This window comes from Ochotona curzoniae, unplaced genomic scaffold, assembly GCF_017591425.1.
Source record: "Ochotona curzoniae isolate NIBS_2020 unplaced genomic scaffold, NIBS_Ocur_1.0 contig_605, whole genome shotgun sequence".
Classification (NCBI taxonomy): Eukaryota; Metazoa; Chordata; class Mammalia; order Lagomorpha; family Ochotonidae; genus Ochotona; species Ochotona curzoniae.
Window position 1 is genome coordinate 4,356,062 of NW_024466491.1, and position 133,715 is coordinate 4,489,776.

Below are 133,715 nucleotides of genomic sequence, written 5' to 3' on the forward strand. Positions count from 1 at the left end.
AGGTGCTGACAGGAAGCAGGGAGCAGACACCGGCCTCCTATCCTTGCCCGCCCCGCCCACACTGCCCTCTATTGGCATCAGAGGGGAGGGGGGAGCCAGCGGGGTCCCCAACGTGGCCCCCAACGTGGCCCCCAACGTGGCCTCATTGGACCGTCCATCCTCCTGGTGTCGGCCACCTGGACGTGACCTGTGGCATGGATTCCTGAACTCGCACCCATGTGACTGCCCCCCTCGGACTGCTTCCCTGGGGAGATCTCTGTCCCATCTGTCAATCAGATACTTGGTGTGTCCCCCGGGGAAACAAGGGACAAGGGACCCTCCTCCCCATCTATCCACGTGGTACCTAGCCTTCGTGGCGCATACAATATCAAGCAAAGGGAGACTGCCAAACAACCCCAGTCGGCGGCAATGATTCTGCCACACAAAGCACTTGTGGCTGCACCTGCCTTCCTGGCCCTCGGCTGTGGCCGGAGGTGGCTCGGGGATTCTGGTAGGTGGCTGGCACGGGCTGGCACGGCACAAGCATTGCTCAGCTGCTACCCAGCCGGGCGAAAGCAGTCAGAGACAATACGGACGCAAGTGGGCACAGCGCGGGCTCGGCGCTAGGGTTTGTGTTTTGTGTCATGCCATAAAACAGCCGCCCTTGAATTTTTCTCCTACACTTCCCCAACCCCAGGTCATTTAAAAAACCTGTAACAAACAAACAAATAAATAAGCAGTCAAGTGTGCCCACCTATAAAGTAGGCTCTGTGATGGACTGGCAGAACTACATGGAAAGGTCCCTTTCTGGGCCCGGCACAGTAGCCTAGTGGCTAAAGTCTTGGCCTTGTACTCGCTGGGATCCCATATGGATGATGGTTCAAGTTCTGGCTGCTCCACTTCCCTTCCAGCTCCCTGCTTGTGCTGCCTGTGGCCTGGGAAAGCAGTGGAGGACGGCCCAAAGCCTTGGGATCCTGCACCCACGTGGGAGATCCGGAAGAGGCTCCTGGCTTCGGATTAGTGCAGCTTTGACCGTTGTGGCCACTTGGGGAGTGAACCAGCAGACAGAAGATGTTTTTCTCTGTCCCTCCTCCTTTTTGTATATCTGACTTTCCAATACAAATAAATCTTAAAAGAAAAAAAAAAGAAAGAAAAGATGGCTGTTCCTCCAATCAATTATCAACCTGTCCACAAGGCTTCCTAAACATGCCCTGAGGGCGGGCAGGCTGCTCAGGGGTCAGTGTCAGGGCCCACATCCCATGCCAGGGCCCGCCCGCTTCCCTCTGGCCTGCCAGTCCAGGGGACCCTACAGGAAACACACTGTGTCTCGCCAGAAGCGGTTCCAAGGCCCGGAGCTGGGCAGGTGTGGTGGCACGCCAGGGGGAAAAGGTGCCACTAGGACTTCCCGGGCACCGCACACTGGAGAGTTGCTGCTTAGTCCCAGCTACTCCACCTGCCACCCAGCTTCCTGTGCACCCTGGGGAGGCAACAGGTGTGGCTGTCGGCTGTGGGTCCCTACCCTGGGGAGGGCTGGAGAGCTGGAGGGAGCCATAGGCTCCAGGCCCATCATCATTCCTGTCTTTCAAGCCAAACCAGCAGATCCCTCCCCTCCCCGCTCCCGGCCTTTGACCAGGGTTTCCTCCAGCCTGTCCCCACCCCACTCCTGCTCTGCCATGGCCGCCTCTGGCGTCACTTCCTCTGAGCTCCCACCCGCCGTTCCCCCCCCCCCCGGGAAGGGTGCCTGCTGGGGATCACCCACAGTGTGGCACTGCCTTGGCTCGCCCATGTGTCCCCCAGGCCCTGGCCCTTGAAGGAAAGGCTTTTTCCTTTCTGGGTATTTTCTTCCAAAAAGCCACAGCCCGGAGCCGTTCAGCAGCCAGGGCAGAGTCCCCGCCCCTGCCAGCCTTCCCCCGGCCAGGGGGTCCCTGACACCCCGATTCCCACAGCCCAGGGATCATGTCCATCTTGACAGCCACTGGGCTGTCTGCTCAGCTCCAAATGACAAAAATAAACACGCCAGCAGACGGCCTAGCAGGAAGTCACCGGCTCAGGGATACGCCCTCCAGGTTAAGCGCAAGCAACTCCACTGGGGGGTGGGGTGGGGGAAGCACAGCTCCTTCGGATGCAGACGGTGCCCAGCAGGGGTCACAGGAGACTAACACACATCCCCCAGGGAATGCCTGTCCCAGGGAGATTTGGGGAAGGGGAAGTGGGGAAGTGGCTGCCAAGAACGGCCTAGCCAGCCATGGGGCTGGCCTGCTGGCGGCCATCCCCTCCCCTGGCCCTGCCCTGCACCGGCCCGAGACCAGTGACAAGCCCGGGACAGCAACCTGCCGGCTCTTACTCTTTCTAGAAATTTAGCATTTCTGCACCTGCGGTGGCCCCATCCCCCACCACACACGCACGCGCGCACGCACACAGGCCCAGCACCCTCACTCCAGTCTCATAGGGGGATTCCTGCAGAAATGAGGCTGCCCCTTCCCGCCAGCCCCACCCCCACCCTAACCTCCACTTCTAAACCCAATCTCAAATTCGGGGGCGGGGTGGGGAGAGGAGAGAACCGGAACATTTCCACTGGGAGTTCATTTGATTGATTTAAAAGGTGTGCCTGATTGGCACCAGCAAGCTCCAAAGCCAGACGGGTCCAGGTTTGGCTGGCAACTCGGCAAACACTTTCTCCCTACACGCAGACTCACTGTGTGTGTGTCTCTCTCTCCACGCTGCTGTGAAGCAACCAAGGCTTGCTTTGGACCCTTCCCTCAGCATCCTCGGGGGGACCCTGCCATCGGGCAGCCATTCCATCCCGGCCACGTGGTGCCCTGGAAGCCGGCGGCCACCTCGTTGGGCAATATTTGACTGCCACCCATTTGACACCAAAACATGTGCCCGGCCTGGCGAAGCGACTAGAAGTGTTTCCACACAGGTGCACACACACACAAGTTCCTCAAGCCCCCTTCCCCTCCCTCTCACGTTCCTGGGAGGGGGAGACCCCGCTGGGGCAGAAGGATGGACCGAGTCTCTCTCAGGAACATGTGACATGCCAGCCAGCGGAGGGGGGGACACCCACTGGGTGCGCGGGTGAAGCAGCAACACCAAGCCACTCTCACTTCCTCCTAACTCGCTCCTCCACCCAGTCAGGGGCTCGCACGCCGCCCCCCTCTGCCCCCAGCGCACAGCTGCTTGCGAAAGAAGACGGGCCCTTTCGGCTCCTGGCAGAAGCAAGACAGCTAATGCAGACAGAGCAGTGGACGGGCAGGGCGGAAGCTGATAACGACTCTGTCAAACCGCACACAGGGAGGGGGCCACATAAGTTTAAAGACCAGCCCCGGAGGCAGGAATGATGCAAAAAAAAAAAAAAAAAAAAGCGGGTAACTCCTTGGGATGCGCGAGGAGGCAGCGGTCCACCATTCGCCCCATTTCACGGAGAGCAACACTGAGGCTGCACACGCGCAGAGGCCACCTGGGGTCAGCTCAGCATCCTCGGGCTTCGCCCCACCCGGACCCCCCCACCATCACCACCGCCGGCCCCGCCCACACCTTCCCGCCCGGCCCCGCCCCGCCCCCTGGACGCGCCCGCCATTGGCCCGGCCGCGCCCGGCCCCGCCCCCTGCGCGGCCCGAGCTCCGCCCCCTCGCGGGGCCGGGGCGAAGGGGGGTGTCCGCCCCGGCCGGGCCCCCTCCCCCACGGGCCGCCGCCGCCGCCGCCGCCGCCATCTTGACCGCCCTGTCCCGGCCCCGGGGTTCCCAGCGCCGCCCGCGCCGCCGCCGCCATGGCCCGCCCGCCCCGGGGTGGGGTAGGGTGGGGTGGTGTGTGGGGGGGGTCCGGCCCGCCTTTACCTCAGCTTGTCCGCGGCAGGGGGTCGCGGCGGGGTGTGGGCAGGGGAGCCCCTCTGCCGGGGTGCCCGGGCCGCGCTTGGGGGGGCGGGGGCGGGGGTCGGCAGGGCGCTGGTTGTTGTTGTTGATTCGCGTTGCCGGGTTGCTTGGTCGCCACGACTACCGTGGCTATGGCGCCTCCGTTTCCCTCACCGGGGCAACTGTTGCTACCCACCCTACTGGCGTCACGCGCCGGGGGCGGGGCCCCGGGTGATTGGCGGCGCCCGGGGAAGTCATTGGACGGCGCCGGACCGTGCCGCTCAGCGATTGGTCGTTAGGCACGCTTGTCAACGCCCTCTGCACTTCCTGGCGTTCTGACTCGGCCGCGGGAATGTCCGTCAAAAAAGGAAACGGAACACTCGAAGGCCGGGGAGTCCGTCGCTCCCCGCAGGGCTAAGAATAGAGGGGGGGTGGGATCTGCGGGGGCCGCGGATTGGCCAGCGGCAATAAAAGCTGCTTTCTGATTCGACGAGAGGGACGTCCATCCAGCCCCGGGGCGGGGCAGGCGGGCATGGGGAGGAAAGGTTTACCGCGCTGTGTGGTTGGACCTTGTGCGGCTGCGCGCCTCCCTCTCCGCGCGCGCGGGGCCTCTCGGGACTTGTAGTCCGCTTCTCGCTGTGACTTACCCAATTTCAAATGGCGAGCCAGGAAGGGAGAGAGGGAGGGATGGAGGGAGACCAGCCTTCCGACGTCTTCCTCCCTGGGGGAGCCGGGGTCGGGGCGGGGGCTGCGGCCCCTGGGCGCTGACGTCACGGGAGGAATGCGGTGACGCGGGCTCGGTGACGTCACCGCCCCGAGCTGGCGGAGGTGTTGTTTTGCGGGGAGCGGTGGTCCAGTCCTCCCCGCCTCCGTCTGCTCCATCGCGCCGGGAAAGGTCAGCGCTGGCCGGGCGGCCGCCGCTATCTGGGCTCGGCAGGCGGCGTGGCGTGTCCGGCGGGCGATAAGCTTAAAGGTCAGAGCCCTGGCCGCCCGCAGGGGCCATGCATCCCCGCCTCGCCGCGCGTCCACCTGCCCTGCCCCGTGCACCGGCCTCCGAGGGCAGAATTGCAATGCCAAATCTGGATGGCTTTTTTTCTTTTTTCTTCTCTACAGTAAAATGATTGGGGAGGGAGACGGGGGCGGGGGGTAGCAGCAAAATATCTTAAATGGTAAAGATGCAACTGGGGTGGGTTAAGGAGGTGGGATGCCGCAGTTTGACCACCTGAGTCTGTGGTCCCTATTCCAGCGCCCTGGGGTCGGGGCAGCTGAGGGCGTGAGATGCTTTGTCCCAAAGACACACCCAAAGTACTTTGCAAAGGAGATGTATGCTTTAGCATTGATCTTGAAAATACATGTTAAAGGGCCCGGCGCGGTGGCGCAAGTGGTTAAGTCCTCGCCTTGCAACCCCGGGATCCCATATGGGCGCCGGTTCTAATCCCGGCAGCCCCGCTTCCCTTCCAGCTCCCTGCTTGTGGCCTGGGAAAGCAGTGGAGGACGGCCCAAAGCTTTGGGAACCTGCACCCGTGCGGGAGACCCGGAAGAGGCTCCTGGCTTCGGATCGGCATAGTATCGGCATCGGATGGAAGATCTTCCTCTCTCTCTCTCCTCTCTCTGTATATCCGCCTTTCCAATGAAAAAATAATAAAAATAAATCTTAAAAAAAAGAAAATACATGTTAAAAAAAGAAAGTTGGGGGACATTGGTCTGTTTTAGTGTTTGCCTTTTTTGGTAAATCTAAATAAATATTCGTTATTGTGGTGGATGAGGGTTGACCTTCTCACACTCCCTCGTTACATGTTGTCTGGTCGTCCCTCCCGGAGCCTCCCCCTGGCTTAGGCACCTGGCAGGAGGGAAGTAAAATGAGACACATGCTCAGAGCCCACCCTTCCCGCGCGCTGAACCCCCAGCTGCCAGTTCTGCTGGTGTGTGGCAGACAGCAGCTGCACCTGGTGGGGGCTGGGGGTGGGCTTCAACTCATACCCACCCAGAGTAGCCACAGACTGAAGGGAAGTGACAGCGCCTCCTTCATGCAGCCTGTGGTAGCGGTGAACATGGAGGCGGAGCAAGAAGACAGAACCCCAAAGACCCTGCACCCACCTGGGAGACCGGGAAGAGGCTCCTGGCTCTTGGCTTCAGATCAGCACAGTGCCGGCCGTTGCAGCCACTTTGGGAGTGAATCGTCAGGTGGAGGAACTCTGTCTCTCCTCCTGTTTGTATAGCTGACGTTCCCATAAAGGTAAATAAATCTTAGAAAAAAAGAAAGAAAATGAATAAATAAATCTATTTTTATGAAAATGCAGAGTGAGCAACACACTGAGATCTTCCACCCCCTGGCTCACTCCCTAGCTTCCGGGCCAGGCAGGAGCTTCCGAGTTGCCCACATCAGCAGCCCAAGGCCTGGAGTTCTATAACTGCTCCCCCCGCCCATGCTTCACAGGGAGCTGGATCTTCCATTTTTAAAACCTTTAAAAGGTTTATTTGTATTGGAAAGGCAGATATACAGAGAGTTGGAGAGACAGAGGGGAAGATCTTCTGTCCGCTGGTTCACTCCCCAAGCTGCTGCAACAGCTGGAGCTGAGCCAATCCGAAGCCAGGAGCCAGGAGTTCTTCCGGGTCTCCCACGCGGGTGCAGGGTCCCAAGGCTCTGGGCCGTCCTCCACTGCTTTCCCAGGCCACAGACAGAGAGCAGAATGGGAAGTGGAGCTGCCGGGACACACACTGCACCCCTATGGGATGCTGATGCTGGCAGGTAGATTAGCTTGCCGGGCACCACACTAACAGCCAGGACTCTAACCGGGGCTCCCCCTGATGGTAGGGGGCAATGTGGATGTTCTTAGCGTGAGAGTTGAGCCTGGGTTTTCATTTCCTGTGTGGTTGTAGCAAAGATCACAAATGGGGAGACTCCAGTGGTCCGTAGAAGCTGGGCAGGGACGCCTCCTCCGTCTCTGCTGATTTGCCCTAGCGCCAGGTGTCCCCGTGGGTCCTATGGCCGCATCACACACCTTGTTCCTGCCTCCGTCTTCATGTGGGCCTCTGATCTCTTTCTCCTTTTTTGAAACTATATATTTGAAAGAACAACAGAGAGATCTTCCATCTGCTGGCTCACTCCCCCAAGCACTCACACCAGAAGGGGCAGGGCCAGGCTGAAGCCACGAGCCTGGAAATCCACTGGGGTCTCCCAGCCGGGGTGACAGGGATGCAAGCCCTGAGGCCACCAGCTGCTGGTGTGTGTGTGTGTGTGTGTGTGTGTGTGCAAGCAGGGGGCTGGATGAGAAGCAGAGGAGTCTGACCCGTGCTGCCATAGAGGATGCTAGTGACACAAGCAGTGGCTGAACACGCCACATCGCAACATCAGGAGCCCCAACACACGGATGCCTGATGACGCAGAGAGGGGCTTCTGGAGGTGGGTACGCAGCACGCTTCAAGTCCTGACTGTCCCACTGCTAAACCCAAGCTCTCTGCTAACAGAAAACAGCGGGGGTGGCCCGAGCGGCTAGCTGTGTGCCATCTATGCAGGGGACATGGATGGGGTGCTGGGCTACAGGATCTGGCTTGACCCAGGCGAGCACTTGGGGGAACAGAGCAGTACGTGGGAACATTCTCTCTCTCTCTCTCTCTCCCTCTCTCTGCGTTCCTCATCAAGTGCATGATATAATTAATAACTAGGAACATGGGCCCGGCATGGTAGCATAGTAGCTGAAGTCCTCGCCTTGCATACTCCAGGATCCCATGTGGGCACAGTTTATATTCAGCTGCTCCAATTTCAGCTCCCTGCCTGTGGCCTGGGAAAACAGTGGAGGACGGTCCAAAGCCTTGGGACCCTGCACCTGTGTGGGAGACCCGGAAGAAGCTCCTGGCTCTTGTCTTTGGATCAGCTCAGCTCTGGCTATTGTGGTCATTTGGAGAGTGAAGCAATAGACAGAAGTTCTCCCATCAAGGGCAATTAATTAAGAATTGAAGCAGCTGGCTCTGGCAGAGCACTTAGGCAGCCCCAAGTTGCCTGTGCTGTTCGGCTCTCAGCAGCCCCGAGGGAGGGAGCAGGCAGCGGGGCCACCGGATGAACTAGCAGGAAAGGGCAGGGGGGGCGAGTCCCGCGCTCTCACAGGCGTCATCCGGGAGATATTATCCATCCGCCCTTTTCCAAGCAGCCATCCGAGGGGACCTCTGCCTCGCAGAGTCTCGGCCCTCAGCCCCGACACCCACGGGGGGCAAGCCGGGGCCGGGAGCTTGTGGCTTACAAAGGGCAGCAGCGCAAAGCGCTAATATGAAGCGGACGCAGCCAATGGGACGTTCCCTCTCTGTCCCTCTCTCTAACTCTGCTTTCCAAATAAACAAATCGATCCTTGAACAACCCTCTTTCAGTTTTAATTTTCTTAAACACTATAAAATGTATTTATTTTTAAAAGATGTATTATTTGGGGGCCTGGTGTGATGGTTCAACTGGCTAATCCTCCCCCTTCTTGGGCCTGACATCCCATATGGGCACCAGTTCGAGTCTCAGCTGCTCCACTTCCCACCCAGCTCCCTGCCCACGCACCTGGAAAAGCAGTGGAGGACGGCCCAAAGCCTTGGGACCCTGCACCCGCGTGGGAGACCCGAAAGAAGCTCCTGGCTTCAGATCGGCTCAACTCCATTACAGCCACTTGGCGAGTGAATCATCAGACGGAAGATCTTCCTCTCTGTCTCTCTTCTCTTCTCTGTATATCTGACTTTCCAATATAAGTAAAGACATCTTTGAAAAAGAAAAGAAAAATAAGAAACAAACAAATATTTCCATTTTTCCTCCTGTGTCTGAAGAAGCTAAGTGTTTTCTGCTTTTGTGCTTTCTGCCTCGCTTGCTTGGCTGGGGGCTGTGTGACCTCCAGGCCTGGCAGCCTAGGTGACAGGACAGGACACCGGGAGGACACTGGCAGGACACCCGGCAGGTTGCATAGGCAGAGCACGCCTCAGGAAGGAGACTCGCTCATTGCCCTATAAACCACCAGTTTTCACTCTTTGAAAGTTGCTTGTTTCCAACTCACCGATAGAAGCCTGCCAACTTGCTCTTGTAAAAGTTAAACTGACCAGTCATGACTGTAGAATTGTGTGGAATCAGCCTGAAATGCATGAACAACCCTGTGCTGTCCAACCTCGCTCTCTCCTTTTTCCTGCCCCTTCTGCTGCGGCTTTTCCTGCTTCGGCCGTGGCTACTGCTCCTGCTGGGCTGGGCTGGGGGCTGGGGGCTGGGGGCCCCCTTCGTCCGACCAGACGGCCCTTACACATTTGCATCAAATTCAGACTCCTGATGATTTTCGGGAGATCCGCAAAATCTGGGCCCAACAAGTCTGCTGGAGGTGGGAGGGCAGGGGCCTGGGGGAGAGGGCAGACAGCCTGTTGCTCCTCGCTGTCAGACCATGTCAGCACCCGGGAATGGAGATGGCCGTGGCCCCAACGCGGGGAGACTGCCCTGAGGGGGTTCCTTGTGTGATGTTGAGTCTTCTGAGGAGCTGCACGGAGGGCTGTTGGCTGTCCCCTCTGCTTCAGTGCGCTCACAGATCCAGGCGGCCTGTCCTCCACATCCTTGGTTGAGGGATTCCAAGCTTTCTTTGGGTGTAGATGAGCTGGCTGTCTTGTGTTTCTTGCTCATCCGGGTGGACTCTCCATTCTGACGTGTCCAGGCTGAGATCATACGTCTGAGTGATTTTTGCTGAAGTCAGGTGCAAGTGCAGCAGTTTAGATGAGGAATTCCTAAAACCCCTGGGGGGAGGGAGGGCATCTTTACACTTTGCCCTCATGTGTGCTAGCTGGTACACGCTGGGTCGCTGGGTCAGGTTCAGTCTGCCCTGTACCAGTCAACCCCTGAACCAGTGGGTGCAGGGTTGGGTTCAGTCTGCCCCTGTACCAGCCAACCCCTGAACCAGTGGGTGCAGTTGCCTGACCAGCCTCATCTCCAGCCCTGGCTCTTGCACACGCTGGTGGATGTTGTGGACCTGGACCAGTCTGGACAATCCTGAAAAACCCCTGCTAAGCCCACCCCAGTTCTTGTGCTCACCAGCAGGTGTTGCAGCCTAGCCTGGGTGACCCCTACAAACCCCTACCATTCCTGTCCTGGCTGCTCCATTTCCCATCCAGCTCCCTGCCTGTGGCCTGGGAAAGCAGTGGAGGACGGCCCAAAGCCTTGGGACCCTGCACCCCATGGGGGAGACCCGGAAAAGGCTCCTGGCTTCTGGCTCCTGATCAGCTCAGCTCCAGCTGTTGCGGTCACTTGGGGAGTGAACCATTGCATGGAAGATGTTTCTCTCTCTTCTCTCTGTAAATCTGTCTTTCCAATAAAAAAAAAATAAATAAATCTTAAGAAGAAAAAGCTTAAAAATTAAAAAAAAAAATTACATAGCTAAGAAAGTATTGACAGCTATCTCTGAGCGCCACAGGGTTGTAGAATTCGCTCCGTCTTTATTGTTACTGAGACGGTCACGAGTGATCCCAACCCTGTGGGGGTCTGGTTGAGTCTTCCACCCTCCCCTTCCCTCCCGTCTGTGCTCAGTCAAGGTCCTCTCGCCCACCCCACGCAAGATGACAGCAAGCTGAGCTGTCTTGCCTGTCCCCCGGCTAAAGGTTATCACCACTCGTTGCTGGCGAAGGGAAAGGTCGGGTCACCGCGCGGAGAGGGGAGGGGGCAATGAGTCCCCCCGAGTCGAGGGAGATAAGGGAGGTGACGGCCTCCATCGGGCGGGGTGCGGGCCGCACAAGGTATAAATCCTCGGGGGCTACCTGGAGGCAGGGCAGACGTGGACCGGAGCTGTGTGTGCCGCCCCAGTGCTGTGTCCGGCATGGCCAGGCTCTCTCTGCTGCTGCTGCTGCTGCTGCTGCTGGTTGGGGAACGATGGCCAGGGGCGCAGGCCCGGGCAGCGCCCTACGGGGTGAAGCTCTGTGGCCGGGAGTTCATCCGGGCTGTCATCTTCACCTGCGGTGGCTCCCGCTGGAGGCGATCCCAGAGTCTGGGCACAGGTGCGCAGGCTGGGCGGGGTGTGTGCAGGTGTGTGTGTGCAGGTGTGTGTGTGTGTGTGTGTGTGTGTGTGTGTGTGTGTGTTGGCCAGAGGAGAGGAGGAAAGTCAGGGGTGTGTGTGTGTGTGTGTGTGTGTGTGTGTGTGTGTGGTGCAGGTGGAGGGTGTGTGTGTGTGTGTGTGTGTGTGTGTGTGTGTGTGTGTGTGTTGGCCAGAGGAGAGGAGGAAAGTCAGGGGGACACAAGACCCTCCCCTGCCTCGTTGCACGCATCTGAGGAGACCCTCAGCCTGGCTTGGGGACCGGGACGCCGTGGTTGGAGGGGCCGAAGGGAGGAACAGGGGACAGCAAGCCAGGGTCGCGCTCCAAGCCCCAACCTGAGCCAGCCGAGCAGCTGCCACTCAAAACTGTGACAATGAAATGCCCTCTGACCTCTTGGGTTCAAGGGCCCAGGGTGTGCACCACCTTAATAGCTGTGTGCCCGTTTGCTACCTGGCTCTGCCTCAGTGGTCGCCTCTGGTAAATGGGCCCACCGTTGGCACCACGAGGCTTAGAGAGGGCAGATCTCACAAACTTCCCGCCAGCATCTGGCACACAGATGGGTCACAAGGCAGGTTCCTGAGCTCGTGGCTCACACAGCAGATGTGGCTGGAAGCCTTTTTGATGAATAGAAACAACCTGGCATTCAACGAGGAGCCTGATGAGAATCAGCTGTCCTCCAAACCCCGCTTTCCTTCCCAGGGCGCGTGCAAGCTGCAGGGAGATTCCACACACGGAGGACTGTAACGTGCAGAGGCTGGGATCGACCGGCAGTCTGTCCTCCATAAATAAAGAGCAGGGGGATTCAATGACCAGAAGGGAAAAGTCACGACGGGAAACAGAACCCCAGGATTGGCAGCCAGAGTGAGGCTGGGGCTCCAGGCCACACAAGAACCAAAACCTTGGAGAACTCACCTTTCTCCTTCTGTCTTCACAGCAGGTGAAGCCTTCCCCGAGGTGGTGGCAGACCCAGACAGCCTGGTCGCAGGAGAGCTGGAGGCCACTGTGAGCTCCAGCGAATGGCTGGCACTGACCAAGCCCCCCCAGGCCTTCTACAGCGCTGGCAGCCGGCCGGCCTGGCAGGGAGCCATCCGAGGTGGCCGGGATGTCCTGTCAGGCCTCTCCAGCAGTTGCTGCAAGTGGGGCTGCACCAAGAGTGAGATCAGCGTGCTATGCTGAGTCCCAGCCTGAGACCCCCGGCCGCCCCAGGGGTCCCGCACTGGCAGGCAGCCCTCTCCTGCCCCCTGCCGCGCCCTGCCCTCCTCCGCGCCATCCTACATCCGATGTTCCGTCACCTGGGGATCCCAGACTTGCCCTCTGAGCTCAGGCATCATCCCCTGTCCAACATCGCCCCCCCCCCCAAGGCCGCGACCTTGAGCTGCACCCCTGACCTTGTGCTGCTGGGAGCCTAAGCTGCGCCCTGAACTGGCCATTGCGGTGGGGGAGACCCCTACCTGACACTCCTCCCAACTCGGAGCGATGTCCCCAGGGTCCCAGCCCTGCCTGCCTAGATCCTTGGACCCCCCAGCCCCACCCCAGGGACTTAGGATGGACCCCACGCCCTCCAGGTTGGCCTCCTGCATAACCCCTTTGGGTGCACCATGAAACAAAAAACAAAACAAAATAAAAAGTGCTTCAAAGGGTTCCGAGGGTTTTGTGTCGTCGCTAGGGTTGGGGAACGCGGGATGGGGGAGGAGGAAGAGGGGTTCCGCCTCCCCCAAACCCCAGCCAAGCCCCGCCCCGTCCCCCCCACCTCTGCCGGGAACTTCCCGCCGCGGGCCGGGCGGGGAGGAGCGCAAGGTGCGGAGGCGGCGGCCTGCAGCGCTGGCTTTCCGGCTGCGCCGCCGGGTCCCGGGGCGCCGCGGGGCGCCATGCGGGCGTCCTGGGTCACCCGCTCCTGGGGGCTGTGGACACAAGCACTGGGATTACTGCTGCTGCTCCAAACGAGCCGCCCGCGAGGTGAGCGACGGGGTGGGTGGGAATCGTGAGCAGCCGGGGTGCTGGGGATGCGCAGCTGTCTCTCCCCTGCACTCCAGCTGGGGGACGCGGTGCCGAGCGCATGGGAGGACGGTGGGGGGGGAGGATGTGGCTGACAGGCCCGGGCCTGTGTGTGTGTGTGTGTGTGTGTGTGTGTGTGTGTGTGTGCGCGTGTGGGGGTGGGGGTGCCCAGAGCCCCCTTTCCTGCCCCCTTTCCTGCCGGGGATCATCCTCCGCGAGGGTCTCGAGCTCGCCCCCTGCCCCCAGGACTCGGTCAGGTTCATCAGGGTGCGGAGGGAGGTGGGGTCTGGCCGCAGCATCCACCCCGAGTCTCTGTGGCTTCCCCTGCAGGCAGCGCGGCGGTACGGCAGTGCCACAGGATCGCGCCCCTGGGCGACCTGAACTGCTCGTGGGAGGCGCGTGGGGACCCAGCAGCTCCGCTCCTGCTGCACCTGCAGAGCCAGAAGTAGTGAGTAGTCTGCACGGCCGGCCCGGGCGCCCGGGGAAGCGGGCTGGGGAGGCCACCCTCTCCCTCACTTTGCGGTTTCCTGTGTGTGTGTGTGTGTGTGTGTGTGTGTCTGTGTGTGTGTGTGTGTGTGTGTGTGTGTGTGTGTGTGTGTGTGTGTGAGAGTTTGGTTACTTATTGTCTCTGTGCTTCTTCCGCTAAGAGGTATCAGCGGTGATGGCTTTGCTGGTGAGAATTTTAGTGAGTTAAGCGTTCTAGAAACAAGGAGAAAAACCTTCACAATGTGAAGCTTTTTTTTTTTCAGATTTATTAATTTTTTGTTGTTGTTGTTGGAAAGTCAGATATACAGAGAGGAGGAGAGACAGAGAAAAAGATCTTCCTTCTGCTGGTTCACTCCCCAAGTGGCCGCAATGGCCAGAGCTGAGCCGACCCCAAGCCAGGAGCCAGGAGCTCCATCTGGGTCTCCCACACACGGGTGCAAGGTCCCAAGGCTGTGGGCCGTCCTCCACTGCTTTCCCAGGCACATGCAGGGAGCTGGATGGGAAGTGGAGCAGCTGGGACTTGAACCAGTGCTCCGATGCTGGAGTCTCATGCAGTGGTTGAATCCACCACACCCTGTTATGGTCCCAGTCATGTATGACATGCATTTCCTTCACTTTCTCATCTTCTCATCTCTTCCCCGCTGCCCCTGCATGACTCTGCAGCTGCTGTTCACGCCCACAGCCACACAGGAGGTCACATGGTTCGCTCAAGGTCTCACAGCTCTGGGATCCAAACCACGGGCAGTGGCCGCCTGCCGATCCCCAGGGCTGTCACCCAGTGGCCCCAATATCCAATCAGACCCCTTCTCCCCGCCACACGCGCACACATACACACACTCATATCTCCTCCCAGTCACCCCAACAGGACGCACACCGTGAGAGTGGCCGCTGGGCAGAGCTGGGTGACCATCCCTCGGGAGCAGCTGACCACCTTGGATAAACTCTTGGTTTGGATGTCCCAGGCGGACCAGCCCTTGGGATCCCCAATCTCTGTGAACCTGGAAACCCGAGGTAGCGTGCTGGGGGAGGGGAGAGGTTGCCCGAAGGGAGGGGATGGTGTGGTCGAAGTCTCCCCTCCCCTCACCCCGACCTCTCGCCACCCCCAGTGAAACCGAGTGTCCCCCAGTTGTCCCCCGTTGTGGACTTCTCGGAGGATGAGCCCCTGGAAGCATCTATTGAGTGGACACCACCGTCATGGCCGTCCCATAAAGTCCTCATTTGCCAGTTCCGGTACCAGTCATGCTTGGAAGAGGACTGGGTCCCGGTGAGTGGCACGGGCCCTTTGCCTCCCACCCTGACCATCCCTGCGGTCGAGTCCCACGTCAGAGCCCCGGAGCCCCCGGGCCTGTGTCACAGTGCACCTGCAGCTACAGGCGCTCACGCAGTGGCCTGCTTGGCCATCAGGCCCCCTCCAGACATTCCCTCCCAAAATACGAGAGCAAGGTGTTTAGCGTACGAGTTGAGACATGGCCAGGGCCCAGATCTGCTTCCTGGCTCCACTGAACAGTTGTCCAAGCTCCCTGCTAACACACCTATGACGGCAACCAGAGGATGGCTCAACCACTTAGGTCCCTGCGCCGATACGGGAGACCTGGATGGAGCTCCCGGCTTCAGCCTGGCTTGTCACGGCCATTCGGGGAGGAGCCAACGGAGGAGACACCTCTCTCTCTTTCAGAATACTAATTAAATACATAATTAAAACATACACAAATGAGGAACATAGGGAGTCCAGGATTGGACTTAGTCCGTGTAAGCCAGGCCTACGTGCACCCCACCACACGGACACACATACCCACACCGTTTTTCCTGTCTCTCCCCAGCTGGAATCGGAGGTGAAAACCATCCCGCTGAGCCCTGTCGAGCTCCTGGACCTGGAGCTGGCCACCAGCTACAGAGTGGCCGGCCGCTGCCGGGTGCAGGATGAGGAGGATTTGTGGAGCGAGTGGAGCCCCAGTGTGTCTTTCCAGACCCCGCCCTTTGGTGAGCACACCTCCATGCCCTGGGCCGGGGGTGGTATGCGGGCGGTTACCCCGCAAGGCTTTAGCCAAGGCTTTGCTAGGAATATACTGAGGTATGGTGTCATTTCACTTCATTCTCCACACATGCCCTCCTCCACAATACACCCCTGATTTCCTTCTTTCTAGCTCCAAGGGATGTGTGGGTGTCTGGGAACTTCTGCAGCAACCAGGAAGTTCTGTTGCTCTGGAAGGTGAGTGGCAGGGACCAAGTCAGGGCTCAGAGGGAGAAGCCCCCGGGTGCCACGGCGTGACACGGTGTGACACGCTGCTCACTGGCGCCCACTGGAGGCTGCTTCGAGGACTGGGTGTGGGGGAAGGATTCAAAGAGGGAGGGTCAGTGGCAGGAGAGCTCTCACTTGCAGCAGCTGTCCCTGAGACATCCAGGACATGGTGAGGGTGCGGGCAGGGCTTCCTGGCACGGGACAGCGGAGCATGAATTGGAAGCAGAGCAGCCAGGATTTGAACTGCATGCCCTTAGAGGGTTGCCAGCATCTGCAGGTGCTGGCCTCACCTGGTGGGTCACCATGTTGCCCCTTCTGCATGAATCTTAGCCGTGCATGATGTGTGTTGGCCCTAGGCTGCTCACACGCTTGTATAAACGGACATGCAGGAAAAAGGCACAGTTTGTTGACTGCCACGGCAGGAACTGAGCTGAGCTGATGCCAGGAGCCAGGAGCTTCTTCCGGGTCTCCCACGCAGGTGCAGGGTCCCAAGGCTTTGGGCCGTCCTCCACTGCTTTCCCAGGCCACAGGCAGGGAGCTGGATGGGAAGTGGAGCAGATAGGACTTAAACCAGTGCCCACATGGGATGCTGGTGCCACAAGTGGAAAATTAACTTTTCGTGTCCCCATATTGGCTCCCTATAGCCAGTTTCCAGAGATTTCCAAGGTCATGCGAGGCACAGAGAAATATCTTCTGGGGCCCAGCACAGTAGCCTGGTGGCTAAAGTTCTTGCCTTGCAAACGCAGGGATCTCATATGGGCACCAGTTCTAATCCCGATGGCCCCACTTTCCAATTAGCTCTCTGCCATTGTGGCCACTTGGAGAGTAAATCAGTGGACGGAAGATCTTCCTCTCTGTCTCTGCTCCTCTCTCTACATGTCTGACTTTCCAAGATATGACAGCACATATTGTGCTGAGAGCTGATTATCAAAAGTGCCTCGAAAGCCCACATGTGTTCAGAATATCGAAAAATTCAGTTGCTGCTAAAATTAGGCCACCAGAAGTGTGTGTGTGTGTGTCTTTTAATTCATTAGAAAGGAAGTTTGGCTGTGGTACCAGTTAAAATTATTCATTTCTGACTCACCTACCCGCGCCTCCGGGGGCTGGCATTTGAAAGCCACAGACCCCAGAATGTGGATCATCCTGGGATCCAGGCTCATTTTTTTTTTAAGGTGTATTTACTTTTATTGGAAAAGTAGGTCAGATTTAGAGAGAGGAGAAACAGAAAGATCTCCCATCCGCTGGTTCACTCCCCAAGTGGCCGCAACAGCCAGAGCTGAGCTAATCCAAAGCCAGGAGCCAGGAGCCTCTTCCGGGTCTCCCCCGCGGGTGCAGGGTCCCAAGGCTTTGGGCCGTCCTCCACTGCTTTCCCAGGCCACAGGCAGGGAGCTGGGTGGGAAGTGGGGCAACGGGGACATAAACCAGCGCCCACATGGGATGGATCCCAGCACATGTAAAGCGAGAACTTTAGCCACTAGGCTACTGCAGCAAGCCCAGCAGGGGAAGTTTTGAAATTGTTCAAAGCTGCAGTGTGGGTCAGCATCGTAGTGTAGCCGTAAGGCTGCCATCTGCCACCTTGGTATCCCATACTGGCACCAGTTCAAGTCCTAGCTGTTCCACTTCTGATCCAGCTCCATGCTAGTGCACCTGGGAAAACAGCAGAGGATGGACCTAGTGCTTGGGGCTCCTGCCGACCATGTGGGGGACCTGGATGGAGCTGCAACCTGGCCCTCAGCCCCATCTGCTGTAGTCATTTGGGGAATGAATTAGTGGATGGGAAAGTTTTTTTTCTTTGTTCTTTCAAACTCTCTGTGCCTTTCTCTTAAATTGTGCCTTTCAAATACATAAATACATCTTTTTGAAAAAAGCACAGTGCAATAGCCTAGTGGTTAAATCCTCGCCTTGCATCACTGGGAATCCCATATGGGCGCCGATTCTAATCCCGGCTGCTCCACTTCCCACCCAGCTCCCTGCCTGTGGCCTGGGAAAGCAGTAGAGGACGGCCCACAGCCTCGGGACCCTGCACCCGCGTGGAAGACCCGGAAGAGCCTCCTGGTTCCTGATTGGCTCAACTCCGGCTGTTGCGGCCACTTGGGGAGTGAACCAGTAGATGGGAGGTCTTTCTCTCTTTCTCCTCTTCCTCTTTATCAATCTTTCATTCCAAGAAAAAGGAATAAATCTTTAAAAAAAGAAAAAAAACCACCTGAAGTGGGCTCTGGCGTGGGGAGACCTTGACCCCTCTCTCCCCTCCCTGCTTCAGTCCCCAGGGTCTTGCATGCCAATCAGCTACAGAGTGTGGGTGGCTGGCGAGCAGGAGCCCTTTGCTGAAGGCGTGTCCTGCTGCAGTATCCGCGTGCCCGCCGGTGCCCACTGGGCCGCGGTGTCCGCCACCAACGGCACCCGCTGGGAACTGCCCACCAATCTCTCCTTGGTCTGTCTGGGTAAGAGACTTGGCCGCTGGAGGGGGAGGAATGCGTGGTAGGTGGGACATCCTTTCAGGGGGTGGGGCGGCTGAGATGCCAGCTGTGTCGCCCACCCCTGGCCCTGCAGACTCCGCCCCCCGCAGCGTGGTGGTCCACAGCGGCTCAGCAAGCGGTCAGCTGCGAGTGAGCTGGTGGCCGGGATCCACGGAGCCCGAGGAGTACGTGGTGGACTGGGCTGGGGATACAGAACCCCCGGAGGAGGCTCTGACCTGGCTGCGGCTTCCCGCTGGGCGGCACAGTGCCATGTTGGCAGGTGAGGGCCGCTGTGGTCTTCCATTCTGTTTCTGTATTTGAAAGGTAGAGTTAGGGGGAGGGACAGAGAGAAAGCTTTTCCATCTATTGGTTCAGTCTCCCAGAGCTGAGTCAGGTGGAAGCCAGGATCCAGGAGTTTTCTTGTCTGCTACACGCATACAGGGTTCCAGGCACTCGGGCCATCCTCCACTTCTTTCTCAGTTTCATTACCAGGGAAGTGGAGCAGCCAGGACTTGAACTGGGCACCTCTGACATAAATGAGATGGGTTGATGGAAGGCAGGGAACAGACCTAACCCCTTCACTTCCTTTTCTCCACCCAGGGAATTTCACAAAAGGGGTCCCGTACCGCGTGACAGTGACCGGGGTCTGGCCTTGGGGTCTAGCCCCGGCCCTCCCAGCCTGGGGCTTCATCGAGGAGCTTGGTAAGATTGGGGGTGGGGTAGGGTCCTGGCACTTCCGGCCAGACCCCTAGCCACTCCACTCACTGACTCCCCTCCACCCTCAGCACCCGTAATGGGGCCAACGCTTTGGCGACTCCAGGATGACTCTCCCGGGACCCCCTCCGTGGCCTGGGCCCAAGTTCCCAGGCGCCAGCTCCGAGGTCATCTCACCCACTACACTGTGTGTTCCCGGAGCGGGGCAGGGCCAGCTTCCTGCATGAACGGTGAGTCTCCCACCCGCCCTTCCAAGGACCACCCCCTCCAAGGACAGCCTCCTCTGACAGCCCCCTTCCAAGCCTCTCCCCCGGGGGGCGTGACACCATCAGCTCCCAGCTCCCGGGAAAAGGCCAGCAAAGGCGGCTTTGATTCACACAGGAGGTTGCCTGCCACCTTCCCTTAAAGAGACTTTATGGGACACTGTGGTGTGACTCCCTGTGGGGCATGCTAAACCTGGGATTGAGCGAAGCAGGGGCAGTGACATGGAACACAGACTTCCACGTGGTTCATTTATTTTACTTGGAAGTCAGAATTACAGAGAAGGAGAGACGGAGAAGATCTTCCGTCCACTGATTCATTTCCCAAGTGGCTGCAGTGGCCAGAGCTGAGCTGATCCAAAGCCAGGAGCCAGGAGTTTCCTCCAGGTCTGGGTGCAGGGTCCCAAGGCTTTGGGCCGTCCTCGACTGCCTTCCCAGTCCACAAGTAGGGAGCTGGATGGGAGGCGGAGCAGCTGGGATATGAACCGGCGTTCATATGGGATCCCTGTGCTTGCATGGTGGAGGATTAACCCACTGAGCCATTGTGCCAGGCCTGACTTTTCATTTGAAAGGCACAGCTAGAGAGGCACCAAGGTGAGAGAGATCTTCCCAAGGAGCCAGGAGCTGAACAAGAATGGGGGCTGTGGGGGGGTGTAGTTTGGTTGCTTTTAAGTGGTAAGACCCAAGGAGGCTTCCTGGAGGAGGCAACAACTACCTCCTACCCCAACCCCTGCTTGTCTACTGCAGTGAGCGGCACTACTCAGAATGTCAAGCTGCCCCACCTGCAGAGGGGACCGTGCGAGCTGTGGGTGACGGCGTCCACCGTCGCGGGACAGGGGCCTCCCGGTCCCAGCCTCTGGCTTTATCTGCCAGGTGGGGAGCAGGGGGCTGGAGGAAGGGAGGGAGGTGGGCGACGTGTGGGTGTTCCTCCCTGAGGCTACAAGGAGTAGAAAGAAATGAGGGGTGGGCAGAAGGTGATTGCCGGAGACGGGGGACAGTTGTGTGTCCCTGGTAGTGGGTCACATGTCCCAGACAAGCCCCGCCCTCTGCCCCCACAGCTTCCGAAGCCACGCCCCTCCACACACCCCGCCCACCTCGGTTTCTCTCCCACTCCAAGTCCCAGGCATCCATAGCCATGCTCTCTCCTTCCCGCCCCTGCAGATAACAGCTTCAACTGGGCCATCCTGCCCGGTGTCCTGTCCCTATGGGGGCTGCTGCTCCTGGCCTGTGGCCTCACGCTGACCTTGTCTGGAAGGTGAGGTTACAGGAAGGTGTGGGTCTGCCCGGCTATGGGGTGGGGTGGGGCTGAGCGTCCAGCAGGAGGGATGGCAGGGATGTGCCTCGGCCCTGCTCCCTGCCAGCCACCCTGCCTCCATCCTGACTGCCTGAAACCGCTTGCTAGGTGTCCCCACCTGCACCACAAGGTGCTGCCTCGCTGGGTCTGGGAGAATGTTCCGGACCCTGCCAACAGTCAGTGTGGCCAGCCCCACATGGAGGTGAGCAGGAGGACTGGCTCGGCTTGGGGGGGGCGGGCAGGGAAGGTGGGGTGGGGTTCCCCAGCCATCACCTCTCCTCTTCCCAGGAGGTGCCTCAGGTGCAGTCACCCGGGGACCTGCCCGTCCTGGAAGTGGAGGAGATCCCAACCCCAGAGCCTACGATTGTGGCACCACCCCAGCTGCCAGCCACGCAGGACTGTGGATATGAGAAGCACTTCTTACCCACCCCCGAGGAGCTGGGCCTGCTGAACACCCCAAGGTCCTAGATTTCCTGGGACGATGTGTTGGGGGTTGAACCTGTCCCCAGGCTGCTGCAGAAATGTGACGAAGTGAAGACACCCAGCCCCGGGGGTGCTGGGTTGGAAGGGTCCCCACCGAGAAGGGACCAGACCTGGGGAGGAAACGCGTTGGCACAAGGGGCCAGAAGAATGAGTTGGAGTCAGGAGTGGCCCTGTGTGCCTCCCACGCCCACGGTCAGTGCGAGAGAGCTACGGCTGGACACAGAGCCCGCCTCCCTTGCAGCTAAGCAAGCTGCAGCCTGGACAGAGTTCCAGAAATGGTACCTGTCAACCTTGGGCCTGAATGGGTCTTAACAGCCTGGGTTTGGGGGTTCTCTGCTCTTACCTGGGAGCTGGGTACCTGTGACCTGGTGCTGGCCGAAGCTAAAGGAAAAGAAATGGAACCTGGATCCCCGTCCTCCTGGGTCAGAGACTGGATCTCCGGATGACTGCCCAGGTCGGAACCCGGGTTGCTGAGTGACTGCCCAGGTTGGAGCCTGGGTTCCCACCTGACTGCCTGGGTCCCCGAGTGACCGCCTGGGTCTCCGAGTGACCGCCTGGTTTGGGGACAGGGACGCCAAGTGACTTCCTGAGTCAAAGTCAAAGAAATAAACGTTTCTATTTTTGTAGCTACTGTCACCGAGGTCTCCGTGTTGTAACAGCTGTTTCTACATCTTTCTGATTCACCATCTGTTCATTCCAGAAGCATCGGCCCCTCCAGCTCCCACCAGGAAGGGCTGAGGGGGGTTCCCAGACCCATAAGACGCACACATTCAAGTTCTGCCTCAGTGCTTTCAGGTTTTTCAAGTATGAAGGTTTTGTCACGGAAGGGAGCCAGGGAGCCACAGGCAGTGCATGAGGGAGCTGGGAGGCCAGGCGTGGGCCGACGTGCGGGCCAGTCCCGCGCTGCCCTGGCTGGGCCCGGGACCCTCTGCTGGGTGCCAAGAGGCCGAGGTAGCTGAGAGAGGAGCTGGCATGGGGCGGGGGACGCGGGCTCACATCACTGCACAACACTGGCACGTCTTCTGTTTCGGGCCGGCCGCCCCTTGGCCCTCGCGGGGGGCAGGTGGCTCTGGCTGCCTGGCAGGTGCGTAGGTGGGCACTGGGTGGGCCCCAGGCCTTTCCTGCTGCAGCAATGGCTGGCGCTCCGAGGGCTGCTCTGGGGCTGCCTGGGCAAGGCGGCCAGTCTGCCTTGCCGCCTGCTCCTCCTGGGGCTGCAGCTGCTCCACCTGCTCCTCCTGGGGCTGCAGCTGCTCCACCTGCTCCTCCTGGGGCTGCAGCTGCTCCACCTGCTCCTCCTGGGGTTGCACCTGCTCCTCTTGCTTCTCCTGCTCCTCCTGGGGCTGCAGCTGCTCCACCTGCTCCTCCTGGGGCTGCAGCTGCTCCACCTGCTCCTCCTGGGGCTGCAGCTGCTCCACCTGCTCCTCCTGGGGCTCCACCTGCTCCTCCTGGGGCTCCACCTGCTCCTTTTGCTTCTCCTGCTCCTCCGGGGGCTGCACCTGCAGGGGCGGCTCAGCCTTGCTCACTTCCTCAGCCTGGGGCGGACTTCCTCCCCTGGAATCCTTCAGATCCGCTGCAGCCCCTTGCGGTGCTTCCTCCCCCAGCCCCTGCAGACCCTCCTCGCTTCCTTTCCCCTCCTCCGCCAGGGTCTCCTCCCCCAGACCGGCCCCCTCCCCTGCAGGCTCCTCCCTCGGTGGCCCCGCCCCTCTGCCTGTCTCCTCCCCCGGCGGCTCCGCCCCTCCCCTTGGCCCCTCCTCTCCTCCCTTATCCTCCCCTCCTGTCTCCTCCCCCAGTGGGCCCTCTCCTCCGGTTGTTCCCGCCCCCAGTTGCTCCGCCTCTTCATGTGACTCCGCCCCCTTTAGCTCCTCCTCTCTGCCTGGCTCCTCTCCCAGTGGCTCCGCCCTTCCACCCGGCTCCTCCTCCAGCTGCTCCGCCCCTCCTCCTAGTTCCTTCTCCAATGGCCCCGCTCCTACAATAGGCTCCTCCTCCAGCTGCCCCGCCCCCTCTATCGACCCCGCCTCCAATGGTTCCGCCCCTCCTCTCGGCCCCGCCCCGCCCCTCGGCTCCTCCTCCGAGGGCGTGGCCTCGGAGCCGCCCCACCCCGCCCTGCCGCCCCCCAGGGCTGGCTCCTCGGGGTGCAGGGGGGTCCCCGCCTCCCAGGCCTCCCCCGCCCCGCCGCCCCCCAGGGCTGGCTCCTCGGGGTGCAGGGGGGTCCCCGCCTCCCAGGCCTCCCCCGTGCCGCCCCCCAGGGCTGGCTCCTCGGGGTGCAGGGGGGTCCCCGCCTCCCAGGCCTCCCCCGTGCCGCCCCCCAGGGCTGGCTCCTCGGGGTGCAGGGGGGTCCCCTCGGGTCCAGCCCCCGCGCGCCTGCGCTCCTCCTCCCAGGCCTCCCCCGCCCCGCCGCCCCCCAGGGCTGGCTCCTCGGGGTGCAGGGGGGTCCCCTCGGGTCCAGCCCCCGCGCGCCTGCGCTCCTCCTCCCAGGCCTCCCCCGCCCCGCCGCCCCCGGGCCCCTCCAGCCCCTCCATCAGCAGCTCCTCCCAGTCCTCACTCAGCGTCACCCTGTCCACCCAGATGAAGGACCCGTCCTCTCCCACCGAGCCGCCCCGGGGGGCTCCTGCCTGGGGCGCCGCACCCGACCCCTCGCCCCCCACGCCCTCCCACACCACCTCCACAGCGCCCTGGTCCTGCCGCACCCAGGCCGGCGGCTCGGGGCTGCGGGGCTCCCTCCGCTCGGCCACGGCCTCCCGCACCACCTGCTCCACCTGCGCCTCCAGCTCGGCGCCTGTGGCCTCCGTGGCACTGTCCTCCGTGGCTCTCAGTCCCTCCCACACCACCCTCACCACCCCTGCCCTGGCCGGGCTGGGCTCTGTCTCCGGTGCAAGGCTGGCTGCCTGGCAGGGACCGTTGGCTTCTGGGACCTGCGTGGGCGCTGGTTGAACCTCAGTTGCCTCCTCCCTGGGCTCAGCCACGACGGCCTGTGGGGAGGCCAGAGGCTCCAGGGGTAAGGAGGCCCTCCTGTCCGCGGTCGCTTGGCCTGCGGAGGTCGTGGTGGGGGAGGCAGGGGAGAAGAGAGAGGAAAGATGAGATGGAGTGAGCAGGAACTGCCGGAACCCCAACCTCACTTGGGCTGCCACGTGCCTGGGGGCCAGGTCCCTGACACCCACCTGCCAGGCCTGTTTCCATCTCCATCGCTGGCTGGGAGAGAGGGCGCGGACCCTGTAGGGGCAGAAGGTGGGGTGGGAGGGGTGTGATTGGGCAAAGACATGCTCAGGGCCGGCCTGGTGCCCAGTAGCATGCCACCTGCCCCCCCCCCATAGACCTCCACAGCTCTCCTTGACCTGGAAGGCTAAATGCCCCCTCCCCCGCTGCTCCCTGTATACAGGAGGTGCCTAAGCAGTGCTGAGTTCTTGCAGCACAGCCCACTCTGCCAGCCACCAGGGTGACAGGGACACAAGGAGGAGCAGCAGTGTGTGGTGAAGGCACCCGTGGCTGCGTGGCCACACAGAGCATGAGCGAGTGAGGGGGAGGCAGAAGATGCATGGATGAAGGGGGTGGAAGCTGGGGCCCCTCCTTGAATGCTGAGTTGCATAACCGAAAGAGAGATCTTCCATCTGCTGGTTCACTCCCAAAATGACCACTTCAGCCAGGGCAGGGCTGGTCCAAAGCCAGGAGCCAGGAGCTCCATCCGGCTCTCCCACATGGGGCGGCAGGGGGTGGGGGAGGGAGGGCAGGGGTCCAGAACTGGCACCACCACTTACTGCCTCCCACAATGGGCATGAGCCCCAGGGCAGCAAGGGGCACACAGACACCTGCCCCTGCCCTCCCCTGCCCGCCTCCCTCAGAGAAGGTGTGTTGGAGAAGGTGGCATGAAACCCACCCTGGTGCGAAGGGCCAGCGAGTGCCAAGGGGCTGATCCTATCCATGCCAAAGCCTTAACAGGCTGTTTCTTCCTGGATGCAGCTGACATGCAGGGCCCTGCCTCCAGGAAGTCTTCCTTGAATGCCTCCATTTCAGACACCTTTGCTGTGTGCTCCCGCCCCCCACCGCCGACACACACTGCCATGCCCTCATGGACCCTCGAAAGACACCCAACTTCTCCTCCAAAGAGTGAGCTTGCTCATTTTGAGCTAAGATCACCCAGCATGCCTCAGAACCCCAACAGGGGCCGCCCACACGACACAGGTGTCTATCCCTGCCCCCCACATCTCCAACAGGCTCTTGGAACTAAGGCGAGACACCAGGGACAGCAGGTGAAGCTGCCGCCTGTAGTGCTGGCATTCCACATGCACGCAGGTTCGAGTCCTGGTGACTCCGCTTCCTATCCTGTTCCCCGCCAGAGTGCCTGAGGAAGCAGCATTGGAAGGCCCGGGTGTTTGGGCCCCTGCACCCACGTGGGAGACCCAGCTGGGGTTTCGGGCTTTTGGCTTCTGCCTGCCTGTTGTGGCCATTTGGGGAATGAATGAATAGCTGAAGATCTCTCTCTCCACGTAACTCTGCCATTTAAATCAACCAGTCAACCCATCGTTAAAACCACACAAGTATAAGAACCAGTCCTTAGGGGTGTGTCTGCTCACAAGAGCACCTTGTGACCTTCAAGGTCAAATCACAGGGCCACCTGCCCATGTCTCGGCGCCCTTCCCACTGTGCCCATCACAGCAGCCCCACCCCACGGTGGTCTGTCCCCTAAGGGACTGCCTGAGTCCCCACTCTGCTGCCCATTTCAGCTTCCTGTGTGCACCCTGGGAGGGGGCAGGGGACGGCTCCGGCCCTGGGGTCCCTGCCACCCACGTGGGAGTCTGGATGGAGCCCCCAGCTCCCACCAGCTTGCGCCTGGTCCAGCCCCAGTCATTACGGCTATCAGAGAGAAGACTGGCGAATAGAGAAGGTCTTCCTCTTTCTCTCAGTCTCTTTCATTCTGCATTTCAAATCAAGTCTCAAAAAAAGGCCACAGATGAATTCTCACACAGATCTAGCAGCTGAGCCAAGGTCCCTAACATCACAGTGCCGCTGCCCCCCCGCCACACCCCCTCACCTGCCGGCGCCAGGTGGGTCTCCCCCAGGGCTTGTGCTGGGCACCTGTAGAAGCACTCTGTAACAGCTGCAGCTGCGAATGGAGCCTGGCAGAGAGAACGGGGCTGGCTGGGAACCCTGAGCTTCCCCTGCCCGGCTGCCCCGCTCCCACCCCGAGGGCTGGGGCAGGGTCCCACTCACGTGAACAAGCTGTCTTCCAGCGTCTGGATGCGAGCCTGAGCCTGACCCTCTGGCGACTGGGGGTCTTGGGGGGCGGGGTCCTGGGTGGCCGTGCCATCCATGAGCCAGCGTTCACGGACAGACTTCCTCTGGACACGGGAGAGGGGACCAGGCTGGGCATGCGGACTCTCCCTCCTTCACTGCTCCCCCACCCCGTGCTGGAGACCCCATGGCTAGGGGCAGACTCTTTAATGCACCCATTTGCACCCAATCCCCCCCACACCCCAGATGGGGGTCCACGTCATTGTCCCCCAAGTGGGACACACCCCAACATGAGCAGTCCACAGCCCCCACCCATTCCCAGCAGGCCGGGGCAGGCACCCTCTGTCCCCCACCCCCTACCCCTGGGGACAGCCCTGCCTTGGCCATCCTTCAGGTGGGGGTGCGTGGACACTCCCAAAGTGACATCACTGTGTCTCCGCTGCCTTGCCTTAAAGCAGGACCCAGGCTCCCCGGGCACCTCCCCAGGGCGAAGACCAACACTTGTCCTGTCCCATCCTGTTCTCAAGGTGGTTCCAACGCAAGAGCCTCACCACCACCACCACCACCCCAGCCCTCCAAACCCTACCCTAGCCTGATCAGACCTCCCAGTTGGCCAAAACCGCACCCCACAACATGCCGGAGACCAACGCCTCCAGGTGCCAGCCCCTGCCCCACGCAGAAGAACAAAGCGTGTCGTCCCTACCTTGCCTCATCCCGGGCAGCTGCTTGCACAGACCCAAGCCGTCTCCCTCCCCGCTCCACCCGACCCCAGGTCAGCTAGCCCAAGGCCAAGGCCGCCGCGCCCCCAACCTTGAGCCGCTCCACGCGGAGTCTCTCCTCGTCCAGCTCCCGGCGCGCTGTGCTGATCTGCTCCTGCAGGCGTCGCTTCTCCTGCGCACACAGACGGCGGCGCCGAGCTGGACCGGGAGCCCCGGGCCGAGCGGGGCGGGGCCGGGCCTCCCCTCCCCGCCGCACCCGCCGCCGCGGGGGGCTCCCCGGGGACGGGGGCGCTGCGGAGGCGCTGACTCAGCAGCGCGCCCAGGGTTTGGGGGGCAGGGCGTGGCGGGGGCGGGGCCGGGATGCTGCGGAGGCCTCGCCTGCGCCCTGGAGAGGAGAGAGAGGTCTGGGGGTCTGGGGGTCGGGGGTGGGTGGGCGGGCCGGGAGCTGTGCTGCAGAGACGCGGTGGTCGAGCTGGAGGTGCTAGCGAGACGGAGAGACGGGGATCTGAGATGTGGGGGTACAACCGTGGGGATCCAAAAAAAAAAAAAAAAAAAACCGCGGGGTGTGCAGAGATGGGAGGGGCCGCGATGAGGTCAGAGAGGGGGTTGCGGAGGTGTGGATGCGTCGAGATGGGGTGCAAGAGCGGGATGCTGCAGAAATTGGGGCGCACAGCTGGGTTCAGAGAAAGGGGGTGCAGAGATGAGGTGTGGGAAAATTGGGGTGCACAGGTAGAGGCAGAAGATGGCATACAGGTAGGGTGGCAGTGGAGAATTGCACAAGTGGTTAGAAAGATGGGGTGCAAGTGGAAGTGCGGAAAGATGGGGTGTGGAAAACTGGAGTGCACAGGTGGAACCTATCCTGGGCCCCAGGATCAGGGGTCAGAATGGGAGAGACAAGGTTCAGGGAGAAAGAGTCCCAGAGGCTCAGGTCCCCAGGGAAAGCTGACCCCCCCAAAGGGTGGGGTCCACAAGAGGGAGAATGGGGGTGTTTGCAAAAGTCCGGGGTTGGGAACGGGGACTCTGGGTGACGCCTGTTCCACCAGGAGGGCAAGAAGAGCAGACCTTGCTATTCTGTGGGTACCAGTGAACCGGGAGAGGAATTTAGGGGTGCAGGGTGGAGGGCGCGCCTCGAGCAGGACCTGCAGCAGAGGGCGCGGTTCCCCGCTTCGCAGAGCTGGGTCTGAGTCCAGGGCTGGGGCGGCGGGGGGTAGTTGGAGACAGGGGTAGCTGCCAGTTTGGGGGTTCCCGGGGGGCAGGGCCGAGAGCCCCCCGAGGGTTGTGGGGTGTCACTTACGGCGATGACTTCCAGCCGTTGCCGGTAGAGGGAGCTCTCAGCCATGGGTCTGTTGGGGCGGGGTGGGGGTGGGAGAGGGGCTGAGGAAGGGTCTTTGGGGCTCCCTTTCCTCCTCCGGCTACCTCGGGAGAGCGCCCCTATCTTGTCCAACCAGGCAAAGCCCAGGTCCTGCCTCTGTCTCCCATGGGTGCTGAAGCAACAGCCCTGCCCACCCCACCCCACCCCACCCCACCTCCTCCCGCAGGTCTGTCGGCCATTGCTGTGTGTCTCTAGGTAATTCCATACCTTGTCTGGCCCCGGCGGCCCTGAGGAGGAAGAAGGGGGCCGCCAAACCCTACCATTGCCATGGCAACCCCAGTCCACCTTCTGTACTGGTCAACACAGCTCTCCCTAGGGGACAAGGGTCATCGGGTGTCTCTGCTGAGAGCCAGGGAACTGCAAGCTGGAGTAAGCAGGATCTTAAACATGTCACCCTGTCTCCCCTCCTCCTTCTCCAGCATTCCGATTTTCCGTCCCCCACCCATGCCTCGTGGGCTGGACGCTTTTCTGGCTGCCCCTGTAAGGTGTCCAGCCAGGCTGTTCCCTACCCGCCAGCCACGCGTGCCCGTGGTGTTTCACCTGCTCCCCCTCCCACACACTGCCCGCTGGGCCCCTGCTCCTGCTGGGTGAGCTTTCTCCGTGCCCCTCTGAGGCCTGGCCGCAGCACGGATGCGTAATGCACTTGCTATCTATAGGGTTCTAAGTGCCTCGTGGGGCTTCCGCTGGCTGCCCGCAGCCGCCGCGGCAACCCTGCCTCCCCCCTTCCTAACCAACCAACCGACACCATGTCCCTGCCCCGGAATGGACTCTGCCGGGACACGCAGGACAAAAATCTGCCAGCGCCTCGCGGTCAACCAGCTGCTCTTTCCAATGGGGGGGATTCCTGTCCCCATCGGACAGGCAGGGGAATAGGTGATAACAACAAAACACACACACACACAAAAGAAACAACCCGTCTGCCCCAGGTTGCCAGGTCGTGGACTCAAATTCCAACCTGATTCTTCAAGACCCCTCAGACCCTGCACCCCGGGAAATGGGGTGGGGTGCGGGCAGCCAGGGTGCCCAGGGTGCAGAGGCCAGCTCTGGGAGTCTGGTTGGGGCTGGGACCAAAGCCATAGCTTACGGAATGTCCCTGACCATAGATTTTGCGCCCTGGGGACACGCTGAGGTTCCCTCACTGCCCCCCCAACCCTGGGCTGTACCCCCCCCAGATGTAATCCTTCTCAGCCTCTTGCTTGGGGGCGGGCGCTGGGGTGGGGATTGGGTTCCCGTTGCTAGGCAACCATCTTTGTCCTTGGTGAATAATGCAAGGGGGGGGACCCAGAAAGGTGAGGGTATGGAATTGGGGTCCCTGGTATATGTGGAGGCGGAGGGCACTCTCAAGAGACCTCTGCAACCTGCCTCATCCCGTTAGCTTCACAGCAAACATCCTTGTATGTGCCGTGGGCAAGAGCCGATGGGCACACATGCACCCCGGGGCCAATATGAACTCCCGGACCCGGCCCGGCCGTCCTTAGCAGCTGCCTGTGGCTGGGTCACCAGCCAGGTCACCATCTTTCGCCCCTTGGAGGTTGTGGGCCAACCTCAGGCATGGCTCCTGTCCCCAACCCCGGGCCCTAAAGGGGGTTGGCGGAGTTCAGAGGAGCAGACGGACAAGAGGGACCCCCCCAACATTTGCCCCAGCCCCCACCTCCATCTCCTAGTAGCCCCACCCCCACTTCTCCCTCCTGCTGCCCCTCCCGGATGGACTTTGGGCGTCCAGCTACTGGCCAGTGGAAAATGCTCAAAGAAGAAGAAAAAGGGGGCGGGGGCAGGCTAAGGCTCCCACGGGGCAAGCAACAATGTGGAGGATCCTCTGGGGCTGGCTGGCCACCCCTCCATTTCCCTGCCACTCAGGGCAAACCAGCTGGAGCTCTTGGCTTCCTGGGCGAAGCCACAAGCCCCCCTCCTAGGCCCTGCTCCCACTGCCCAGCCTTCACCCCCACCTGCTGCCCAGGAACCCCAGGCACTTACACGCACATGGCTGGGGACCACAGCTGGCTCTGCAGCGTCATCTCTGCAGGTAGACCCACCTTGGGGTCCGCCAAGTTCAATTCCCTTTACCTGCCGGGCTGAAGTAGCACCTGCAGCAGTGGCCTCACCGACAGGGGTGGGGGTACCGAGGGTAGGCACTGGGAGAGCTGGTCTGGCTGGTTTGATTTGGGCCACTGGGAGAAGGAGGCGGTGGTGGAGGCAGGCAGTGGACAGGGTGGTGGTGGCCAGGGGGGCTGGGGGCTGGCTGGCAGTTTCTGGGGAGGCACTATCAGCTATCCTGATAAATTATTTACCAACCTCTGGCCTCTTTGCCGCACTCGGCGTTAACAGGAGCAGGAACACGCCAGCCAGTGTGTGGTGCTGGGGTGTGTGCGCCATGAGTGGTCACTCAGACCCCTCGGGGCCCTGCAGGGTCACCTGCTTGTGGACACTCCGACAGGCTGGCTGCCCTCTCTCTTCAGCCTCTCTTAGGGGACTGAGGGACAACTGAGCCCAGAAAGCCAGGATTGTGGGAACCAGGAGGCGCAGGCCCCAGGGGATGGCCTGGTCCTGGGGGTCACTTCCCCATCTGTGGAATGGGAGAGTCTGATCAAAGGCCCTTGGGGGTCCCAGACCCTCCTTAGATGGTGTAACAGTTACTGGGAGGTTCTAGAATAGATTAGACAACTTCTCTGGTTTTTTATTGTGGCCTGGTCTGTTCAGTCTCGTTCACTTCTTAAAAGATTTATTTATTTTTATTGGAAAGGCAGCCAAAATTTACCGAGACAGAAAGATCTTGCACCTGCTGGTTTAGTCTACAGATACATGCAATGACAGCCAGAGCTGAGCCGATCTGAAGCCAGGAGCCAGGAGCTCCTCCTGGTCTCCGACACTGGTGCAGGGTCCGAAGGCTGTGGGCCGTCCTCCACTGCTTTCCCAGGCCACAGGCAGGGAGCTGGATGGGAAATAGAGCAGTCAGAATAGGAACTGGTGCCCATATGGGATCCTGGTGCATGCAAGATGTGGACTTTAGCCGTTAGGCTGCTGTATTGGGCCCAGGAGAGCCGCTGATGCTTGCATGCCCATATTCCTTACCAGAGCACAGGTTCTAGTTCCGACTGCCTCCCATTCCATCCAGCTCCCTGCCTGTGGTCTGGGAAAACAGTGGAGGACGGCCCAAAGCCTTGGGACCCTGCACCCATGTGGGAGACCCGGAGGAGCTCCTGGCTCCTGGCTCCGGATCAGCTCAGCTCCGGCTGTTACAGTCACTTGGGGAGTGAATCATTGGATGGAGGATCTTCCTCTCTGTCTCTCCTCCTCTCTGTACATCTGATCTTGCAATTAAAAAAAACTTGTCTTTCCTCTCTATAAAGCTGCCTTTCCAATAAAAATAAGCAAAGCTTAAGAAAAACAAAAACAAAAAAAGCCAGAGAGACTGAGAGAAATGTGCTCCTCAGCGGTTTTCTCTGAAAGCACTCAACAGTCGGCTGGCCCGGGCTGAAGGCACGATGCAGGAACTCCATCCGGGTCTCCCCGATGGTTGACAGAAGCCCCAGAACCTGAGCTGGTGCCCCTGCTTGCTGGCCAGCGCCTTTACTGGGAGCTGGGGGCAGTGGCCAGCGCTGCAGCGTGGGATGCAGGGGCGCTCCCATCTCGTCACCACTGCCCCAGCATCTGCCCCTCGATTCTTGTATGTTACCAGCCTTCCCCCTCCCCTTTATTATTATGTTTTTGGTTTATTTTTATTTGAAAGGCAGATTTATAGAGCGAGGGAAAGACAGCCTTTCTGTCCGCTGTTTGTAACAGCCGGAGACAGCTGGGCAGGTTCAAAGCCAGGAGACAGGTGCTCGATGCATCATCGGCAGCGGAGACCCAAGGACTTGGGCCATCTTTAACATCTCGGGAGCATTAGCAGTGAGAGCCAGGTGGGAAATGGAGCAGCCGGGACTCGAACCCCGACAAGTCCATATGGGATGCTAGAAGCCTGAGTTGTAACTTCGCCACCTGGGCCTCAATGCTCAGGTTGTGGGCAGGAGAGAGACAGATTTCCGATGGGACCTACGGAGTCAGAGGGAGGAGGGTATGTCTTCCGGCTGGGATCCCAGAGAGGGGAGAGTTGAGAGGATGGAAGAAGGCAGAGCATTTGTCACGGGGGACCATGGGGCAGGGTGGCCACACAACTGGGTTGTCGGGGGGCTTCTGAGCCCCACAGCCCCTCTCCCCCAGTCTATCTCAGTCACTGTACTTCTGTGTTATCCCGGTGGCACCCAGCCAGCAGTCAGGATGGGTCCCTGGAGGTGGCCGTCCTGCCCTGGAACGTCAGGCGAGGCCCTGGTCACAGGGAGCCGCTCCCTTGGTGCAAGCAAGCCTGGACTCCTTCTGTCCCCAGCTCTGGGCCTCCCAGGCCGCCTGGGCCCAAGGTGACCCGCCTGGTAACCGTAACCACCCACCCAGCTGCGCGCCTCCGGGCTGCCTACGCTCGGTCGCCCCGGCAGGCTCGTGGGAGTCGTGGGGGCAGCATGGAGGCGGCTCCTGTCGCCCGGGTCCTGGAGGGGTTGTCGCTGACCGCCAGGTGGCAGCTGGGCCCCGGGGCGGTGGGTGGAGAGGGTCCCTGCTGAAGTTCTTGTTGGGTGGGCGCGGTCGTTTCTTGGCCAGTGCTGGGGGACACAGTTCTGCCTAAAAGGCTGGCCAGGCCACTGGGAGGATACGGCTCGCAGCGCGGGGGGGCCCCCATCCGTGTCCCCTCACCCTCAGCTAGCGGGCCCTCTTCCAGGAAGTCCTGCGGCCTGAGGCGACCTGGGGGACCCGCCAATCACCCCCGCCCCGAAGGCGTGGCCAGGGCGTGGCCAGCATCTGTGGGCAGGTGGAGGGCGAGGGGCGGTGCCCAGCCCTGGCCACTCCACCTCCATGGAGGAGGGGTGGGCATTCTCAGGGGCCAGAGGCGGGTCAAAGAAGCGGCCGGTGCGGGCGACGCCTTGGAACCGTGGGCGGCGGCGGCAGCCACAGGTGCGGCGCCCTAGCTCGGGGCACCCCTTTTCTCACACACACATATACCCGTGCCCGCCCGCCCCCCCGGCGCTGGCCGCGGAGGGTTTCTTCTAAGCTGTTCTTGACCCTGGACATCGAGGCCTCCGGGCCGGAGAGCGGAGCCCTGGGGTCGTCAGAAGCGCAGGGCCACGAGCCCCCCGGGCTGGACAACGAAGTTTCCTGGGAGCCTGCACTACAGCAGGACAGCGAGGTCCCCAGGTTGGATTGCGAGGTCCTCTCCGCAGAACAGGGCGCCGTGGAGACCCCAGAACCAGAGGGCGAAGGCCTGCGGCCATCAGCGGAGCCGGACGCCGAGTGTCCGGCGCCGGGTGCACCTGCGGCCTTGGACAGTCCTGGGCTACCCGAGGAGCCGGGTGCAGAGTTCGCGAGGCAGTGTCCACCTCTGGCCCCCGACTCGTGCTCCCCTGGGCCTGGGCTGGCAGCCCCCCAGGTGCTTGCGGAGGCTAACCCCCGGTGTCCCGGGCAACTGCTCATGGAGACCCCCATCGAGCGCGAAATCCGCAGGAGCTGTGAACGCGAGGAAAGCCTGCGCCGCAGCCGGGGCCTGAGCTCGAACCGCGCCGGCCAGGAACTGGTGGAGCTGCGCGTGCGGCCAGTGCTCAGCTTGCCTGGCCCAGGCCCCACGATCCCGCGTGCCCTGGAGCGCGCGCGGGCCGGCGCGCAGATGCAGCGCGACATCGAGCGCGAGGCTCATCGGCAGGCGGCGCTGGCGCGTCCCGCCACCCCAGAACCGTGCGCCCCACTACCCCCTCCGCCGCCGCCGCCTCCGCTGGGCCAGCTCAAGCGCTTCTTCGAAGGGGTGGCTGGCGGTACCCCGGCTGCGGAGCCCGGAGGCCAGCCGCGATCGGCTGTGCAGGGCCGGGCGCCCGTGCTGGCCCGCGCTCCGCCGCCGATGGCGCCGTCGCTGCTGGAGCTGGAGGTGCGCGAGGTGCACGCGCGCGAGCAGGAACTGCAGCGCCAGCGGCGCAGCATCTATGGCACCGCCGACTTCCAGGAGCCCTCGCCCAGCCTCACCGGTAAGCCGGGGGACTCCGGCCTTGGGCACCGACTGCCTGACTCCAGCGAGGCTTCCTCTTGCCTCCTCCGTCTTTTCCTTTGGGGGGGGGGGAGAGGAGGCGGTCCATTGGTCAGGCTCCCCTCCTCCTCTCAACTCTGAGTCTCTTGCCCACTAACTTCCTGCCTGGGACCTCGGGCTTCCAGATTGGCACCACGGAAGGGATGGGGGATGCTAGCCCTGGCGGGGTTCAGCCCCCTCCCCGTAACTGCTCTGTGCACTTTGATTTGCCTGTCCACTGCGGGTTCCCAAGGCTGGGCGGAGGCGTCCGCGGGGTGGAGGTGGTGAACACCTGTGTGTGTTCTAGGGGCGCGGCCGGCTTCTTTTCGTTCCGGCCGCCTCTAGCTGGTGGGGGTAGAGAGTTGGGGCTGGGCCTCGCTAAGCGACCCTTCCCGCCCCGCAGCGAGCAGGGGCGACGGCAAGTTGGCGGTGATCTGGCCACCCCGAAGAAAGGCCTCGGAGAATGGCTTGGAGCAGGTAAGCATCCCCTTTTCCAGTCCTTCCCTCTTCCCCTACCATGTACCCGCCTCACCGCAGCACCAGGAAACCAGGTGCGCATCGCGGCCAGGTGCGCATCGCGGCGGCCACCTCTCTCCTCCCCACTCAAAAAAAACCACTGCACTGCCTGCCAGGACTGAAACGTTACACGGGGCTGGGGGCCTGGAAGTGGGGACAGAGGGCCAGAGAAGCGACAGAGGCAGCGGTGGTGTGGTCCTGGGACCTACACCTCCACTTCACTGAGCATCCAGCAGCCGCCTGCTCTGTCCACCCCCACCCCTGCCTCCAGGAAGAGCGCAAACCCTGAGGCTTAACCCTCCGCCGGAAGCAACAGACGCGTTGCAGGACAGGACCTGGGCAGCGTCCAGAGGGCTCCAGTCCTGTGTGCCCGTGTAGGAAAGAAGAACTTCACCAGAGTTCTTGATGTCCACTCCAGGACAAAGAGGCCAGCAGCCCTGACGCACCACCGTGGGAACTGCCCCAGCCATTCCAGCCCCTCCTGGGGGGCGCAAACTTAACCACTTGCTGTCTACATACACCCAATGCAGCTGGCCAGGGGTCACTGCCTTGGCCCCCTGCCTGTGTCCCACCCCCCCATAAAGCCCCTCCTCTCTGGGAAGGCGCAGCCTGTGTGGTTTTTTTTTTGGGGGGGGTGAGGGGTTCTCTGCAGGTGGTTGTGCTGGGGGTAGGGGAGTGCGCGCGCACGGCGGGATGGGGAAAGGCCAGTGCCCGGGGCGGCAGGAGGCGCCCGCCCGGCGGAATGTGGAATGCGCCCTTATCGTCGGCCCGCCCGCCAGGCCCTGCAGGTCCTCCAGCCTCCTGGCGCTGCGGGCGGGCGGGCGGGCGCAGAGTTCTTCCCTGGTGACTCGCTCTACTGGACTGCAAGTCCACTGCGCGTCCACTGACGCCAGGGGCCCAGCAGGAAAAGCTGGGCGCTGCATCCAGGTCACCAGGGCACAGACACACCGGTTGCCCACACACACACCCCAGCTGCCCCACGCCCTGCTGATGTGCCTGGAAAGTCACAGAACATGGCACCCCAAGTGCTGGGGACCCTACAGCACCCTGGTCCAAGCCCGCTGTGGGGAGAATGAACTTGTGGATGGGAGATCCAAAACCAGGAGACATGGCGACGCGCCCAAGGGGTCCAGCTCGCCCCGCAGCTTCCGCAGTCCCCGCCCCAAGCCAAAGTAGGATGCTGCTTAGGAACTTTAACCTGGGGATCCCCCCCGACCCCCTAAGGAGCACCACCTGTCTGCGCCCCAGCCCCCCGCCCCGAAACTCCAAACCAGGAAGTCAAGCCTGGGCTCCGTCGGCAACGGGTCGCTCATCCTGGAGCATGTTGGGAAATGTAGTCTCCTGGTGAGCACCACGCACTTCCGGGTCACGGCCGGGAAAGGGCGTGGATGGGGCCCCAGCCTCTTCCTCTCTAGCGCGCGTCGGATTTCCCCGCGACCCTAAAAGCGGGGCTTGCTGGGTTCCGGTTGTCGACAAGACGGCCGCGACACTTCCTTTTTTTTTTTCTGAATATATTTTTTAAATGCCTCTCACAAGCGCCTCGACGCATGCGCAGTGCCTTCCTCGGGCTCTCCGGCTGCGACCGCTTCCCCTCCGACTACATCTCCCAGAAGGCCGCGCGCTGAGGCGGTGGGCGTGGCCTCCCCCGTCCCCCCAGCACCCCCACACACACAGTCCGGGGAGTTGGCGGGTGTCTGGGCTGTTTCCCTCCCTAACCCCCCACAACAACCCCAATGGCAACCCCAAAGGCTCAAGGCCCCCGCGCGGCCTCCTGCGCCGGGAGGCCCGAGCGGGCTGGCCTGTCCCGTGAGGATCTGCACCAGGAGGTCGGTGGCCAGCGTGTGCGAAGGCTCCTGGAAGCCGATGGTCAGCAGCTGCTGGTAGTCTCCAAGTGGCTGTGGGCACAGGATCCTGGAGGGACAGGAAGAAGGGAAGACAGGCGGGGCACCCTCCACACACACACACACACACCCCAAGAGCGCTTCCTCAGCTTGGGGAGGTGGGGCGTGGCCAGCCTCCCTGGGGAGAGAACTTTTCCTAGTTGGTGTCCAACTTTACTTTTTGCCAGTCACCCTGCTGGCTGTGTGGGTCCTGGAGCAGGTGCCTCACCGCTCTCTGGGAGCCCAAAGAACGTCCAGACTCCAGAGGTGGGGTGTGCTGGGAGCAGGGGGCACCCTAATAGACCACCTGGGAGAAGGGAGGCCCCCTCCCTGCCAGCGCCCCAGTTTATCCTGCCCTACCAGGAGCACAGGTCGTCATCGGGCGGTCCCAGGTGCACCCAGCGGCCGATGGACCACAGCTTCTGGATCTGCGGGCACGAGCTGGCCAGACTTTTGCCGGACTCTTCCCACGTGTCTCGGTAGCAGAGAAAGTAGCTGGAAAGGCAGACAGGCAGGCAGGCAGGCGTGCCTCAGGGGTCGGTCCCACCCAGCCACTTGGGGGTGGGGGAACGGGCAGCGCTTGGTGGCATAGGTCTGCGTATGGCTGCTGGTTCGAATCCTGGGTACTCCACTTCCCATCCAGCTCTCTATTCTTGCTCGGAACCCCAGAAAGACAGCAGGCCATGGCTTGAGAGCTTGGGGGTCCTGCTGCCCACACAGGGGAGACCTGGAGGAATGGCTCCTGGCTGGCTCCTGGCTGCAGCCTGGCCTAGCCCCTGAGTGATGTGGCCATTTGGGGGGAAGCTTGCTCTGTCTCTCTCTCTCTGTAACCCTTTCGCACATATAAATCTTTAAAACACCCATATTTCAGAGTTGGGGCTAAAATTTGTGAGGCAGAGCTGTGACCTAATAGCAAGGCATTTTCTATCTGCTACGATACTAGAATTTTGATTTTGATGGGTGGGTGGCTTTTCTGAGTCTTGGGTGCCCTCACTGACCGCCGCCAGCCCTCTCTCGCACTCACTAATCCACATGGGGTTCTTGCCGCTGGCCCCTGGGCTGTAGAAAGGTCTCCAGGTTCCATCGCATCTTCTTGTAGAGGAATCTGGGGAAACGGCTGGCTGTGTAGGCGGCCGGGGCGCAGTACCGGAAGATGGCCACTTCATGAAAGGGGCTGATGGAGAAGCGCCCGCAGAAGAAGCAAGAAATACTGCAGGCCAGGAGAGGGGCAGAGAACGAGGGTGGGTGGCGTGAGGTGGGGGGCAGTGGCCCTCCCTCCCCTCCCGCCCACCCCTTCGCCCAGTGACCTTAAAGGATCTGTTTGCTCCAGGCTCACGAAGCCAAAGGAAGCATACAGAAGGATCAGCTGCTCCAGGCGCAGGGTCAGCTGCTGCGAGATTTCCAGAAACTGCCAGCAAGAGGGTGTGTTGTAGGGTGAGGGTACACCCGCAGGAGCGACCCACACCACCCCTTTCCCTCCCGCCCCCCACCATCCCCGGGGCGGATTGTGGGACGTGGGACGGGATGGGGAGTTTAGGCAAAGCGTACACGCTACAACACACCTTCTTTCGGACCAGCTCCTGCAGGCCCCCGAAGATGGGAGGAAAGCTCCTGGCTGAGGCCTCCAGGTACAGGAAGTAAGGCTGACACATCTGCAGGAAGGTGGGCATGGCCTTGGCCAGCTGTCCCTTTTGCACTCGGTCCCTGCTACGGAGAAGAGACATAGGTGGCTGGTGGGTGCTCTCACCCATTCGCAAAGACACACCCGTCGCCCTGGCCGGCCCACAGCGCCACATCCCCTTGGCCTGGAACAGGTGTGAAAGTGCCAGCACCTGCGCCCTCCAGCTTGGCTCCCTCAGCCGCCTGCTGGGCGCTGGCCAAGAAACCGGAGACATTAGGGAATCACAGCTTCCTCCAGGCGCCCCCCCCGTTGGTTTTTTTTGAGGGGGGCCGAGAGGGGGTGGAAAAATTGCCCGAGCCTTTCATGGTGTCGCCAGGTTAAAACCACCACCCGTCATGCCAGGATATCCGAGTCCCCGGATGCTTTACTTGCTAACACAGCTAGGGAAACAGCCGACAATGGCCCAAGAGCTTGGGCCTGTGCGGCCAGCATCCCCTAACCCCAGCATGGAAGGCCGGGAAGTTCCTGGCTCCTGGCTCCGGCCTGGCCATTTGGAGAAAAGTGAACCAAAGGGTGGAAGATCTTTTTATTTTTCATTTCTCCCCCTACTATACATTGAAAAAAAACAAACCAAAACAACCCTAAAAGTCTGAAGCTAAGGCTTTGAAACCAACAGCGTCCATCTTGGCGACACGCTAGGCCGGGTACCTGTCCCTACCTACCCCCTACCCATCAGTCCCACAGCGATTCTCTGAGGTGTCACTTTGGGGATTCAGGACCTGGGTGGTGTGTGAGCTGCCTGCCGCTCCTCTCACCCCACAAGTCCCCACCGTCAGGGATGGGGGACTGGCCCCCCGGGCCATTACCTGTACAGTAAGTAGCTTTGAAACTCGTCCGCTTTCTTCAGTAGATAGCGCAGTTGTTCGATGATGGGGCTGAACAAGGTATCCAGGGGCAGGCAAGGGACAGCTGGGCCAGGGCCGGAGGTCAGAGCCTCCTCCGGGGAAGGAGTGCAGGTGGGCGGCTCCAAGAGCAGGGGGCTGTCTTTGGGCACCTGGTCGGGGGATGGGAGCCACTGGGGGTCCTTGCAGGGCTGCGGCGTGGCCTTCCGGTCCTCCTGGTCTTCCTCTCTGGCGTTGGAGATGGGCGTTTCGTCAGACTCCATGGGCAGGGACTCCAGGAACCACTCTGCCGTAGCCATGGTGGGTGGGTTTGAGTGGTAGTGGGGGCTTCGACCTCTCTTAAATATGGGACCCGCCCTAGGGAGTGAAGCCCAGCCCTTCTCCTCAACCGCGCCGCCCTACAGCCCCGTGCGCTCTGACAGGTTTGCCTTGTTTAAATCTCAGCCGGCGGGGGTCGCAGCGTGCGCGCGGGGCGCGTGTGCTGGCTTAGCCCATGCTCGCTGGGGGGGGGGGTGCCGCCTGGGAAGCTCGCGTCTTGGGGTGCCAGTGGAGCCAAGGGTGTGCACCCACAGCCTTCTCTGTCTCGGTGGCCCAGGTGAAGGCACCCCTTCCCTCCCTCCACGCTGGAATGGGTGCACTTGAGGCCTCGTGGTTGTGGTTAATAGGACTTGGTGCCGGACCTAGCTGCTATCCGTACGTCAAGTGGGGAAGGGGAGCGGAAGCCTTCGCCTACGCGGCGATCTCATCCGGTAGCGCAAAGCTCCTATGGGATCGGAAGTCTTGCAGATCCCATAGCAAGGTGGTCCCAGAGCAGCACCACGCCCCCACCCCAGTAGCTTGGTTGGCAGCGCGAAGCTGCCGTCTAAGGAGCTCAACACCGCTGTGGGACGCCGCCAGCCCTTGGCCGTGCTGGGCCAGGTGCCTGGTCAGTCCGGTGGGATTTTAGGAGCCCACTTTTTGACCTCGCGCAGCTGCCACGGACACAGCGCCTTGTAGAAGTTGCCAGTTACCTGCTGGGGGTAAACTCATCAAGGGACACCCCACATCCTGCCTGGGGTGCCAGGACGCTGCCAAGCCCAGCCCAGCCCATGTCCCCCCAAGGCAGGGGGGACCTTCTCCCAGCTTGATCCCAGACCATGGAGGGAGCCCTGTCACTCGCCACGTGTCCCCTTCCTCCACCCCATTCATAAAAACATGGGGGACTCCATGGCTGAGGTTTTGCTTTTTTTTTTCTTCCTTTTTCTTTTTTTAAAATTTTATTTAAAAAAACCCTTGGTGCAATATTAAAAAGCGACACAGCCAGCTGGAGCAAACAACAAACCAATAGAAAAACGAAAAGGAAGGCCGGGGGAAAGACACAGAACCCTCACCCTCCGCACCCCACAATCCCACCTGTCCCCCCCAAAACTCCATCCAGGGGGCTGGGAAGCGTGGCGGAGGTGAGGGGAAGGCCACGCCCCCACCCCCCAAAACCAGAAAAACAAAACATACATACACACACATATATATATATAAAACACCCGCTGGGCTGAAGAGTTGGGAAATGCAGGGCGGTTCCTGCATCCCAATTTTTTTCTTTTTTCTTTTTAAAAATGTCCTGGGATGGGAAAGAGGAGTGATGACCTCCTTGCATGGAGCGGGAGATGATGGTTTCTGGGGGACGGGGAGAGAAAGGGGCGCCAGTCTCAGTCCACATCCACACGCAGAGTGGGGCAGGTCCAGAGGGGAGCAATGCTGACTCGAGCCGGGAGCGGGGGTGCTGCACCCCCTCTGATCATTAGAATCTGCCAGAAGAGCTCTGGGTTATGTCCGTCCAGCTCCCCAACAGCCCCCTTGGGGTCCAGTTCCTGGACTCCGGGGCGGTAGGGGTGGGCGTGGGGGGCTGGGAAAAGTCCTGGAGGGTTGGAATGGGTCCCAGGGGGTGGTGGCAGTGGAGGGGGCTCGTGTGTGCAGCTCAGCCTAAGAAGCCGTCGGGGTCGTCGTCCTCAAAGTGGCCCTGCTGTAGCACCTTGATGTGGTGCTCATAGATTTTCAGGGCGGGTCCCAGGCGGATGGACAGGCCTGTGAGCACGTCGGTGCGCTGCATGAGTAGCAGAGACTTGCCGTCGATTTCCTGAGGCCAGAGGGGGTGGAGGGAGGAGTTGGAGAGGCACAGAGGGGGAGAAAAGAAAAACAAACCACCAGCTCAGCGGAGGCTAGAGGCCACCTGTGTGGACGCCCTGGGCACCTGCGCCTCGCGCCCCCCGCACAGAAGCCCCAGGGTCAGTGTGCAAAGCCGAGGGGAGTTGGGGGGGGTGGGGGTGCAGCACGAACCTGCTCTTGGAAAGCCGTGGCCTGCTCCGGGAATCCCGCCTCGGTGAAGTACTCCACGACATCCATGACGGTCCACTCCACCGGGTCGGCTGGCTTCTCCTTGCGCCCGACTCTGCGTGCCAACAGGGGTCACCGTGAGCCCGTACAGCTGCGCCCTGCACCACGAGCCCCCTCACCTCCATCACTCCTCCGTCACTTACGGGCAGCCGAAAGGGGTCCCCTCGGCCCCAGGGAGGGCTGGCTTCCCAGGGGGTAAAGGCACGGGAGACGGGGAATCGGGCCCGGTGGCCACAGAGGCTGCAGAGAGCAAAGAACAAGACCCAACATGGGGTTGACACAGGCATGCCCTGTGTGCGTGGTTGGGGAGGGGGCCGCGCGCAGGCGAGGTGGGGGCACGCTCACCTGATCCCCCCTCCTTGCTCAGGGCTGCCATGGAGAACACCTGGCGGGTACCGGTGCCCGCGGCCGGCGCCCGCCCTTCCTCCTGGCCCGGGTGTGGACCGCAGGGGGACCATTCCTTGGCGCGGTCTTTGGCGCTCTGAGGGCCGCGCTCGCCATTCAGCTGCTGATGCTGCGCGCCCGCGGGACGGTCCATCTCGGGCACTTCGGAGCCCTCGGAGGCGTCGTCGTCTTCATCCTCATCGTCTTCGTCGTCCTCCTCCTCTTCCTCATCTTTCTCAAGCCCTCGCTCGTCTCCACCTCTCTGAGGGTCGCGGGGTGGGGTGGGGTGGGGTAGGGGGTAAGCGTGCGCCGCAGTTTCAGCGATACTTCTCCCCACCCTAATCCGGGACTTCCAAAAAAAAAAAAAAAAAAACAACAAAACCCTGAGAAGCCCGGCCCAGGGACCGCGCGCCCGACGCCACCTCCAGCCAAGAACAACGCGGACCAACTTTCCGGCGCGTTCATCGCGTGCCAGGCGCGGTGCACGGCCGGCCCCTCCGCGAGTGAGATCCGCCGCTCCCCACCCCCCACCCGCCAAAGTCGTTCAACAACCCCAAGGGGTCGCTACCGGGGGTGGGGGTGGGGGTGGGCGGGAAGCCTCTGCCGGTTACGGCGGAGTAAACTGAGGCTGGCAGACATGAAGTCACTTGCCAAGGTCACCACGCGCCAAACCCGCAGCCCACGCGCACCCAAGCTCCAGCTCTCCCGGGACTCGCGTTCCTCCCCAACCCCCGCCACCAACTTGGCCCGCACCTGCCCCACCGCACGGCGTCCCCCTCCCCGCGGCGCGCTCACCTTGCTCCGCGCGGCGCGGGCGTTGGCGGCCGGAGGCGCTCGTCCGGGCCTGTCCCCGCGGGGCAGCGCAAGCGCTCCGAGGCGGGTGCGCTCCAGGCGGCCCCGTGCCGCCGCTTCTTCCTCCAACAGCCCCTGCACGCGGCCGCGGGTCAGGCGACCGCTGGCGCCGCCGCTGCCCCCGAGGTAGCGCACGACTTCCCGCAGGCTCACGGGCCGCGCCGGGCCGCCGGCCCGCGCCGCGCCCCCCTCCGGCGGCTGAGGCTGCGGCGGCGGCGGCGGAGGCTGCTGCTGCTGCTGCTGCTGTGGCGGCGCCGGCGGCTGTGGCGGCGGCGGAGGCAGCGGCGGCTCCCGGGCGGCGACGGCGGGCGGCGGGGCGCGGCGCGGGCCGGCCACCGGCGGGGGAGCGGCGGGCGCGGGCGGCGGCGGCGGCGGCGGCGGCGCGGCCAGGGGCGCGGCCCGCTGCGCGCGGGGGCCCGGTTGCGCGGGGCCGGGCGAGGGGGGCGCTGTGGCGGCGGCAGCGGCGCGGGGCGCCCGGGCCGGGGCGGCGGCGACGGGCGCGGGCGGCGGCGGCGGCGGGGCGGGCGTGGGCGGCGGCGCGGCGGCGGCGGCAGCGGGGCCCCCGCGGGGGGCGCGCGGCGGGGCCGGCGGGGTGGCTCCGCGCCGGGGCGGCTGGACGCGCGCCGCGTTGCGGTAGGAAATGCTCCCCTTGTAGCTGACCCGGAGCACGGCGCGCTGCTGGATCAGTTTCTCGAGCTCGGCGCGCGTGCGCTCCGGCTCCGGGCCGTGCCGCCGCCGCACCATCCGGCAGATGCGCTCCAGGTCCGGCCGCGCCTTGCGCGAGCGCAGCGAGTCGATGGTGTCCAGGATCCACTCTTGGTAGTGCGGGGAAGCGGCGGACGACGAGGTGGCGGCCGCCGTGGTGGCGGCGGCCGCCGTCTCCGGCGGGGGTAGGGCCGGGGGCCCCGCCATGCCTCCCGCCCGGCCCGGCTGCACCGTGCGCGCTGCCTCCCTCCCAGCGCGGCGCCCCCCTCCCCGGCTCCCCTCCCTCCGCCGCTGCCCGCCTCCTCCGCCTCCCCCCCCGGGGGGCGCAGCGCCTCGGCGGAGCGGCGGCGGCGCTGCTGTTTCTTTGCAAAAAAAAAAGAGAGAGAGAGAGAGGAAAAAAAAAACTGAGAGAGAGAGAGAGAGAGAAAGAAAAGAGAGAGAAAAAAAATATGCACACACTCACTCACTCGCTCGCTCGCACGCACGCACACACAGAGCCGCTTGTGCTGGGCGCGCGCGGGGCCGGGGCTGCGCGGGAGGAGGGGAGCGCGGCGCGGCCGGCCCCTCCCCGCCGCCGCCGCCGCACGCGCGCCCTGCGCCCGGGACACTCCGGCCCCCCTTCCTTCCCTCCCTCCTCCTCCTCCTCCCCGCCGCCCGCCTTCCTCCCACCCCCACGCGCCCGCTTTTAAGGTGGAGCCCGGGGCCCCCCGCCCGCCCCCTTTTTTTTTTTAATTTTTTTTTTTTTTTTTTTTTTTTTTTACCCTGCGCTCGCGCTCACTCCGGCTCGCTCCGGCCCCCCCTTACAACTCCCGCGCGCTTTTTAAGGAGGCGCCGCGGAGTTGGCGCCGGGGCGGGGGCGGGGAGCGCCGGGGGAGGGGGAGGGGAGGGGGCGGGCGGGCGGCGGGCGGCGCTCGGCCGCCCTCCAGCCATTGGGCGCGGGACCCAGACGTCCCCGGCGCCCAGCCCCCCTCTCCACGCCTCCCCCGGCGCGCTCCGCTCTCGGGACCGCACTGACCGGGAACTCGCCCGGCCGGGGCCGCCGCGCGCTCGGCCGCCGCCCCCGCCCCACGCCGAGGGTGCGGGGAGGGGGCGCGCACCGGCTCCCCGCCCTCCGCTTCCGCCCCCGCGGCCGCCCGGCCTGCCCGGCGCGTCGGCTCCCGCCTCTGCCCAGAGCGCCCTCTCGGACCCGGGCTGCGCGCGCGGGGGCCGCCCGCAGCTTTTGGGGACCCCGTACCTGGGGTCAAAGGGCACGGCTCGCGTGCTGGGCGAGGAGGAGGGGCGCGATTCCCGAGAACCCCGCTTTTCCGTGGATTCCCGGCCAGTTCCCCATCAGCCTGACCGCTGGGGGCGGAGGAGGGGGGAAGATCCCGAAGACCCCCCGCCTCCCCAAGCCTCGCGTCCAGGGACGTGTGGGTGGGTGACCACAAGTCGGGAACGCCAGCGACACTTTTTTTTTTAAACAAAACTTTATTGGTAATAGTTTTCAAATATGTTTACAACAGCACACTCTTCAACAGGAAGTCTTTTTCCTTCGCGGCACACAGGTTAAATCGCCTCCCCGGGGGGCCCCCCACCCCAGGCCTGGCCGCTCCTCCCGGGGCTGGGGAGAAGTTAGGAGAGGACCAGGGTGGCGGGGCTGCGAGTGGGACGGCTCCTCCCCTCCCCCCCGTTGCTCCCCACTTTATTATTTTTTCAAGAAGAGAAAAAGCACAGATCGGACTTGGGGGGAGACGGGGAGAAGGGGTGATGGACAGCCGACAGCTAAGCTAGAGAAGGGGTGCCCCATATGGTAGGGGGATGGTGGCGGGCTGTGCCACAAGCTGCTGGGTGAGTACTAGGGGCGGCCCCTCCCACTGGGGACCCTGGCCTTGAACGCCGGACCAGGGGGCGGGTGGGAGGGGAGGCCGTGGCCGCTTCTTTGCAAGGAGACTGGGACTTCAAAATTCTAGCTGAGAATAAAATTCAGAGGGACCCTGGGCTGGTTTTCTTTCTTTCTTTTCTTTTCTTTTTTTTTGGAATTGGGGTGGGAGCGGGGAGACGCCTCTTTGACAAGAGAGAGGGTTCTGATTTGTCCTGAAGCCCAAGGTTTTGGGGGGCGAGGGGAGAGAGGTGTGCGGGGAAGGGCAGCAGGGGCTCGCTGGAGGGGCCGAGCCCCTGGGCCGACCCCAGACGGACAGACAGCCTGTGTGATCACCGACTGGCAGGGAGGGCGAGGTGGGGTGGGGGAGGCACTGGTGGACCTTAAATAAGATTTTAAATCGTTTCTTTAAAAAAAAAAAGAGAGAGAGAGAAAGAAAGAAAAAGAATGGTAGCAAGAATTCAGCTAAACAGGTCAGTAAAAACCTTCCCTTGAGGAGATGGCTCCGAGGGGAAGCCGGCCTGCGCCCTTTCGCCCTTAAGGCTGTGGGGGTGGTGGGGTGGGTGCCGGGACCCAGGGTTGAGTCGGGGGTGGGAGGTGGGCTTCTGCACCCTGCCCCTGGACACACCAGCGAGAGCCCGTCGTGCTGGTGAAGGACTCCTTTACAACAGGCCACGGTGGGCTAGGCGGGGGCAGGAGGGTGGGTGGAGTGGGGGGTCAAGTTAGAGGCGAGGAACTCTGGGGCCCTCTGGCTGTGCAATCCTTCCACCACCCCCCACCAAAAAAAAAAAAAAAAAAAAAAAGAACGAAAAGAAAAAAGAAAAGAAAAAAAAAAAAACAACAAAACAACCCGGGGCACAGGCCCGCCCCTAGAACTCGGTGAACTCCTTGCCGCACTTGTCGGTGACCGACACCCGGATTTCTTCCTCCTCGTAGTCGTCGAAGTTACTCGTGTCCCCGGGGCCTTTGAACTTCGGTACGAAGGGGGCTTCCACCTGGACGAGGAGGGAGAAGCACGGGGCCTCAGCAGGCAGCAACAAACGCCAAGGGTCTCACATTCCCCAGGCCGCCCCAGGGGGACCGCTGCCCGGCCCGGGGGGCTCCAGGACCCCCGTTTATTGATGTAGCTTTCTTCCTGGGCTGCCCACATGTCGCCGAGGTGGCTCCCCCCTCCCGACACGCCCACCTTCCGTGGGGTGGGGGCTGCCCACCTTCCTCTGGTAGATGGCAATCCAGTCGGTCGTAGCGAACCACTTGTGGTTCTTGATGTCGCTCACCCCGTTCTTGAGGTTCCCAAAGCGCTTGGTGAGATCCACCTGTAGCAGGTTCCGCAGCAGGTCCTTCAGGTCGGAGCTGAAGTGCGACGGGAACCGGACCTGGACGGAAGCGGGTGGGGTGGGGGGGCTGCGTGCTGGGCCGGCGGGCACCCCGAAACAACGGCTCCCGGGACGCCCACCTTCCGCGCCACACTGCCGGGGTCCCCAGCTCTCACTCCAGCAGCCCTGGGAGGGGCGGGCACGGCCCAGGTGCCCAAGGCCTGCCGCTCACCTGGGAGGCCCCATGGCGCCCTTGCCTCCTGCCCGGCCCAGCCGCGGTGGTCATGGCTGTTTGCGGAGTGAACCGGCAGGTGGGAGACCCTTCCCTGCTGTCCGTGTCTCTGTTCTTCAACCCCCACCCGTCCTGGCACCTCAGTCCACACTGCTGGGATGACCCCCGTGGGGGGATGGGGCGGGGAGGGGGCAGGTGGGCTGAGCGCTGCCTCCTCTGCAGGTGACCGGGCGGTGGCGCTGGAGGAGGGAGGCCCCGGGAGGCTTATAGATCCCATTTCACAGAGCGGGAACGTGAGGCTGGGAAGGGAGACACCAGCTCCTCCCGGCGGCTTCCATGAGCCAGTTCAGACCTGGGTCAGCTTCCTCGCGGCTGCCACTGGGGGCTGGGGGTTTTGCAAGTATCTTCTGGTTGTGGGAACTCCCTTTCTCTCTCTCTCTCTCTCTCTGTCCTTGGAAAGCTTCCCTCCCCCCAGACTCACCACAGCCCAAAGATCCAGCTTCGGGTCCCTGCTCTGCCCCTGGCGATCTGTGTGACCTTGGCTGGGGCCTTTAACCTCTCTGGGCCTGTGGCGGCCACTCTAAGACAAAGGGCAGATGTCCTTAGGTCCGCTGAGGGGGGGACATGCTGCAGAGGCCACGTGACAACTGGAAATGCCACCAAGAAGGGGGCTGGGCTCCTCCCACCCGCCCCCTCCCTCCTCCCACTGGGGGCCATCCCTCCGGGGCAATTTCTACGGGCTCATGGTCCCCCGCCCCAATTTCTTATCTTTTATTATTATTATTATTATTATTTAATTTGAGAGACAGAGAGAGAAAGGGAGAGAGAGAGAGAGAGAGGGGAGCTATTCCAATGGCTGGTTCATTCTCCAAATGGCTTCCATGACCAGGAGCAGGAATGGCTTCCATGGACCAAGCTGAAACCGGAGCCAGAGCTGCTTCTGGGTCTCCCAGGTGGGTGTCCTGGGTCCAAGCCTGGAGCCATCTTCCTCTGCTTTCCCAGACATGTCAGCAGAGGGCTGGATGGCAACCGGAGCAGCTGGGATTCAAACTGGTATCCTTATGGGATGAAGGGCGCTGTAGCCCAAGGTTTAACACACTGCACCACAGCACAAGGCAAGCTAACAGTCCAGTCCCTGAGAGGCAGCCGGCTGTCAAGCCAGCTCCAAAGTGGAGATGCTGAGGCTCAGAGGGGGCGGGACGAGGGGCAGTGGGGGAACAATTCTTCCATGGACTCCCTATGCCGTGAGCTGACACACAGTCCCCTCTGTCCTGTGGACACCACTCCCACAGGGAGAGCTTGGGGCTTGGAGCAAGAGCCCTGAGTCGGGGGGAGACTGGGTCAGGATACGAGCCTGGATAGGCCCAGTGCTTAGTGGAGGGTCTAGCCACATTTTGCCACACCAGCACTGCCTGGGGGCGCAGGTTCGAGTCCGGCTGTTCTCCTTCCCATCCAGCTCCCTGCTCATGCCTCCCAGGCCCCTGCCCCGCCACGTGGGAGACCGCGGGTGGCTTTGGCCTACCTCCCCCCCCGCTCCGGCCTTATTGCTCATGGCCCCCTCAGGAAGTGAGCCAGCGTAGGCTGGCAGCTGGAGAAACCTGTGTCCTTTCAAATGTGTCTTTTGAATAAATAAATACATCTGTTTGTTTTCTAAGAGACAAGTGCGCCCTGTCTGCTACGAGACCGGTGCACACTCCCGCTACGAGGGGACAGAAAGGCAAGGAGGGTCTCCTGGGGGCGGGGAGAGGCCTGGCAGGGTCCAGAGCTGGGGTTGGGGTGAGGCAGTGGCATCTGGCGAGCTGGGGAAGGGGCGAGCCAAGGAGGGGGGTGAGCTGGGGCTGGGGTGAGGCAGTGGCATCTGGCGAGCCGGGGAGGGGGCGAGCCGGGGAGGGGTGAGCCGGGGAAGGGGCGAGCCAGGGAAGGGGTGAGCCGGGGAAGGGGCGAGCCCGGGAGGGGTGAGCCGGGGAGGGGGCGAGCCGGGGAGGGGTGAGCCGGGGAGGGGGTGAGCCGGGGAGGGGGTGAGCCGGGGAGGGGGTGAGCCGGGGAGGGGTGAGCCAGGGAAGGGGCGAGCCGGGGAGGGGGCGAGCCGGGGAGGGGGCGAGCTGGGGAAGGGGCGAGCCGGGGAAGGGGCGAGCCGGGGAGGGGTGAGCCGGGGAAGGGGTGAGCCGGGGAGGGGTGAGCCGGGGAGGGGCGAGCAGGGAGGGGTGAGCCGGGGAGGGGCGAGCCGGGGAGGGGCGAGCCGGGGAGGGGCGAGCCGGGGAAGGGGTGAGCCGGGGAGGGGTGAGCCGGGGAGGGGCGAGCAGGGAGGGGTGAGCCGGGGAGGGGCGAGCCGGGGAGGGGCGAGCCGGGGAGGGGTGAGCCGGGGAGGGGCGAGCCGGGGAGGGGCGAGCCGGGGAGGGGCGAGCTGGGGAAGGGGTGAGCCGGGGAGGGGCGAGCCGGGGAGGGATGAGCCGGGGAGGGGCGAGCCGGGGAGGGGCGAGCTGGGGAAGGGGTGAGCCGGGGAGGGGCGAGCCGGGGAGGGGTGAGCCGGGGGAGGGGTGAGCCGGGGAGGGGTGAGCTGGGAAGGGGCGAGCAGGGAAGGGGCGAGCTGGGCGGGGGCCTCACCTTCCCGGACACGATTTTCTCATAGATCTGGATGGGCTGGTCGGCGAAGAACGGGGGGTAGCCGGCCGCCATCTCGTAGATGAGCACGCCCAGAGCCCACCAGTCCACGGCCTTGTTGTAGCCCTGCAGCGAGAGGGGGCGTGAGGAGCGAGAGGAGGGCGCAGGCCTGCCGGGCAGGGCGCAGCGGCAGCAGGGGTGGGCACCGGAAACCTACTTTGCTCAAAATGATCTCAGGGGCCAGATATTCGGGGGTCCCGCACAGGGTCCAGGTGCGGCCCTTGACACGCTTGGCGAAACCAAAATCTGTCACCTGCGGGGATGGGGGAGGAGGTAAGGGCAGGGGGTTGGGCGCTGCTGGCTGGGGGGCGCCTGCCTCCCGTGCCCTCCCCTGGGGTGTGCGTGCATTGGGTGGGTGCCGCCTGCCTCCCGTGCCCTCGCCTGGGGTGTGCGTGCGTTGGGTGGGTGCCGCCTGCCTCCCGTGCCCTCGCCTGGGGTGTGCGTGCGTTGGGTGGGTGCCGCCTGCCTCCCGTGCCCTCGCCTGGGGTGTGCGTGCATTGGGTGGGTGCCGCCTGCCTCCCGTGCCCTCGCCTGGGGTGTGCGTGCGTTGGGTGGGTGCCGCCTGCCTCCCGTGCCCTCCCCTGGGGTGTGCGGGGAGCACCTGGATGTAGCCCTGCTGATCAATGAGGAGGTTCTCGGGCTTGAGGTCCCGGTAGATGAGATCCAGCGAGTGCAGGTACTCGAAGGTCAGCACAATCTGGGCGGCGTAGAACCGAGCGTGGGGTTCGCTGGCAGGACGAGCAGAGGGGTCAGGGGCGCGGTCAAGGAGCAGGGCTGGGGCTGCTTGGGCCACCCACACCCCGCATCCCAGGGCTCCAGCGCATGCGCACCCGTGGGAGGCAGCAGGTGGACGCTCAAGTGGCTTGGGTCCCTGTCGCCCACATGGGAGACCAGGATGGAGTTCCAGGCTCCAGCCACCATTTGGAGGAATCAAAGAACAGATGAAACATCTCTTTCAATCTTTCTAATCTGCCTTTCAAATCAAATAGAAAATTGTATTCTTAAGGTGTTGCCTGTGTTTGAAAGTCAGAGAGAAGGGGAGATGCAAAGGGAGAGAGATCATCTGCGGCTTATCTCCACAAATGCCTGCCGCAGGGCCGGGAGCATCCTCCAGCTCTCCCACCGGGGTGCAGGGACCCGCGCATCAGCCAGGAGACGGACCGGAGGTGGGCAGCCGGGACTCTCGTCGGAGGTAGCCACTCGAGCCACTGTGCCACAAAGCCGGCGCCAAAATCAAAGTGAACTGTTCCAAATGCATCATAGAAAGGCAGGGCACTGGTTTGTTACCAGCGCCTGCGAAGCCTGGCATTTCCCATGTGGGCACTGGTGTGTGTCCCGGCTGCTCCACTTCCAGTCCAGCTCCCTGCCTGTGGCCTGGGGAAGCAGTGGAGGACGGTCCAAAGCATTGGGCCCCTGCACCCGCGTGGGTGGGAGACCCGGAGGAGGCTCCTGGCTCCTGGCTTTGGATCGGTTCAGGACCGGCCCTTACGGCTGCGTGGAGAGTGAATTTACGGACGGAAGATTCAAAAGTAAAAACCGAGGGCCGAAGCCGAACCGCGCTGCTCCTGGGGACAGCGCCACCGTGCGGCCCGTCCCGCGTCTGCCACCAAGATGAGCGGGCCATGGAACGGGGGTGGAGGGGCCTCTCCACTGCCAGGACAAACCAGCAGTGCGTTCTTCCACCTGGCCGAAGGAGAAAGAGAGGAAAGATCTTCCCTCTACTGCTGTAATCTCTAAACGGCCGCAACGACCGGAGCTGAGCCGATCCGCAGCCAGGAGCCTGGTTCTGGCACCCAGCCGGAGCTAAGCAGACTCCGCTCAGCAGAAGGAGGAGGTGACAACAGGAGACCTACAGGCACGATTCCGTCTTGGGTCAAGTTCAAGCGCAGGCTAAACTGACTCGTGGGTGAATTTTATGTATCTACTTATTGATTGGAAAAGCAGAGCCACACAGGAACGTGCAGACACGGGGTGGCCAGCTGAGATGGCTGCGTCCTCCTGTCTGAGTGCTTGGGTCCAGCCCAGCACGTCATGGTTCAAGTACGTGGGTCCCTGGCACCCATGGCAGGCAAGGGGGCGGCACCGTGGCCTGGGTTCTCGGCGTGCAGCTTCGGCCTTGCCCAGCCCTGCCTGCTGTGCCCGTTCAGGACGTGTAGCAGTGAATGGGAGTCTTCTCTGTGCCTCGCAAAACAAAACAAAAATTGGCTGGCATTGCAGCACACTGGGTCAGGGCTGTCACTCGTGATACGGGTATCAGCATCCTGTAAGAAAAACTGGTTCGAATCCCGGCTGCCCCACTTCCCACCCAGCTCCCTGCCTGTGGCCTGGGAAAGCAGCCGAGGACGGCCCAAAGCCTTGGGACCCTGCACCCGTGTGGGAGACCCGGAAGAGGCTCCTGGCTCCGGGCTCTGGACCGGCTCAGCTCTTTCTCTTTTTATTCTTTCTTTCTCTCTCTGTTGCATTACTCTGCCTTTCGGATAAATACAGTCTTAAAAGTGAAAAAAAATTCTTTTTAGTAAGTTTCCCATCCTTTTTAATATTTATTTATTTATTTTTATTGGGAGGTTAAGTTTACACAGAGGAGGAGGAGAGACAGAAAGAAAGATCTTCCATCCACTGATTCACTACCCAAGTGGCTGGCAATGGCCAGAGCTGAGCCGATCCAAAGCCAGGAGCCAGGAGCCTCTTCTGGGTCTCCCCCGCGGGTGCAGGGTCCCCAGGCTGTGGGCCGTCCTCCACTGCTTTCCCAGGCCACAGGCAGGGAGCTGGGTGGGAAGTGGAGCAGCCGGGACATGAACTGGTGCCCCTGTGGGATCCCGCCGCATGCAAGGCGAGGACCCAAGACACCAGAGTGCCACTCCAGACCCAGGGGCAGTTACTGTTAAAACACTGATGTGGTATTTCTACAGAGTGTTGTGTGACATCTAGGTTGCCAACAGGAAGAGAAGAAAAAAAACAAATCTACGAGTGTCAGGAGCGCCCACATGCGTGTCCCAGCATGCCGCCTGCAGCCCGCGGCGGCCCTTCCCCGCCCTGTCCGCCATGCTGGCCAGCCGCTTACCTGAACCTTCCGATCCGCCGAAGGTGGGAGAACATCTCTCCGCCAGGCACGTACTCCATGACCATGTATAAGTTGGAGTTGTCCTGTTGGGGGGAGGCATGGGCTCACCAATGGGCCCAGTCCCGGACCCTGGGGGCCTTTGGGGGTGGGCACAGGTGCCAGGCGAGTACAGGGGCCAGTTCAAGAAAGGAGCAGCCGCTGCCCTGCCCGCTGGGAAGCTGGCCCCTGCAGGACAGAGTGAGCCATCTGTGGTGGGTATTTCTGTCTTGGGACACAGAGGAAGGCTTCCCCTGGGCAGGGCCAAATGGGAGCAGGGTGGGCAGTGGGATTTGCTGGACCTCAAATACAAATACGAAGACCCTTTGTTAAAAAATAATAATAACATATATACGTATAGGATAAATTCCGAGATGGCGGTGGCATAGCCCCTTGGCCACAGGCTTTTGGGATTGCCCGCCGGGGTCACACACCTCCACCCCTCCCCCGGCTGTGACACTGGCCCTGCCAGGCCTCACGCCTCCAGGAGGGGTGACCACAGCAATTTCCCCATCTTACAGGGGACAACAGCGAGGCTGGGGCAGAGGCTGGTTCCCACTTGCCCGCCTGGGTGCATGACGCTGCCATGGCTGCTGTCTGGGGCGCGCGTGCGTGCGTGCGTCCTCTAGGCCACGGTGGGGGGTGGCGGCCACTACAAGTGAACCAGCCGGAGAGCTCATCCTGGGTGTCTCGGGGCTACTGGGACTTCTGGTTTGTCCTGTGCCATGGGCCACCATCAGGACCACTCCCTGCTTCCCTGTGGGACACCCCCGCCCCCGAATCTTGGCCCTAGGCCCGCAGCCCCCCGTCGCACCTTGAAGGAGAACTCGAGTTTGACGAGGAACGGGAAGTTCACAGCCTGCAATATGCGTTTCTCATTCAGGGTGTGTTCGATCTGTTTCAGCTTTACCACCTGCGGAGCGGGGGCTGGTTAGCTGGGAGCCCTCGGGATGGAGCACCAGCAGCGCAGAGCTGGGACGGGGGAGGCGGGCAGTGTGGGGGAGCTGGGAGACCCCAGATGGCACCCTGTTGTGGTCTGGGGAGAAGGAACAGCTAAGCTGAAATTCTAAGTAATAATAATAATGACAAGGGTGGCCTGGCACAATAGTTTAGTGACTAAAAGTCCTCGCCTTGCATGCCCAGGATCCCACAAGGGCGCCAGTTCGAGTCCCGGCTGCCCCACTTCCCATCCAGCTCCCTGCCTGTGGCCTGGGAAAGCAGTGGAGGACGGCCCACAGCCTTGGGACCCTGCACCCGCGGGGGAGACCCAGAAGAGACTCCTGGCTCCTGGCTTTGGATCGGCTCAGCTCTGGCCGTTGTGGTCACGTTGGGGAGTAAACCAGCAGATCTGTCTCCTCTCTGTAAATCTGACTTTCCAATAAAAATAAATACATCTTTAAAAGATTAAAGTCGTCTTCTGACATGATTAAAGCATGTGAAGATGAATTTATTTTTTTAAATTTAACTTATTTTTAACTAAAAAAAAAAAAACCAAACACATTCTTATTTGAAAAGCAGCGATAGAAGGAAGCGAGGAGAGACCCTCCATCTACTGATTCATCCCCCAGATGATCACAACAGCCAGGGCTGGACTGGGCTGGGCAGAAGCAGAAAACACCCCAGCACGCGGGCCTCGTCTGCCTTCCCAGGTGTGCCAGCGGGGAGCTGGGTCGGAAGCGGAGCCGCTGAGGGAAGTGTTCGTTTGGGTCCCTGGCATCACAAGCCAGCGGTGCTGGCGGCTGGACCCACGCTGCTCAGAGGAGCCACCGGCTCCTCTTCCTACTGTCCGTTAGGCAGCTAGAAAGTCTGGAATCACGGGGGAGCCTCGGCTTCCCTTTCCAGGGGACAGTGAGCTGCAGTATAGTGGGGTCTGCCACAAAATGGGGGGTCTCAGAAACGGTACCCTCCCCCAAGATGGGTGCTGGTGGGAGTTCGGCACACCCACACCCCACGTCCAAGAGCCTGGGTTCGATTCCCAGCTCGGCTCCTGACCCCAGCTCACCGTAGGAGGCAGCAGGTCAGGGCTCAAGGGCTGGAGTCCCTGCCTCCCTCGTGGGAGACCTTGACAGAGCTGAGGGGTGGGGGCGGGATGCTCCAGCTCGCCTTCAGCCTTGGCCTCGGTCAATGAGAGTGGTTTGGGTGTTGGGGCCTGGCTCAGCATGCCTACCAGTTTGGGATCCAGGACATTGCCGTGGACGGCGCCCCCTCCTGCCAAATCTGCAGCTCATTGGGTCTCTTGTAGCAAAGTCTTATCTTGACCTGCATCATTACCCATAGCTCCAGCCTCACAGGTGCCCAACGCTATCTTTGGCCTCATGGAACTTTCTAGAACATTTCTTTCAGAAGCATGGGGGTGGGGAATCAGTGGGAAGCCAAGCCTCCCTGTGTGCGTCGGGGGTCCCCAGTGCGGGGGCTCACCTTCTGTTTGTCAAGTATCTTCATGGCATAGTGGTTCCCGGTCTCCTTGTGTTTGACGAGCATCACGCGCCCAAAGGAGCCAGTGCCAAGGGTCTTGATGCGTTCAAAGTGATCCAACTGGGCCGTGTTCTGGGGAGCAAGGGGTGACGCACAGGTCACGGGCTTTGCGGGCAGGGGCAGAGGGCAAAGGATGACGAGGGTGGGAAACCAAGATGGTGGAGGGCGCATTTCTGCAGGCGGGCGGGTGGCAGGGGCCAGATCTGGCCCTGGCCCTGGCCCGGGGCCCGGGAGCTGCTGGCAGCTGCGTGGGGTGGTGGGGAGGGGAGGCACAAGCAGGGTAGGGGCCCCGGCTTGCAGGCTGGCAAAGGTGGACAGTCAAGAGCCCCGTGGGTGGCTAGCCCTGGGCCCCGCTCCACTGCCCGCCCCTCCCCGCAGGGTCCTGAGCCTCTGGGCAGGTAGGTGGACTTACCTGTGCGGGATTTTCCCATTTTTTAAGAAAATCTTCTTTGGCTTTGGCTAAGAACTCTTTCACTGAAATGAGAGGGGCCCAGGTTAGAAGAGGACACTTCCCTACCCCTCTCTCCAGAATCCTTTATTACTGGTGGAAAGTGGGTGTTACCACTGCCTCCATGTCCTGCCACGGCCCCTCTGCCTACCTACTGCCTTCGCGCTGCCCCTGGACACCCACTTCCGCCCCTTCAAAGACACAAGGGGATTGAAAGCAGGATCTGGGAGGCTCCGGAGGGGGCAGGCCAGCCCGGGTGCCTGCCCCCGCGTGTGCCCCAGTGCTGCCTGGCATTCCTGGGCCAGGGCCCACGCCCGACGCGGTATTTATAGCCTTGGGAGCTGGCCGTTCCTTCAGGCCCCCCTCTCTGGGAGGCTGGGCCCGGAATGGAGGCCTCCCAGGCTCGGCTGCCCTTGGGGGCCTTCAGCTGTCGCCCTGGCCCCCAGCTGGCCCTCCTGGCCCCTGGAGCTGGTTCCAAGGGAAGCCTGGCCCACTGCCTGCCCCTCCAGGCGACAGGAGGGGGACACCTCAAGGCCAGTGTCACCATCCGGTTGATGACGGAAGACTGTCCTGGTGGGCCTGGCCTGGGGGACTGGCATGGGTCATTCTTGCCTAGCAGCTCCAGGCCCAGGCTCTGGCTTGGACCAATCAGGGGCTACTGAGAGCGACCTCTCGGGGCCTCCATTTGCCTTATCTGTGGTGTGGGAGAGCGGTGATGTCCCCTTAAAAGCAGGGCAGGTGACCCGGCCTGAAGGAGACGCCCTACTTTGGAAAAGGAGGTTGGGTAGTAGCCAGTATGACCTACACATCGCTTATTCATTGTAAGTCTTTCGTAGTATCAATGTTGAGACAGAAAATAGGCAATGGGCAGGGGAAGGCAGCTCTCCACTCGCCGGCGGCTTGAAGCATCCCCTACCCCGTAACACCTTCAGGGACCACTATCCCACTGGCCCAGGCTGGATTCTCACCCGGGAAGGTAGGAGCTGGTTTTTCTTCCCATTGCACAGATTACAAGACTGACCACTTGCCCAACGCCCCCCCCCCCAACCTCCGACACACACACACACACAGTTCAGCCACTTTATAAGCAACTTGGCCACTGGTTTCGCCACTGGCCACAGTGCCTTGGGGTGACCTGCGACAGAGCTGTCCTCAGGCCCCCAATGCACGTGGGTGAAAATGGCCACCCAGAACTCACCCCAACACCAGCATCCTTCCGCACCCTGACCTTGTCCATCACCGGCCTGCAGGGGATCCCACGCTGGTTCTTGGGTAGGCATCATGCTGCTACTGTCCCCCATCTGTCCCCTCAGCGCCCCAGCCACAGAAAGCCCTCCGCAGGTGTGGGTGCGTGCGTGCGTGTGTACATGTGACGGAAGCTGGGTTCGAGGCAAAGGACGACGGGGCCCAGAGGAGAGATGCAAGCTGGCGGCTCCTCCTCCACCTGCTGTCCCCAACGCAGCCCTTCTGCGGCCTTGCAAGGTGCAAGAGGAGGAGGAGGCGGGAGGAGGAGGAGCCCAGCCCTGGTGTGGACTAGATGCCCAGCGTGGGGCTGGGGGCAGTGCCGGCAGATAAGGAGGAATCTTGGGGGAGCGGACCTCAGCCAGGACGCCCTTCCCCTGCCCCCACTCACCTCCACTTCCATCTTCTAGCAGAGGGTAGAATGGGGCGGGGCGGGGATGGGGGAGGAGTGGTGGGATGGGGTGACGTGGGGCCAGGGTGGGGAGGCACAGGGCAGGGTGTGGGGGGCTCTTAGTTCAGCCTTCGGGCTGTGGCTTAGGCCGCTGCCCCCTGCCCCGTTGGAAGGTGTGGCGCAGGTAGCTCAGCAGGCGGACGGCCAGGTGCGCCCAGAGCAGCAGCTGCAGCCACAGCTGGAAGGTGACCTCAGGGTCTCCATCCTGGCTCCTGGACCGCAGTTGCATCCCTGCGCAGCCCTGGCCTCCCTCCCCCGGCTTAGCCAAGGCCTCTGGGGGGCGGACGGACTTCGGGAGGAGGAGCTGGTTGCCACGGAAGCGCTTAAAGGTAACCTGCTCCTGGCAGGAGGACGTGGTGGAACAGGCTCGGGAGTGGTGGTGGTGGGGGTGAGATGTCCCTGGCTACCCAACCCAGCAGCCTGCAGATGGGGCGGGGTGCTGGACACCCACTTCCCCTTCCAGGGATACCCCACCACAGCTCCCAGGGCTCTGCCTGCCTCAAGTGAGTGCGCCATCGCCATCGCAGCCCCTATCCACACCCCCCTCCCCCCGCAGTGCCCCTGGCGCAGAGGGGACTGAGTTAGGCCCAGGCAAGGACCCTCACTGCCTTCCCCACCCTCAGAGGCCCCAAGAGCTGGCTCCTCCTCCTCCAATAATTAGCTGAATCAACAGCTGGAGAGGCTGGGCAGGAGGGGGCCCTGTGCCTGGGGACAGGGAGAAAGCTCCCCCCAGCCCCGGGCTCGGGAGCCTCCTGCCACCACGGACGCCTGGGACGCCCTGTCTTGCTCCCATGCGGGGGCGGGTGGGCGGACGGACAGGAGAACAGGCGGCGGATGGCCTTGGGCCCTATCAAACCTTGCCCAGCGTTCGGCTTGGGCTCTCGGCCATGAAGAGTCCAAACCGGAAACGAACAGCTGGGGGGGCGGGGAGGGAAAGGCAGCCTGGCCCATCTCCCTCCTTTTTTCCAGATCCTAAATCATCAAGCAGTGGGAGGGGTCAGTCTCTGGGAGAGAGAGAGCACGACCCAACACGCAGCCCAGGGTTGGGTGGGGGGTCGCAGATGGCAACAGGAAGTCTCCCCGTTCCCCATCTTCTACGGGAGGGGGTGGCGGTGCCAGCCACAGCAGTCTGCTCTGGTATTGAATCAGGGCTACCCCCACCCCCACTACCACCAGGGTTGAAATCTAGAAACGCATCTGCAAAGGTGGGGCGGCCATGGTCACGTGTCCAGCTGGACAGGGTGCTGGAGCTGTGGGCTGGGGTCACTCCTGCCCCACAAGACCCTCTACTCTCTGACACCTGGCAGTTGGTCCTGGGAACTCTGCGGCCTAGGCTGAACCCCGTCTCGTCCAGCCTGGCCCGGATCCCCAACGCTCAGGCTGCCCCCCACCTTCTCTAAGTGGACCAACTCCAGTCGCCCCCCACCCCACCGTTGTCTCAACAGGGGCTGCCAGTCTGCCTTCCTCGCCCTCTTCCTCTCTCCCTCCCCTACCCCCCCGGGCATCACCTCCCGGCCCGGAGGGGCAGCGAGTGCCCAGGGAGTTGCTATAGCAACAGGGCTCAGCCTCACCATCAGTGGGGTTGGAAGCCATCACTCAGTCTTCCTCACAGGGCATCTGAGCTACGGTGGCCGGGAAGGCTCAGGAGACGTGCCGTCCGAGCTTTCTGGCAGCCCGCCCCATAAGCCCTGCCTGCAGGGGGAGCCGCGGAGCCGCGGGGCGGGAAGGGAGAGGAGGCAGCCCGTTGGAGGCCGGCAGGTGCAGAGCGAGGGCTGCGGGGGAGCCCTCCGAGCTGGGCTGTCTTGGTTGGACGGGGCTTACGGCAGAGCTGCCTCGGCAGGACCCTCCTGGGCACGGGTACAACTGCCAACCCGCAGCGCCGTCCGCGCCTTGTGGGCTTCTGTAGGGAGTTGGAGTAACAGCTCTGCCACCGCGGAGGCGGCGGGGGAGGGGGCGTCGCGGGGCGGGGGAGGGGGCGTCTGGGGCGGGTGGGCTCCCGCGTGCAGCTCCGTCCCCGCGTGCGCCCCTCCCCAGGGCAGGGCGCGCTCCGGGTTCCACGCGGCTGTGGGTGCCGTGGGACCATGGCCGTCAGCCTTTCTCTTGTCACCCCGCTCGGCCCTGCCAAGCCGGGGCTTGGTGGTCCTACGGAGACCCCCGGCTCGCGGGCTCGGTGGCCGGAGCGTGGCCGGGGACGGCACTCCAGGGCAGGAGCTGATGGCATGTTTGAAAAGAGGGCGAGGGGCCGCGTTCCGGGCAGGGCTACCCAGAGCTCTCGGCTTCTGTCAACGCGCTTGTTGGCTGACTGGCCGGAGGTGTATGTGAGCATGTGGGACGCACACCACCCCAGCTGACCGGAAACCCCTGGCTGCTGCGCGTTCGTGGGAGCTTAGAAACACATGCTTCGGAGGCCCGGTGCGGCAGCCTAGTGGCGAACCCCTCCACTTGCATCTGCCGGGATTCCAAATGGACACCAGTTCGTGTCCCGGCAGCTCCACTTCCCATCCAGCTCCCTGCCTGTGGCCTGGGAAAGCAGTGGAGGACGGCCCAAAGCCTTGGGACCCTGCACCCGCGTGGGAGACCTGGGAGAGGCTCCTGGCTTTGGATCAGCTCAGCTCTGGCTGTTGCGGCCACTTGGGGAGTGAACCAGCGGATGGAAGATCTTTCTGTCTATCTTTCTGTATATCTGTCTTTCAAATAAAAATAAATCAACCTTTTCTTTTTTCAGACAGACAGTGTCTGGCTGCACAGCACGGTGGTCCCGCAGTGGCCGTTGCCCTTGGACACTGCACAGGGATGGATCGCCTGGGGACACAGCGTCGGGATGGTGCCCCCTGCAGGCGGGGCTGCCTACTGCTCTGGCTGCTGCCCCAGCCTGGGCACCAGAGGCCCTTTCTCTGTAGGATGGCGACATGGGCTGCTTTTTGCATCTAAGTTTGTGGGGGTGTTTCCAGGGTGAGAGGGGGAGGGTCAGGGTTGACCACCGGAAGTCATCTAGCTGCACCGTATGTCAACGGGAATGAGTGACATCAGGAGGACACAGCGAGCGCTGATCCCATTGAGCTTATTGCTTTCCCCTGAATTGCAATGAGTTCAGTGTTCCTTACTTTAAGAAAATACTGGGGCCCAGTGCGGTAACCTAGTAGCTAAAGTCCTCGCCTTGCAAGAGCCAGGATCCCATATGGACACCGGTTCGAGTCCCGGCTGCTCCACTTCCCATCCAGCTCCCTGCCTGTGGCCTGGGAAAGCAGTGGAGGACGGCTCAAAGCCTTGGGACCCTGCACCCGGGTGGGAGACCCGGAAGTAGTTCCTGACTCCTGCCTTTGGATCGGCTCAGCTCCGGCTGTTGTGGCTATTTTGGGGAGTGAACCAGTGGCTGAAAGTTCTCTGTCTCTCCTCCCTGTAAATCTGCCTTTCCAATTAAAAAAAATCAATCAATCTTTGAAAAAGAAAATGCAGGTGAACGAGCGGCCACCTCTGGGCCTCTGACATCGCGAGGGGCCCGTGGCAGTTGACGGATCTGGATTTGGGTCCTGCCTCCCTGGGCGTCCTCCTTGTCACAGTCGTTAGGCAAGCACAGGTTTAAGCCTGTCCCGAGAAGTCCCGGGAGCAGAGACGTCCAGTGCAACGTCCTCGGCCGGCACGGCCTATGCTCTCCGCCATCAGTCATGCCTGCCTCGCGCTCAGGAGGAGTCCTTCCGGGACCTGCGACCGCTCTCCCTCCTCCCTGCCCACCCCCCACCCAAGCCAGTGTGGACTCCCCCCCTCCTTCCTTCCTGGGCCCCAGCACAAGTGTTTGATCCGCCTTGAAGGTTTTCCAGGGCTATGTCATCTGCACAACTTTTCAGCCAGGGCACTGCAATATATAGCCTACAGCCTCCATCTTCTACTTCCTGGCTGGGGGGAGGAGGGGGGTGTGAGGCCCAGCCTCACCTGCTGGGGGCGGTCCCGCCGGCCCCGCCCCTTCTGCCCGGCACCCCCTCCAAGCTCGTGGGGAGACCTTTTAGGGACACTATCAAACACTCAGCCACAGGCACTTGCTCGCCTCCCCCCCCCCCATCGGTGCCATGTCCAGAAGCTTCCTCAGGCCAGGCCAGGCCAGGCCAGGCCACGCTGCTGCTCATGTTGAACCCCCTCTGTGGCTTTCAAGGGGAGAGGGCGGAGGAGCGGGCGAGCAGAAGCCAGAGCTGGCCAGTGGAGGGCTGGCGTGGCCCCCGCCTGTCTGTGAGGCTACCTGCTACAGGTTCAACTTCACGCCTGGACCAGCTTGCATAGCCAGGGGGGCCGGGGTCGGGGCAGCACTGGGGAGGGGGCTCTAGACCAACTCGTGAAGGTGTTTCCAGGCCCACTGAGTCTGGGCGGTGAGCGGCGACGGTAGGGGGGTTATAAAACGGGCTGCTCTCCAGCTAAGGCCTGGCAGCTGGGAGACGCCATGGGTCCCCTCTTGATGGCACCCCGGGATTCTCCCGGGTGGCTGCCCACATCCCTCCAAATCCTTCCTCTCCAGGGCCAAGACCAAGCAGAAGGAGTGTCCCCTCCCCTGGGACACTGATGGAGGGGGGGCCCTGCACACAGCAGGGGGCAGGAGGGGGGCCTCTGGTGCAGCCCCCGCCCCCCACCCCAGGAGACAGCCGCAATGAATGCCAGCCAAGACCAGCTCCAACTTGGCTTTGCCAGCCCTGAAGCGTTTTTTCAAGGGTCACAAACAGCCTGCTTCCCTGGCCAGGCGCGCACGCACACGCGCGCACACACACACACACACACACACACACACAGGCCCGGTCCCTGGCTGGCTGCGAGGAGGCAGCCCCAGTACAGGCACACAGTGGCAGGATGACACAACGGGAGGGGTGGGGGGGCTGCACCGGCGGCGCCCCCTCTTCCCCAGGCCAAGCGTGCGGGTGGGGGCTACCCTAAGGTGAAAAGCCGAAGGGCAGGAGAAAGATGGCGGGGGCTGGAGGGGGGAGGGGTGTGGTCACCAAGAGGCCAAGGTCCCTGCTGGCCGGAAGCTGACAGACCCCCCCCCAGGGCCCTGCCAGGCACCGGGAGGAGGAGGGGGTCAGGATCGGGCAGGGCCATCGGAGGGGTGCAGGTGAGTGAGCCAGGAGGGAGAGGGGGGCGGGTAGGCCAGGAAGGGGGTGGGGTGGTGACAGGGCCCCCCCAGCGGTGCTTCGTGCCCTGGTTGGCAGTGACAGCTGGGTGGGGGGACGCATCTGTGCCATGGGGGGGCGGTCAGTGGCCACAGGGCCCCGAAGTGGGCACGTGTGTGTGTGTGTGTGTGTGTCGGGGGGCGGGGTGTCCTCGCACCCCAGCCTTGGACGAGGGTGGACAGTGATGGGGTTGTCTGTGTGTGTGGGGCGTGGGGGGGCGCCGCGGGGGAGGGGCCGGGCATTGATGGACAGGCCGTGGGGTTGGGGGGGGTGGACAGGCTGGCAGCGCGAGGCCGAGATCGGGGTCCCGGAGGCCCGGGCACTCACCGCTCTCCTGCTCGCTGCCCTTCTTGGCGGCGGCTGCGTTGCCCATCGCGGCTGCGGCGGCGGCGGCGGCGTCGGCCGGGGCCCGGAGCTGCGGTGCGGCGGGTGCCTGGCGGCCACCAAGGGGCCCCGGAGCGCGCTGGGCGGCGGCAGCGGCGGCCCCCCTCGGGCTGGCTGCGCTGGCTGCGGCGCCGCGACCCCCGCCCAGCCCCTGCTTCCCGCGTCTCTCCGCGCCCGCCCGCCTGCCTGCCTGCCCGCCTGCCTGCCCGCCCGGGAACCTCAGCCCCGAGTCCGCTGCTGCTGTCCGTGACGCCCCCGCAGCCCGCCGCTCATTGGCCTAGCCCGCCGTGATGGACAGCGCCGTGCCGCCGCTCATTGGCTTCGCGAGTGTCTGCCGCGCCACCATAGGCTTCGGGCTCCGTGACGCGCGCGCCCCGCCGCCCGCCACTCACGCGCTCGCGAGGACACAGCTTGGGCGGGACGGCGCTTCCCATTGGCTGAGGACGTCTGCCGGGGCGGCCCTACCGGGTCGCCGATTGGTCGAGGCGCACTGTTGGACAGGCCCCCTTCGTAGAACGTTCAGTGTCAATCCCGGGGTGAGAGGGCGGGGCGGAGAAGCCGTCTGAGGCCCTGCCGGGCCGAGCCGGGCCGAGCCGAGCCGAGCCGAGCCGAACCGGGCCGAGCCGAGCCTGGCCGGCGGCCGCGCGGCGCTCCGAGGCCCCGGCGGGCGCCGCAGTCCCCCGCCCGCGCCCAGTGCGGCAGCGGCCGCCGGCCAGCCGGGGTGGACGCCGCCGCCCTGGCCACCTGCCGCCGGGGGACGGGTCAGAGGTCTCCGTGGTCCTCCCGCGGACCTGGCCGGCTTGTAGCGGGGCGGGTGGGGAAGCTGCCGCTTTCTCCCGCAGTCACGGGCGCGAGCTTCCTGGCGATGCTGGACCTCGGGGACGAGGGGTCGCAGCTGTGCCGTGGGTGCCATGGCACGCCCCCATTTTACAGACGACCCTCTAAACCCCCTCCTCCGCCCGGGCACGGACCTGAAAAGAGGGGTGTCCTGCAGTGCACCCAGCTGGGGATGACCAACAGTTCCCCAGCTGACAGTCGGAGCTGCGGCCTTGGTCAGAGGGGCTTCTGGTTTTGGAGGCAACCCCAGACTGGGGAAGGGCTGTCTTGTCTTAGAACTATGTGCCCCCCTGCCCTAGACCCTTCCCAGCCCTCTAACCGGGACCCCCCAGCCCCACTGCCCCGGACCCCCCCCAGCCCCACTGCCCGAGACCCCCCCCAGCCCCACTGCCCCGGACCCCCCCCAGCCCCACTGCCCGAGACCCCCCCCAGCCCCACTGCCCCGGACCCCCCCCAGCCCCACTGCCCCGGACCCCCCCCAGCCCCACTGCCCGAGACCCCCCACCAGCCCCAATGCCCCGGACCCCCCCCAGCCCCACTGCCCGAGACCCCCCACCAGCCCCACTGCCCCGGACCCCCCCAGCCCCACTGCCCGAGACCCCCCCCAGCCCCACTGCCCCGGACCCCCCCAGCCCCACCCCCCCCCAGCCCCACTGCCCCGGACCCCCCCCAGCCCCTGTCCGTCCCCCCCCTCCCGTGTGGGGAAGCTGAGCCTGTGTCCTGGGAGCATTAGCTTTGTGTGTGTGTGTGCCCACGTGCGCTGGGATCTGATATGGATCTCTTCCCGCGGGTCAGAGTCCAACCCACCTACAGACCTGAGGAAGCAATGCCCGAGGCAGGACCACAGTGGCATGTGCCCGCCAGCCAGGGCTGCGGCCACTCCCTGGGGGCATGAGGGCTGGACACTCGCCTCGATGAAGTGCTCTTATTTTCAAACCAACCAGATATCTTTAATATAAAAATGCCACTGGCCCACAGGCTGTAGTCGCCACAGCCCTTGGAGGGCACGGCTCCTGCGGTTCCCGGGAGGGCACGCTGGTCTTGGCAGAAGCCAGGTGCGGGCAGCCGGTGGTGGAAGGGTCGTCCTGCTGACGCGCCTGCCAGTATCTCCCCCAGGGTGGGAGACTGTGGCTCTCCCTGGGCACCCTGCTGTTGGCGAGGTCGGCCTGCCCATGCTGGACAAGGGGACGGGTGGTGGCCCAGAGGGGGCCTGTGGCCATGTGGTGCTCAGTGGCACAGGTATGGACAGTGGTACACACAGGGACCAGAACAGCGCCCCTCGTGGGGTCCCCCGGAGGGGGCGAGATGATCTTCAGCGCCACAGTGACAGCCTGGATGCTGTGATGGTCCCTGCAGGCTCCTGCCGGCCTTGCGGGCTCCTGGGGCGGGCCTGGCCCTGTCTCCCGCTCGGGGCGGGCCTGGCCACCGCCCGGCTTCCCCCTTCCCCGTCCAGCATGGCTTAGATGCAGTCCATAGAGTTCTCGGCCAGGAGGGCAGGAATGCAGCCAGGGAGCCCCAGGCCCTTGACCGGGGTGCAGCCCAGGGCCGGGTCCTGGTTCTCAGAGTCCTCCAGTCTGTCTGTGTGGTTGTCCCAGTTGATGTGGAAGCGGGTGACCCGGGGGTTGGCGGCTAAGATGTTCCGCTGGAGCTGGGGCGGGGTAGAGACATGTCACTGCCACTTCCTTGGAGCCAGGACCCCTTGCCTCCTCCGTGCCCCCACCTCTTTTCCGCCAGGACAGACCAAGCTGACTGGAAGTCCCCGAGCACGCGAGGGCCTCCATGTCCTGCCTGTTCGGAAGGCACTTATTTGCGAGACAGGGGTGGAGAAGGAGAGCAGGCACGGAGGGAGCTGGGGCCCCTGCAGCCCTCCCTGGATGATGGCAGCAGCTCACCCCAGTCTCCCCCGAGCGCGGGCAGTAAAGGCCCAGGTCCTTGAGCTCTTGTTGCTGCAGCCCCCGGCTCTGCTTGAGTGGGAGATCAGAGCTGGAACTCTGCCCCCTCTTGGGGTGCTCCTGCATTTGATGCGGGGGTCCTCACCCCGCTGGCCGGCTAACCCCGCCCGGGGCCTGCCTTAGCCACCGTACGCAGTCCAGCGCTGCTGGTACCAATCTCACTGCGGTGACCTCGGCTGCCAACGACAATGGCTCCCTCTCCCACGGCGTCTGTGTGTGGGGGGCTGTTGGAGAAGGCACCGCTCCCACCCCCAGCCGGAAGTCGAGGCAGGCAGCCCCCACCTGTGAGAAGTCGGGCTTGGCGGGCGGGCTCTCCCGCAGCTCCAGGCTGGGGTACTCGTTGTTGACGTAGTAGCCCACGCGGATGAACTCCTGCCGCCGGTAGGTGCAAGTGAGGAGCAGCACGGTCACTCCCACGGCGTCGCTTTCCGGGATGAGGGACGGGTTGGGGGCGTCGGCCTGGGGCGTGGGGAGGAGAGAAGACACAGGGCTGGGCGCCAGCATCACTGCCACGGGCTCACTGTCCTGGGGCAGAACGTGGATGGGGGTGGGGAGACCCGAAAACACAGGACCCCTTCTTCAAAGGCCGCCCCGCGCCCCAACGCTGAGACCCCAGGAGTGGGAGCTGCTAGGATTAGGACAATGGCAGCACCCCACAACTTGGGGTGCTCTTAGCCATCTGAAAAGCTTGCAACCTGCATTTTATAAAAATGCAAATCAACACCAAGAGAAGACAGAGGACAGAACAAGTCAACCAACCACCTCAGCCATAGGTTGGCAGCGAAATACTGGGCAAATGAAGACTCTATGATGGACTATGTCAATCAGTGGATTCCTCAACGACCTCATCGTGCTTGGAGTGGTGAGACTGACAGCGATTCATGACTGGTGAACTATCAAAACCACTTGAGCAGGACCCTCGGAGCATGCCCCACATCAGGGACCTGGGATGGGTGGGAGACTGGGTGGGGCTTCTCCCTCCATATCCCCCTTTACCTCAGATACATGAAGGAAACAATATGGAACTAAGAGTCTGACCCACTTTCCTGCAGCCCTTGAACCTTTTAACCCTAATTAACTATGTTAAGATTGTCAAAATATAATAAAAAATGAAAAAAAAAAAAAGTGCAAATCAGCGAACACAGCATCCGTGCGGGACCTGAACTGCTCTCTTACGCTGCCCTGATGCCCCAAGGGCCTGGCGAGTCCCAACCAGGTCCCCTGGCCCTTGGTTCTCCGGGCCATCCTCGTGGCCCGCCGCCCCAGGGTGTTTCTGCAGGAGGTCAGCAGCCGGAGCTGGGGCGATACCCAGCAGGTGCTTTGCTGACGCCATCCCCTTGTTCGGTCACGTCTGCCCGGGTCAAGAACTCGCCCACTTGCTAAAACAATACGTGGTCGCCGGACACGTATGCTTCGGCCTCGGGCCTAACACGTGAGGCGCTGCCCTCTGGCTCCCAGGAGACTTCCAGAGGACCAGGCCACGTTGTGTGTGTGTGTTTTGTTTTTTTTCCATCAGTGAGTTCATGTTAAAAAACAGCTCTCAACTTGGTGGTACTATGGCGCAGTGCGCGTCTGCCTTCAATCCCGGCATCCCACAGGGACACCGATTCACATCCTGGCTGCCCCACTTCTCACCCAGCTCCCTGCCTGCGGCCTGGGACAGCAGTGGAGGACGGCCCACAGCCTTGGGACCCTGCGCCTGCTCCTGGCTCCTGGCTTCTGGCTTTGATCTGGCCCAGTCCTGGTTCTTGCAGCCATCTGGGGAGTGAACCAGCACGTGGAAGATATATCTCTCCCTCTCTCTCTAACTCTGCCTTTCAAATCAAAATAAATAAATCTTAAACAAAAAAAAGAGTCAGCTCTACAGAGAGGAGGAGAGACAGAGAGGAAGATCTTCCATCTGCTGGTTCACTCCCCAAGTGACCGCAATGGCTTGAACTACCCTGAGCTGAAGCCGGGCGCCTGGAACTTTCTCCGAGTCTCCCACACACGGCTGCAACGACTGGAGCTGAGCTGATCTACAGTCAGGAGCCAGGAGCTTCTTCCAGGTCTCCCACGCGGGTGCAGGGTCCCAAGGCCTTGGGCCGTCCTCCACTGCTTTCCCAAGCCACAGGCAGGGAGTTGGATGGGAAGTGGAGCCTCCAGGATTCGAACCAGTGTCCATTTGGAATCCCAGCGCATTCAACGTGAGGACTTTAGCTGCTAAGCTGCCTGTGGGCCCAGTGTGTGTTCCACCCTGGGCGTCCATCGCGAGGGGTACCGGCCGTAGCCCAGCATCCGTGTGGGAGCCAGGACCGTGCGGGCTGGGTCTCAACTTTTTTCTTTTTTTGCACTGACAGAAACTCAGGCTGGGTGGTTCAGTATTCATGCGTGTTACTAACTCAATGACACTGCCGGGCAGCCCCGAGAAGCACGGCTCGCAGCAGTAAGAGCCCTTCCGAGAGCACGCTGAGGCTTTGAAGCTGGACTTCAGACGGCCGGCTGGCCCACCCAGGGCCCGGGCATCTTCCTGCTCACCTGGAAAACGAACATGTGCCTTCCGGCGGGCACTGGACCGACCAGTACCGAGTCCAAGATCTGGTCAAACTCCTCGCTCTCGGCTGAGCCCACGTAGATAATCTTCCACTCCAGGTCTGCGGGGACATGGGCCACAACAGGGGGTGAGGACCCATCCGACAGGACATTCCAGGATCTGGGCACATCTGGGCACAAGGGGAGGATGGGCGGGGTGTGTGTGTGTGATGACTTGTCTCCCAGGGGCCTAGCCCTGCCCTGGGGTGACCTCGGCTGTGTCCTGTGGAATCGGCATGGGCCCCTTGGGGCCTGCTCTGCGGTGACCCGGATGGCAGCAGCTCTGTCAAGCCACGTGAGCCCTGGCAGAGCCAGGGAGGGGACAGCCCTGGAGTTGGAGTCGGGTCATTTCGGGGCCCTGCCCACTTGATGCCCAGAGCTGGCTGGCAGCATCCTCTTTCACACACAGGGCCCTGTGCCACCAAGTGGGGAGGTGATCCCTCGACAACTGGGGCACGGCGGCAGATTCCGGCGTGCCTGGGGAGATGGGAGAGAAGTGGCAGGCTTGGGCGGGGTGAGGGGGGTGCACGGCGAGGCTGCACGGAGATCCGTCACCAAGCTCCAGTCACTTCAAGATGCCCATAGGGCAGGGGGCCGGAGGAGTCCAGCAGGGACCTTCATCCAGTAGGGGGGGCCCAGCCCTGAGCCCCCATCTCAGCCCCTTGGGGTGGAATGGGGGCTGGAGGGACAGCGAGGGCACCAGCTCAGCCCACCCGTTGTCCCAGGAAACTCCCAGCGACTACAGCCCCTGGAGGAAGAGCCAAGTGTACCAGGGGCAAGGTCACGCTAGCCCGGGGCAGCTGGGGACCAGCCCAGAGGCACTTATTTTAGGTTCTTTGGGATTACACAACCCGTGGGCCAGGCAGCTGGGCAAGTTTCACAAGCCGTGATTTTTACAGGAAGTCAACCTGCGGGAAGCCACCCGTTCCATCCCTCGGTCCAGCGTCACCCTGGGCCTGGAGGGGAGAGGGGAGATCTTTTTCTTCGATGTACACACATCCGCTCCCTCAGCCTCTCACACAGGTGCGGCTACTTGGGGAAAGCCCTGCAGGGCTGGGGTGAGGGGCTGCTCGGGAAGACCACCGGCCACAGCCCCCCGCCTCTGTCACCCGTCCAGGAAGACCAGAAATGTCACACTACTCTAGCTCTCACTCTCTCTCCGAGGGGCAGGGCAGGAGGCGGGCAGAGGAATCCCATCTTCCGGTTCACCCCTGAAATGCCTGTGAGAACTAGCAGCTCCACCCGGGTGAGTGACAGGGATCCAGGTCATGGTGCCATGGTGCACGGTCGCAGGGAGCTGGACTCAGGGCTTCAAACCCAGAAACTCCAGGGATGGGACACGGGCATCCCGAGGGACCTGCTGCAGGCTCCTGCTGGCCCCTTCTGGAGGAGTGAGAACCAGTGCGTGGGTGGGAGGGTATGTCAGCTCTGGGTCCCTTCCTTTAATGTGCCGTAGGGGGGCAGCGGGATGGACTGAATCCGATCAGAACCCCCAGGGCACCTCAGTTATTCCGGGTTAGCCAGCTGACACGGCGAGTTCCTGGCACAAATCCAAACCCCAGGGCCGGGTGCTGTGGTATAGCAGGTGGATCTGCCACTTGGGACGACTACCATCAGGGGAGTGGTTCCAGTCCTGGCAATGGATGGCTCAAGGCCTAGGGTCCCTGCCACCCACAGGGGCGCCCTGGACGGAGTGCCAGCCTTCCTCCTGGCTGGGGCAGTTACTTCGGGAGTGAACCGGCATGGGGGAGATCTCTGCTTCTCCCTCCGGAATTCCGCCTTGCAGATCACTGAACAAGTGGCTCGAGTACTGAGGCAGCGGACGACCCGAGCGCGGCCCTCCAAGCTGCATCACGCCCACCACAAGGAGGAAATAGTTGAGGGGGGAAAATGCCACTTATTCATGTCACTGTTTCCCTAACAACATAACTATGTCCGTGGTACTGACATTGGCCTACGTATTTCAAGTAGCCTAGAAAAGATGTAAAGGCCAGTATGACGGATCAATTGGCTCATCTCTCCTCCCCCTGCAGGAGCCGCAATTCATGTCCTGGCAGCCCCACTTCCCACCCAGCTCCCTGCCTGTGGCCTGGGAAAGCAGTGGAGGACAGCCCAGAGCCTTGGGACTCTGCATCCACTTGGGGGACCTGGAAGAGGCTCCTGGCTCCTGGCTTCAGATTGACTCAGCTCCAGCCATTGTGGCCGCGTGGGGAGTGAACTAGCAGATGGAAGATCTTTGTCTCTCCTCTCTGTGGATCTGTCTTTCCAATGAAAATAAACAGATCTTAAGGAAGGAAGGAGGAAAGAAAGATTCAGAGTGACAGAAAGAAGGAAAAAAGAGCCAACAGCCAGGACTGGACCAGGCTGAAGGCCGGACCAAGCACACAGCCTGGGTGTCCCAGGTGGTGGCAGGGACTTAGGCAGGGCCAGGCTGGATCGGTAGGAAGCCGGGTCAGAAGCTGGACAGCCGGGCCTGGATTTGGCTGTGATGGTGCTGTGGGCGTCCCAAGCAGCGGCCTAACCCGCAGCACCACGTACCCCCCACTATTCAAAGGATCTTACAGCAGACATTCTCTGGGTCCCACTTGTCTGGGTCCCATTTGGCATCCCTGACTTACTCAACTGCAGCAGAACAGGGGCGGTGGGCAGAGCACACACACACATATTCCCAGTGTGCACTTCGGGGTTGCACCTACGCTTGGGGGTCCCAAGAAATAACGGGGCACCACAAGGGGGGGGGGGTGGCAGGGGCTTTGGAGTCTGAAGGAAAAGTTCTGCAGCTGACACCTGTGCAGGTGCCCAGCCCCACACGGGGAAGGCCTGCTTGGCCAGCACGGCGCAGAGCCCAGGAGCTGCGCGCCGGGCGGCTGTGTGACCTGGGAGACGTGGTGGGGTTTCTATGCCAGCATGACAACGGGCAGCCTTCCCCGCACTATTTCCTGCTCGGATTCTATAAATAAAGTTGGTGAAGGAGCAGGACCCGGGGCTCCGTAGGAATCAAAACTACGAGCCCATGACCACGCACCCATTTTTAAACACCAGGAGCCAACAGGCTGCCGGAAACCCGATCCGGGGCCAGCTGGGCCCTGTGAATCCCTTCCCCTGCTAGCTCCTCCTGGCTTTTAAATTAAATCTTGGGCCGCGGCGGGCCGGCGGCGTCACGCTACACTTTATTTATTTATTTACACGCTGCCCTGTTCCAGAAAGGGATTCTATAGTCAGTCACCAGCAGGACTCCCTCCTGCCCCGACCACCGGGGGGCGCTGCTAAGCAGCCCACACTCCATGCAGGCGCCACTTGTGGGCGGCTACCCCTTTCTCCCAAGGCCACCCACGGGGCATGGACAGACACAGCTACCCCCTGCCCCCAGGCCTCCGGGCCGCACACACGCCACCGCCCTGAGAACTTCCTCCACAGAGCAGGAAGGCTGTGGTTGGCCGAGGGGCTGAGCCGGCCAGGGGAAGCCTCGCGCCTCGGCCCTTGCGCAGCTCAGCCAAGCCCACCATCAGACCCCACGGCAACTGGCGGAGCCCCCAGAAAACCGGGCCACCCCCCTGCTCAGCGCCACCCTGGCAGACCTCAAGGTGGGGTGGGGAGGGGTGGGGGCAGAGGGAAGCCAGGGTTTGCACCCTGGTAGGAAGCAAGTGATTAGGGCGGGACGACTGAGATATTAGCAGATGAGGAGGGTGCTGGGGTGAGTGCACTTACTGGGGGCTGCGCTGGTGTGTTCACACATAGAAAGGAGGGTGGCATGGGGGTGGGGAAGGAGGGAGGGTGCTGGAGTCTTCATGGGAGGGGTGAGAAGAGAGGGTCTGGGGTCTTCATGGGAGGGGTGAGAAGAGAGGGTCTGGGGTCTCCATGGAGGAGGGGTGAGGCTGCTGGGGTCTCCATGGAGAGGTGAGGGTGCTGGGGACCCCATGGAGGAGTGAGGATGCTGGGGTCCCCGTGGAGGGGTGAGGGTGCTGGGGTCCCCGTGGAGGGGTGAAGGTGCTGGGGATCCCATGGAGGAGGGGTGAGGGTGCTGGGGTCTTGGTGGAGGGGTGAGGGTGCTGGGGTCCCCGTGGAGGAGGGGTGAGGGTCCTGGGGTCCCCGTGGAGGAGGGGTGAGGGTGCTGGGGGCCCCGTGGAGGGGTGAGGGTGCTGGGGTTCCCGTGGAGGAGGGGTGAGGGTGCTGGGGTCTCGGTGGAGGGGTGAGGGTGCTGGGGTCTTGGTGGAGGGGTGAGGGTGCTGGGGTCTCGGTGGAGGGGTGAGGGTGCTGGGGTCTTGGTGGAGGGGTGAGGGTGCTGGGGTCTCGGTGGAGGGGTGAGGGTGCTGGGGTCTTGGTGGAGGGGTGAGGGTGCTGGGGTCCCCGTGGAGGAGGGGTGAGGGTGCTGGGGACCCCGTGGAGGGGTGAGGGTGCTGGGGTTCCCGTGGAGGAGGGGTGAGGGTGCTGGGGTCTCGGTGGAGGGGTGAGGGTGCTGGGGTCTCGGTGGAGGGGTGAGGGTGCTGGGGATCCCGTGGAGGAGGGGTGAGGGTGCTGGGGTCTCGGTGGAGGGGTGAGGGTGCTGGGGACCCCGTGGAGGAGGGGTGAGGGTGCTGGGGTCCCCGTGGAGGGGTGAGGGTGCTGGGGGCCCCGTGGAGGGGTGAGGGTGCTGGGGTCCCCGTGGAGGGGCCGGGGTGACGGTGCAGGTCTGGCCGGGGGAGGGAAGCCCTGGGGTGCGGTTAGCGTGGAGGCAGAACAGGCCTTGAACGGGAAGGCGGATGCCCGGGAGGAGATCCGCCGGGAAAGAGAGGGCGGTCATGGGGGTCTTGGGGCGGGCGGGTCGGGGGGGTTTCGGGCTGGGATCCGAGCGGCCCGAGGGGGTCGGGGTCGCCTGACCGGGACCCGGCGGGGAGTTGGGGGTGAAGGGGCGACCCCCGGCAGCCGCCCAGCCTCACCGTCCGCCAGGGCCTCGTTGCACTCGAAGCTGATCTCGAAGCGGAAGGGGCTGTGGAAGGGGCTGGGGTTCTCCAGCACGGCCACGTTCAGCACCGACACCTTGGCCATGGTGGGGGCCGGCTGCGAGGGGGCGGCCCGAGGTGGGCAGTCACTCCCGTCGCCGGCGCCGCCGCCTCCTCTAGGCTGACGGGAAACGCGCACCGCGTCCGCGCGCCGCCTTCAAATCACCGGCTCCACCCCCGCAGCCAATCGAGCCAGCCAATCCTCGAGCGCCTCCGGCGCGCGCCCGGATTCCTCCAGCCAATCCGCGGGGGTCTCTCTCTGCGGAGTTGCGAGGGGAGGCGGGACCGTCTCTACAACCAATCCCAGGCGTCTCCGACTCGGGGGAGGTCGAAAGCGGGGTGGGCGGAGTCAAGGCGCGAGGCGCGCTCTCAACCAATCGCGAGGCTTCCCGCACAGGCGTGGCCCGCCCCTCCGCACGTCCATCAGCCGGGCAGCACCGCCAACGGCCGAGCGGTGGCGCGCCGCGCTCGCTGAAGAGGGCGGAAAGGCGGGACTCTCGCCGCCGGTGATTGGCAGGCGGCAATTAAGGCGGGGGATAAAGTAGGATCTTGAGATATCATTGGCTAAGATAACTGTTGGGGGCGGGAGCAGAGGCCGGGGAAATGATGAAGCAAGATCTTTTTTTTTTTTTTAACTTTTTTTTTTTATTACATTGCATCATGAGACATAGTTTTACAGGCACTTGGATTCCCCCCTCCCCTCCCCAAAACCCGCTCCTCCCCCCATGGTGGATTCTTCCATCTTGTTTTATTACCACAGATCAAATTCAGTTGAGATTTTTTTTCCTTGCAAGCATCTACAAAACATAGAGTCCAGCATCTTATTGTGCAGATAAGTTCATCAGTTTCATGGGGAGACAGTTTCTGGTCTGAAGGTACAGCCGAAAGAATATCATCCCAATCAATTGAAAGCCCAGACATTACATCAGTAACAATTTATAACGTACCAGAATTAGTTGAAATGATATTGTGTAACCAGCATGTTCAAAGAGAGAGAGAGGAAAAAGAGTGCAAGCTCTGAACCACATCCTATGACTTCTACATTGACATTACAATTATTAGTTTATATACAGCTGGGTTCTATACACCTTAAAATGGCTATAGATTACTATTCAGCTGTCTCATGTCTATTTTAATTTTAGTATTTAGCAGTTCATAGCGTTGAAGCCTGATTTTGCAGAACCTGGCTGTTTTTCGGGTAGTCTAACTCTATAACTGTAACAAGACATATGTCAACAGTTTAGGTGAACGGTTTTAGGAGGGGTGTGCAGAGAAATCCTCAATACCCTAGTGAGGAGCAACCAATCTTCGTGTCCCACCCAGTGAGTTATAAGTGCATCCCCACTGCCCGTTTCCTGTTTCTAAGCTTTCCTCGCTGTTCTCCATCTATTCTAGGGGGGTTTTTTGTTTGTTTGTTTATTTGTTTGTTTATTTTGAGGGGTTTCTGGAGCAATCCTGATGGTCATTATGAGAGAGAGTGGGGACCCAAAATTAGAACCAGGCAAGAACCAGAGAAAGCTCCTCTCCCTAGTCCTGAAGGAAGTTTACTGTTTTGTTTCTGCGGACCACTCAGTGCTCCTGGTTGTCGTTCCGATGACCTTGGATCCTGCAAGGCAGGGTATGGGCTTCTTCTATCCCATGTGTGAGACCCAAATGGAAATGTGTGACCTCAGAGTTCTCGGCCTCCGAAGGCACTCCAATTCCCCGTGGTCTCCTTGGCGATTGGGATGTAGTCCTCGGAGCTCGTACTGATAGTCCTTGGTGAGGATCTAGGAGTCTTCAGAGTTGGGATACAAGCTTCCTCCTGTCTGCCTGCTCCACTCTGGGGTCCCCCCCCCCGAAGCAAGATCTTGAGGGTCATTGGCTGGGCTGGCTTCTGGGGGCGGGAGTGGGGCGGGGATAAAGCAGGATCTTGAGACTCATTGGCTAGGATGGCCATTGAGGGCGGAGCCCTGGGGTCCAAGGCCTTGGAGAGGGGGTCGGACCTGCCATAGTTGGATCGAGACCCGGTAAGGAACTCTAACGAAAGATACGGAAAATGGGGCTTGGCGGCTGGGGACGAAACCTCACGCTGCTGCACCGGGAACCCAGAAAAGTGCGCTCAGCAGGGCTCCTGGCGGCTTCGTAACTTCTGGAAACTTCTCACCAGGACTCCCCGGGGCCACCCCGCCGTCAGGGTCACGCATCAAGGACTTTAGTTCAGGCTCTCTCCTGTCTTTCTACACCCCAGGCTCCTGTGGGGACGGTGCGCTGGCTGTCCTGCACCTTGGGTGGCTTTTAGACCATGTTTACGCTCAGGTTGTTGTGCTGCTCCATCCCCTGGCCACCATGAGGTGTGGAGGGAGGTGGGAGGAACACTTGTTGTGTGTGTGTGTGTGTGTGTGTGTGTCCGCAAGGGAGGGGACCACTCCTTGCTGTCCATCAGCAGCCGAGGACGGGCGATGCCTTGGAGACGCCAGTAGGGGAAGGCTGTCGCGAGGGTGCTGCTGGAATGGCTTTGATGGTTGTGAGAAGTTACTGGTTCCCTTGCTCCAGGGTTGAGGAGACCTTTGCTGGGAGACCATCTGTTGGTTGATCACGTCCACCGTAGTGCACCCCCAGACCCAGACCCACCCTGCAGAGCTTGGCCAGGAGAGCGCCACCCCCACCGTCCCCACCTGCCCTGCTTTCCCTCCTCTGACAGGGCAGCTGCCCCCCCTGCTGGCCGGCAGGAGCTAGCTGTCATGTCCTCCTGGTCACTGCACAGGCGTCAGCCATGGAGGAGGCCCAGTCCCGATCCGACAGCACGGCCTGGGATGACGCGAATCCTGTGCGCTCCGGCCACGGCGGGGTCAGGTTTGGTCTGTCGCCTGCACTGGCCAGGGTACATACTGCTGGATACAGCTGCCTTGGTCAGTTCAGCCCCAGCCCCGTCTCTCACGCAGCCCTGCCAGCCCACCGCAGACTTGGTCCTCATGCATACCAGCCGGTACTGCAGCCTAGAGAACCCCAATAACTCCCACAGGGACCCCCCAGCCTTGGTGTTTGCGCTTGGTGCCTCTGCTGCAGCCTAGCCCACCCAGCCCACATCCCATCTGGTGTTCACACACACCCCACCCATGGGTGCTGGGGCTTAGTTCAGCCCACTGTACTACACCAGGCCCAGATTTTTAGTTAACTGTAGTGTTTCAAATATATTGTTCCATCCTTTCGCCTCAGAGAAGACTTCCTTCGGGGGTGGGTGGTGGGGGGCGGATTGTCCCCGTGAGGCGAGAATGACACAAACTCTTACCTCGTGGTGGGGCTGGCTGGCCTGGCTGGTGGGCATCGCAGGGAGTATTTGGCTAGCCGCCTCCTCAGACCGCGTCAGGTCCACCCCCGGCAGCAGCCCTGGGGCCAGGCGCCAAGCGGGGGGCCCTGAGAAGGAACCCCTCTTCGTGGGGTGCCGCCCACGATTCCTAGACGCCGCCCATCCGGCGCAGGTTGTTCAACGGGGCAGTCCCAGGAGGCATGGGCACAACCAGGCTGTCGTACCAAGCGGCAGTCCCATTGCAGGCCAACGCTGCGCTGTAACCGTGTCAGTCTCACCCAGGGACCAGGGCTGGCTAGCGAGACGCAGGCCAGAGGCAGGCCAGGGCTCTGCAATGCCAGTGCTGAGCTGGGGTGTGCTCTCTGTGTGTGTGTGTGTGTACCGTGAAGATACCGAGGCAGAGCTGGCCACTTCAAGTCAGCGTGCAGTGCCACCATGTATAGCAACACCCTTGGACAGGCCCACTGATCGAACCCGGTCCAGCATGGGAACCCCCAGCCCTGTCTTCAGTTGGACGTGTGTGTAGGTTTGGGGGCTGTCATTCACTCAGGGTCGGGGGGGTCTTGTGGCACAGTGGGTTAAGCTGATGTTGCTTGTTGGGGGGGGTGTCCGCATGGCACATTGGGGTCCTGGCTACTGTGCTTCCTGTCAGGCAGCATGAGGATGCTGGGGCTCACTTCGGGGGACCTGGGGGTCTGTGGGTGAGGACGCTTGCTCTGGGGCCTCATGGGCCACCATGCTGACCTTGACAAGGAGCGCAAGAGGGAGACCAACAGTTTGCAGCATCCCTCTGGCTCATGAGTCGAGACAAGCCTGCAGAGGGACGGTTCGAGGACCCCCACACCCACAGCAGCTGGCCTGCACCCCAGGGTGCGGCCCTGAAGGCCTCATGACCGACATTTACCATCAGGCGAGCTTGAGGGTCGGAAGCAAGGAGAGGAGGGACCCAGGCGCCATGAGCTCGAGTGGAGTGATGGCCACATCCTTGCGAGAGGGGCTGAGGACAGGGGAGGTAGCTGATGGGTCTCGATTGGTACCCAGGAAAGAACAGGTGGAGTACCTGCCAGGCACGCAGAGGGTGGCCACGTGGGCATATACAGGCATTAACTTTGCCCCGTGTATTCTCTCAGCACACAGATGAGAGCCCTAACCAGACAGGGCAGCGGCTGGCAGTGGATATGGGAGGGTGCGGCGTAGGCACGGCGTTGGAGAGCATCTTTGCAGGGGAGCCGGCCCCCACATCCTCATCCCGCAGCACGTGGGGGACCAGGAAGGGCAGGGACAGTCAGTTTGCTAGGAACCACCCCCTCCAGCCACTGCCCGGTGCACTGGGCCCAGACAGGCAGGTCAAGGCCTTCTCTGACCTAGAAAACTGAACACAGCGGCCCAGCTGGAGACCTGGGCGTGTGTCTGTCCAGCGGCTGTAACAGCTGGCTCCCTGGGACACTTGTGAGAGCTGACAGGTTCATGGCCAGGGTCCACAGCGCTCACCTGGAAGTTCCTCTGGGTGTCAGACGCCCGACCGGCCTGTCCCCACACCGGTGTCACACTCCCACCCCCTGCCACCAAGGACGCACACCACTCTGGTCACTCCAAGAAATGTTAATTTCTTTATTGACTTTTTTTTTTTGACTCAACAATTCTTTTTTTTTTTTTTTTTAGTTTTTGTTTTTTTCTGAAACGTTCTTTTGTTATGAGCCTTTTGTTTTGTTCTCGTTAAATGCACTCGACCCAAAATTGGTTTGGCATATCGAAAAGGAGACCAAGGGGGAGGGGTGGGGAGGAGGGAGGGGAGGGGGAGGAGGCCCGAAGGGACAGCACTTGAGATGAGGGGGGACACGGACTGTGAGGAAGACATGGGGGGAGAGAGAAGTGGTAAGGGGAAACCCAAAAGAACAACAACAAAATCCAGAGAGAAAAGAATTAACACGAATTAGGAGCAAATGAATTTAGGAGCTCCAGGAAAGGGGAAAGGAGAAAAAACCACGACCCTTCTCTGTGTCATCCACTGGGGATGGTAGGGAAAGGCAGCAGGTCTGGCTTGACCTTGCCACGCCGCTGCCAGGGCCTCGCAACCCACCTGGGCAGGCGAGGCTCGCGGCCGGCCGCCCCAGCCTCTCTCCCCTTGATTGTCAAATGAATCGGAGAGATGGAAGGGGGTGGGCAGCAGAGAAGGAGGAGGCAGCAAGACGCCTCTGCCCCGTTTTGTGCCCGGTTGCCCAGACACCACTGACTGGTGTCTGAGCTGGGCGGATGCCCCCCAGCTGTCCTGCTCTGCGCCAGCTCTTAGCGGGGGAACTTCTGGCCGCCCCCACACCACGAGGTGGAGCTAGAGCCTTGGCTGGGGTTAGGGGCTGCCCCCTGCTCTCCCCTGCTGTCCAGACCTTGCCTGCAGTCTTCTGGCAAAATGCATTAAGCCTTCCGACCAGAAAAAAGCCCCAGATGGTACACCACCCCATCTTCTCCCTACACCTGTTCCGCTGCGCGGGACAAACCACCTTTGGTCTTTGGTCTGACCCCTTCTCCCCTAGGTGATGGGGACAAGCCCACCCCAGCTCCCCAGGAGAAGGGAGGGGGCTTTCTAGCAGCAAAAAGGGTCCCTCCAGCCACCTACCTGTCCCCTTCCTCTACAACCCCCACCCCTCGCACGCCCCCAGTTCCTTCCTAGAGCCCCGCTCCCTTAACCCAAAGAAGCTGATGGCAGCAGCAGGCTGAGACCCAGAGATGTTTTTGAAAACTCATGGCACTTGTGAGAAAAGGGGGCACAAGACGGGGAGAGGTCAGAGCAGAGGGGCCACCCCGGGGCGGGGTGGGGGTAATGGTGGCAACAGAGGGCGCGGAGTGGGCGGGGCGATGGGGGGGACACCACCCCAAAGCTTAGGGGGCCGACAGGCTGCGGTGGAAGGGGCCCAAGGGTACTCCGGGGACCCGGGACTTGGTCCCCACAGGCCACGGATGGCCTGACCCACCACCCCACCACCAGGCCCTGGCACCTTGCCTCGTCCCTCCTGCGAGGGCAAATGGTTATGGGCAGCCAGCCCCTTCTGCCCGGGCTCCTGACCACGCAGCAACCCCTCCTGGCCCCCCAGGAGCAATATACAAGAAGTGGACCATAGAGGAGGGGCTCTCGGCAGAAGCATCTTTGGGCGTGAGGGCATCTCCCCCCACCCCCCGTGGGGTGGGATGAGGTGGGGATGGGCCGGTGGGCTGGGGGGAGAGAGCGGACAAGCCTCTCTGGTCCTGGGGCAGGCAGTGAGGTACACGCCCCCGGGAGGCGGGCAGGCGGAGCAGGAAAGGAGGTGACAGACGGGCGGGCGGGCGCCGGGAAGGAAATGAGTTCTTTGTTTCGCTGTTGCTTCAGAGAGAGATTGTGTGGTCTGTCTCTGGATTGTAAAAAGCTGCTCCGGACGCCCGCCCGTCCGCCATGCACACATACACGTAGCAGTCCTGGCTGGCGGTGCGCTCCGCTCCGGGGGGTGGGAAAAGTCCGGGCTGGCCCGGGGGCCGCAGGCTCCCGGTGGCCGCAGGCTCCCGGTGGCTTCAAGTGATGAGATATTTTTTTTCCTTTTTTTTTTTTGTGTGTGTGTGTGTCTTTTTTTTTTTTTTTTCCTTTTCCATTTCGTCGAAATATTTACAGCAACGGGGAGGAGGAGGAGGAGAGAAAAAGAGGTTAAGAGGGCCCCCCTAGGGGAAGATCCAAGCCCAGAGCCCGCTCCCCAGGGAGATCCACACCCAGGAATCTCCTCGGGTAGCTGAGCCCACAGGACTGTGAACCCCCGAATATGGCCACCCCTGTGGGCTAAGGGGCCCTGTGGGGACTTGTGCTTCAGTCAGGAGTCGCCCCAAGGGAGGGAGGGGGTCACTGGGTGCAGTCTGGGAGGGGTGCCCTCTAGCGGGCGAGGGGCAAGGGTTCAGCTGCAGGGGCACCCGCCCCGACCCCTTCCCCTCACCCTGGGGGGCCCCTCCCGGGACTGCCGGAATACAGGAGCCTGTCCGTCCACCCTGTCCTCCCCACCCCCTCGCCGCTTCCTCCTGGCCCAGCTGCCCCAAGGAACAGCCAACAGGTCCCATAGTGGGGGGCTGAGAGAGGGGGACTTGGCACCCTTCCCTTGGGAAGCTGCCCCCACCTCTGCCCCGAGGCTGGGGCAGGACTGGGGAGGGGCTCCCCCAGGGACCTCCGGGGCTGCTCCTCCTCACTGCACGTCGTCCCCCCCCACCCCGAGTAGAGCTGGTGCGTGTGGCTGGTGGGAAACCCTGTGTGTGACCCCTGGCACCTCGGGCAGCCCACATCAGGGACCCCCAAGGAGACTGCAGGGCGCGTGGCCGAGGGGTGCTGGGAGAGAGTGGCCCACCAGCCACCGCCTCCCTCGGTCTCCCCTCTCCCACCAGAGCCCGGCCCGGGGTGCCCTCCCAGCCAGCCCCTGGTCCGTGAGGTCCCCTCAAAGACTGGTGACCAATTGCATCTGCCCGTCCCCATCGGGCCCTGGCCCCTCGAGGCCTGGGGTGGCCAGGTAGCCCTCGTGGCTGGGCCTCCGCACCTGATAGTAACCCTGCAGGGGGTTCCGGGCCACCAGGGCCGGCGGGCGAGAGGTGTAGTAGATTTCTGGGGGGCCGGGGGGTGCGGGTGGGGGTGGGGGCAGGGCCTCGCTGGGCCCCTCGGGGCTGCTGTCCGGGTACGAGGGCGAGTCCCGCAGGTTGGCCCCGCTGGCATAGAGGGAGTCCCGGCCCGGAGGGGAGGAGAGGGGCCTGCTGGTGGCGCCGTCCTCCGCCGTGCAGCTCTCCGACTCGTCCAGGTCACTCTGGTACAGCACCGACTGGGCCCGGGGCAGCAGCAGGGGCTCCTCCAGGGCCTTGTACAGAAGTTCGATCTCAGCCCGGTCAGCGCCCCCGGGCCCGCCCGCCTCTTCCTCACCGGCGGTGGCCCCAGGTGGCCCGGGTGGCACCGGGGGCTCGGGCGGCGGGGGGCCCTTGGCACCCCCAGCCCCGCCTCCCCGCAGGTTGTTGTGGACCAGCTCCGAGATGATCATCTTCTCGAAGGCCGCGGCGTCCGCCAGGTTCCGGCCTCGGGGTGGCTCTGGCGCGCCGTCCGCAGGCGCGAAGTCTCCACTGCGCAGGGAGTAGCTGTTGTTGAAGTTCCCGTTAAGGGGCAGGGTGTCCATGCCGCACGCGTCCCGACCGCCCAGGGGGTGCTCTGCGGGGCAGGAGGGGGCGCTCAGCAGGTGGAGGAGGAGGAGGAGGGGTCTACACACCCAAGGGTGCAGCCCATCCCACATGGCTCACCAAGTGAGTGCCCTGGGGACTTGGGCCTGCCTGCCCTCTGTCCTTGCAGTGCCAGGGCTGAAGGGGAACCCCATCCCAGCAGGAGGCTGGTGTGCGTGTGTGTAGGGGGTAAAGACCGAGTCCCCCTTCTCTCCAGGCCCATCACTTGGGTTCCCCCCGCCATGATCGGGTGCCCACTGATGGACACACTGGGTGTGGGAAGCACCCCTGGCCTGCCAGTCCCTCTCTGCGCCATCTGCCTCATTCCCTTCCCCACCTGAGCACGCTTACTGCCCGAGAGTCACACGTCATGCAAAAATAATACTGGGCAGCAATAATAGTAAGTTGAAAGTCACACTCACTGGGCTCCCGGTAGCTCCCTGTAGGTGAGGTGCCACACAGGAGAGAAAGAGACCAGGTCAGCTCGGAGGGCATCCGCCTCTCTGCCAGGGTGCCCGCCCCGCCTCCCTGCGCCCGCCCTCCCCGCGCGCTCACCTGGGGAGTTGAAGACAGGGGGCGAGGAGGGGTTAAAGCCCACCGACTCGGCGATGAGGGTGTTGTAGGGGCTCGTGCCCCCGCGGGGTTGCAGCACGGGATTGCTCAGCAGGTGGTTCCCCATGGTACCTGCGTGAGGGATCAGAGGTCACCAGGCAGCCCCCTCCCTTCCCCAGGCACAGGTCCCAGGGGAGCAGGCACAGTCGGGCGGGACGCCCTCTCACCTCGGTTCAGGGTGGGGGTGCTGTTGATGTCACCAGCCATGAAGGACGACTCTGTCTGTTTCCTCACCGTGTCGTTCCACATGCGCCGGATTCGGCTCTGAGGACGGCACCCACGTGAGGGGGGTGGGGTGTGGTGTTGGTTGGGGGGGGGGAGACCCGCTGTTCTGGACCCTTCCGTCAGAGCCCACCCCCACCCCGCCCCGCGGCCCGGCTACCTGGGTCCCTGTGTAGTAGCGGGTGTTGCTCCGCATAGCTGAGGTCTTGAGGGAGCCGTGGGCGCCACCGGGCGGGGAGCGGATGCAGCAGTAGGAGTGACGCAGGCACTTGCTGTACTCCTTGTGCACCTGGGGACCACGGGGACCGTCAGCCTGCAGGGGTCGCGTCACCTGCCCCCCTGCACCATGGGACCGTCAGCCTGCAGGGGTCGCGTCACCTGCCCCCTTGCACCATGGGATCGTCAGCCTGCAGGGGTGGCCTGCCCCCCTGCACCATGGGACCGTCAGCCTGCAGGGGTGGCTTGCCCCCTTACACCATGGGACCGTCAGCCTGCAGGGGTGGCCTGCCCCCCTGCACCATGGAACCGTCAGCCTGCAGGGGTGGCCTGCCCCCTTGCACCATGGGACCGTCAGCCTGCAGGGGTCGCGTCACCTGCCCCTTGCACCATGGAACCGTCAGCCTGCAGGGGTCGCGTCACCTGCCCCTTGCACCATGGAACCGTCAGCCCGCAGGGGTGGCCTGCCTCCTTGCACCATGGGACCGTCAGCCTGCAGGGGTGGCCTGCCCCCTTACACCATGGGACCATCAGCCTGCAGGGGTGGCCTGCCCCCTCGCACCATGGGACCGTCAGCCTGCAGGGGTGGCCTGCCCCCTTACACCATGGGACCGTCAGCCTGCAGGGGTGGCCTGCCCCCTCGCACCATGGGACCGTCAGCCAGCAGGGGTGGCCTGCCCCCTTACACCATGGGACCGTCAGCCTGCAGGGGTGGCCTGCCCCCTTGCACCATGGGACCGTCAGCCCGCAGGGGTGGCCTGCCCCCTCGCACCATGGGACCGTCAGCCCGCAGGGGTGGCCTGCCCCCTGGCACCATGGGATTGTCAGCCAGCAGGGGTGGCCTGCCCCCTCGCACCATGGGATTGTCAGCCAGCAGGGGTCACTGCCCACATGATGGACCCTCTCCCCTCTGTCTGTTTCAGGACTCAGCAGAGGGCTGTGACCAGATCCCCAACAGACTCCCAGGGGGCCCTGCCTCCTTCCACCTGCAGGGACCATTCTGCAGTGCTGCCCCCACCAACACCTCTCCTTTACTCATTCACTCGTCCATTCCCACACTCGGCAGAACTTTCTGGAAGGAGCCAGGCTCAGCGTTGGGTGGAGACTGCAGAACGTGGTAGCACAGTCCCCTATCTCCCAGAGCTTCACTTTTAGCAGAGATGTGGGTGCAAACATGAGTGCCAGGGCCGCCCACGGGGGCGCAGTAGGTTCAGCCAGTGCTAGGAGAGCCAGCCTGCCACCCTTGGTTCAAATCCCAGGTATTCCAGGTGCGGCTAGCAGAAAGCTGCGGGCCGTTCACACGCAGCCCATTGTTGCTGGCCTGCAGTTGGTGGACGCTGCAGGAACAGAACGTGTGTGCGTGTTCATCTAGCAGGGCTCACCACGGTGCTGGGTGGCAGTGCTGGCAGGGGAACGGTTTGTGAGTCTAAACAGCTGGCTATTTTTGACCAAGACCCATAAGAAATAAGGCAGCCGGGGTCCAGCACGGTAGCCTAAAGTCCTCGCCTTGCGTGCGCCAGGATCCCATATAGGCACCAGTTTGTGTCCTGGCTGCTCTACTTCCCATCCAGCTCCCTGCCTGTGGCCTGGGAAAGCAGTGGAGGACGGCCCAAAGCCTTGGGACCCTGCACCTGTGTGGGAGACCCGGAAGAGGCTCCTGGCTCCTGATCGGCTCAGCTCTGGCCGTTGCGGCCGCTTGGGGAGTGAACCAGTGGATGGAAGATCTTTCTGTCTCTCCTTCACTCTATAAATCTGCCTTGCCAATTAAAAAAAAAAAAAAGATTCCAATTGAAAAGGCAACTTTTTCCCACCACCAAAAGCACAGTGGTTCCCAGAACTACTGAGAGGAAGGACCTGCCTGTCGGGGTGGTGCCCCCTGAGCTCCGTCCAGCAGCCCTGCCTGTCGGCGTGGTGCCCCCCGAGCTCCGTCCAGCAGCCCTGCCTGTCGGCGTGGTGCCCCCCGAGCTCCGTCCAGCAGCCCTGCCTGTCGGCGTGGTGCCCCCCGAGCTCCCGCAGCCCTGCCTGTCGGCGTGGTGCCCCCCTGAGCTCCGTCCAGCAGCCCTGCCTGTCGGCGTGGTGCCCCCCTGAGCTCCCGCAGCCCTGCCTGTCGGCGTGGTGCCCCCCTGAGCTCCCGCAGCCCTGCCTGTCGGCGTGGTGCCCCCGAGCTCCGTCCAGCAGCCCTGCCTGTCGGAGTGGTGCCCCCCGAGCTCCCGCAGCCCTGCCTATTGGCCACAGCACGAGGCGGGCACCCTGCCAGCACATCTCTGTCACCCTCGCACTCCCCCAGGCTGTCCGAGCCCGTGAGTTGGTTTCTCCAGGACTCTGCTCACCCCAACACCTATGACGCAAGGCCATTGCACATGGGGCGATGTGTGGAGCACCTGGGTCCCCCACTCGCCCTTGCCCCTCTCTCTTTCGAGTGTCCAGTGCAGACCCCAAGAGATGGCGGCCACCTCACCTTCTTCTGTAAGGCGCAGTGAAACACGAAGATGAACACGCCCTGGAAGGCATTGAAGGTGGTGAAGAGATAGGCCATGACCACCGACTCCTTGTTGATGAAGAGGAGGCCGAAGGCCCAGGTAAGACCCAGCAGGAAGAGCAGTGCGATGGCACCCAGAGCCCAGGACCTGGGAGAAGGGGAACAGAACACCTGTGAGAGGGCCCAGGACCTGGGGAGGCGTGGGGGACACGCACGGCAGGGTCCCTCAGGGTCTGCTTCCTGCTCCCCCCATCCCGCATGGGGTCCACCCTGTGCTGTTCGGAGGCCGACCAGGTGGGGACTGAAGCTCTGAAGACTGAACGGGGTGAAGGAGGTCTCCCCAAGATCCCTGAGCCTGCATTATCCTGAAGGGGACTCAGGTCTGTGCGTCCCGAAAACAAGAGGGTTGCTATGCTAATGAAAAGCTGAAGGGTAGAAAAGAAGATTCTTCCATCCCTTCATTCCACCCCAAAGGACTGCGACGCTCAGAGCCAGCGGCCCAGCCCTTGGTGGGCAGCTGGGACCAGTCAAGCACTTGAGCGGCCAGCCACTGTTTGCCAGGGTGTGCGGTAGTGGCAATCCGGGCCTGGGCGTGGAGTCGGGACTGCCTCCCAGGCACTCGGGAACGGGACACCGCGTCCCAAGAGTGTCTCACGCGTGGCACCCGACGGCTACGCTCGGCAGGCCGAGTGAGCAGGGAGCCCTGCGCTGTCGGGGGGCAGCAGCAAGCACTCACTTGATGTTGTCCAGGCGGCTGGAGTCCGGTTTGAGCACAGACGAGCTGCGGATCATCTTGTGCAGGGTCACCATGAGGAACACGAGGTTCACCTGTGGCAGGCCGAGGGGGGCAGCTGGGCTGAGGGGTCCTCCCGACCCCCACACACCCTCCCTCAGTGAGCTGGGGGCACCCCAGGCCTGGCACACTTTGCACCCTGCCTCCTCAGGTCCCTCACTCTAAACGGTCCTGGGCAAGACAGTAGGGAGTCTGGGGTGCCCGCCTTCCAGCTTACCACGATAACGAAGGAGACGGGCCCGATGAAACTCCAGATGAAGTAATTGTCTACCCGGAGCCAGCAGCTGCAAAGGAAAGGGGGCCCGAGTCCAGCGAGGGTGTGGGCCGATGGGGGCCAGCGCTGGCCAGGCTGTGAGGGGGGACACGGGAGGGACACTCACGCCTTCTCGGTGCCATAGCTGCGGTAGTCGATGGCCGCCGCGATGCCAACCACCAGGGCTGGGAAGCAGTAACCGCCCACGTAGTAGTACTTGGTGCGGGAGTACTCGCTCTCGAACACCTCCACCAGCAGGAGGTAGAGATGCACGCCCTCCAGGCAGAGCCAAGAGAAAGCGGCCAGGAAGAAGTAGTGCAGGAGGCCGGCAAAGATGGGGCAGGCGATCTGTGGGCAGCAGCGGGAGGCGCACACAGACCACAGGCAGGTGAGGGCTTCTGCAGGGCACCAGGCAGGCCCCGCCCACCGCAAGCAGGGCCCCGCCCCCACACCGGGCCCCGCCCACCGCACAGCAGGGCCTCGCCCCCCACACCCGGGCCCCGCCCCAGACCAAGGCCCTGCCCACCAAACCGGGCCCCGCCCCTGGACCAAGGCCCCGCCCCTCTCACCCGGGCCCTACCCTCATAATCCTGGGCACACCCCTGGACCAAAGCCCCGCCCAGCACCCCAGGCCCCGCCCACCTCATACTGAGTCTTGTCTATCCCAACCAGGAAGAGCAGCTCGGCCAGGAAGAGGTTGATGCACAGGTTCTTGTGGATGGTGTTCCGGTCGGTCTGCAGCCCCCGCAGGAAGCAGAAGGTGGAGATGCAGATGGCCAGGCACACCAAGGAGATGACGATGCCCACCCAGGTGATGACCGACAGCAGCAGCTCATTGATCCGGCCCTGATACTGTGGGGACAGGGGCGGGCACGCTCAGCCTGTGCACACACACACAGAGGCAGGCTCCAGGCACGCTCAGCCTGTGCACGCACAGAGGCAGGCTCCAGGCACGCTCAGCCTGTGCACACACGCACAGAGGCAGGCTCCAGGCACGCTCAGCCTGTGCACACACGCACAGAGGCAGGCTCCAGGCACGCTCAGCCTGTGCACACACGCACACACAGAGGCAAGCCCCGCTTCCTCAGGCTGCAAGCTTACGATCTCGCGATGAGCCATGAGCACGGCGAAGTTGGTGAGGTGGCTGCAGGCACAGGTGGTGTGTGTCTTGTTAGATTCCACCAGGCGGCAGCCCTGGGTCGACCAGTAGCCCAGCATGGATCGCTCCGAGTAATTCCAGAACGAGCAGTTGGCATTGAAATGGTTCTTGGCCTGGTGGGCAGTGGCCGGAGCGTCAGAGACAGGCAGTCGTCATCCTCCGGAGCTCACCAACCCCCGGGGAATGATGCATGGAGGGGTGTGTGTGTGTATGGGGGACGCCTTGCTCACCTCCAGGTGGGCCACGGTGAAGATGACAGGGTCCATGAGGAAGACACGGCTGGACTCTTTGTTGATGGATGCCGCAATGACCTGCGAGTTCACCACTAGGGAGGCGCCGCCGGGACCACCACCGGTGCCCGCCTCGCCCGCCAGCTTCACTGTGGCATTCTCCGTGGACAGGAAGAGGCCCAGGTTATTGTAAAGAATGAAGACAACCTTGACCACTCCTGGGGGAAGACAGGAACAGCGCATGTGCCAGCCGTCCTCCGTCCGGGCCACGGGCCAGGCAAGCGGCTTGGGGCACCCAGCCTCCCCAGGCCGAGCTGCCGTGACAGCACCCAGGCTCTCCCCACAGGATTACCAGACAGACCACAGCAGGGGGCTGCCAGGCTGCTCACCGTTACGGCTGTTCTGCTTGATGGTGTTGGCAGACAGCTGGATCGAGTTCTCGCTCGGGTACTCCTGGGGAAACACCAGCTCCTGCACCTGGCCCTCTGTGTTCAGGACCGTGACTTCGAGGACTGTGGGAAAGGGGCACAGCAGGGCACAGTCCGTTGGGGTCTGTCTCCCCCAGCCAGGGGCCCTGCAGCGGCAGCGGCAGCAGCAGCAGCAGCAGCAGCAGCAGGCTTAAGATCCAAGGCCCAGGGCAGGGAACCTTGCCACTCACCCACATTCTGCTTAGCGGCCAAGAAGCGTGCAGGCTCCCTGACGTTGTCGGCCAGCAGGAAGGCCCCCTCCTCCAGGACGTCCAGCAGCATGGTGGCCGTGTGCACCTGCTCCGTGGCATTCATGTCCTTCCAGGACTCGAGGGCCTCGGGCCGCAACAGGTTGTCCACCGTCTCCACCACAGCCTGTGCCAGGTAAGGGGTGGTTGGGGTAGGGATAGCTCCCCGCCTGCCTTCCTCTCCACCTCCCCGCTCAACCCTGGTCCCCCTCTGGCCGCTGGAGCCCACGGGCATTGGCGGGGACCCCTCCGGCTCTCACCTTGATATAATCCTTGCAAGTTCTCTCCCGCTTGTGCATCTGTGGGCAAGATGGGGTGAGATGAGCTGATGCTGTCCCAGGGCCCCCCAGTGACCTCCCTTCTGGGGGCGCCCCTGGCCGCCGCTCCCCAGCGCCACCCCCAGGCCCAGGCCTCACTTTGTTGTAGTTCTTGCCGGCCGACTCGCGCTCGATGGGCCGCAGCGCCTGCAGCTGCGCATCCAGGATGTCTAAAAGTTGCTCCATCAGCTTCACAGACGAGGAGACATCTCCCGCGTAGATGGAACCCCGCGTGTGGCGGGCCAGCTCGCTGGCGATGTTGGCTGCATTCTCCCCACTCTTGATCTGCGGATGTGGGCAAGGAGGGACCCCCAGGACTGGTCAGGGACCACCCCAACCTTCCTCTTCTGTCATCCCTTCCCTGCTTCCCTGGACCCAGGAAGCTCAGCACCCTCCATCCCCATGCCAGCCAAGGAGTAAGGCATTGCAGCTGTGACGTCCAGCCTTGCCAGCCCCTGTCAGTCTCCCCCATTGCTCGCCCTGCCCCTGTGGGGGTGGAGTGGGGGTGTGGCCTGAGCCTGGCTGTCCCGTGCCCAAGGCCCAAGCCACCGTGCCAGCCCGCTTGCAAGGGGGTGGCAGCTGCTGGTACCTTCTGGGCCACCTGGTTGACCCAGGGAGAGGTGCAGTTGCTGAGGTCAGGCCCCCGGGGGTTCCAAAGCCCCAGGGCAGGTAGACATTGGAAGGAGGCGATTCCTGCAGGGAGAGATGCGGACACAGGGTGGGACAGACATGGGAGCCAGCGGGAAGGAGAGGAGGGCAGAGACCGAGCAAAGGACAGGAGGAAGGGGGGACAGCGAGAAACAGCCATGAAGCAGGACTGACAGTCGCGAGAGGGGTCCCTCGGGGCTCACTTCTGCCTCCCCTGGCCTGCCCCCAGCCACACCCTCCTCACAAAGCCCCTCTCCTGGCATGACCCCCACCCCCAGCACCCTGCCCTATCCCCAGCGCCCAAGCACCTCGCTTGCCACAGCCCCCCCAGTATCAAGGGGCTCCCCACAGGGCCTGCAGGAGATGCGAGCCTGGCCCTGTGGACAGACAGGGATATCCAGGTCCCAGTGCAGCGGATGAACAGGCTAGCCCGCTCCTGGATAGGGAATACCGTCCACGCTTCCCCTGGCCGACCGCACGGCAGATGACTAGGCCCTGGGCACTCACCTCGCGTTCCCTTAGGGCATGGCCTCTCGACCAGCATGCCCTGCTGGGTGGCCGGCCACTGGACCCGCCGCACCTCTCGGGGCTCACAGAAGAGCTCGGGGGACACGTGTAGATTGGGGGCTGGGGGCCGCCGGGTGCTGGGCACTGGGGCCGTGGCCGGAGGCAGGTCGGGCCCCAGCTGGTTGATGGCACCCACCGGGTGCGTGGTGAGGGGCGCTCGGCGGAGCGGGGTGGTAGCAGCCGGGGAGGCGGTGCTAGTGAGGGGCGTGGGGCGCGCTGTGGTGGTCGTGCTGAGGGGCGGGGAAGTGGCTGGACCTGGAAAAGGAGAGGGGAAGGGAGACAGGGTCTTTCTGAGTCCAAGCATCGCAGGGCTCCAAGGGGAAGGCCCATGGTCTCTGGTGAAGGAACAAATGGTGGCAGAAACTCATTTGGGTGGGCTGCCAAGCGCATCCCCTCTTCCCCTCGCCGCCCCACTCTGTCTGGCCACGCCCTTCCCGGTCTGTACATCAGGCCGGTATAGGCAGGTGCTCAGAGCCAGCCCAAGGCAGCAAGACGGCTTGAAATGAGAATAGGGTCAGTAGGGGCCGCTCTGCCGAGAGCTGGTCTGGCCACAGCCAAGCCCTTAGGAGAGACCTGTGTGTGTGCACAGAGCTCGGGAAACTGGAAGCCTGCGTTCAAACGCTGGAATAAGCAAGTGGCATCCTGACCCACCAGGGACTAGGCTACCTCCTCTCACAAACCGTAACCCGCTTAGAAGGTGGCTTTGGGACGCCCCCAGCCCTTCCCCTACCTGGGACCCTCCCTCCTGCGATGGAGCCGCCCCCCCCGCCCCTGCTCACCGGCGCTGGGGTCGGGAGGTCCAAACTCCAGGCTGTAGCGCACGACGAAATAGTTGTTCCAGACGTAGAGTTGGTTGTCGCGCGGGTTGTAATCCACGGAGGACACGAACTGGTAGGGGTTGGGGAAAGCCAGGCTCACCGGCTCCTCGCGGTTGGCATTGGTGTTGAAGGCGTAGTCCACGCGGTTGCCGGCCGCCTCGCTGTCGTCGTCCACGTAGACGGAGCGCAGCACGTAGAGCACCCCGCACACCATGAAGGCGTTGGAGGCCGAGCGCTTGTCGTAGCCGGTCTCCCACGTGCCCTCGAAGCGCAGCGTGTAGGGGTTGAGCTGGCTCACCACCAGCCGCCCGTTGTTGCCCTCCGTGGCGTAGATGACCCACAGCCCGTTCTCGTCCACGGCCAGGTCGATGTCCGTCTTGCCGCCCCAGCGGTACGGCGACGTGTCGTGGTAGTTGGCCGTGTTGATGACCGTCTCCCCGCTCTTGATGCGGGTGCGCAGGTCGTACTTGACGATGTTGCGCGTGCGCTCCTTGTTGTAGAAGACCGCGCCGTCGTAGACCACGAAGCCCGTGCCGTCCACGCGGTTGGGCAGGCGGTAGGTGGTGGTGTGGCGCGCGGCCACGTAGTCCTCCCACGAGGCGTACTCGGTCAGCGTGTCCGTGCGGTAGGGGACCCAGGGCATGACGTAGATACGGTCCCCTGCCTGCAGCGGGTCCTTGCACCATGCGCCCGACTGGTGCTCCGACTCGTGCGTCGACGTGGGTTCCAGCACCTTTTGCAGGGTCCCCGGGCACACGAAGACTGGGCCGGGCAGGTGGGTGGGTGGGCAGGCAGGGAGGCAGGCGAGAGAGAGGGAGGGAGGAGAGAGAGAGAGAGAGGGGGGAAGAGAGAGGCGAGTTGGTCACACGCGGCCGGGGGGAGCCGGCCGTCCCCTCCTGCTGCTGCAGTCATGGTTCCTTGGTAGGGCTGGTGATGGGAAAGGGGTTTCCAGGCCGGGCCCCCCGCCCGCCCAGCTGCCCCTCTCCCTGGAGCTGGCAAGCCTAGGAGCCATCAAGAACAGGGTTAGTGTGCGGAGGCAGTGCCCCTCGCCCCTTCCTGGCTGCCAGAGACCCCACGGGCTGGGGGCGAGGGGCTTGGCGAGAGCCCCCCCGCCCAGGCGCGTCCTGTGTGATTCAAGAGCAGGTGGGGCAGGCCGCCCCGCAGGCTCCGGTGGCTCCTGGCTCTGCCGGTCCGGGCTTAGCACCCGGCCCCTCCTCCCTGCTCTCTGTGTCCTACGAGAGAACTGGGGTCCAGGGCTCCCCAACTGTGTATTAACCACACCAGGACCTTTTTCCCCCCCTCTTTGGGGGGGGGGATGGCAGGTTAAAACTCCACTTTCTTCCTTCTGCAAAATTGGCCAAGGAATGCCCAGTGTGGGTATCAGGAACGCCTTCCAGAGGCGATCTGCTCCACTCACTGTGCCACCCCAGCCCCAACCTAACCCCAGCAAGGGGTTTCCAGAAAGAAGGTGGTTCGGGGCTAGGCTAGAAGTTTAGGGTCGAAGCCCGCCCTGGTCCTGGCGCCTGGCCCCACCCCCAGCCGGCAGGGTCTCTCCGGGTTTGGCTCAGCTGACACAGGTGCACAGGGGTTGGGGTGGGTGGGTGGGGACAGGAGAGAGGGGACGGACTCCCTGGGAGAGTTGGGGAGTGGGGGGAGGCGAGCTGCACGGAGGGAAGAGAGACAAGGGGAGGGGGAGAGTGTGGGGTTTGGAGGGGGGTGCTCGGTGAGGTCCTGGCTCCGAGAGGGAGGTGCTGCAGACCACCTGGGAAGAAAGGGTTAGAGCTAGGGGGAAGAGAGGGGTGAGCAGAGAATTCACGCCAAGGCCCGGGCCCGACTGAGGGTCCCTCCGAGGGGGCAAGTCCCAGGTCCAGCGCGGAGGGGGCAAGGGTGGGGGGAACCAGGAGCTAGGATAAAGACCCAGCCCGCCCCAACCAGGTCCCCCACCACCTCCCCTACCCCGGACCCCGATTTACCTGCGACCATCCCCGGCTCGGGAGGAGAGGCCAAGGCAGCGCTGATGTCAGAAAGGTGGGGGGCCCCGCCCCACCCCCCCATTCCCTGAAAAGGAGGAGAACCTCAACTGCATCTCGTTGGCCGCCGCCGGCCGGCCCACCCTTCGCCCCTCACGCCCCAGCGCCACCGGACTCCTGGCCTCGCTCACTCCTGTGCTGGGCTCAGTGTTGTGTGGCCAGGCCCCCTCCTCCGCCTACAGCGATGGCATGCCCAAGTGTCCCTCCCTCCCTGCCAGGCCAGGGCCAGGGCCTGGGTGTGTGGGGGTGCATGTGTGAGAGGGGGGCGTGGGTCTGCAGTGAATTCTCTGCTCCTGCTTGGCACCCAAGCGGCCAGCCCCGGGTGGGGGTGGGGGAAGGGAGGTGTGGGGACAGGAAGGGCTGGGACATGCTTACTGGCGGGGTTGGCCCCCAGGCTTCCCGGGCACAGAGCAGCCAAGGGCCTGTCCAGTTTGGAAGATTTTTTTGTTTTTTAATTTGATTTTTGTTCAGGGGAAGGGAATGGAGGGTCCCAGCACGTCCCAGTCCCCGATGCCCAGGGAGGTATGGGGGGACCTGTATCCTCCGTCCAGCCCAGGAGGTCTCCCTCCCACCTCGTCCCCCGCCCCCGCCAGGCTTGTGGTGTCTGGGCGTGCATTTGTGTGGGTGCAAGGGCTTGGGCGGTGGGCGGCCTCACAGCCTTGGCTGCTTCGGGAGGGGAGGGGTGGGGGGAAGGAAAAATAAAGTTAGAGGTCAACCCCAGGGAAAGGGGATACGGATCTGGGTGGCAAGGAAACCCCCTCCCCAACACCAAACCCTCAACACCTCCCCCCCTCCCCCAGTCCCCGGAAGAGGAGCGATCCGTGCTGCTGCCAATTGACCGACCATGGGGCCTGCAAGAAGGAGTGGCCGGAAGAGTGGGAAGGCTCCAGGGGCCAGGAGGTGGGGGGGGGGGGGCGGGGGAAGGGTGCTGAGGCCAGGCCCGAGGTGGGGGGAGGGGAGCAGCTCAGGGGGACCCCACCCCACCTCCCTCAGAGGATGCTCCACTGGCCACCGTCATTTTGGGATCCAGAAAGGCTTCCTCCTCCAGCCCCGTCCCCGGCCCCACCCTAAGCCTTTGGCATTCTCAGCCAGAAATGATGGTGCCAGTGGAGGTCCCCAGATCACGGCTGAGGGCCCACCCCCTCCGCTCTGCCCCCTGGTCCTCAGACCGCAACAGCCCAGAAGAAACCCTGACTGCAGCTTTGCAAGTTCAAGACACGCCGCCCCCACCCGTGTGCCCACCCTCCCCTCCAGGAGACCCAGCCCCGCCAGCCCAGGGCTGCTGGGGACAGCGGACACCCCACCCGTGGCTGGGATCCCCAGCTGGTCAGGGGGTGGTGGGAGTGGGGTGGGGTCAGGAGTCGGGGCAGGGTCAGGGGTGTAGGGAGAGAAAGTGACGTTCCATGTGCAAAAGCAGTTCAGGGCCTTTGAAATGCCAAACCAGAAAGAAGGTGACCAGCCAGCAGGAGCTGCTCCCCCCGACCCCAGGAAAAAAAAAAAACAAATGTGGCCCCGCCCCCTGCCCCCAACCGGAAACAGGTTACCAAAGGAGGTGGTGGTGACAGGGGAGAGAGAGAGAAAGAGGGGGGGACACAGCTCGCCCCTCGGGGCTGCTGGGCCGGGAAGGACCCCCCTCCCACCCTCCCCACCCGCCCTGGAGTCTTACACACTTTTCTCCTAAGGGAAACAAAAGGGAAAGCAGGGCTGTGGGGGGCGCCCAGGCTCCCTGCAGGTGCCAGGGAGCAGGAGAGACAGGCAAAGATAGAAGAAGGGCGGGGAAGCAGAGAGAGAGAGAATCCTGCTGGAGTTGAGAGCGGGGTTGCCGAAGGCCTCTGGAGGGCCAGCCTCACGGGGCGCGCCGCGGGGCGGGGCGGGCGGGGGCACTGACTGGACCCCGTGGGGGCCGGGAAGGGAGGGGTCACATCAGTATGGAACGGGGAGAACCAAGAGTGAGTTAGGATCAGCAGTGGTGACAATCCGTTTACCTTTCTGTTCCACTTCTACTTTAAGCATCGGAAGAGAGAGAGAGAGAGAGAAAACAAATTGAAAAAAAAATGTGCAAGAAAAAAAGAGAAAAAAAAAGAGATTAAATTGCTTTCTTGTCTTTTTCTGGCCACACGCCCCCTTCTTTATTTTTTTTTTTCCTCTTCTTTCCTTGTTCCTATTTCCCCATCCCATTCTGCAGCCCCCACTCCCGCCCCCACCCCCACAACCCTCCTGGGGGATGCGGGGCGAGAGGGGTGCCAGGGGAGACCATTGGAGGGACAGGGGGACACACACAACAGGGACTGGGTGAAGAGACATAGGGGAGTTGGAGGAGGGACAGGCAGGCAGGCAGGCGGACCCCCCTGGGTGCATGGGGTGCAGGGAGGAGGAGCCCCAGCTGGGAGGCAGGCTCTGCTTTGGAGGGAGGCCAGTCAGTGGGGGCAGTAGAGTAACTGGCCTGGCTCCCCTCCCACCCTGCCTGCCGCCCAAGGCTTGAACTGGAGGCCCCAGGGAGAAGGGGTCCTGGGTCTCTGGCTGACTGGGCCCCCTTCCCAGCCAAGGAAAGAGACTGAACCCCTTTCCCTTTGTGCCAGCCTCACTCAAAGTCTGGCGGGAACCCCTCCCCTCCGCAAGCCCTCAGAAAACGCCAACACAGAACGACAGAGGTGGACGGACGGACGGACGGACAGGTGCACCGGGGCCTCTTAAGAGAGAGCGCCAGAGGCAGGGGCAGGGGGCAGGGAAATCAGGGCAAGGGACACAAACTGGGCTGGACGGTAGGTGGGGGCACAGACAGCTCCCGCCAGAGGATGTGACCCACCCCATCCCACTCCTCCCCATAGGGCAGGCCCGAGACTTGGCCTCCGCCCCGTCTGCCCCACCCCTGCCTGCACCTGGGGGAGAAAAAGGCTGTTAAGACGGTGCTGCAAGGCAAATCCAGCGTTAGTTGGGGCCTGTCCAGCAAGTGGGGGACCCAGTGTCCAAGACCCTCCTCTCCCCACTGCCCACTCCTGACCGAGCCATCTTCCACCTGCTTTCTGTCGGCCATCTGCCCTCCAAGCGCCTCTGGCCAGGGGCTTGCCCCACCCCCTCCCGGGCCTGGGTTCCCCTCCCCGGTGCCTCACCCAGGGCCTGGCTATCAGGGGGTGCTCGTGGGGCCGGGCGGGCTCCAGCCCCATCTCCTCCCCACGCCCCTTCCCTCCCACCGGCAGCCGTCATGGTGTCTTTATTTGAGAGGCAGACCTGGTACCCAGAAAGCCTGGGCACTCTGGCTTCCTGCTCCTGGAGACGACCTGCCCCTGGGCCTGTGCTAGCGTCCCAGCTCTGAGCCCTGCCAGGGGCCACTGCGGGCCTGCAGCTGCCAGTTACGCCAGCAGGTGGCAGCTCTGTCTGACTGCTGATGGCAAAAGATCCTATGTGCAGACAGGAAATGCAGTGACATCGAGGCAGAGACCAGGCCAGGCCACAGGCTGGGAAGTCTGCGCATGGCCGCTGCACCTTACAAGGACCGAAGCTTCTGACTCGCCCTCCCACAGGTGGCCAGCATCTGGACCTGTGACCCCCAAACCAAGCACATCCTGAACCAGACCCCAGGGCGGGCTGGGTGCGGTGAAGGCACATCCAAGTCCTTTGGAACCACTCCGAGTGAACTCCTGGCCGCCCACCCCTCGTTGGCTGGCTGGGGGCGTCAAAAGCCATTCATGCAGGGATCGCCTGGACTCTACCCTCCCGCTGTGGTGGCCCAAGAAAATGAAGACCCCACCAGGAAGGCCCAACCGCTCATGGAGTCTTCCCCACTGGCTCCTCCACACCCCTTCCCCAGTCCCAGCTCCAGCTCTGCACGCTTGGCTGGCCGCCTCCCTCCTCCTTTCCTGCTGCCCCCCAGCGAGGCGGAGGCTCTGGGGAGCGGCTGGTGGCTGCGGCTGAAGGCCTTAGGTGCTGAAAGTGAAGGGTAAGGAATGAAAGAGTAGAAGGTTATAAAAACACATGACCAATCCCGGCTCCCCCAGGATCCGGGCAGCAGCACCACCTGCGAGGAGAAACCAAAGGGTGAAGGGGGTGGACAGGGAGAAGGGGGCGTTCCAGGGGCCCCTGTCCCCCTGTCCCCTTGCTCAGACACCCTCCTGGCCCTGGCCTTCCCCCAGGCTCCTGCCTTGGAGGCTCCACCTTCAGGTGGGCCTCGCTTGCCAAGTCGGGTGGGAGAAGGGCCACTGGGGAGGAAGGCGGGAAGAAGGTAGCAAAGACGGGAGGGGCCGCGAAAGGTGGGGTGCGGGGGATGCGATGCCCTGTCCTGGCCCGCTTCCCTTGGCCAGGCACTTCAGACTCATCTTTCTAGGGCTTCCCGAGGAGCTGGGGTCCGGGGTGGGGGCACCAAGATGGCTTTGCAGCAGTCAGCGGACAGAGAGCAAGCAAAGGATGTGAGATCTGCTGAAGACACCCCCGGTCCTTCCTCCACACACCGGATCTGGCAGGTCTGGGGGTGGGGGAGGGTGTGTCTCGGACCATAAGGGTCCCCCTGACGCTCCAGTGGGAAGTGCAGGGGGAGGGCCCCGAGAGGGAGCCGGGATGAGAGGAGAAGGGGCCGCAGGCCAAGCACCAAGTGGCAGTGTGGCTGAGTGGGTGGGAGGTGTCTGTGACCTAGTGAAGGAAGTGGGCTGGGGCGGGTCACAGGCCCCTCCCCGCCACTGTGCGGATTGGGGAGCAAAGGTGGCAGTGGGGGGGCCCAGCCCCACACGGGTGTACACATGCGTGGTGGTGGTGGTCCAGGGGTCTCCTCCTGGCACTGTCTGGTTGAGGGGGTAACCCGCGTGCCCACGAGGAACAAGGTAACTCACTGTAGGGGACACAGTCGTACTGCACCTCCAGGTACTTGTACGTCCCAGGGCAGGGGTCGGGGAAGGCGTCGGAGCCAGCCACCACGACGCACTGGGTACGGTTGTTACACCTGCCGGGGAGAGAGAAGGGGCTGCTGAGCCAAGCCTGCCCGGACCTGGGGAGGAGGCAACAGACAACCCTGAGCCCAGCCAGGGCGCCTCGCAGCTAGAGACTTGGACTTGGAGACCCCGTGTGGGTCTTACCCTGCCCCATGCCTGCTGTCATCCCTGACGTCATGACATCTGTCCCTGGATCTACTGCTTATTTGTTCCTAAGATTTATTGATTTATCGGGGCTGGAGCTAGTAGCTCAGTTGGTTTATCCACCTTCTTCAGGCACCAGGATCCCATGTGGGCTCCGGTTCTAATCCCGGCTGCTCCACTCCCCATCCAGCTCCCTGCCTGTGGCCTGGGAAAGCAGTGGAGGACGGCCCAAAGCCTTGGGACCCTGCACCCGCGTGGGAGACCCGGAAGAGGCTCCTGGGTCCTGGTTTTCAGTCGGCTCAGCACTGACCGTTGCGGCTGCTTGGGGAGTGAACCAGCGGATGGAAGATCTTCATCTCTGTCTCCTTCTCTGTGTAAATCTGACTTTCCAATTAAGAAAAAACATATATTTATTTGAAAAGCAGGCTCACAGTAAGGGAGACAGAGAATCGTGCAGCCATTGGCTCCCTCCCCGAGCAGCCGCCAGGGCCAGGCCGAAGCCTCCAGGACTTGGGGCTGGGGGGTAGTCGCCACTATGGCCATCTCAGCGAAGCATCAGCAGGAAGTTAGACCGGAAATACAGTAGCAGCCCGGAGCTCCAACCAGCACCTGAACGGGATACAGCTGCCCCTTGTGGTCAGGACACAGAATAGGAGGCCCCCACTTCCTGGCCAAGCCTGGAGGGGTCTCAGGGCCTCACCGGAAGTCCCCACCAGGACTGCCCCCAGACAAGCCTCTCCAACATCTTAGGGTGCAGTTAGCACAGCCAAAGGGGGTCTTCCCTGATCTGAACCTCTTCCCTAAAGAGGCTGCCCCAAGAACCGGTGCTGAAGCCCAGCAGGTAAAGCCATTGCCTGATGCATCATCATCCTACGTGGGCGCTGGTTCAAGTCCCGGCTGCTCCACTTCCCCTCCGGCTCCCTGCTAAGGTACCTGGGAAGGCAGCAGAGGACAGCCCAAGTGCCCGAGTCCCTGTTAGCCATGTGGCAGATCCAGATGGAATTCCAGGTTCCTGGATGTAGCCCAGTTCCGACCTGACTGTTACAGCCATTTGTGGGGAAAAAAAAAAAAAAAAAAAAACCCTTCCCCTGGCCCAGCGGAAGGGGTGGGGGGCACGCTGGTGGACACACACGTGGCCAGCACCCAGCAAGTGCCCAGTGTGCATGTCAGACACAGACACGGAGAGCAGAGCGGACAGCTGCACGCCCTGCTGGAGCGCCCTGGCTCCAGGCCCCTGCTGACCCATGGGGGGACAGAAATGCGTGGCCCCAGGAGCCCTCCACTTGCACCTGGCCCAGCTGCGGCTAGGGTGGGGCGGTCTCTGAGGGAGGGTGACGCGGCGGGGCGCTGGGGGCCGCTCACCTCTGTGACATGATCTTGAAGGCGTCGGGCAGGTAGCACTGCACGTTCTCCATCTGGAACGGGTCAGCGTCACAGATCTTGTCGTCCGTGCGCCCGTAGTTGGCATTCTCCACCATGATGACGTCACTGCCCGGGCAACGCAGCTCGATGGGGTAACCCTCGCAGGCCAGCTCCCGGCGCATGAGCCCGAAGGGGAGCCCCGCGCGGCTCAGGCCTGCGGGGAGCCGGGAGGGAAGCGGCCGGGGTCACCGAGGAGCACCCCCGCACAGCCCCCCTTGCCGTGTGAGGTGGTCTTAGGGGGGCGTTTATGATTCCTCCACATGCATCTCTTGCAAGCCCAACCAACTCTACCCTACGTCCCACCCCATCTGGGGCAACTCAGACTGTGGCTGTAGACAGGGACAGTGGAGACCACCGGCCATGGGCCTCAGGGTTCCCCCCTAAACCCATCCTGCCTGTGTGTAGGGAGTTGCTCAGTATTGCTGGGAAAGATTTACACAGCATGTGTGGATGGGGTATCATGTGACCCCAAGGTCGCCAGGCTGGGAATGTGGTCTGGGGGTACTCCCCGTCGCCATCCCTGCAGTTGGTATCAGAGATCTGGGTGGCCTTGGAAAAAGTGAGCCTCCTGCTCATGTGCTTCTAGAACATTCCACAGACTGACTTTGCTAGGACCAGTAGGGAAGGTGAGCCACAGGGATGCCCAGGGCTCCGTGAGCTTGCCATTGGGGTGGGGAGGGAGTTTGGGGCAGGCCAAAATGGCTGCATACTCAGGTTTAGATCCCTCAGCGTGTGGATGCCTTGGGGAAGGGAGTAGTTCTCCAATCTGTAAAATGGGCACTCACTCGGTACCCCATATCCTCCAAGACAGCCCTGGGTCCCTGAAGCCTCCTGTTTCTAGGCTGGAAACACTTCCAGGGTCACCAAGATGACCGGTAGGGCCCAACTCAGGTCACTCCTTGTAGGAGCCAGTCTCCACAGAACGTGGACATGGGGGCCATGACAGAACCCAGCACCCAGGGCCAGTGGGCTGGCTCCAGCTGTCCCCTTGTAACAGGGCAAAAAGCAATGGGAAGGCTAAACCCTTGTCGTTAGAATGGTGATGTCTTAGCCACACAGACCACCCTCATGAACCCCAAGTGCCAGCTGGGCCATGCCAGACGCGCTGGAGCGGAGTCAGGGATGCCAGCCAAAGGTGGAGCCAGGGATGGGTTTGCACCTCAGGCCATAGGCCCAGGAGAGCTATGGCCACAGATATCTGACCTCCCCACCCTGGGGCTGGTTCCTGGAGGGAGGCGAGGGGGGCTCACATGGCAGCTAAACCCCCAGGGGGTTTTTTGGGGTGAGCCACGAGTCCCGGCTGGGAGAAGTCTCATATGTGTTCCTGTCACACCATCTGCCTTCCAAGCTAATTTTAGCCTTTCCCCAGGGTCTGGGAGGGAGGCCTGGGGGTGGAGGGCTGCTTCACATGGGTCTGGGGGTGGGAGTCGCCCCTCCCGGCCCAGTTGGGACTGCGGGATAGGACCTTGGGGGTGGACAGAGAACATGGAGGAGGGGTCATGGTCCAGGGCCAGCGGGAGGGGCACTGAGAGGAGCAGGGCAGGGGGGCACAAGAGCCCAAGGCCAGCTGCCCCTGCTGTCCTCACCCTGCCCACCCTCGGGGTGAGGAGGGTGAGCCGTCAGGATCGCCAGGCAGGCAGGAGTGCCAGGCCAGGCGAGGAGGGTGAGCGGGCAGGATCGCCAGGCCGGGTAATGAGTTGTTTTTAAATACCCGTCAGTGGGACTTGCTTTAATTAGGCCCTCTTCCCAGGGAGAGAGCAGAGTTGTAATCACACACAAGCGAGGGGAGGGCCTGGCCTGTCTGTCCCAGGGGACCCCCAACCAGCACCTACCTTGGGTGGCCGAGGTGACCAGCACGGCGGTGACACACAAACTCCACAGCACAGCGGCCAGGCGGGCCATGGCGGCAGCCAGCGGCACGTCCGTCCGGGGCTCTCAGTGGCCTGTGCCAGGGGCCTCGCCCCACATCACCAGGCGGGCACCACGGCCTGGCCCACCAGCCTGGGAGGGCACAGGGCAGGGAGAGTGAGGCAGTGACCGGTGGCTGCCCACCAGCCCTGGCCAACCAGGATGGTGGGGAGCAGGGTGAGGGTGGCGGGGCGGGGGGAGGGGGGGGTGCGGGAGCCCTTGCTTGCTTCCCTCTGCCAGCCTGAAGCTTCTGGATGCCACCCTCCTGGGACCAGAGGTCATGCTGCCCCCGCCCTTGCACCTGTCACCCCCTGTCCCCCGCCAGGACCTCTCTTTTGGGTCTCCTACCCCTACGCCTAGCGGAAGTCCCTGGGGACTGCACCTACAACTGACCAGAGACCCGCACGCACTCCTGCCAAGGCGGGTCCCGCCAGGTGTGCCAGCGCCCGCCACGGCCTCCTCCCTGGGCCTCAAGCGAGATCGCAAGCGCCGGGTGCCCCCAGCTCTCTGCTTCCTGTCACTGGCTGGCGCTCTGCTCACTAATTAGGCTGGGCTGGCGCCATGGAGCCGCAGCCAGGGACGCCTGAGTCCCCTCTCTTTCCGTTTCGCGGGGGGGAGACCCTGGGGGTAAGCTGGAGCCAGGTAGTCGGGTGGACGGGGGTGCTGTGCCCTGGTGGAGGGGTGCCCTGGGCGATAGATGTCATCTTTTCTCCTGGGGCGGGGCAGAGCTGGGTCCCCATCATGTCACTTGCAGCCGCTCGCTCACCTCTGTCTCTCTCACCCCTCGGGCTGCCTCTTTCTTTCCTGGACATGACCAACCGAGCCCCGAGCCCCCAGCCCCTTGCAGTCCAGGTTCCTCCTCACCCTCCACGCTTGCTCCCCCTGTGGAGACCACAGCCTGCCTCACAGGGCATGTTACCCCGGGACTGGGTGCATACTCTGTGCACCCCAACTCTCTCCCTGAGCCTGTTCCCTACCGACACACAGCCCCATGCCTCGCCTCCTCCCCCCTCCCTGCCCCCTGCCTTCAGCAAAGTTCCCACCTGGCCCCTCAAGCTGCAGACCCCACCCTGCCCTGGCACCGTACCAGGACCCACCGGTAGCAACTCTCCTCCACCCATTCCCTCCAGGGTCAACTCCCTCAGTGAGACTTGAGGCTTTCTGCCTGCCCGCTGCCCACTTCTGGCCCTCCAGCACCACTGCTGGGGAAGACCAGGTCACCCCCACCCTCTTAATAAAGATTAGGATTGGGTGCATGTTCGCATCCCATGTGGACACCAGTTCAAACACCACCTACTCCATTTCCAATCCAGCTCCCTGCTTATGGCCTGGGAAAGCAGTGGAGGATGCCCCTGAACCCACGTGGGGAACCCAGAAGAAGCTCCAGGCTCCTGGCTTCCACCTGGCGCAGTCCTGAACACCCTCCCATCCCTAGTCCAGCTGTCTGGCTCCTGGCACTGCCACCTGCAGCCAGACCACCAGCCACCTGCACAGCCCTGCACGGTGCCCTCCGCAGACAGAGGAGCAAGAATACTCCCTGCCACTGTCTCACCCCATGCCCTCAGGTTCACGGACCCTCCTGGAGCTGGAAGAGAGTGAGGCTGGTAACAACACAGAGGATGCCACGTCCAGGGGTCCAGCCCCCAGCGCTGCCCTACACCCGTGTGCACCTTGACTTTAAACTAACACCTCCAAGGTCAAGCCCCGGTTCCCATAAGGCCCTAACTCACTCCTTCCAGCCAACCCAAGGCATCAGGATGTTGGTTACGCCGCAAGTCCATGCTCACTGTACAGCCTGCTGACTCCATCTACACATGCACGAGGGGCTGCAACCCCGACCACCTCAAACCCAAATCCCTCAAGTCAGTCAATGGTGTACCAGCCCACCCCAGCAGGTGCCCACCCCAGCAGGTTCCCCAGCCCAGCAGGTGCCCCAGCCCACCCCAGCAGGTGCCTCAGCCCACTCCAGCAGGTGCCTCAGCCCACTCCAGCAGGTGCCCACCGCAGCAGGTTCCCCAGCCCACCCCAGCAGGTGCCCACCGCAGCAGGTGCCCTGCACAGAACTAACCTCTGGATCTCTCTGTACCCCAGGGGACTCCAGCACCACATTCCAGGGACTAGAGCTTTAGACACGGACCCCAAATTCCTCTGGCCCTTACACTGTTAACGCAGCAGCTAAGCTGCCCCTTGCAAAGTCCACCAACATCTCACATCCGAGCACATGTTCGCATGCTGGCTGTTGCACTTCCAACCCAGCTCCCTGCTTGTGGCCTGAGAAGACGGAGCAGGTGGCAGTTCAAGTACTGGGTCCCTGTACTCACGTGGACCCAGAAGAAGCTCCACAATGGCCGGAGCTGAGCCGATCCGAAGCCAGGAGCCAGGAGCTTCTTCTGGGTCTCCCACCATCCTTGGCGGTTTCCCCAGGTGCAACAGCAATGAGCTGGATCAGCCGTGACTCAGATCCACACGTGGATGTGGGATGCTGCTGGCCTAGGCGACAGTTTACCCACTCTTACCTTGAACGCAACATAAGCACAACCAAACACAGTCCACAATGGGCGTTCAGGGGGAGGGGCGCTCTCCTGGATGTCGTTTCTGGGAAACGCCAGCTGCCATCACGCAGCTCACTGGCCAGCCAGCCAGCCAGCCAGCCAGCCGCAGGAGCGTGCGCGCAGGATACCCGAGTCAGGGCTCCTGTGGGTCTTCCAAGACGTGAACCCCGCGGCGCCCTCCTCTGCCCTCCCCCTCCCCGACCCCGTGGGCAGGGGCCCTGTCCTGCGTGTCCGTGTCTACACTCAGTGAGGTCCTTGCAGTCCTCAGTCTTCCATCTGCTGGCTCGCTCTCCCAAAGTTCCCAGCAGCCGGGGACTGGGCGAGACCGAAGCCAGGAGGGAACCGAAAATTCCATCCGGGGGTCTCTCCTGTGGGTGGCAGCAGGCAGCCAAACACACCTGCCACACGCAAGAGCGGCAGGGAGCTGCAACCGGAAGGCCAGTGCAGGCACTGCTGCATGCGTCCATGCACGATGCGCCCGGGTGATTTAACCCCTAGGCCAGGTCTGACGGTGCAGCATGAGACTGTGCAACCCCAGCAGGTCCCAGCGGCTCCATTTCCCATCCAGCTCCCTGCTTGTGGCCTGGGAAAGCAGCGGAGGACGGCCCAGGTGCTTGAGTCCTTGCACCCGTGTGGTGGGCCCAGATGGAGCTCCTGGCTTCAGCCTGGCCCAGACTTGGGTGGGAGTGTGAGGGAGGCTCCCAGCCCGCCTACACGGATCACTGTAGCCCCAAGGCCGCTCCACGGAGAGGGGGTGCTAGCACCCATATTTCATCTGGAGCAGTTCACACATGCACTCAGGGGCACTCAACCGAGAAGAGGGAAAGGCCTCGAACCCCAGGCCGGCTCATGTCCTAAGGACCAGAGGTGGAAGGAAGGGCACCTGGGCATGCTTTGTGCCCAGGCCCGCGTATCTGTCCCCATGTCCTCTCAACTCAGCGTCCTGGATGACCCCAGCTCTTGTCACCTGACCCACTAACGCTTCAGTTCAGGGTCACACACTGCTCCAGCCCCCCAACTCCTCACCCTTGCGTCGTGTGAATCTCACCATGCTCCCATCTGTCCCTGGGTGCCCTACGCTGGGGGATGAGTGAAGTGACAGGAGGAGAGTGGGGTTGCCAGCCTGCAGTTGCCATGGGCACCTACCCTGGTGCACAGGGGCGGGAGATGGGGGGGATGGCAGCAACAGTGTTAGGAGGTGGGTGTCGTCTGAACCCCTAATGGCCTCCTTCACCCCTGCCAGGCAGCCCCAGCAGCCGCCATGCCATCCCCCGCCCCCAGGAACGGGGCCGACTCCGCTCTGTGGCCGCTGGCTGGCCACGCTCCTAACATCCACGCATGACTCCATCCTGGAGACCTCAAGAACGGCTCGGAGCTCCCAAGAACCAAATAAACCTGGTGTCTCTCCTCTCCCACCTGACATGACAGTCAGGCCACGGGCCGCAGGCCCTCCTCCATCCACCAATACCACCAGAGGGTGCCCGGCTGCACCTACCGCACCCCAGGGCCTTGGCATGCGCCATTCCCGTCTTACAGTCATGTGTGGTCTCCTCCCCAGCCTCCCACATCTGTCTGCCACTTTTGCCCCACACACCACACACACACACACACACACCCTCCTCCTCCCTGCCTATAGTCCTCCATAGCTCCCCAGGACCTCTGCAAGCGCTGACACAGCAGCACCCCAGCATGCCTGGTTGCTCCTACAAACATCCCTGCTTTTTCCAAATACAAGCAAGAAGGTAAGAAGGGCAGCAAGGCCTTGGAGCTTGGATTGGATTTTCCAAATGAAGCGGGGGCCACAGCTGGTTGTAGGCAGTGGTGGGGGAAGGATGGGAGGCTATACAGGCAAGCACGCATGAATCCTCTGGCCAGCCGACCCCACGGCCTCCGTAATGGTGACTGGGAAGCCATGGGCATCTCCACCGTGCGCCTTCCCAGGCAGGCACAGCCTCCTGCTCCGGGCAGCTCTCCTGGCTTACCATGCTCAGCCACAGATTGTGTGTTTTTGAGCCAGTGCCTCCTCCCTCCCCATCAGGCTGGCCTTGTGGCTCAGCAAGCAAAGGGGCAGCCTGAAGAGCCCACATCCCCTATGGGCACTGGTTCGAGTCCCAGCTGCTCCACTTCCCAGCCAGCTCCCTTTTGTAACCTAGAAAAGCAGTGGAGGATGGCCCAAAACCTGGGGACCCTGCACCCGCGTGGGAGACCCAGAAGAGGCTCCTGGCTCTGGATGGCTCAGCTCCGACTGTTGCGGCCACTTGGGGAGTGAACCAGTGGACGGAGAATCTTTCTCTGTTTCTCCTCTCGGTAAGTCTGCTTTCCAAATAAATACATCTTCCACCTCTCTCCAGGAAGCTCTCTCTGACTTACCCATCAGCCAGTCAACCAAAAACTGTGTGCAGCTGCCCTTGGCGGGCCGCTGGTGGGAACTCCGCTGTCCAGCACCCACACTCACACAGGGGCCCCAAGCAGAGCTCAAAACAGCGTCACGCTGAACAAGTTCTTTGAGGGATTCATGAAAAATGCAGTTTATGAAAAACACAAAAAGGTCCTGCAGAAGGTAAAGAGACAGCAGATAGGAGCAGGAAGGAGGCAGCTGGCAGTGCAAAGGCCCTGGGGCTAGAGAAGGGAGGTGACCCGGTCCAACAGAGCTGGGCTTGAAGGTAAGAGCCCACTCCTTGGCTAGCAGGAGTGGGGGATGCATTGGGCTACCTGTGCCAGGCAGGTGACGGTGGAGGGCAGAAGCGGCCAATTACAGAAAGAGAGATTATCCTGCCCACGTGGGCCCAAAGACATGAACCAAGAATGGTGTTTAGATTGTATTGAAAATACATTTTTTTTACGGGGCCGTTGCCATGGTGCATCAGGCTAAGCTGCCACCTGTGACTCTGACACCCCCATATGGGCACTGGTTTGAGTCCTGGCTGCTCCACTTCCCTTCCAGCTTCCTGCTTGTGGTCTGTGAAAAGCAGAGGAGGACGGCCCAAAGCCATGGGACCCTGCACCCACCTGGGGAGAACCGGAAGAAGCTCCTGGCTCCTGGCTTCAGATCTGCACAGCAACAGACATTGCGGCCATTTGGGGAGTGAACCAACACATGGAATGGCCTTTGTGACTCTGCATTTCCAATAAAAATAACTTTTTAATTTCTTTCCATTTTATTTGAATGGTGGAAAGAGATCTTCCACCAATTGATTCACTCCCCACATGGTCACTACACTTAGGCCAGGGCTGGGCTGAGGCTGGGCGGAGCCAGGAGCGTCCTCCGGGTCACCCATGTGGGTGGCAGAGGTCCAGGGCCAGGAGAGTGGGATGAGAAGTTGAAGAGACAGGACTCGAACCAGTCACTCTGGGAAAGGGTGCCCATGTTGTCCCCAAGCGGCTGAGATGAGAAAATACCCCCACCACAGTCACTCCACAGTGGCCTGCTGCAATTGGCACAGGGCTTCCAGTGGACACACCACCTGTGGGCAGCCCCAGGTTATAATGGAGAGGGCGGAGCCAATGACCGATTGGGGAGGAGCCCATGGCGTGCAGGGCGGAGCCAGTGGCACATGGGGAGGGCCCAGTGACATAAGAGGCAGAGGCCAGGGACACCCAACACCTGGGCCTACAGGGTAGGGTGGACCGGCCCTCCACAGAGAAAGGGGTGCCCTGTCCCCCAAGTTGAGAGTGTTCCCCCGACTCCTCAGCCGGCCTGGGGCTCCTTAGGGACCCATCCGGCACCCTGCCCTGCCCCTTTGTGACTTGCGAAGAGTTTTTAACCTCTGTGGGCGGGACCCCCTGCTTATTTTTAACTGGACACACACAGAGGCCTATTTTTAGTTTCGCTGTCTATTGATTGATTGAATTTCTAGCTTCCCCTCTGTTTGGAGCAGGAGATGGAGATGGCGAGGGGTTCCTTGCCGTTTATAACCAATGATGGGGACGAGGCTCACCCACCGCCCCTCTGCACTGTGGAGAGTGCCGAGAAGGGGCAGGGGTCTTTTGGGGCACCTCTTGTCACACACCTGTGTGCCCCCAGAGTGTCTCAAAAAGGGGAGGGGCTAAAAGTATCACACAGAAAATCAGTATTTTAGAGAGAAGTCCCTTCCGTTCTTCCTGGTCAGGTTGCCTTACACCTGCTACGTTCCCCGGGCAGCAGGATGCCAGCCGTCTCCGAGGCCAGGGGGAGGTGTACAAGCAGCTGCAGTGGGGCACGGGGGATGTCCCGGGCAGAGAGGGGGAGCCTCACGGCTGAGCGGCAGGGACAGTCCATGCAGAGACCCTGGGCTGAGGTCGAAGGTCGGCTTAGGAGGAGGTGGGGTGGGACGGCCACTCCTGGGGCTGCAAGCAGCAGGCAGGACTCCTGCAGGGGTCGGGGCGGGGTGTCACAGTCTGGGAGGTTCTCTGGGGTGTATAGGAAACCCAGAGAACCCCAGCCATCCCAAGGACGCTCACAAGCTCCCCTTTGAAGTGTCTTCCGGGTGACTCAGCTTAGAGCCCACTGCCACCACTCCACCCCGCTCCGGCAGATATGATCCCAGCATGGTGGCCCCTGACAGACTGCATGGGGAGACACACGGGGGCAGGGTGCCATGTGTGCTGTGCACACACACACACACACACAGCGGCAGGTGCACATGAATGGCAGACAACCATGAGGTGTGTGTGTGTGTGGCATGCCGCTCATATGTATGCAGACAGCTGCTCACTTGTGCAGCCCCCCAGCACACGCCAGCGCCAGCTCCCCAGCCACGGGACAGACCGCTGACCAAAGCGTCCAGGTCACCTGCACACAGGTGCAGACTCCATCTTGCACCCCAGCCTGGAACCCCCAATGTCCTGTTTCAGCGTCACATCCAATAGCAGCTAACTCTGCCCATAGCCAGCATGGTGGGGGTCACAGGCCAGGATCACAAGGAGTAGGGGGAACCGCAACCTCCTCCAGAGTCCCTCTCCACGGAGGCAGCAGCGTCTGGCATCTGGAAACCGGAGAAGGGCCGCAGAAACCAGAGCTGCCCCAACTCCCTGTCCTTGGCCACGCGTCTGGCTGGCAGGGGGTTGGGGCGGAGGTGAGAGCGGTGGGAACCCGGCAGGCTGGCGGGCACAGATAGCAGGTCTCCCTCCCTCCTGAGCCCTCCTAACACGCGCCAAGACACCAATGTCTCCTCCCCGCCGCTCCCCCAGACACTGGCAGTGCGCGTGCGCGCACGCAGGTGGAGCTGCCACCACCGCCTGCCACAAGCTAGGAGCCCAGCGGCGCTGAGGGCAATGAACACACACACAGAGCACCCAACAAGGGCGCCCACATCACCCCCTCCCCGCCAGGTGCCCCGGGAGGGGGGGCCTCCTCCTGCTGGAAGGGAGTCCCCTGGGCAGGCTGGGAATAGCTCCATGCGTCCCCACAGATTCCCAGGCCCAGGTGTGCCCCTGCCCTCCCCCAGCCCCGGGCGCTGCCTCCACAGACAAGGGCACGCATCAGCTGGGGTGGGCGATCGCGGGGGTCCGCAAGGTCTCTCTCCACCCACCCACACACACGTACACCAGTGGGGCTTCGTTTAGGCACCCTGTGGAGGTGGCCCTGGCTAAGGTCACCAAGATAGGAGATGGGGAGTGAGGGAGGGGGGAGGCCAGTGGGAAGGCGCGTGCACACACAGGCATGGCTGTGGCTCCATGTCTGCGTGCCGCGGCCCACCAGCCGTGGAAATGAGTTTTTCCCCTTTTCCGCTTTCCAGATCATTTTTTCATCTGGGTAATTAATGGGCAAGTCGGTTCCGAACGGCAGGGCACGTAAATTGCTTAGTTGGGGTGGAGAAAAATCCCACATCATTCTCTGCATTTGATAATGAGCCCTGGACCCCTTTCTCTTATTCTCCTGGTTTCCATGGCACTTTTAAGTCACACCTTTGGCATCTGAAGAAGTTAGCTGTCACCCCCTAAGTCAGGGGGGACCCGGCCCAGGACTCCACTCCCCAGAGGGGCGACCCTGACATTCGCCAGGATTCATTCCAGGCCAGGGAGTGCCCCCCAACCTTAGGCTGTTGGCAAGGGGTGATCCTGTTGGGTCTGGGGAAGGGAAAGGGGGCTGAGCCAGCCCTTGGGGGTGCCTTCTCCCCAGGCCGCATGGAGGTCACCAGGTCTGGCCAAGAGACATCCCACACTGGTGTCGCTGGTCACCTGTCCCCTCCCTGCAGGTAACTCCTGAGGCGGTTGCAGGAGTAAGGCGAAGCAAAGAGAGAGACAGAGACAGAGAGGAGGGGAGAGGGAGAGAGAGGAAGGTGGGGGAAGACAGGCAGCCAGCCATCTTGGCAGCCATGTTGAGCCCCTCCCCCTACTCCTCCAAGCACACCACATGTTTGGATGTGTGGGCAAACAGACCCAGGAAGGGGGGGGCGGCTTCGGGTCCTGGAGAAGCCAGGAGGAAAGGGGTTATGGAGGACAGACTCTAACTGGCATAGAGCGATGTGCAGGCGACTGCTGATCATGGGGGGTCGGGGCCCATGGCCCAGAAGGATGGCCCAGCCAAGTGGCTGACCAAGAGGGAGCCGGAATGACAGGCAAGGCGCCGTCGTCAGCTGGGTACCAGGGACGCACTGGAGCGAGGCCTTAGCCAGAGCACTATTTTTATTTTTTTGGAGGGGCCGCGGCTGGGGATTGCGTGTACACGCGTTCGTGCGCGCGCGCACACACACACACACACACACACACACACACACACACACTCTCCAAGACTACCCCTTCCAATCCTAGGACCTTAACCTTTGGGCGCATCTGGGGGAAAGGGAGGGTTCGCCTTGAAAGCTCCAACCTACACCCTACCAGCGCCCCGTGGATGGCGCGTAGCCCACTGCATCTCACTCCCGCTATACCTGGCACCACTGTGCAGGCCGGGGCGGCCAAGATGCACCCCGGATGCGCCCGGCCTTGCGCGCCTCCGCTCCAACCAGGCTGCAGCCGCCTCGACACCTAGACAGACCCCCACATACACCAACTCCCCGCCTCCCGCCACCGCGCGCCAGCCAAGCATCCTGCGGCGCCAGCCCCCAGCCCCCCACCCGGCTCTTTCCTGCGGGGTGGGGGTTGGGGGGCACCGCGCGCGCCCGCCACCTCCCCGCTCACAGCTCACACCCAGACACCTACACACAGACACGGGGCGCAGCCTCCCCCACCCACCGCCCCGGCCCCGCGCGCGGCGCGCACACACATCGGGGCCACGCAGCCACTACCGCGCCGCTTCCCCACAAAGGCTGGCGCGCGCGGGCACACGCAGCCACGCGCGGGCACACTCGTCGTCCCATCCCCCCCACCAACACTCCGCCGCCCGCACCCCCTCGCCCACCCCCGTTGCCAGCCACGGAACGGGGAGCGCCCCGACATGGCCGATGGGGGTGGGGAACGCGTCGCTCCCCACCCCTTGCCGACGCCCCTCCCGCGCAGGTGCGGCTCCAGCACCCATCTCCTCCCTCCCTCTCCCCCGTGGCGGAGACAGGCCCCGGCTCCCGCACACCTGGCCCAGGTGCGGCGTCCCCCTCAGCTCCCCGGCCCCGTGGACACTCACCTGTCCCGCACTCCACTGAGGTCGACCGTGCGCGTGTCTCTTGCGGCTCCGCGAACCCGAGCCCCCCGCCCGGCACATCTCCCGGGGCGGGGGCTGGGGGTGGCGAGGCGAGGGCAGCCTTCGCGGGTCCTTCTCCTCCTCCTCCTTCCCCCGGCACCGTCGCCACCGACCAAAATATATATATATATATGTAATAATAATATATATATTTTTTAAAAGGCGGCTCACACACTCTCCAAAGGCGGCCCCCTCGCGGCGGCGGCGCAGGCTCCGGGCTGGGCTGGGGCGGGGGGCGCGCGGGGCTGCGCCCCTCCCGGCGAGGGAGGCGGGGGCGGCGGCGGCGGCGTCAGAGCTCCGGGGGCTGGGGCGAGGCGGCGGCCCGCATCTCCCCCGCAGCAGCTCCGCGGCCCCGACGGAGGCGGCACGTGTGCGCCCAGGCGACTCCCCAGCCCCCTTGGACGGCGGCCGGGTCTCCGGGGCTCAGCGCGGCCGCCGGGCCGGTCCTGCAGGCCCCCACCGCCCGGCGGCGCGGCTCCGGGGTCCGCGAGGCCCCATCGGCCGGGGCACCCCCTCTCCCCACTCCTCGGCAGCCGGCGGGGCGGGGGGCGCCGCAGCGCCCACAGCCTCGGTCTCCCGCGCCGACGACTGCTCGCGTCCCCGCCGGGGGTGGGGAGGGGGATGCTCGGGATGGGGCGGGGGTGGGGTGCGGTGGAGGGTTGGGGCGCACGCGGCGGTGGCGTCGCGCCCCCCCCGGGGCGGCCGGAGCGGGGGCGCGGGGCCGGGCCCGGGTAGGCACCGCAGGACGCGCGGACCGAGCCGGCGCCGGGGACCAGCAATGACAAGCGCCTGCTCGCCCCGCTCCCCGGCGCACCCCGCTCCGGGATGGAGAGGGGGGGGCGGCGGACGCGCGCAAAACCCGGCCCGGAGCCCTAGCCGCCCGGGAACGGGCGCTGCAACCTGCCGGGTGTGGGGGGGGCGCACCGAGAGCCGGCGTAAAAACCAGGCCTGGAATCTCCTCTCCCTGCACCGCCGCCGCCTCCCCAGGAAAAACGGGGAGCAGGGTGGGGGGGGGGCGACGTGCAGGCTCCCGGCGGTGCAGCGCGGAGTTGGGGACGGGGAGGGGGAGCCGAGGCGTCGAGAAGACCCGGAGCGGAATTATTATTATTTTTTTTTCCTCTTTTTAATCACAGGGCCTGAGTGGGCTTTGCAAAAAACCTGAGTTGGATTTGGAAAGGATCACGCGATCCGGAGTTGAGGGTGGGATCAGAGCCTGGAGAAAGGAAGCTGCGACTCGGCCAGATGCACCCCGGGCACGCAAATTTCAGGCCGGATTCTTCCTCGAGAGATGGAGTTATGCGTCAGGCCTAATGCAGTGGAATCAGCAAAGACCTGGACCAGAGTGTCCCGGACCTGGGCTCGGAGCTGGGGGGCGGGAGGCGCCGAGCTGGGGAGACGCGCGCGCGCGGGGTGGGTGGGGGGTGCCTAAACAGCGACGTGCCAAGGGGAGGGACCACAGGGACAGCTCGACTCGCGGCCGCAGGGATCCGCCACCGGCACCGACGGCTGCACGGGAGCGGGCAGGTGAAAGCAATTTCAGGAAGGGGGTGGGGGATGGCGAGGAAGAGGAGGAGGAGGAGGAGGCTGGTACCCTAGGAGACCAGACCTACAATAAGAGGCCAGGGCGGACCTCAAAGCCAGGACTGGAGTGCGCATGGGCCGGAAAGAGAGAGAGAGAGAGAGAGAGAGAGAGAGAGAGAGAGAGGGCTCTATGCATCACCTCAACTAGCATGGAGGGGAGGGGGTCCCTGGCCACCTGGGACAGGGGCTTGGAGCTGACCAGCGAGGAGTGACCAAGGAAGGTTATAATCCCGAAAACGTCTGGCTTTGGGGTGAGGAGAAAAGAGAGGGGAGGAAAAATTGAATGTTAGTTTTGTGGCAAAAGGAAAAATCCGGCTTGGAGTTCCCCGAGACACACACATACTGCAGAACTGCTCGGCCTCTAAGTAGGGCAAGGGCCAGCCCTGGGTTCCCAAGCTTTGTTGGCCCCCCCCACCTCCTGAGTCTGTGTGAGGAGGGAGAGATTGGGGGCTGTTCCAGCCTGCACCCCAATGTCTTCTTCCCAGGGTGGGGGTAGGGGGCAGGGTGTTAAGGAACTGGCAGGGTTCCTCTTCCCACCCCCCCCACACCCAATCTGAGCTATAGCTGCCAAAAACCAGGGCCCCAGGCCAAAAATAGGCGTTTCGGCAGAATTGATAAATCAGTGCAGAGTTTGGGCTGGGAGAAAGGGGGAGAGGAAGACGCAGAGCGAGAATCCTGGAGGCCAGAGAGTTATAACAGGTAAGAAATGGTCTCCTGCATACGAGAAACGTGGGTACCACTCTGAGGTGTCTGCTTTCCCAAGGAGGAGCGAAAGCCAGGGTTGAGTCCTCACTTGCGGGGGACCTGGGAGTTGGCACAAGGAGGTCCCAATCTCTCCGAAAGGACCATGAGGTGCCAGGGAGGACAGACTCAGCATGCCCACCTGCAGAAAACACCTCTGGGAGCCGCCTAGGGGGTCCCTGGCTGGTCGGTGCTTGAGGGACAGTGGAGGAGAACAGAGGCAGAGGTGGAAGTGGGGTTGGCTGACCAAGGTGTGGGAGGAGGGCAGGGAGGGACACCTCTTCCTTTGCCTTCGGTCAGCGGGCTTCTCTGGCAAGGGCGTCTCTTAGTCTTGAGGACCCAGGTGGGATATGAACCCCAAACTTCAGAGCCCTGGGAAAGAGTGGCTACGACTAAATGAGACCGCCGTGATTCTGCACCACCTCCACCCCATCCTGGCCAGGGCTTCCTGGGCGTGCCAAGCACACCTGGCACCTGGAGAAGCAGAAACGAGAGGAGGGGCGAGATGAGGACATTGCTGGATAAGGAGCGGTGAAGGAGGGCCCCCACCGCCCTGAGCGTGCCTCAGTTTCCCTAAGGTTTGGAGTGGCTGAACTTGAAGTGCCATTAAGAAGCCAAGAACTTTCCAAGTCCAGACTTCTTGCTCCACACCCATCACTGCAGCCCGGAGCAGCACCCCCCAACACACACACACACACACACACACACACACACACACACAGACCCCTCACTGTACCCCTAACACACTTCCCACCCTCCTTCTCTGTAAAGCCTGGATGGGGAGGTGGGAGCGGACCCTTCAGTGCCCTGGGGCCAGCGGCGCGGCCCTGCTAGAGGCCGAGAAGGGATTGGTGTGGGCGCAGGATTGCAAAAGGAAAGAGAGAGAGAAAGAGGATGGGGGTGCCCTGCGCGCAAGGCGACCACAGCCAGGGCGCCCCAAGCCCGGGCGGCGGGCCACGCAGCCGCAGTAGAGGCGCCGCGGCGGCACGCACGCAAGCGCGCTAGCCGACTGGCCCGGCCCCCTTGGGACCCCGGCGTCTTGGTGGAACCAACACATTCCAGGCGCCTGTGCACCCCCATTCTCTGTGCACCCCCTTCCATGCCAAGGGGAGATGTCTCGCGCCTAACGCAATCTCCCCCCCCCCACGATTTTTGCACTCCGCCCCCATCCCTGCGTTGCGCGGGGGGGGGGGGGAACTGCACACCCCATGCGCCCAGCACTCTGGGAACCTTGGTCTCAGACTCTGTGCGCCTCACCCCGGGAGCCCTGAGTATCTTATGCCACGGGGGCGCCCCATTCCTTGCGCCCTGAACCCTCTGCCCTGCCGGGGTGCCCCTGACTCGCTCCCTCAGCACTCCAGGGGCAAATCTTGGAGGGCAGTTGTGAAGGAGGCATCCTCTTGGAGCTCCGCTAGGCACCTCAGACTGCCTTGTCCCGGAGCTGGCTTGGCGCGACCTTGATCCATTTCCTGGTGTCTCCCTTTACCTTCTTCCCAAGAACTCCACAAAAGCCCGCCTCCCCACCCACCCTTTAATGATTACTTATATGGCGTCAAGAGGAGGAAAGAGAGAGATCCTCCACCCATTGGTTCACTCCCCAAATTCTGGCAACAGCCAGAGCTGAGCCAGGCGGAAGCCAGGAGCTCATCCCGGGCTCCCAGGTGAGTGCAGGGGACCTAGGACTTCGGCCCTCACCTGCTGCCTCCCAGGGAACCGCACTGGAAGCTGAGCAGCCAGGTCTTGAATAGCAGACATGGGATGTAGGGGCAGGTGGGGGGCAGGGGGGCAGCTTAACCCACTGCACCCAACTTGGACTCCCACATATCAAGTTTAAAAATAAAGACATCAGTCACCACGTCACAGGGGAGCCAGATGGCAAAGGACGCATCAAGGATATCCAGGCTGTGTTTCTACCGCAGGCTCGGATCCTTCACTTATCTTTTTTCTTTTGACATGAAAGTTTATTTCTTAAAAAAAAAAAAAAAAGTTGCTGTATATTGGCGGAGTGGGTGAAGCTGCCGCCAGCGGTGTCGGCATCCCATGTGGGCACTGGTTCGAGTCCCGGCTGCTCCACTTCCCATTCAGCCTCCTGCTGATGTACCTGGGGAAGCAGAAGGATGGCCCCCTTAAAAAGAAGAAAGAAAGAAAGAAAGAAAGAAAAGGTACAAGCAACCCCCCTGCCCATCAGCGCGCATGATCGGCCACCCCCGTGAAATATTACTCAATCCTTCAAAAGAAATTGTAAGAGCTATGAAGCCTCGGAGTGGCAACTCCACACAGCGCCCTCTCCTGGCCGATGTCAGCCACACACGCTGGACAGACGTGACGCCATTGCCTTGCTCCGCCGTGTCCAAACAAGGCATGTGCAATGAGAGCAGAGGCTGAGGGTGGCAGCTGCCCTGCGGGGGAGGCGGGGAGAAGGGACTGCCCCCCCAGAACCTGCTCCGCCCCATCTGTTAGCCACATTAACTACGTTCTCTGCTGGGAGGGTTCTGCCTCAAGGTTCCTTTGTTTGGTTTCTTTTAAGCCACGAGGAGGAGGGGGTAGCTGGGAGACTGGGGAGTCCATGGCCACTGGTTTTAGGGGGCACACGGGGGTGCACTGGGGTCCCGGAACCCGCCTTCTGAGTGTGGCTCTGCTCCCTTCTGCCCACCCTCCCACATGCCACGATCTCCCTGCCCTTGCCGCCCCGTCACCACCACCACCACCACCATTCTTCAACTTGAACCAGACTGTGAGCTCGGAGAGTGACTCCTTGGGCCCAGGGAGGTTGACCAGGGCCTAGCTAAGCTCCAGGCACGTAGTAGGTGCTCAGGAGGGAAAAATCAATCAATAAAACGGAGGTAAGCCCGGCCAGGTCAAAGCCAGAAGCCTGGACCTCCATCGGAGTCTCCCATGTGGGCACAGAGGCCCAAGTGCTTGAGCCAGGACTCAAAATCTCCTGTAAGGTGCTTGGCACAGCAACTTAGTGCCTAAAGTCCTCACCTGGCACGCGCCGGGAGCCCATATGGGTGCTGGTTCTAATCCCGGCTGCCCCACTTCCCATCCAGCTCCCTGCCTGTGGCCTGGGAAAGCAGTGGAGGACGGCCCAAAGCTTTGGGACCCTGGACCTGCGTGGGAGACCCGGGAGAGGCTCCTGGCTCAGCTCAGGCAGTTGCGGTCATTTAGGGAGTGAATCAATGGGCAAAGGATCTTCCTCTCTGTCTCTCCTTCTCTCTGTACATCTGACTTTAAACAAAATAAATAAATAAAGAGAAAATCCATCTAGAGGCTGCAGAACATCTAGAGGCTTGCAGGTCGGCAAGTGGGGGAGCACAGAAGTTGGGGTGCTTCCAGGGCCTCCCATTGTCCCCCAAGATCTCCCTCCTTGCAAAGAGCAAACAGGGGCCGCCCTCACTGCCTCCTTCCTGCCAGCCCAAGCAAGGGGAGAAGGGGCGGGGGAAGACATACATCTCCCATCTGTTTGCTGTGGCACCAGACCCTCGCCCCAACCCCCTGGTTTGACTTCTAGAAAGCTTTTTCTGCCAAGCCCCGAGCGGGAGGTGTCCATCGAGAGAGAGAAATGTGTCTTTCCGGTCGCTGCTGGTGGTGGTGATGGGCGTGAGTGTGGCAGCCGTGTTGTTGTTTTAATAAAGGTTCATTTTTTGCCCTGAGGGGGGAAATATTGCAGGGATAATTGGAGGAGGGGAGCTCACAGTGTGTGAGGCAGGAGCTGCCTCCTGGGAGGAGATTCTAGACCTTTCTGCTCAGTTCATCAGAACCCCAGGGCTGCACAAAGAGATTTATTCAGAAATCTGGGCAGGGCTGGGCGGTGGGGACAGCCAGTGAAGATGTTTGGGGTGTTCACACCCCATATGGAGGAGCTGGTTCTAATCCCAGAAGCCCCGCTTCCCACCCAGCTCCCTGCCTGTGGCCTGGGAAAGCAGTGGAGGACGGCCCAAAGCCCTGGGACCCTGCACCCGCGTGGGAGACCCGGGAAAGGTTCCTGGCTCCTGGCTTTGGATCAGCTCAGCTCTGGCTGATGCAGCCACTTGGGGAAAGAACCAGTGGATGGAAGATCTTCCTCTCTGTCTCTCCTCCTCTCCATCAATCTGATTTGCATTCCAAAAGAAAAAATCTTAAATCTTAAAAAATTCATGAGTGTCAATGGATTCTTAAAAGAAAAACCATAAAGTTCCTTCTCAGAGAAGTCTAGAGTTAGAAGCCCGGCGGGGCTGAAGTCAGCCTGTCCATGACACTGGGGGCGGGGGGTCACCATCCGGCGTCTCCCGGCCCGGCCAGGCCCTTGAGGTCATGGCTAGTTGCTGGCCTCCGTCCACCCCATCCTCACCCACCTGCGCCCTTGCAGACCCCAGTCGCCCCTCTGACACCTGCTTGACTCCCAGGGACCAGGAGTGTGGCCCATGGCTCCCTCTAGTGGCAGAGGAGGGCAATGCTGCGCCCTGGGTCTGTTCACCCAAGGAGCTGAGTGTCTGGGTTAAGAGTGGACCTGCTCTGGGGCCTTGCACGGTAGCCCAGTGGCTATAAAGTCCTCACCTTGCACATGCTTGGATCCCATATGGGCACCGGTTCTAATCCTGGCTGTTCCTCTTCCCATCCAGCTCCCTGCCTGTGGCCTGGGAAAGCAGTGGAGGACGGCCCAGAGCCTTGGGACCCTGCACCCGCGTGGGAGACCCAGAAGAGGATCAGGGCTCCTGGCCTTCGATCAGCGCTGTTGTGGCCACTTGGCGAGTGAATCAACGGCTGGAAGGTCTTTGTCTCTGCTTCTCTGTAAATCTGCCTTTCCAGGCCCCAGGCCAGACATTGCCCCATGGACTGGCTGCACATTGGTTCGTATTAGTCATGGAATTCGGCACACTAGGCCATGAAGGGAGACGCGGATTCCTCAGCACTGCCCACACTATAGCACCCCCCCCCAATGATTTCCTGCCTGTTCAAGTAAGGGTCGGGTCTGGGGGCGGGCCATGGGGCATGCTACAGCGCCCACTGACAAGAGTGGGGGCCGCCTCTGGGTACACACCTTGCGGGTCGCCCTAAGCAAGCCACAGCACCCACCCATACCAGTAAATGTCGGCTCTCAGGGTGGGCCAGGCTGGGACTCTCGGGGGTCACCCTGACCAGGCTGCAGCTCCTGTCAGGGCACGTGAGGTTGGCCAAGCACACAGAGAGTTGGGGCTTCACTGCACCTGAACCCCAACCTCGGGGAACAGCGTGGGCACGTCAGGTCTGGCAGTGGAACACCTGTTGTGGGGCTGGACCACCCCCATCGCTGGCTCCCTGTAAGGAAAGACAGCATACAGGGACGGGACGGGTCTGCACAGTCGGCCTCTCCGATTCAACAGAGGACTTGAGCACCACAACAAGGATAGAGACAAGAGCAGGTGCAACAACGCTACAGGCCAAACTCTCCAACATCTTCGGCTGTGGGCGTAGCGACCCAGACACAGCCAGCCGGCAGGAGCCGTGAGTGGTGACACAGCTGGGCAACAAAGCCAGCACCATCTCAGAACAGCTGAGGCCACTCCGGTCGCACCCTTAGGACATTTTTTTTTTAAATATTTACTTATTTTTCTTGGGAAGTCAGATATATAGGGAGGAGGGAGACAGAGAGGAAGATCTTCTGTCCGATGATTCATGATTCGCTCCCTGAGTGGCTGCAACAGCCAGAGCTGAGCCAATCCGAAGCCAGGAGCCAGGAACTTCTTCAAGGTCTCCCCCACGCAGGTGCAGGGTCCCCAGGCTGTGGGCCGTCCTCCACTGCTTTCCCAGGCCACAGGCAGGGAGCTGGATGGGAAGTGGGTCAAGAACTTGCCTAAGAAGTGCAGTGACATTTGCCTAAGTTCCCCTGACAACATCCCTGAGGTGCATACTGTGATATCCCATTTCACAGATAGAAAGATTGAGACACAAATGCTCCAAGATCTGCCGTGTGCCAGGTGGCTGCCCTCTGGCAGTGTGTGTATGGGGGACCTACAGGCTGTGGGGAGTGGCAGGACATGGGAAAGACCCCTGAAATGATACCTCGTTTTTGCACTGTAGCAGGGTGCAGGCCCGGCTGACTTAGAGTTTTTCATTGACTAAGTCTAAATTTATTCCAGCATCTCTCTGGGGCAGCTCTTCTAGTTCCATTTCCAACTTTATTAACAATTTAATTCCATCTTTGTTATTACTGTTGTTATGATTTTAGAGATTTGTTTATTTATTTGGGGGTGGCACGGTGGCTCAACAGGCTGATCTTCCGCCTGTGGCCCCAAGCAGGGAGCTGGATGGGAAGTGGAGCATCCAGGACTCCCGTTTCTCAGATGGGTAAACCGAGTCCTCCAGCCTTGTTTGCGGCCCTGGCCAGGAACACGCACCAGCCAGAAGACACCAGAGCCCGGGGGCGGCCCAACCCCATGACCTCTCATGGAGACGCACACAGGAGGGCTGTCTGAAGGAGGCCAGATATCAAGAGAATTCGGTGTTTTCTGAGCTGGTGCTGCTGCTGCTGCCGCCGCTGGCTCTGGTTCTTGGAAGCACAGATTTCCCGGCGCCTGCCCCTGGCTGCTGCCGCCACCGGCCGCTTCCCCGCCTCCAGTGCCCCCTCGGCCCCCTCACTTTCCCCAAAAGCCAATGCCCGTCTCATTAGCGCTTCAGAAGCGCCAGCAGCTCCGGGGGGATGAAAGGGGAGCTGTCCTAATTCTGGTGCCCCTGGCGGGGGGCCCGGGCCACAGAGGCCCCGTCCCCGTGGCTGCGCCGGGCCCCCGCTGTCGGGTCTTCAAATGCCCGTGCCGGAGAGAGAGGGCTGGGCGCGGCAGCTTTAGCTCTTTTTGCCAATTTAAAGCTCCCCCATGGCGAGGCAGGAAGGTTGGATGAGGTGTGTGTGTGTGTGTGTGTGTGTGTGTGTGTGTGTAGGGGTGGGTGGTGGAGGCGGGCTTGAAGCTGCTCGTGGTGCCCACGGAGGCTGGGAGTTGGGGAGGCGGGAACCCGGCGAAAGCCAAAGGTGGAGGGCCTGGCGCTGCGTCCTGGGCGCTCCTGCCTCAGTTTCCCTCCCGGAAACCTCCTCCTCCTCCACGTCCAGCTTGGAGCCCGCTGCTCCACCCTCCGTGTGTGTGGATTTCTGCAAGAAGCGGGTGTCGGCGGCGGGGGTCTCGATCCGGGATTGGGGAGGCCCTGCGCGCGCGTCCCCAATGCCAGGCCTGGCAGGAAGGAGAGGCAGGGAGGGCCTCTGCGTGGTGCGTGCGGGGCTCCCGGGCTGGCGGCGGCCACTACCGGGAAGGGTGCACGGAAGCGGACGTGCCGGCTGCAGGGGGAGCCTCCTCCAGCCAGGGAGCGCGCAGCACGGCCAGCCCCAGCCCCTGCAGCCCCCACGCCTCACCTCTGCGCCCCTCTCCAGTCGGCTCCCCACCGCCAGCCTAGGCAGCTCGCGTCGCCTTCCCCAGCCTCCTCCTCCTCCTCCTCGCGCTCTCCCCTTCCTCCCCACATCCCGGCAGGGGGGTTGGGGGCTGCGCTCCCCTCCCTTCCCTTCCCTCCCGGGCTCCGTGGCTCGTGTGCCCTCCGCCGGGGTCTCCGCCATCTTGCAGCCTGCTGGGGCGGGAGCGGCGTGCGGGCGATGAGAACAATCTATCTTTCATGAAGCGACCCCCCCCCATCCCCATCCCCCTCCCCATCTCCATCCCCGCCCGCCACTCCGACATGCCCGCCTGGAAATTTGACATTAACGTGGCATTGATTTCCCTTCGCTGCGGAGCGCGGTGGGGAGGGGGGTTCTTGGCGCGCCCCTTTCTCCCACCTTACCCTAGACGCGGGGTGGGAGATGAGGGAGCGGGGCTGGCTACCGGGGTGGGAGAGAGGTGGGTGGGGGGTAGGGCAGGTGTCCCCCCCCCACTGTGCAGCACCCTCCCCGGACCTGGCTGCGCCCCCGGACCCCAGCAGGTGCACTGGAGCCGGGGTGAGGGGAGCGAGCCGTAGCGAGGCCCGCAGCTGCGCCCGGGTAGGGCCGAGTGGGGTGGGGGAGAAGCAGACACAAACTTTCCTCCAGAATCTTGGAGTGAGACCGGCCCCACCCCCAGCCGGAGTCCCTGAGGGCGAGACCTCCCCGTCTCGGCCTTGACATTGAGCTAAAAGCTAGCAGGAGCGCGGGAGCCCCTCCCTCGGCTTCCCTCCCACCCGCTCAACCCCTGTTCCCTTACCCAGCCTCCCTCTGCTCCTGCCCGCCTCGCGCCCACCCTTCCCAGCTCGCCTCCCCTCCAGCAGCCTGCGCCCTCCCCCCTGCTTCCCCTGCACCCCCTGTCCTGGCGGAGCAGGGAGGGGGCACCCCCCCACCCAGCCAGGAATCTCGGAACAGAGAAGGGACCAGGCCTCAAAGTGCTTTAACTCTCCCAGGCATGCCCTATATCTACCACCAGCCCCCTACGTGTTAGCTCCGTGGAGTCTTCTGGCATTCTTCTGGAACATTCTTCCCTGGGCATCTCCCTTGGGTCCCCTGGGCTCTGTCTGCTTGGATTTTCCCGGGTGTTCCCCACTGATCACTTCTGGCCCCTTTCACTCGCCAAGACCCCCTTGCCTGCTTATCTTCTGCCTCGGCCAGCCTATGGGGATATCTTTCTCTCTGTCTCTCCTTCTCTCTGTAAATCTGTCTTTCCAATTAAAAAAAAAAATCTAAAATAAATAAATAAAAGAATCAGGTTGGTACTCTGTATCTTTTTTAAAAAACATTAATTTATTATATTGGAAAGTCAGATATACATAGAGGAGGAGAGACAGAGAGGAAGATCTTCTATTCGATGACTCACTCCCCAAGTGGCCGCAATGACTGGAGCTGCACTGATCCAAAGCCAGGAGCCAGGAGCCTCTTCCAGGTCTCCCATGCAGGTGCAGGGTCCCAAGGCTTTGGGCTGTCCTCCACTGCTTTCCCAGGCCACAGGCAGGGAGCTGGGTGGAAAGTGGAGCTGCTGGGATTAGAACCGGTGCCCATATGGGATCCTGGCGCATTCAGGGTGAAGACTTTAGCCGCTAGGCCACCATGCCGGGCCTGGTACTCTCAATCTTAAAAAAAAAAAAAAAAAAAAAGACCATTCTCTCCCCATTGCCCTCGCTTGACACGGGGTTCTGTGTTGGGTTTGGGGTCCCTGAAGGGGCTGGGCCGAGAGATTGTATGGGAGTACTTCCCTTCTGTGGTTTCCTCCTCGGAGAGGTCAGGAAGACGCCCTGCAAACCCCAAGACTATACACCCTGTCCACTTCCGGCCTCTCGAGCCACGGCACACCCTGATGTATTTATAAGTTCAGACTTCGTGAGGCCCAGAGGGACCCACAGCCTGCCCTGAGCTCCATGTGCTGTGCGACCTGGGGCCAAAATATTTATATATATATGCCCTTTGCAATAGTCTAGTGGCTAAATCCTTCCCTTGCATCCACCAGGATCTCATACTGGCACTGGTTCATGTCCCAGCTGCCCCACTTCCCACCCAGCTCCCTGCCTGTGGCCTGGGAAAGCAGTGGAGGACGGCCCAAAGCCTTGGGACCCTGCACCCGCGTGGGAGACCTGGAAGAAGCTCCTGGCTCCTGGCTGAGGATCGGCACAGCTCTGCTATTGCGGCCACTTGGGGAGTGAAGCAGCGGATGGAAGATCCTTCTCTCTGTGTATCTGCCTGCAGCTCTGCATCCCTCATGGGTGCGGATTCTAGTTCTCACAGTCACTGCTGCTCCCTCCTCGCGTGCCTGAGAAGGTAGTGGAGGAGGATGGCCCAAGTGCTGGGCCCTGTCACCCCCACGGGAGACCCGCAAGAAGCTGCTCTGGCCGTTATAACCATTTGGGGAGTAAACCAGCTGATGAAAAGACCTATATAAATAAACAAAATTCAAGTGATCTCCTCGCCCTCTGGTTTAGGCGTCATATGCCTGCAATGGTTGGGGCTGGGCCAGGCTGAAGCCAGGAGCCCAGAACTCCATCTGGGTCTCCCACTTGAGTGACACTGCCCCAAGCACCTGCTGCCTTCCGGGGTGCCCTTGAGCAGAGAGTCACCGGGCTTGAACCCAAGCACCTGGCGTGTGGGTGGGTGGGTGTCTCACTGCTGAGTCACGCCCACCCCATGTCAGGATCCCACGAGAGACTCTTGGCGAGCCGTGGGGTGTGTGGGGTGGGGTGCGTGGGGTGGGGTGCGTGGGGTGGGGTGCGTGGAGCTCTCTGGATGCTGGACCCTGACTCAGGCCCAGCGGGAGGAGCCAGGAGGGGCTGGGGAGCAGCGGGAAGCAGCCCCATCCTGGAGCTAGGCCAGCTGTTCCCATTCCCTCCCCATCCCTCCCCCCTCCCTCCCACGCCCCTGGCTCAACCCCAGCACGCCTGTGCCTGTTCGTTGCTTCTCAGGGTCGCGGGCCTTGAGGAGCCCCTCGGAGGGGTCCAAGAGCCCAGCCCTGCTTACATTGATCCCATCTTAATCTCTCAGCAGGCAGGCTGCAGCGTAAATCCGCCTTAATTCGTGTTTCCTGCCTTCTGTGGGCTGGGACACCCTCCCTCCCCCGCCCCCGGGCTGGCTTTAGCTGGGATGGGAAAGAGAAAGTCAAGCTTTGCAGGGAGAGCTGGGTGCCCTGAAGGAGGAGGTGGGGAGAGGGGGAGCAGGAGAAAGAGCAAGAAAAAGAACAACTGAACTGCTCCACCCCTGCCCCCACCCCTGCCCGCAGCCGGGACCGCTGGCTGACCCAGCATCCCACCCTCACAGTGAGGACCTCGGGTGAGCCCGCGGCTCTCTTCCCTAGACGGGCTGAGCCACCCTGAGAAGCTGCTGGACCTGAGGCCTGGGCAGGCGCCCGCTTGGATGCTCACCTGCGTGGTCATGGTCACCGTACAGCGGCCATGCAGCCACTGGTGCAGACGGGGCTTGCCTGGGATGCCTGGGGTGGGGATCTGGCTGGGCAGAGGGGACCCTGGTGGTAGGGAATGCAACAGAAGGGACTGGGGGGGGGGGCGTATCCAGAAGGCCGCCCAAGGTGGGATGCTTCTTAAAGGAAGGTCCACAACAGTCAGGTTGGGCCTGGCCGAAGCCAGGAGCCCGGGGACTCCATCCGGGTCTCCCATGTGGGCAGCAGGGGCCGTGCCCTTGAGCCATTGCCTGTTGCCTCCCAGGGTGCACACAGGCGGCTGCAGAGGGATCAAACCGTGCATTCCAATGCCGGGCACAGGTGCCCCAACCAGCAGGGCAAATGCCCCCGCTGCAAACAGTTACTTTCAAGATCCCCGGAGGACATGGCCTTCAAACGCTTGCTCTGCACCAAAGGAGCCTCTTTTGGGTCTCCCACGCGGGTGCAGGGTCCCAAGGCTGTGGGCCGTCCTCCACTGCTTTCCCAGGCCACAGGCAGGGAGCTGGATGGGAAGTGGGACCAATGGGATTAGAACCGGCGCCTATATGGGATCCTGGAGCTTTGGAGAAGAGGACTTTAGCCACTAGGCTACTGCACCGGGCCCGAGAGAGATCTTCTATCTGCTGGTTCACTCTACAGTGCCTGCAAAAGACAAGAGCCAGGAGTTTCCTCTGGATATCCCATGTGGGTACTGGTGCATGACCAGGGATATGAAGAGCAGGAGCCTGGACCCATGGGGGGTGACGGTGCAGCAGGTGGTGGCCACATGAAAAAGCTTTTTCTTGACTGCCTGCTTTTGGACAGCGCGAGGGTCCCATGCGGAACGGGGGAGCCAGGAGCAGGAAGTGGAGAAGCGAGAAGCCCTCCGAGGGAGGCTTGCCTGTTAACACCCTGAACTTGGCACTCAGTGGTCCCACGTTGGAGAGAGGGGGGCTGTACAAGGACAAAGGGTCTAGAGAGTGAGCGAGGGATGGGGGGTAGCAGTGCGGTGGGTGGGGCAGAGACCCTAGGCTGTTGACCAGGGTGCCTGGCACCTCCTGTTCCCTGCGTCCTTCCCTCCCCACCCCAGCCTCCTGCTCTCTGTCCCTGGAGCAGGCCACCTCTCCCCCTCCACTCCCCTCTGCTGGGGCCTCCACCCTGCATCCTGGTGCCCTCACTTGTTCAGAGCTACAGCGCCGGCTGGGGCTGGGGTCTCTCCTCCTCCCCTCCACGCCCAGCCTAGCTCATACCCCTTGGTCCCTGTCTCTCTCTGGAATTTTGTTTCTTTTGCTTGTAACCAGATTATACCACCTCTCCCTCTCGCCAGGGGAGGCCCGGGTCACAGCAGAGATATTAAACCATCAATCACCGCCAAGGCAGGCTCCCTGGTCCCACCCCTGTGCTGGAGGGGTCCTGCGAAGCTGGGAGAGGCTCACAATGCCACAGAGGGCTGCTGGGGGTCTGGGGGGGACCCGCTCAAAGTGGCACAGGGCCCTGGAGGCCAGCTGCCCATGCCCTGGCTGCACTTGGGAGAGCCTTGGTTTCCCCACCTGTGGAAGAGAGGTGGCACGATTTTGTACATTTAAGAAAAAAAAAAAAGATTTAGTTATTTTTACTGCAAAGTTAGATATACAGAGAGAAGGAGAGACAGAAAGATTTTCCATCCGTTGATTTACTCCCCAAGTGACCGTAACAGCCGGTACTGCACTGATCTGAAGCTGGGAGCCAGGAGCTCTTCCGGGTCTCCCACGCGGGTCCCAAGGCTGTGGGCCGTCCTCCACTGCTTTCCCAGGCCACAGGCAGGGAGCTGGATGGGAAGTGGAGCCTCCAGGATTAGAACCTGTTCCCTTATGGAATCCCAGTGCCTTTAAGGCGAGGATGTTAGCCACTAGGCCACCATGCTGGGCCCGATTTCATACATCTTGTGGGGGGCTCCGTGCAGAGAGTGGAGAAGCCAAAGGGGGAGAGTTCGGGAGGTACATGGATGGCTCAGTGGCTAAATCCTCCCCTTGCAAGCGCCGGGATCCCACATGGGTTCACATCCCGGCTGCGTATTTTTGCAAAGTACCCCTCCTCTAGGCAGACACAGAAGAAGACAAGATGACAGGCCATGCCAACCCCCCCTCCCAGCACCCCCTTACACTCACAGCTTTGTGGGCCCTCCCGCCTGTGGGACTGCCCCTCCTGGGTGGCACACGGCATGGTAGATGCTGCAGGGCCTGGACCCCGGGACCCTGCCTCATTCAAGCACTCACAGGCCCGCTGTGTGCCCAGCTCGCCCTGGGGGTGAAGCAGCTGTGTGACCACTAGCCCTGGGGGCAAGCTTTCAGAAATGAGCCACTCCAGGGACACCCCGACTCCCCCGCAGAGTCCACCCCTTGTCCTCCACCCCCTAAGACCGGGTGGGGCGTGCCTTCTCCAGCCCCTCCCTCCCACATACAGAGGCGCCCCCAGCACGGAGCCCCCACGTCTCTCTCTCTTTCTCCAGCTCCGTGGCTATTTTTATTTTCCCTTCTTATTAAATTTCCAACTTCTGCAAACAGCACGGCCCCTCGCCTCCCGCACCCCCTTCCCTCCGAGCGGATTTGATTCACTTGCACTTTATTAACAGATTAAAAAAAAGAGAGAAGAACAAGAAAAAAAAAAAGAAAAGAAAAAAACCAGCCAGCCTAGGGCAGCTGGGCCCCGATGCTGCCGCCGTGGAGGGGCTCGGAAGAAAACCCAGAGAACTGGGCTGTAGCCCCCCCCGGGGTGGGGTGCCAGGCCTGGGCTGGACCTGGGGGGCACGGGGAGGATGGGGAATGATCTAGACTTTCCAGGCACGAGGGACAACAGCCAGGTCACCCCAAAGCCAATCTGGAAATAAACGATGAATTTTGAAATAAAAAGTGGTCATGCAGGCTCGGCTGCCTCCTGCCTCCCTGCGCCCCCAAGACAGGGGAGTGGCACCCTGCAGGAAAGGTGGTGAGGTCAGAATTGGGGCTGGCATGGGGTGGGTTGTCACAGGAGAGGGCCGGGCTGCCACTCCTGCTGCTGTCTCCCGAGGCTGAGACCCAACGGCTGCTTCAAGTCCAGCTGCTCCCCACCGCTTCCCCCAACGAGCCCCCATCTCAAATGCGTCCTGGCAGTTACCATGGCAACCTGGAACCCAGGTGCACTTTAATTTTATTTCCCCTGGGTGCTGGGTGGGAGGTGAGCAGGGAGTAGAATGCTCTGCTTCTTCCATCCTGACCCATCCCCTGCCTCTTCCCTTGCCCTACACAGTCTGGCCCAGTAGGACACTTGGTGGCCTCCTCGGGCTGGGGCCACACATCCCATCAGCTTGGTATAATTTTTATTGTCCCTATGCAAGCAAACCAACCAGTATTAGGATTTTTTTTAAAGAAGATTTATTTGTTTGTTTATTTATTGGAAAGTCAGATTCACAGAGAGGAGGAGAGACAGAGAAAAAGATCTTCCATCTGTTGGGTCACTCCCCAAGCGGCCACAAAAACCTGGAGGCAAGCCAGTCCGAAGGAGTCAGGAGCTTCCTCCAGGTCTCCCACACGGGTGCAGGGTCCCAAGGCTTTGGGCCGTCCTCCACTGCTTTCCCAGGCCACAGGCAGGGAGCTGGGTAGGAAGTGGAGCTACTGGGACACGAACTAGCGCCCATATGGGATCAAAACACATACGAAGTGAGGACTGGCCCTAGTGCTACTGTTCCGGGCCCCAAATCTCTGTCCTTTCAAAGACAGAGACAGGTCCTGCATCTCCGCAAGTGGACAGTCACCCTCCTGTGGGCTGGACCCCAAGCCTGGACAGGTCTGCTGGAGGCAGCCGAGCCCATGCCTGCGTGCCAGCCAGTCTGTCCCACTGACCCTGGAGACGGGGCTATGCGATGGCCACGGGATGTGGGGCTGTGAATTCCCTAACCTGGTACGAGTCCCCCATCCCACAAGGGAGTACCTGTGTGCCACTCCCGACCCCAGTTCCCCACTCATGGTCACTGTGGCAGGCGGTGGGAGATGGCTCAAGGGCTTAGCTCCTGGCACCACGTGCGAGACCCAGATGGAGTTCCAGGCTCCCAGCTTCGGCCTGGCCCAGCCATGGCTGCTGTGGACATTTGAACAAAGAGCCACCAGATGGGGGCTGCTACAGTGGCATAGGAAACTAATCTTCCACTTGTGGTGCTGGCATCCCAAAGGGGCGTTGGTTCTAGTCCATCCGGCTCCCTGCCTGTGGCCTGGGAAAGCAGTGGAGGATGGCCCAAAGCCTTGGGACCCTGCACCCACGGGGGAGACCTGGAGGAAGCTCCTGGCTCCTGGCTGTAGATTGGCTCAGCTCCAGTCGTTGCGGCCACTTGGGGAGTGAATCATCAGATGGAAGATCTTCCTCTCTGTCTCTCCTCCTCTCTGTATATCCAACTTTACAATAAAAATAAAATACATTTTTTTTTTTTAAGTCCTCATTGGTTCCTGCCATGTCAATCTTCCCATTCTCCCGCACCATCACCTGGGAGCCCTGGACACTGCCCTGCCAACGCGGGGCTGCCACCTGCTGGAAAACTTTGAATTCCAGAGCCTGTTAGAAGGCAGCAGATGTGTGTCGGGTAAGGCACAGGATCGCGTCGTGGTTTCTCCTTCCGGAATCAAAGGCTTCCCTGCCTTCCCCCTGTCTGCCCCCCTTGGGACACCAGGCTTGGGCAATCTTTGTGGGACCATAGTTCAGCCTCACCCCACTGCCCTGTCCATCAAGGCCATCCCTCCATGAACTTGACCGCTGTAAGGGACCTGGAAGAAGACGAATGGTCACACCCAGAGATCTCCATGCTACTTTCCTTTTAAAAACAATAATGATAATCCTTAAACATTTTTTTTTTCAGCCTCACCACGCAATTCAAGCATTTCTCTTGTTCTCTCACGGCGTCATATAAAATACTAAATTAAAGGCGTTTTGGAGCTGGCAATTATTTCATAATCTCCCCTTTTATTGCTGCGCTAATGTGCCTAATTGCTATCTTAATGAGGACATTAATTTCTGCCTAATGGGATGTTATTATAGGAACGGCGGGTCGAGCGCCTTCCAAGAGGGCGGACACTGCTGTCCAGGCAGGCAAGGGGGGCAGAGGGGTGGGGGAGACGGCACCGACCAGATCCTGGGCCAGGAGTGGGGAGTCCTGAGCTGGGGCTGACCACAGCCAGCAAAGGATGGCGGGGGGCAGTGGGGAACGGCAGTGGAGTTGGGGGGAGTCCTCCCTTCCTGCCCCAAGCCCAGCTGTTGTTGGCGCTGGGGACCCAGGAGACAAAAAACTGGCAATGGCAGACAAGATCACAGCTCTTAACACCTCGCCTAGCCTGAGGGGGCGGGCACCCACGGCGCAGCGCTTGGCACCTTGGCACCTATCCGTGGTCAGCCTTGAAACCAGACAGCAGGGGCTGGTGCGATGGTCAGTGGCTGGCCCTGTGTCTGCAAGTGCCAGCATTCCATGTGGGTCCTGCTTGCAATCCCAGCTGCCCAGCTTCCCATCCAGCTCCGTGCGTGGGGCCTGGGAAAGCAATTGAGGATGGCCCAAAGCCTTGGGACCCTGGGAGACCCAAAACAGGTTCTTAGCTCCTGGTTTTGGATCGGCACAACAACCAGCTGTTGCGCTCACTCGGGGAGTGAATCATCGGACAGAAGATGAAGATCTTCTCTGTCTCTCCTCCTCTCTGTATATCTGACTTTGCAATAAAAATAAATACATCTTAAATAATAATAATAATAATAATAAAATTAATCTTTAAAAAAAACACCCATTTTACACTTCCATTTTACAGATGGGCAAGTCAAGGCCCCAGAGCCTCGATCACATGGCTCAGCCCGGGTTCCATGCAGACTTCTGTGCAAAGTGAAATTTAAAGTGCTGAGCCGGGAGGTGGGGGGTAGCGCCAACCATGAGTGAAACGCTGGCTTCCCAAAGGGGGGTCCACTCCTGACCGAGGTGGACGATGGCCAACATGTGCACAGGTTTTAAAACTTTTAATTATCCGAGAGAAAAGAGAGATCTTCCATCCACGAGTTCACTCCCCAGTGCCCACTGCAGCAGGTCAAAGCCCATGCCAACAGCTGGGAACTCCACCCAGGGCTCCTACGAAGGAGGCAGGGATCTCCCAATGACTTGTGCCTCCCTTCTCTTGTGCTGACAGGAAGCTGGCACCAGTGTAGGGCCCTGACAGGAAACGCAGCTGCTGCAACTGGGGGCGCTGGGATCAGGATGGCGGACCCCCACCAGGGGACTCAGGGACTGGAGCTGGGGGAGCCCGGACCAGCTTCACCATGGGCTTCACATGGGCTTCACCAGGCTGCAACTGGGGGAGCTGGGACGGGCATGGGGGACCTGCCAGGGGATGCAGCCACTGGAGCTGCTATTTTATGGCTAGGCTAATCCGCAAATGCAGACAGCAGCAGGCAGGCAGGGCTGGACCAGGAGGAAGGCCAAGAGCTCCATCAGGGTCTCTCATATGACGGGCGGGGCGCCCGAGCACTTGGACCAGGACCCACTGCTCCCAGCTTGCGTTAGCTGGGAGGTGGACGGAAAGTGGAGCAGCTGGGATTGAACCGTGTGCTTGCACAGGGGAAGCAGGTCTCACAGCAAGTGGCTTCACTGGCTGTCCCACCCTGAGCGACCCTGGGGAGAAAGAGGAGACTGAGACACAAAGAAAGAGCTCGATGGCTGGTGCATCCCCAGACACCTGCTGGGGCTGAGGGTGGATGGAGCACCCCTGGGTGACAGCCACCGCCACTCCCCTGCCCGCCCGTTCTCACCCAGGCTTTGGGCTCGTAGCACTTGCTGCTGATTGGACACAGCCCAGTTCCTCAGGGAGAGAAATCTGATTTACTCAAAAGGCACCCACATCTCTGTGTAGCTCTCATCCTCCCCTCTCTCCTAAAAAAAAAAAGGAGAAGAAAAGAAAAGAAAATTGGATCTGATGAGATGACTCAATTGGCTAATCCTTCCCTTGCAAGTGTCGGCATCTAGTTGTGTCCCAGCTGCTCCACTTCCCACCCAGCTCCCTGCTTGTGGTCTGGAAAAGCAGCAGAGAAGGGCCCAAACCTTGGGACCCTGCACCCGCGTGGGAGACCCGGAGGAGTCTCCTGGCTCCTGGCTTTGGATCGGCTCAGCTCTGGTCGTTATGGCCACTGGGGAGTGAACCAGCAGGTGGAAGATCTCTGTCTTTAAGCTTTCCTTTCACACCTTCATCAGGAAGGCAAATCAGATTTACAGAGAGAGGGACAAAAAGATGAAAGGCAAGGATTTTAGCCACTAGGCTACCTCACCAGGATTGTTTTCTTTTTAGATTTATTTATTTTTATTGGAAACACAAATTGACAGAAAGGTCTTCCATCTGCTGGTTTACTCCCCATGTGACCGTCATGGCCCCAGCTGAGCATCCAGGACTCAAACCGGTGCTCCTATGGGATGCTGGTGCCTGTAAGGGGAGGGTTTAGCCACTGAGCCATCAGGCCAGGAAGATACGTCTGTTCTCCTGATTTTAATTCATCGTATCGGCACGCGTGGCCTTGTGGGCGGGTGAGTTGTAATGATACTGTTGAGGAAGCCGCTGCCCGTGACACATTGGCATCCCACGTTGGCATCCCATACTGGGGCTCCTCTTCCAGTCTAGCTCCCTGCTAAGGCACCTGGGAAGACAGCATGGAGGATGGTCGGAGTGTCTGGGGCCCCGCACGCCCGCATAGGAGCCCCGGTGGAGCTGGAGGCTCCTGGCTGCTGACCGCAGTCCTGCCCAGCTGTGGCTGTCACAAGCATTTGCACAATGAACCTGCGGATGGAACAGCTTCTTTTCTCTCTGCCTTTCAAATACATCTTAATAGATATTTAAAAACTCACCCCAACAACCTACAAACCGTGCATGGTTTGTTCTAGCCTGGCAGGCTCCAGGCTCCAGGCTCCAAGAGCCTCCCATTCATTGCCTGGGGAGGTGGGGGGTCCCTCGGGGTCCACCCCCCAACCCCTGTCAATCACCCCTCCCACTCCATCCACCCCATCGCCTGCCCCCTCCCCTGTTCTGTTAAATCCTCCTTCCCGCTCTTAATTGATTCTGAATCAGCAGCCTTGCGGCCAGGCTGCTGCTGCTGACAGAGTTGGGAAGCCGTTCCTGTAGCCTGAGGCTGGCCAGAGGGTGCGGGGTGGCTGGGGGGTTTGCTGCCATCCAACCCTTTGCTGTCTGCAGGTCCTGAACCCGCAGCCCACACCAAGTCCGCTTCCCGGAGCAGGTGGCTTCCCAGGACACCTGGCTAGGGCAGCTGTGAGCAGAGTGTCTGGGGTTCCTCCTTCAAGGTGCAGCAGGCACCCCCAGGAAAGTTCTGTCCTCAAGGTCAACAGAGAGAGAGAGAGAGAGAGCTCGTGCTCCGTGCTAAGGTCTTCCTCTGCCCCGTTGCCTCTAGTTCTTGGCTTGGGGAAGAGGCTGCCATCACAGTGGGACAAGGACACCGAAGACAGAATGGGAGGCACCCACCTCTTTCTCCCCCAGGGGAACCAGATGGCCATCGGCATCCGATTGGGTGGGGAAGGAGGGTGGCTGTCCATCTCGGTCCCCCACCAAGCCCCCTGCGCACCCCTCCCTCCAGGACACGCCAAGATGTCCACAGAAACACAGCTCTCGCCCACAGTTACACACCGCATGCCAGCCTCACACTGCCCTCTCCCCGCACACCCTCACACAGGCAGGGATTTCAAAAAGCAAGCGCCATGGTGTAGTGGGCTAAATCTCCTATAGTGCCGGGATCCCATAAGGGAACAGGTTCAAGCCCTGGCTGCTCCACTTCCCATCCAGCTCCCTGCCTGTGGCCTGGGAAAGCAGTGGAGGACGGCCCAAAGCCTTGGGACCTTGCACCTGTGTGGGGGACCCAGAAGAGGCTCCTGGCTCCTAGCTTTGCATTGGCTCAGCTCCGACTGTGACAGGTGCTTGGGAAGTGAACCGACAGATGAAAGATCTCTCTCTCTCTGCCTTTCAAATAGATGAAAATGAAATCAATGAACCTTTTTTAAACACACATACATACACTCACGCCGGTTGTGCAAACAGCAGTCACTTCCCCGCCTGACCAAAGCCTCCCTAAGCCTTTGTAAATGTCATTGCTGCTTCACCCGCCAGCCCCACGTCTGGGGGCGAGTGGGGGGAATGGGGTGGGCTGGGCAGGGAGCCCTAGCGCCTGTGGCTGCCCTTGATCCTGACACTAGCGGGTGCCCACGTGCCTCAAGACCAAGCTGGTCCTAGAGGAAACCAGAAGCACCCCAAGATCATCAACTCGGGGGGCGGTGGTGTGTCTCCCTGCTGGAGCACAGAGGCCGTTCCCACCCCACGTGGGGGCTGACGGGGACGGTCCTGCCTCATGCAATCTGCATATTCATGAACCGCAGTCCCCCTTCCGACGGGCAAAGGTGAGCAAAGCAC

At 62.1% G+C, this 133,715-nt stretch overlaps 9 protein-coding genes across 14 annotated transcripts; 3 read left to right on the plus strand and 6 right to left on the minus strand.

Annotated features, from left to right (window-relative positions):
- The first annotated feature begins 10,326 nt into the window (after window positions 1-10,326).
- RLN3 (relaxin 3) lies at window positions 10,327-12,274 on the plus strand. Its single transcript, XM_040990969.1, has 2 exons — window positions 10,327-10,835; window positions 11,791-12,274. The coding sequence occupies exons 1-2, from the start codon at window positions 10,640-10,642 to the stop codon at window positions 12,027-12,029; spliced, it is 435 nt and encodes a 144-aa protein (XP_040846903.1). The 5' UTR covers window positions 10,327-10,639; the 3' UTR covers window positions 12,030-12,274.
- A 383-nt stretch (window positions 12,275-12,657) lies between these two features.
- IL27RA (interleukin 27 receptor subunit alpha) lies at window positions 12,658-21,406 on the plus strand. The gene is made up of 14 exons (XM_040990777.1): window positions 12,658-12,809; window positions 13,179-13,296; window positions 14,188-14,345; window positions 14,441-14,598; window positions 15,155-15,314; window positions 15,479-15,543; window positions 17,834-18,014; window positions 18,124-18,309; window positions 18,630-18,731; window positions 18,815-18,973; window positions 19,751-19,876; window positions 20,165-20,258; window positions 20,406-20,499; window positions 20,586-21,406. The coding sequence occupies exons 1-14, from the start codon at window positions 12,722-12,724 to the stop codon at window positions 20,763-20,765; spliced, it is 1,869 nt and encodes a 622-aa protein (XP_040846711.1). The 5' UTR covers window positions 12,658-12,721; the 3' UTR covers window positions 20,766-21,406.
- A 366-nt stretch (window positions 21,407-21,772) lies between these two features.
- Window positions 21,773-30,112, minus strand: PALM3 (paralemmin 3). The gene is made up of 8 exons (XM_040990235.1): window positions 30,072-30,112; window positions 28,020-28,068; window positions 26,817-26,897; window positions 25,986-26,113; window positions 25,807-25,891; window positions 23,939-23,990; window positions 22,217-23,808; window positions 21,773-21,985 (listed from the first exon to the last, which is right to left on the minus strand). Exons 1-8 carry the CDS (start codon window positions 30,110-30,112, stop codon window positions 21,773-21,775), a joined length of 2,241 nt encoding a protein of 746 aa, XP_040846169.1.
- Window positions 30,113-33,591: 3,479 nt separating this feature from the next.
- Window positions 33,592-35,286, plus strand: MISP3 (MISP family member 3). The gene is made up of 3 exons (XM_040990944.1): window positions 33,592-34,135; window positions 34,577-34,650; window positions 34,961-35,286. Exons 1-3 carry the CDS (start codon window positions 33,592-33,594, stop codon window positions 34,976-34,978), a joined length of 636 nt encoding a protein of 211 aa, XP_040846878.1. The 3' UTR covers window positions 34,979-35,286.
- A 932-nt stretch (window positions 35,287-36,218) lies between these two features.
- Window positions 36,219-39,391, minus strand: CUNH19orf67 (chromosome unknown C19orf67 homolog). The gene is made up of 6 exons (XM_040990236.1): window positions 39,057-39,391; window positions 38,132-38,276; window positions 37,877-37,977; window positions 37,594-37,779; window positions 36,930-37,064; window positions 36,219-36,600 (listed from the first exon to the last, which is right to left on the minus strand). The coding sequence occupies exons 1-6, from the start codon at window positions 39,389-39,391 to the stop codon at window positions 36,219-36,221; spliced, it is 1,284 nt and encodes a 427-aa protein (XP_040846170.1).
- A 914-nt stretch (window positions 39,392-40,305) lies between these two features.
- SAMD1 (sterile alpha motif domain containing 1) lies at window positions 40,306-43,610 on the minus strand. Its single transcript, XM_040990815.1, has 5 exons — window positions 42,642-43,610; window positions 41,808-42,108; window positions 41,606-41,702; window positions 41,406-41,517; window positions 40,306-41,205 (listed from the first exon to the last, which is right to left on the minus strand). Exons 1-5 carry the CDS (start codon window positions 43,608-43,610, stop codon window positions 41,047-41,049), a joined length of 1,638 nt encoding a protein of 545 aa, XP_040846749.1. The 3' UTR covers window positions 40,306-41,046.
- A 2,472-nt stretch (window positions 43,611-46,082) lies between these two features.
- PRKACA (protein kinase cAMP-activated catalytic subunit alpha) lies at window positions 46,083-62,887 on the minus strand. 2 transcript variants are annotated; one of them, XM_040990897.1, is made up of 10 exons: window positions 58,755-58,809; window positions 55,455-55,516; window positions 54,986-55,114; window positions 53,382-53,480; window positions 52,532-52,614; window positions 50,072-50,198; window positions 49,628-49,723; window positions 49,414-49,536; window positions 46,473-46,637; window positions 46,083-46,256 (listed from the first exon to the last, which is right to left on the minus strand). In XM_040990897.1, exons 1-10 carry the CDS (start codon window positions 58,774-58,776, stop codon window positions 46,131-46,133), a joined length of 1,032 nt encoding a protein of 343 aa, XP_040846831.1. In that variant the 5' UTR covers window positions 58,777-58,809; the 3' UTR covers window positions 46,083-46,130. The 2 variants fall into 2 exon arrangements, with proteins under 2 accessions (XP_040846831.1, XP_040846830.1); XM_040990896.1 differs by lacking the exon at window positions 58,755-58,809 and adding an exon at window positions 62,658-62,887 and having other exon boundaries at window positions 46,095-46,256.
- Window positions 62,888-64,298: 1,411 nt separating this feature from the next.
- On the minus strand, window positions 64,299-73,099 carry ASF1B (anti-silencing function 1B histone chaperone). Its single transcript, XM_040990948.1, has 4 exons — window positions 72,991-73,099; window positions 68,021-68,136; window positions 65,786-65,962; window positions 64,299-65,199 (listed from the first exon to the last, which is right to left on the minus strand). Exons 1-4 carry the CDS (start codon window positions 73,097-73,099, stop codon window positions 65,011-65,013), a joined length of 591 nt encoding a protein of 196 aa, XP_040846882.1. The 3' UTR covers window positions 64,299-65,010.
- A 7,410-nt stretch (window positions 73,100-80,509) lies between these two features.
- On the minus strand, window positions 80,510-101,101 carry ADGRL1 (adhesion G protein-coupled receptor L1). 5 transcript variants are annotated; one of them, XM_040990675.1, is made up of 23 exons: window positions 100,918-101,101; window positions 99,026-99,239; window positions 97,421-97,530; window positions 94,586-94,600; window positions 90,532-91,332; window positions 89,693-90,007; window positions 89,127-89,230; window positions 88,637-88,822; window positions 88,481-88,519; window positions 88,164-88,347; window positions 87,895-88,017; window positions 87,506-87,723; window positions 87,218-87,388; window positions 86,759-86,968; window positions 86,244-86,464; window positions 86,081-86,147; window positions 85,807-85,898; window positions 85,050-85,218; window positions 82,536-82,664; window positions 82,321-82,417; window positions 82,097-82,225; window positions 81,964-81,981; window positions 80,510-81,533 (listed from the first exon to the last, which is right to left on the minus strand). In XM_040990675.1, the coding sequence occupies exons 1-23, from the start codon at window positions 100,985-100,987 to the stop codon at window positions 80,782-80,784; spliced, it is 4,434 nt and encodes a 1,477-aa protein (XP_040846609.1). In that variant the 5' UTR covers window positions 100,988-101,101; the 3' UTR covers window positions 80,510-80,781. The 5 variants fall into 5 exon arrangements, with proteins under 5 accessions (XP_040846609.1, XP_040846610.1, XP_040846611.1 ...); XM_040990676.1 differs by lacking the exon at window positions 94,586-94,600; XM_040990677.1 differs by lacking the exon at window positions 100,918-101,101 and having other exon boundaries at window positions 94,586-94,597; window positions 99,026-99,228.
- Between the last annotated feature and the right edge of the window lie 32,614 nt (window positions 101,102-133,715).

Excerpts from the sequence above, each read along its gene's own strand:
- ADGRL1 (XM_040990675.1), bottom strand. The coding sequence starts at position 100,987 with ATGGCCCGCCTGGCCGCTGTGCTGTGGAGTTTGTGTGTCACCGCCGTG. Across the intron at positions 97,531-99,025 it reads TTCAAGATCATGTCACAGAG|GTGTAACAACCGTACCCAGT; the intron begins GTGAGCGGCCCC and ends TCTCCCCGGCAG. Across the intron at positions 82,418-82,535 it reads GCTACTACACAGGGACCCAG|AGCCGAATCCGGCGCATGTG; the intron begins GTAGCCGGGCCG and ends TGCCGTCCTCAG.
- PRKACA (XM_040990896.1), bottom strand. The coding sequence starts at position 62,703 with ATGGGCAACGCAGCCGCCGCCAAGAAGGGCAGCGAGCAGGAGAGCG. Across the intron at positions 50,199-52,531 it reads CGGCGGATCGGAAGGTTCAG|CGAACCCCACGCTCGGTTCT; the intron begins GTAAGCGGCTGG and ends TCGTCCTGCCAG. Across the intron at positions 46,638-49,413 it reads AGAAAATCGTGTCCGGGAAG|GTCCGGTTCCCGTCGCACTT; the intron begins GTGAGGCCCCCG and ends GCTTCCGTCCAG.
- SAMD1 (XM_040990815.1), bottom strand. The coding sequence starts at position 43,610 with ATGGCGGGGCCCCCGGCCCTACCCCCGCCGGAGACGGCGGCCGCCGCC. Across the intron at positions 42,109-42,641 it reads CCCGCGCCGCGCGGAGCAAG|AGAGGTGGAGACGAGCGAGG; the intron begins GTGAGCGCGCCG and ends CGCGACCCTCAG. Across the intron at positions 41,703-41,807 it reads GAGCAAGGAGGGGGGATCAG|CCTCTGTGGCCACCGGGCCC; the intron begins GTGAGCGTGCCC and ends TGCTCTCTGCAG.
- CUNH19orf67 (XM_040990236.1), bottom strand. The coding sequence starts at position 39,391 with ATGGCTACGGCAGAGTGGTTCCTGGAGTCCCTGCCCATGGAGTCTGAC. Across the intron at positions 37,065-37,593 it reads CAAGAACCCCATGTGGATTA|CTACTTTCTCTGCTACCGAG; the intron begins GTGAGTGCGAGA and ends CTGCCTTTCCAG. Across the intron at positions 36,601-36,929 it reads GATGACGACCTGTGCTCCTG|GATCCTGTGCCCACAGCCAC; the intron begins GTAGGGCAGGAT and ends CTGTCCCTCCAG.
- IL27RA (XM_040990777.1), top strand. The coding sequence starts at position 12,722 with ATGCGGGCGTCCTGGGTCACCCGCTCCTGGGGGCTGTGGACACAAGCA. Across the intron at positions 18,015-18,123 it reads TCTCTCCTTGGTCTGTCTGG|ACTCCGCCCCCCGCAGCGTG; the intron begins GTAAGAGACTTG and ends CTGGCCCTGCAG. Across the intron at positions 18,974-19,750 it reads GCCAGCTTCCTGCATGAACG|TGAGCGGCACTACTCAGAAT; the intron begins GTGAGTCTCCCA and ends TGTCTACTGCAG.
- ASF1B (XM_040990948.1), bottom strand. The coding sequence starts at position 73,099 with ATGGCCAAGGTGTCGGTGCTGAACGTGGCCGTGCTGGAGAACCCCAGC. Across the intron at positions 65,963-68,020 it reads GGCACATGTTCGTTTTCCAG|GCCGACGCCCCCAACCCGTC; the intron begins GTGAGCAGGAAG and ends CCCACGCCCCAG. Across the intron at positions 65,200-65,785 it reads CCAAGCCCGACTTCTCACAG|CTCCAGCGGAACATCTTAGC; the intron begins GTGGGGGCTGCC and ends ACCCCGCCCCAG.
- RLN3 (XM_040990969.1), top strand. The coding sequence starts at position 10,640 with ATGGCCAGGCTCTCTCTGCTGCTGCTGCTGCTGCTGCTGCTGGTTGGG. Across the intron at positions 10,836-11,790 it reads AGGTGCGCAGGCTGGGCGGG|GTGAAGCCTTCCCCGAGGTG; the intron begins GTGTGTGCAGGT and ends TCTTCACAGCAG.
- PALM3 (XM_040990235.1), bottom strand. The coding sequence starts at position 30,112 with ATGACGCTGCAGAGCCAGCTGTGGTCCCCAGCCATGTGCGT. Across the intron at positions 28,069-30,071 it reads TGGTCCCCAGCCATGTGCGT|ACCCATGGCTGAGAGCTCCC; the intron begins GTAAGTGCCTGG and ends CCGCCCCAACAG. Across the intron at positions 26,114-26,816 it reads TCCGCGTGGAGCGGCTCAAG|AGGAAGTCTGTCCGTGAACG; the intron begins GTTGGGGGCGCG and ends TCCCGTGTCCAG.
- MISP3 (XM_040990944.1), top strand. The coding sequence starts at position 33,592 with ATGGAGACCCCCATCGAGCGCGAAATCCGCAGGAGCTGTGAACGCGAG. Across the intron at positions 34,136-34,576 it reads GCCCTCGCCCAGCCTCACCG|CGAGCAGGGGCGACGGCAAG; the intron begins GTAAGCCGGGGG and ends CCCGCCCCGCAG.